Genomic DNA, 128,648 nt, shown 5'->3' on the forward strand with positions numbered 1-128,648 from the left:
TGATAAAATCCTCAACATTTTAAAAAATCAAGTTCAATGTCTGTGTTTAAAAGAGTACTGTGCCTGACTTTCTTCAACAGCCATGAACATGGCTGTTGTTCATGACATCAGAGGATACTGAGGTCAGTGTTTAAACTGAAAGTCCCAATTTAACTTTTATTATTGTGTACTACTTAAACTGGAACTACTGAATCATAATCTATGATAGGTAAATGGCACAACATTAAAGAAATTAATTCCATAGTTCAGAGTTTCCTGTCTTGATCCCTCTGGGTCAGTCCTGAAGTCCTTGCTCATTTCCTTACTCCTGATTCATCAGAGTGTTTAAACACTCTAGATTTCTGTGGGGTTTTGAGCATATGCTAGTTGATTCAACACTTTAATCAGATAAAATCCTCACTGTCAGTAAGATTATTTTTCCGTAAAGACCTAAAGTTTTGATCTTTTGTTTGTTTGGTTTGTAAATCTTGCATTTGAGTCCGTACAACTTGAAATTAAGAATTTATGTGTTTGGTAGTTGTTGCCACACATCACTCCCTGCCCAAACCAGTTCTTTCACTTTGGTTATTTAATCACTGGCTAATAATATTAGTGGCAAGAGGAATTTAACAGATGGGGTAGTGCTGGAGTAGGTGGAGACTTGTTGAGAAGAAGGTTATAATAATTTGTATCACATGGTACCACTTTACATTGTATTTGAACACTGAGAAAAAAGGCACACTTTTCCTTTATCCCCTCTTGAGCTACCATTAAAAAATCTTTAACCATTTAAACATCTTGAAGTATACCACAGCTTTATTTTCCCTCATTGCTTAGGTGTGAGCAAAATTTATTGGGGGAAAAAACACGGAAGTGTGTTGCAAAACACTTGGAGGAAACAGAATGGAGAAAATACAGGGGAATGGCTCCTTAAAGCTCACATACATAGCTGCTATACAGCAACTGGGGCTGCTGAACTGCAGCCCACTGCACTGTTAGAAAATCTAGTGAGCAATTAATTCTACTGAAACTATGTTAATACAGGGCTTCTTAACAGGCTTATTATATCAATTTATTCTAAATTCCTTTGGTACTAGACCGTTTGATGAATGTCTCACAAGTCAAATCTTTGGGAACCTTTTAGAGGCCAATGAGACCAGGTGATGTGTGCCAGCAGTTTTGACTTCTAATCAAAGATGTGGGCCAGCTTAATTTAATTTTTTTTTTTTAATAATTAGAAACCAACAGAAGCACTGCCAAACTTCTTTGACGTGGGAATGCTGCTAAGCTTGAGCAATAGATTAATGGGAAAATTACAGTTTTGGAAATTTGTGGCTAAGCAAGCATAGGCTTTGGACGGGGTAGGTTGCTGAAGGAAATAGCATGAAATGTGCAGCAGCCTTAAATTCTCACTGCTTTCCCTGCAAGGGGCAGGAAATTCCCCAACTTGTGCAAGGTGTCCCTTGCTTTACTAGACTTGAGGAAATAATTTCCTGAAGTAACAATGGTCTTTCCTTTAATTTCGACTGGGAAGAGTTTGAAAGTACAGCTTTGCTGTTCCCAAATGGCTTTGCCTCCTCGGAAGCAAACAGCAGCCCTGATTCGCTAAAAGCTTATAATTCATAACTTTGGCCTTTTCCTAGTTAGTTTTGGTGTTACAGCACTGGGGTGGCCTCAGCAAAGGCAGCAATGGCAGTCCCTGTCTCGGCCTGCTGGGCAAGCCTGAGTTTTTCTGGCGCAGAGACAGGAAGAGAGGGGAGAGGGGAGAAGGTTGGTGTTGAATTAAGGGATTTTGTAGGCAAACAACGAAGAAAAAGGGGACAGCAGAGTCCGCCGGCCCTCATGGGCGGCGGAACGCTCGGGAGCGGGGCCGGGCTCCGCGCCGGCGCGGCGCCGTCTCCACGGCAACCGCGGGGCCGCGGGAAGATGTCCGCGGAGGGCGGGCGCGGCGCGGTGCGGGTCGTGTTCCGAGCGCTGCCGCAGAAAACCTTCTCCTGCCTGCAGGACAGGAACATCGCGGACCGACTCCTCAAATGGTGGGGGGGGGGAACGCCCGCTGCGGGATGCCTCTGTCTAGGGGCGGCGGGGGAACAGGCGGGCCGTCCTGAGGGCTGGAGTGATTGCCGCGCCCACAGGACGGCCGCTCCGGTGGCGGCGGGTCCGCGTCTATTTCTCTTATCTTTAATTTTTTTTCCCCCCTCATTTATTCCCTGCAACCCCTTCACATGAAGTCCCCTTCATATTTTCCAGGCAGGCAAACCGCGCCTTCTTAGGTGTGAGGGTCTGTCCTGGCCTCCCACAGTGAGCCCAGATCTATTTCAGCTTCGCAGCGGGGCTCCAGCGCAGTTCGAGCCCTCCAACGAAGGGTTGGAGGCGCTTATAACTGAGAATGGGGATGAAAAACCAAAGTATAATTGGTCAAAAGAGGGTATTATGTATGTCTTCAGAATATTTAATCTCATTTTTCCATTTCAGGTCCATGCAAGGCAGGATCACAGCACAAGCTTTCAGTTTTGACCAGCAGTTTAAGCCCTATCAAAAGGATGAGTTTCTTATGGTAGTTCTAAATCCTTTGCATTTTAAGTTGATTCCCCCCTACCCCCCCCCCCCCCCCCCCCCGCCATGAAATTATATTCAGCATTAGGAGTGTTGAATGCTGTGGGCTTGCTCACTGTCTCCTTGAAAAGAGATGATTTAGGTGTGGTGCTCAAGTCTCTGACTTTGTGGGTTAACTGTATTGTCCAGTAAAAATATTTTAGTCTGTACTAATGTTACTCTGCTTTAAGAGGGAACAGTTTAACCTTTCAGGATTCCCAAGAATGGAAATCTGAACTGGATGCTGATCTTGGCTGCAGGGTTTCATGTTGGGAAGTCCACCTAGTGTGAGACTTCAAACAGTCTATAGGCTCACAGCTATCAGTAAATTTCTCACAGTAAATTCACAGTGCAGTTAGATGTGCATGTGCACCACATATCTGGAAATAAAACTTTTTAAATTTATTGGATGCCATTGCTTTATACTAGAATTTTGAACTCCCAGCTTTGTGAGACTCAAATATCTTGCTGATTTTGTGTCCTCCATTTCTGTCGTCTGCAAAGTCAAATCTCTTCATCTGTTTGCAGACAGAAAAAACCCAAACCTGTGGTTTTAAAAACTATGTGATTTTTACATCTGTTGGTTTAAAAACAACTTTTTGATATTTTGTATGTCTATTTTATATTGTTATCCTGGATAAAGAATTCAGCCTCTTTATATCTTAAAGAAATTCACACAGAAATGGACCAATATTTATTTCACTGATAAACATTTCAAATTATTGAAGTTTACAGAATACCCATTTACCCTCTCAATGCTTGTCTCTTTTGAATTAAAAATGTAAAGATATTGCTGTGAAGTTATGAAATCTGAAAAGCTGGAGTAATTGGGAAAAAAGGACCATTACATGTAATGTCTGATCTCTTTGTATCCCAGAGGGGTGATAAAGAAATTTAGTGATACAGAAATTGAAAGATCCATAATTTCATTTTCTTAGCAGTTTCTTCAGTGATTATTCACTTTGTAAGTGTGGGTTTTCTTAGTTGGCTTATCTAGCCTGGAAACTTGCCATCTATCAACATTACTATGGATATCTCCTTTTAATTGATAAATCAATAAGATTGAATTCTTCAAATCTTACTGTGGAATATATCCTTCATCCCTTCAATAACTTATGAATCTCCTCTGTATCTGTTTAATAATTTTCGTGTGCCTCTACACTTCTCCAAGCTTCAAATATATTTAAAAAGAGTAAATTTTAAAATCATACTTGGCATTTCATTTTTAACTTCAACGACCTTGTTTGCAGAGATAGAACTTGCATCTTCAATTTTTTGTACCTCCATGAATTTCATACATTTTTGTGTGTTCTTGGACTAAAACAGCTTTACTATAAAAATTGAATACTACATATATAAATATGCAGCTGAAGATATCTTCTATGTATAAAAGGCACTGGCTACACTGAATCACAAACCCATGGATTTGCTGGTGTGTTATTTAGTACACAAACTGGTAAATCATATGGAATCTGCTTACTAATTGGAGCCTTACAATTTGGATTGAAAGTCCAAGGCACTATGATTGATGATTTTCTGTTTCATTTCATTAACTTGTATTCTCTTATTTGAATATTATAGGCATTTTTTAATGATCAAAGTGTGAACTCCAGTTTAAAGTTGCTGTCAGCTTCAGGACAATGGACCACATTGGGTAAATTTAGAATAAATTAATCTTAAATAAAAAAGTCTGTGTTTTAACTATTTTGCTCTAATTTCCCATAACGACAGTTCATATATATGTGCTTTCAACTAGTTGAAATGCCTTAAAGAATTACTTCTTTTACTAAGTAATAGGAAGATATTCTACTTCTAGAATAAAATAACTAATTTGTCACCTGTTATGCCCTTTTTTCTTTTGACCCCTGCATTATTCCATAAATCAAGCACCTGAAGCTGTTTATAAATGGTTTGTGGCATCCAGTTGACCTGATTATGTGTCTAGACATAAACAGCTGCATTATTTGTGGAATTACAGTAGTACCATATGCAAATCACCTTTGGAGAAGGGCTTTCTTCTATAGAGGCAACGACCTGACTTGGGACAGGTCTGAGATGATTGCTCTGTTACAAATTAAAGTTGAGAGCAGAGGATTAGTAGAGCACATCCTGAGCTCTTGTAAATCTGCTGTCTGTACAGCCATGGTGGTGGAGGCACAGAAGAGCCCTGTGGGACAGGTTGCTCCGCTTGCAGCCATGCCATGAGGATCACTTCAACTTTGTTGCCATATCAGAAACTTCACTAAAAACTAACGCACTCCATTAGGTCTGGAGCTGCAGATGAGATGCTAAAGCAGGAAGGCCAAAAGCAAACAGAAAATTTGTGGCTCCACTTTGAAATTGTGTTTTTCATTACGTAAATGGCACACAAAAATCCATGGCAATTGCATGTGATAATGTAATGGTGTTTTATGCATAATGTTATTGCATATTGCCAAAGTGATTTTCCATAATAGGAATATCTTAAAAGAGGGTAGTGGGAATCCCTCGTTTCTTTTGGTTTGTCTGCAATATTACTGTGTGTAAATATTTAATGGAGCTTTGGGAATTTTCTAACTTTTCCATTTCAGCTCTCTGGAACTGGCATAGGTTTTTCCCACTATATACAATGACACTAGACATTGCCACTTTTTTTGTCAGCAAAAATCCATTTTCCAAACATATTACCCAACTGTTACAACAATTGAAATATATATAAAATGCAAAAAATGTCTCAAGTACCCTTTCAGGTACCTCTTTCTCTGGCAAGCAGAAAGAAAATAGATGTATTTTAAGCCAGTAGTAAACCTTTTCTTGCTTTAAACAGGATTTGTTTTAGGCTATCTGTCTAGTCTATAACTTGACAGTCCCTGTAGTGGAGGTCAGCAGGTTACATACCTTGTGTTAAGAGTGGAGGCACTCTTGCCAAGTAACCCAGCTTAACTCTTGGTTCTGCTCAATCTTCCTCTGCACAGAAGTGAAGCATTTTGTCCCAAGGACTGGAAGGGTTCCCTTTCTAAATCCTGGACAGCTGGTATACCCTGTTTGCTCTTAAAATTTCATCTTCCCATTCTTTGCCTATTTTTGGTGAGGAATGTTGGCACATTTTTCTATACTTAGTCTTTATGTGCATTTTTTGAAAATATAGTAAGAATTAGCTGTGAGTGGGAGGAGGTAAAAATCATCTTCTAGTATTTTCTTCTTCAGGCGTGCTGATACATTCATCCAGATATACCATTTGCTTGTCACTGCGGAGTAACTTTAAAACAACATTCCTGTTGTTAAAAAATACTGGAAACATACTTATTTTACTTTTTAGAAATTCTGAAGAATATACACAGTCTGCATTTATTCTGCTACAAACAAAAATGTTAATATTTTTTTTTTTTATGCAGGAGATAATTTGCGTGCATAATACAGATGGGGTTTAAATAGATCCATAGAAAACTCCTTTCCCCTGCCCTCCATGAGCTTGGGCAGAAAATATTTCTGGACCCACAGAAAGATGTCAGCATTATAAAAGAAATTAATAAAACATTACAGTAGTGTTTATTTTCATAATAATTTTTTCTTTTTTAAGGCTGTGGTCCCCTCTCACCTTTTTACTTATGTTTTTTGTCCTGGTAGAATTCGACAATAATACATTGTTTCAAGGACTTCAGCATTGCTTGAAATAAAACATTCTAGGTAAATGATACACAATGATATTCTCTAGTCTGCTTCCTCTGATCAGAAAGATAATTAATGATCTAGTCTCAAACCAAACTTTTTTGCCTGTAGGGCAATATCCCTAATAAGGATATTTTTTCACCTTGTTCTGACTGCCTGGCAGAGTATCTGATATTTCTGATGTGCTTTATGTATTGAGTCTTGTGTTTTTTAAATAGCTGCAATGAGAACTAAATAGTCGTTTTTCCCTGGATACATTGCTGGCCTTGCACCTGTCAGCAGTCTTAGGGAGGCAGGACTGTATCTGCTTAAGCTCAATTAACACTTGAAACTTTATCTTCAAAGGGGTAAAGTTACCATCTATTTGTGTAAATAAAAAATTAGGATTTGCCTAAAAAAGAATTCTTGAGTTGCTATATGTGCTTAAATCTTCAACAATTTCTGTCTTTAGAGTGGGGTTTTAAAATCTGGAAGACAATCTTAAATCAGCAATTTTTAAACTACTATTATAGGATATAATTAGTAAAGAATTTTAGATATCATATGAAACCATGATTCATCGACCTACACCTTTTACTTTGGAAATACCATATTTTTTTAATACTGAGCACTGAACTTGCCTTACATATAAAACATTATGTAAATGATAAGTTACAAGATATTTTTCTTATGTAAAAAACTTCCTTTGATTTTGGAGGAATTCTGAATATACCTAATCCAGGGTTTATCTGCCCCATACTAGATATGCAATGTGTTAATTTGAAAGTGGCAGCACTTCATAGATATTCCAGTGTTGGCTGTTATAATAAGTTTAAACTGTTTCAGGATTTTTCAGCTCTTTGTTTTCCACTTGTAGAGTTGTCAAGGCATTTCTTCTTCCTTTTTCACTGCTTACTTTTATAGAGTTATTAAAACCTATCATTCTTGTCCAGGAAATTTTGAATTTCAAATCTCACTTCTCAATTAGAGAGCAGGACCTTCCAGTGTATTTAAACTTTTCCATGTGTGATTTGGTTTTCTGAACTACTGAACAAATTACAAAGCTCTTGATTTTTTTTTTTCATTATTGAAGTTTTCATAAAGCCTTTTTTCAGAGCAGAAGTCTCTTTCCCTTCCACCAATAAAATCCTTATAATTTAAGGCCTATAAATAGCTCAATTTCCTATATTTTTAGCTCAGTAACTGGATCTTTCACTTTTCTCAAGTTATTTAGCATCTGATGTTTGTTAGTCGACTCAGATTTTAATGTTAAGTTTAAAATAGTTTATGTGATAAAAGCTGATTTGTGTCATAATAAATCCCTTATAAAATGAAAATTCAATCCCTATGAAAGGGAGCTGGAAAATTAGAAGTTAGAGGAAACTGGAAGTGAGGAGGTGGGAGGAAGTACAAATAAATAAATATACATCAGTTTGGGTTTTTTTCATAGGTTGTAATCCTGTAATTCATTATTTTTTTCTGACTTGTTCTTGGTTATGTCATATGATTATTTTGTGTAGTCATTGTGTGTACAGGTAGGAGAAGGTACTAAACCTTTTATTCTTTAATAAAAATTACCATTTTTCATAACCATTGTCGGTAGACAGGAAGCCAAGAAATTAAATGCTGTGCTTTTGTCTTTAACAAATTTTCTTGACATCACAATGGTCCAATAAAATAATTATAAAATTTTCTGTCAGTATTTTAGCTTAAGTAGGCATATTTTCAAGCTATTGATTTATAACTTCTCTTTATTTTTTTTTTTTCCTGGTCTTGATTGGTGGGGTGGTACAGTTTACCCAGGTTTAGGTATTAAAATACCAGCCCTACTTAACCTATGAATAAATAGTCTCTATGTAATAGTATATGGCAGAAATCCTAAGGCTTTCTGCAGGTGGGGGTCAGAGAAAATTTCTGCTATGCTTACAAAGATTAGAATTGGAGTGAAATGATAGGTGCTCTTGGAAGCGTCATGGTTCATGCATCCCTTTTTGGCATGTTCCTGGTCCTGAAATGCTGTCATCTAGAGGGAAATTTGGACATTTCCTGAATAGTAATTCTTGGTGATCCTTTGGGTCAGTTTGTCAGGACAGCACTGAATTTTATCTTTAATTGTATGTTAAAAAGCCTTTAGATACTGTGATGTTGCTGGCCAGTCTCCCATCAAGGGAACCTGCAGAGGAGAAGAGATAAGAATAAACTCATGGACAGCTGGAATGTTGTGAATATTCTCTCTGCTGAGACACATTGCCCTTGTGCTGAATGCTCACTCATGCTCTCCTCCCCTCTCCTGTTCAGAAGCACTTTGAAGGTTGTTCAGGCGGACCTGGAGATGGGTAGAGAACATGTTCTATCATTATGCAGAGCACTTGGACTGCAGAGAGAGACAGAACTGGGCTGAGTCCAAAGCTTCTTAAACATGGGGCCTAATGCTATTTGAAATGCCATAAGTTATCCAACACCATGCAGACAGATTTGCAGATGTAACACTGTATATAGAGAAGATACGTGTCTGTATGGACTGATACCTCTTTAAGGAAAATACTGTAGGGCAGGCATCTCAAATGGCACTAGATGTCTGTGAGCAACAGGATCCAGGCTTGGATGATCTGCAAGCAAAGGGGAAAAAGGATAGAAAAATATATTCTGCATTTAATGATTACATTAAATACTGTGATACTCCCAAATGATACTCCAGATTCATATAGGAAGTGTTGATAGTACCTTTTTCATCTTCTGAAATAGCTGGTTAATAAAGCTTACAGTGGCTACAAAAGAACTTTTTTAGGAGTTCAATATAGTACTTAACAAATCAAAAATTCTTTGAGGCTGTGTTCATTTTGGTTTTTACTTTGTGGGGTGCTGTTAGCAGCTATTGACTTCCGTACTTCATCATGCCAATTTTGGCATATGTCCTGAGATGCTTTAAGGCTTAACCTGTGGAATATGATTTTCTGAGGGTGTGATCTAATGTGATGCTGGGTTCACACGGTGTTCCATTTATCCCTAGTTTCGGTTGATGGTATTTACCAACAGGGGGAGCAGACACATGAGCCTTAATGGAAAGTAATAGTCAAATGAATTTAATGTTTTCTTTATGCTTGTTTCCTTCTTAGCTTTCTTGGGTTTTTTTTTTCTTTTTTTTTCTTTTTTTCTTTGAGGGACTCTGTGACTGAGTCATACTTACATGATGTGTGTGGTTATTTTTTTAAACATGAAACACAGAACCAGCTTCCTGTATCTTCCAGGTTCCAAAGTGATAAAAATTGAAGCTACAGTGGTACCCTGTACACAGATTTCCATGTCATTTTTTGATCGGCTGTACTCTGAAGGAATTGTTAGAGAAGCTGGAACTATTGTGAAATGTTATGATGACTATTACGATGATATTGTTATCTCTGATGAATTAAGGAAGGTCAGTATAGTAATGAATAATTTATTATTATTTTTCCTACTCTGTTAGGTACTATAAGGACACATTTTTCAGGTTGCTTTTTTTCTGACAGTGGCAAAAACAGGCATCAATAGCCATGGTTTACAAACAACTTACCTCACCAAATTGAGGTGCTGCAGTGCCTGAATATGTGAAAGCAATTACTTGTTTTACAGGTGAGCCCTCTTTCATTTTTAGGTGGGAGAAAAAAGTTAAGCCTTCTTCTATCCACCTATGTCTCAGGCAGTCAATGCTGGGGTTGTGTGGGGAAATGCAGCTGCTTGTTTGTTTAGGAGGATGCCAACGAGTGGTGCTGTGATACTCAGAGCTGTAGGTTCACCCAGCCTTCCAGGTAGTGGATGAAATTGAATGTATTCGATAGCTACTTCCTGAAGCATTCCTGGACAGGAATGCTGATCATATAATATCTGAAGGCATTAGATAAAGAAAAGAAAGCCATCTTAATACATTTTCTCTAAAGCAAGAGGAGCTACGGAAGAGGAAATTATTTTTCAGTATAATACTGGAAAATGACCAAATACAATTCCTGAACAGGTCTGCAATGTAAAACTGTTTGTTATACTCTAGTGGAAGTGTCAGAAAGCAGATTATCTGAAAAAAGAATCTCTAACAGTTGCACCCTTTTAATCAATGTATGTCTTTACTGTGTTTCTTTTGACTTCATAAGCTAAAACCATTTTTTAAACTTATGTTTGTGTAGCATTAGCAAAGCATAGTGTGGGAGAACTGGATTTTGCTCTTCCTTGTATATATAATCAACATAAGTACTAAATAATTATAGAGTTGCACTCATTTGCACTTGGCAAATCCTTTGAAGGCAATGTATTTGAACCAGTGACACTGGTTACAGGATGTGGCCTGAAATACTGGTCTGTCTTGTAAAGTTCTGGGAAAAGGTGAGAACTCAAGCTCATGTTTGAATTTCAGATGTAGTTTGTAACCTAGCAGTTCAAAATACTTTGTATTTATTTATAAATTGGGTACATGTGAAATGTTTTCTGAAAATTAAATATATTTTATGTAGGAAGGTTAGAGGCAACATTTAAAATTAGAAATTATTGCGGTTTCAGTGTCTTCCCAGTTTCCTTCCCATGGAAGTGATTTGTGTGTCAGCATTTGCAAGTTGAGGGTTTAATATTGGTTTGAAACAAAGGTGATTCCTACTCCTAAGACCTAAGACAGCAGAAAGGATAAGCCGAAATCCAGGAATGACATAAAAATTTCAAATTATTTACTCAGGGATCTAGAACAGAAGACTGTAGGGGGCACCAAACTGTCTCCTGGTGTCAGAGAGTGGCCTTTGGCTGCAAGACTCCATGTTTCTTTCCTATCTGCCATGTCTTCTCTTGTTTCAGCCAGGGAGGTTGGGATATGTATGAGGTGGCCATCCAGAACAGCTGTTGCCCTGACCCCTTTTTACTCAGGTTTTGTAGTTCTGTTATAAAGAGGGCCAGAGAGCAGTGGATTCATGTCTAACTTTTGACTAGTTTGCCTGGGCTGGCATCTGCATTTTGGCTGACATGACTCAAATGTCTTGTAGCCATTGTGAGTTACAATTCCTGTCCACATTTACATGAACCAATGTTGACATTAATCTAGCAAGTCCTCTGTGTTCACATAATATCTCAGCCAAAGGCAGGTGACACGCATGGAGGCAGCTGGATGCATGTCTGGCTAATCCAGGCTACAGATCACGGCTCACTGGAGTGTGTAATAAAGAATGATGGGAGTTTGAGTGATCTCCTCTGGGAGATCCTAGAATTCCTTTACAAATGTGAAATAACAATTTAAAAGTGAAAAAGCAAATGTTACCAAAACCAGTTACCCCATTGATTAACAGCAATTGACATATCAAATACAGATAGATTATTTTCAGATTGCTTGTTTCACTAGCATGACAGATAATTAACCAGTGAAATAACAAGGCTTGAAAAATATTCCTTTATGTCTTTTGGGCATAAATCTGACAGTGATTCTGCTGTATAGGTAAGAATTTTGAACTTAATTGCATCATTGGAAGAAGGATTTAGAAATACCTATTTCCATCCCTCATCCATGTATTTTACATGGACATAATTTCTGTGTACCATACAGCATATTAGCTGCATTATTTATAAACTGAATCTTAAATAAAGTTTTATCAATTTGACTTCCTTGTTTTTTCCTTGTTCCACAAGGTCTTGCTTCTGGAGGATTCAGACCATTATGACTTATTTACTCAATTGGATCGCGAGGAATTTCTGTTCTGTCTTTTTAAGCATTTTTGCATTGGAGGAACTCTTTGCCAGTTTGAAGATGCAGTTGACCCATACTTAGAAACTACAAAAGCTTTTTATAAAGACTTGGTGAGGTAAGTGTTACTTGCTTTTTTGTACAACTGTGTATATGTACACAGATACTTTGTATCGATTTGTGTAAATTTATTGTACATTACTGCTTCAAAAATGGGGCTGATATTTAATCCACCTGCAAGTTTATTTCTATCCAACTATCAAAATACCATGGAAAAATGGTAGTAGTTCAGTGGTAAAATATATGCAATTTTAATTGCATCAGTCCCACATAAAAACATTTTTATATTACAGTTATGGATGGTTTGTAATTCATTCTGAATTTAAAGATACTTTTTTGTGTGATTGTCTGCCGAAAACATGGCATAGCACTGGAAACAGACTGTCTTCCCACTGTCATTGGTAAAATATCAACAATTAAGTCTTGCCTCTATATCTTGGGCTACTTTCAATTGGACTGCTTTTAATTTAGGATTTAAAAATTGAAATAATTAGTTGAAACTTCCAGTTCCATATATTTTTTATCCCTAATGATTTTTTATTTTTTTCAATACAGTTGGATTTTGGTCTTCCTAGTTCTGTAAATACACTTCTCACAGTGTAAAGCTAATGGTGATAAAATCTTGCTGTTAACATGACATGGTGAACTAACACACATTTGTTTTCCCAGGTATAGTGTAGGGAATTGTTTGGAACTTTATGTGAGGACTTTTTTTTTAAGGTTAGAGGTTAGAGGTAATTGATCAGAGGTTTAGATTCAGACTAAAACCACAATTTTTGCCCTGCTTTGATATATCCATATGCTGACTTCTCTTATTGACAAAACAACTTATGTTCTGGTTGCTGGGATATGGAATGTAGTTATTGGTTATACAGACTCATTTTTAGTTAAGCTGATGGGAATATAGAGACTGTAAAAGATATTACAAAAATTTTTGTTAGTATGAGTAGTTTTGGTATTTTCATCTCGTACATAGATGAGAATCAAGTGGGTTCTTCAGAAATACACCATCTGACATAAAAGGATCCATCAATGTTTAACTCTACCCTCCCTTTTCTTCTCTATTGTTCATTCTGCTCTTGAATTAAGCTGCTTGTTCCTTCAGTCCTGGGCCATAGGTGACTCTGCATTTACTGCAGCTGTTTCTGCTCTTCTGTTGTTGAATTAATCTAGGACAATGTGCAAATCCAATCAGTTCCTTCACTTTACTGCTCCCCTTTGCTGTTGAGTTGTTTTATCCTAAACATGTTCAAGTTCTGTTCTAAGCCACTCATTTTCTTTACCTTCCTATCTCGTTAAACCTCTTTCCATTCTTTTTCCTTTTCATGCTGTAAAATTTGATAAAGATGTCAAATAGTTCTTATTACTTAAAACAGAAAAAAAAGTCTCTGCCAAGATCCTCCCACAATTTTCATCCCACTTTCAAAGTTTACCTTTTCTGTATCCTCAACCTGTTCCAAATTAGTCCTTTGTATTTTCCTCTTGTGTGCTGCTTCTGTCCTCTATAAAATATTTAGGAGAAAATATTTCAAGATCTATTCCTGTGCTGTTTGTTTTTGGTTTTTAGGATTTTTTTTGCCAGTTGGCAGATTGCTTTCTATCCTCCCAAGTTTTGAAGTGACCTTGTAAGTGATCTTCAGAATTTGTCTACCATGTGTCTCTCTGTTGCCTGTAAATGTCTGCTGGTTTCTCACTGCCAGAAGAGCTGGTGTTAGCACTGGTTACCAGTTGAAATCAAAACTCAGCATTTCACTGAATCTTTTATCTTTCTCCTTTGGTATTGAGTTCTTTGTAAGTCCCATGAGAAAAGCTTTTGATCTTGACATTTCAGACCTTTCCTCCCCCTTCAAAATCAGAGTTGTCTTTTTCTTGGTCTCATTTCCCCTGCTCCCAGTTTATCTAAAATGATGCTTCTGTTTTATTTCCACTGTGTTAAGAAAGAAAAAGACAGTGAGTGGATCTGAATAGAGACACTAATGACAGTCTTGACTAAATTTCTAATTTCTCAGCACTGTATTGCTTCATTCTTGCACAAATTACAGCAGAAAATAAAGCAATTAAAATTACTTTATTAGTAATTAGTAATTACTTAGTAATTACTTTCTTAGTCTCTTATTTTCAGTAAAAGATTGCTGATAATAGTAGTGATCTCTTAAATTCTGTTTACCAAAAAGTTCACCCTCAAATTCCTATTGAATACCAAGTTTTGTTTAAATTCTTTTTTTAGACTGCTATCCTCTGTGTGTTTTCATTGTATCTTGGATTACAGTTGCATTGGACACTTTCTACTCTTTGTAAAGTGATATTAAAAGCTTTCTATTATTAAAAATTCTGTAAACTGTACTGTCCTTAAGGTTTAATTTTTATGTTTGAGGATCAGAAGGCTTGGTAAAAAACCAAATGGATACTTCAATAATTATTATCTACTGACGATGTGCATTGAATAATCATCTGTCACAGATGAATTCAATCTAATAACAGTAAGGTTATAGATGTATAAACTGCCACTGTTTAGTCCTGTTACAGTATTCCTTATGGGCAAGAGCCTTGGCATTAAGAGCTCTATAGAAGTGCCTTTACTGCTGGGAGCAACAGACCTGTTAATGAGCTTTTCCCTACTTACCTTTATTACAGCTTTTTTTTTCTGGCCATATCTGAGTTCTAACTCCAAGGCACTAGCATTCAAAATAGTGTCAAAAGTTTTGATGTTTCATTTTATTGAAGCATTTCTATGTGCATTGCTTTATTATGAGAGAATGCAATATTTTTTTTTTAATTAACAGCTCTAGATATTTTACAAGCTAGGGACTTCCAAATACAGCTACTAAGTGGCAGACATTTTTTTTCTTTGCAAAAAGAGTGATATATTCTTACTAAAATTTTAATGCACAACTTGTAGTCTGTTACCCATCGGTAATGACTCTGTCATCAGTTGAATCTATCCAAAATTCTAGTGTTTAGTGTTGTATCCTGTATAACCTAAATAATTTCAAATCCCTATTCCTTGTAGTATTTTGATTTAAAGGAAATATTTACATAATATAAACTTGTTAATTAAAATACAGTCTATGAATCTCTGTTGATAGATCTTGTCCTCTGTACTTAACCCCTGATTTTTCTGACAGTGTCTCTCCATGGTGACAGCTGCTGTAGCATCTTGTAGTAATTATTTTCTTCTCCTTTCTTAATCTTCATCTCCATGCCCTTTCCCTCATAATGAATGAATGTATGTGAAAGCATTAAGTTGTTCTTTTATTGTTTGGAAAGCCTAGTAAAATATTGCCAGTAAAGTTAGGATATAAATAAAGCCCAAAGTGAATAGAGAGACCATGAGGATGTTTGCTCTTCATAAAAAGAGAATAGATGCACATTAAAATTATGAACTCCCATATCCAATAAATAGTTTGGAAGTTAACAATTTGAAAGAACATGGGCCTATTAACATTATTTTTAAGGAAATACTATCCTCTCCAAAAAGACAAGATAGTTTTTTTCTAAAACCTTTCAGGGGGAAAAAAAGAAATAGAGCAAATGAGCTTGTCAAAGGCAACCTCTTGGTTTTCTTTCAAGTCAGCAAAGGAAGTATCTCATCTGATTTTAACAGACACAATTTTTTGCCTTAAAAATTAACCAAAATACTGAAAATAAACATTTTGAAAAATTACTTATAGGAAGCTAACCACAAGGAGAAAATTTGTCAAGGTTGTGGAATAAATAGGAAGACTTTGTCAACACTTACTTTGGTATCCTAGATATCTATATATAACATGAAAATTAAGAAACCAGAAATTGATAGCATAGTTTTCTGACAGAAGAATCTGAAGCCAGAGTAACTTAAATACAACTGTTGCTTTTGGTGGTGGTGATACATGGTAGAAGGCCATAATGCCACTAATCCTCTACGTTGTGTTCTGAAAGTTGTCACTCTTTCCACAGAGATGGTTGAAGAGTTTCTGAACTGCTGCAGTTACAGCCTGGTGTGTCAGTGTAAAGTGACATCTGGGTTAGTTTGGCTTAATGCACTAGTCTGTAAACTGCTGTGGTTCAGAAGCTGAGTCATGAGATAGCTGAGCTGTCCTGCTGGGAAGGCAGTCATCTCTGGAGGGGTGGGAAGGCACACAACTGGGGTCAGTACTGATTTCAGCAATGCTGTCTTCATCCACCATTGAGTATGTCAACATGTCAGATGCAACAAAAAGTTCTGAGAAAGCGTCACTACTGACTGACCACAGGGAAGATCAGCCTCACAGTATAGGTTCAAACATGACTGTGTCACTACTCTACAGATGAAATCAGTTAATTGGAGAGTCAATCTCTTTTATTGGCTGCAGAGATTGAATCAAGAAAGGTGCTGTTGGTTGATTTGGGGTTCCTTTGTTCTCACAAAAAGAAGCTTTGCCAAAGCATTGGTAACAGGGGACTGCTGTCACAGCTTGGACCTGGTGTGGTGTTCAGCTGGGCTGTGTTTCACATATCTTCTTGTAACTTGTCTATACTGGGACCTTTCTTGGGAATGGAACCAATTTGTGACAAGGCAGGTTTTGAGATATGCATTTCTTGGAAGCACATAAGTATGGAAGTTTTAAGCCTCAGCTGTTCCACTGTGAGTTAATGTAAATGGGAATCTGCAAAATTAGATAAATGAGTAGCGGTTGCATGATCTAATTTATGAAGAAATGTAAGCATCACTTAAAGCAGACTTGAGGAAAAATTATATATTAAAATACTTTAAATAGGTTGAGATGCCTGGATTCTTTGCAGTAATATTCATTGTTATTAGTAAATGTGATGGAAGAAATGGCAATCTTCACAACAGTCTAGAAATATAAAAGCTCAGAAGTAATCCCATCCCAAGTTGCATAGCTGACTATAAATACAAAATTCCAAAGGAGAAAAAATAAACCTGAACTATAATTATATATTAATTAAAAATGAGCTAAAGAATGTATTTAATCACCACTAATGCTGCTACTTCTTGTAGTCTGTATTAAGATTCATTTCACTTTGCAGGTTCTTTCTCAAAGAATATGGGAAAATATTTTTATGAAATGCTTAGCTGTATAATTTTTCATATCTATCAAAATGAAAACTCTGTATTTGGAATCATCTAGCTCTGGGTAATATTGCTGTGATTTAGTAGCTGAGAACAGTGAAACCAAGTCAGATTACTAAATATATTAAATATTTTTCAGTAAAATGTCATAATAACCATGTTACCTAACAATGGCCACATAACTTTTCATGTTCAATATGACATAAGTTGAATTTTAGCTATAAATTTGACCTTCATAAAATTTGAGCAAGGATACAGTGCATATGTTTAAAATATATTTAATAAATTAAAGAGTCTTTTTATCAGTATTTATGATATATATTAAGTATGTATTATACCCCTGTATTTCAGTGTTCAAAAGAACCCTGAAACAAAAGAAATACATATTATTTCTACAGTCTTCAAAGTGTCTGCATATGTAAGTATTAATAATTTTCATATGGGATTTTACTGGCAGTAATATACATAACATGACAATAACGAATTTACTTTTACACAAAGAAAATATAATATTCCATTGTAATGGGTTATTTTCCCATAGCTGTCACTTTTTTATTCATGAACTCTTTCTCTGAACTGATCCAGTTTCTCATCCTCTTTACTAACTCTTAATTAGTAACCAGCAGCTAAAGTTTATTTGGTAGCTCACTCACTAAAAATAGATTTACTAAATTGCAGTGGAAGTCATAATAGTCATCCAGAAATTAGCTAATGAAAAAAAAGGAAAAATAATCTGAGTAATTCTAGGTTTAGATAATAATAAAACTTGAGTTAACAGTAAGGATTAAGGATGTACTTCTGTAGTTCTGTTTTTTAAAATGTTGCTAGAGCTTTGTGTATAGCTTCTATTGCATCTGTTTCTGTAAAGACTGCAAGGAAGTTTAGTATACAAAAAGGCTGAGGTAGTGAGATAACTGCTAACCTCTTTTCCCCTTCCTTGTCAAGTCTCATTCCTATCTGTTTCCCTTGCAAAATCATACATTTACCATCAAGATAAGTTTGAGAACTGGCATGTTTACTAGATTCAGCATATCTGTCATTTAAGTTATTACAGTAGGCTGAACTACACCAAATTTTTCTTGAGTAACCAGAATATGATAATTAAATGTCAGATAATGTACTAACTTTCAACAGCAGTAGCTGATGTCATTTCAGACTGCACAAACTTCCCTGTAGGTTGCCAATAGCCCAGTTGTTCATATGTTGGTCATCATCTTTTAAGTAGCATGTATGATTCATAAAAGGCTTTTGAAAATAAACACTTTATGGGTGTATCAAAATTTATCTTTCTGCTAGGTTGCAGACTGTAGTAAAAATAAAAAAGCAAAACCCTGGTAACTGGATGTTCTTCTGTTATTACTGTTCCTTTCACACCTCTAAATCAAATGCATTGATGTGAACTTTGCAGATTTCTATATTTAGGCAGATATACATTAAAGAGCTCCCCTAACTGTGTTGGCCATACATTAAATATCATCAGTACTACAAAGAAAAAAAACAACAAACAAACAAAACCCCAACCAAACTTTAGCAAATTTTGTAAACAAAATAGATGGACAAAAGAAGATCCAGCATTAATGCAGAGCAGGCTATCCTCCTTGTAGCCTTGGAGGAAAATTGGGCATTACTGCACATTCTGAAAATTTGTGGGGTGAAGAAGAATTCTGAAATTACAATTTCTATTAAAGAACATCCTGAAGAATTTACTCTCAGAAAACAGAAAGGCTTAAACTGTTTGGTAGCTATGTGGATCAAAACTACTCCAGTCCACATGGCACTAACAAGAAGGACACTTACTGGAGCACAAATGTCTTGTGTTTGTGGTGAAAAGTTTCTCTCAAGGACATAACGACATTTCTGCAGTGGATTAAGTTTCTGAGTTCATTTGATAAATAACAGTAGAGTGTTACTATAATCCTGACAGTTTTTAAGCCAAGTTTTCTTGGTTTGTATCTGGAAGAAAAGGACATACCCTCCTAGCCTGATGTAAATAGATAAATAATTTTAAAAATAAATAAATTTTTAAAAGTTGATCTCATAAAAGTGACTTGTGCAGCTGAGCACAATTTTAAAATGGTATCTAAAAAAGCATACTATTAGAGATGTAAATATCTCAAAGTTCTAAGTTATAGTTCACAGAATCACAGAATATGCTAAGTTAGAAGGGACCCACGAGGATGCTCAAGTGCAACTCCTGGCCCTGCACAGCACCATCCCCAGGAGTCACACCGTGTGCCAGAGAGTGTTGCCCAAACACTTCATGACCTCTGTCAGGATGCTGTGACCACTTCCCTGGGGAGCCTGTTCCAGTGCCCAACCACCCTCTGGGTGAAGAACCTTTTCCTGATAGCCAGCCTAAACCTCCTCTGCCTCAGGTTCTGTCACTGGTCACCACAGAGCAGAGATGAGTGTCTGCCCCTCTGCTTCTCCTCACAAGGAAGCTGCAGACTGTAGTGAGGTCTCCCCTCAGTCTCCTCTTCTCCAGGCTGAACACATCAAGTGACCTCAGCCACTCCTCATACGATTTCCCCCCAAGGCCCTTCACCATCCTCACTGCCCTCCTTTGGACACTCTCTAATACTTTAATATCTTTTTTATATGGTGGCAGCCAGAACTGCCCCCAGCACTGGAGGTGAGGTCGCCCCAGTGCAGAGCAGAGCAGGACAATCCCCTCCCTTGCCTGGCTGGCCATGCTGTGCCTGATGCCCCCCAGGCCTGAGGGCCCCCAGGTTGGCCCTCCTGGCTGCTGGGGCACTGCTGGATCATGTTCAACTTGTCACAGACCAGGACCCCCAGGTCCCTTTGTGCAGCACTGATCTGCAGCATCTCATTTCCCAGTCTGTCTGTACATCCAGGGCTGCCCCATCCCAGTTGCAGAATCCAGCACTTTCTCTTGTTGAACTCAATATGGTTGGTCATTGTCCAGCCCTTTAATTTGTTGAGGTCTCTCTTACAAATGTCTGTAGAGCTCTTCAGCATCAAAACCTGATAGACCTGGGCATCACAAGAGAAATAATTTTACATCTTGTGACAAAGTACTCTGTTGAACTCCAAATACCCTTGAGAGCTTTGGAGCTTTGCATATAATGAAACACTTTTACACCTTAAGTATTGGAGTGCTCACTGATATTTTAGAACTTCCTTTACCTGAGCCCAAACTGTGGCAGTGTTAGAAAACAGAATAATGCAAAGTTTATTCAAGAAGTATTTTAAAAAATTGTCAATTACATTATGCAGTTTTGAGAATCTTCAGCAGTATTTTTATTTCTGTTTTATGCTATGCATATGTATTCTTAAATCATCAGCTGTGTTGCTACAAAGAAAAAATAAAATTATCCTACTCTAACATCAGTAAATCAATCATTACACCCCCTGCATGTGTGAACCAAAGTCCACACTGCAGATGGAATTGGTATGATTCTTAATTGTGTACATACATGAATGTAAATATCAGAGCCTTTATGCTCAAGCATTTTAGGGGCTTTATGACCTCTTTTGCTCATTAAAATAAAGAACCTTTTCATTTAATTAGGTTATATTGATTATTTTCCTGATACTAGGTTTGGTAGTTGCTTGAAATGCCTCATCGCCAGAACTTACATTGTTTTTGTTCTTGAGTTGTTGAACAAATTTTTAGTGGGCTTACACTGCCTCTAAACCGTCAAAACCTCAACTGCCACAACCTCAAAACCACAGTCAATTCCACACAGACTGCAGGGGTGGGATCCTCATTACCAATGGGGAAAAGAGTTTAATTAGCAATCACGTCTTGATGCTGATCCTGTGTTACTTTTTTCCTTCAGTTACATGCATAAGCTTAGGTTATTTTTGGATCAAATTCCAAAGGCTTTTTGATGCTGAGCACTATAAAATCTTAAAATTTTGCTCTCCTTACTGCAGTTGAGAATCCAGTGTTTGTTACACAGGTATCCTTAGAAAACACCTGAAGCTAGGTATCCTACAATTGGAGCTACAGAGCTTATATGCTGTGCCACTTAAAAATAGAATGCTATTTCTAGTTTGTGGCATTTGACTACCATTGGAAAATTCTGGGAATAAACATTATCAAATCTCTACCTGTCTAAAACAGTGCTTCTATGAGGTGCTTACCTTAATTTAAGATTTAGGGTTTGAATAATCCCCCAAAAGAAGACACCAGACCATCTAATAATGGATTAATTCTCTTTAAAACAGCAGGAGAAAATGGGGTGCCAGGAACAGCTAAAGGATAAAATTCACAAATGCTCCTTGGTGCAGAAATGGGGACCCAGCTCTTTTCCTTCTCAGCTGACTGACTTATCCACTGAGAGAGGTTACAGTTTTCATGTTTCTTTGGTCCAAAAAAAGCTGTCTTCCTTTTATGCAAAGGAATAGTCTGTAGTCTGTGAGTTTAAAATTTTCCTGGAGAAAATGAACAATATATGCAATGTAGCAATTTCCCTCAAGCAGGAAAAGTGTAACAGAACCCACATCTCTTCAACTGTTGCACAAAGGTGTTGGGGAGCAGGAGGAAACTGTTACATGTTTTAAAAGAAAGGAAGTGTCAGCTACGTATTTATTGATCTTTCATATGTTCAATTACCACACTGACTAAATAAAAAACCCCAACACTTCAAAAATCCCTCCATCTAGTTTTTGGATCCCTACTGGATTTGAAGTGTGTCCAGCTGTGCTGCTCTGTCAACACTGAAGCTTTTATTGACATGTGCAGACGAAGGAAGGATGTTAATGTGAAGAACTCAGTTCCCCTGCTGATTGTCAGCTGAATGTATTTTTTTTCAAAACCAGGATTTTGCAGCTAGGTGTCTAGAATCCCTTCAAACCCTTTCTGAGGACTGGCACACAAAATGTTTCCAATAATAGTCCAAAGTTGTTAATGTGATCTGTAATAAGCGTTTTGCTTAAATGCAAATATTGGAACCTGAACAGATGCATTAGCAAATGTTAAGTGAAAAAAAATTACGGCTGAAACAACTTTATATATTAATATAGAATAAGTGATTATTTTTCTCTTTCAAAGGAAACATGATGGGCTGTTGTATATTTAATCATTTATATTTTAGGCTCTAATTATGTAAACACATGCCTAGATGTTTAATTTTACATTTTATATTAATATTACATTTACCTCAAGGTTATTTGATACATCCAGTCAGAATTACTGTGCATTTTGTAGTGTTGGGATCCTCATGGGGACATATACCATTTAAATAAACTGTGGTGTATTTGTTCTATTTTGCTGTGCAATGAACAGTTACAACTGGAACAAAATTATTAACTTCAGATTTTATTAATTCTCTTACAGATATCCCTGTTGTCCCTAATACTGTTTTGGTTTTTGGTTTTTTTCTTCCTCTCAGGATGCTAATGGCCTGTGTTACCCTTCAAGCAAAAGCCACCAACAGACTTTTGCCTACTTGATTGTGGATCCCTGCAAGCGACACGTGAATATTCTGTATCACTGTTTCGGTGGAAGCCTATTTACAAATTAGTTATAAACCTGGCTGGTCTGCAGTTTTATAATGGAGATTGCCTTCTTTCTGTTGGGCTCAGGTAGACATTGCATAGTTTTCTGACGAGGAAAGCTACTCCTTGAAGTGCTCGGAAGTGGTTCTCGTTCACTCGGATGTTACTATGTGGTTAGTGACAAAAGTTTTCCGGTATTTATAGTTCTTGGAGCTGTTTTCTTGGCCGTTTCCCCCTTCCCTCCCCGTTTTATCTAATAAAAAGTATTGCTCTAGAGGTCTCGTCATTTTTATGAGCCTGCTTTACAGACCCGCGACGCGTATCTGCAGGGGAGGCTCTGCAGTCGGTGAAAACTCACCGGAATCGGGAGAAAGCGCGGAGGGGACCGGCGGAAGGGGATCCGGGACGATGCCCCCTCCGGGCCGGGGCAGAGAAGCGTGGCCGCCCCTTCCCACCCCCTCGCGGAGCGGCCTCTTGGAAATTGGGATAGAAGTTAGGGAGAAAAAAAAGTTCTAGTTGGCGGCAGCGGACAGGCGGGCGGCGGGCGGGAGAGGCGCGGGCGGGCGCGGAGCGAGGGGCGGTGCGGTGCGGTGCGGTGCCGGCCGAGCCGGGGCCGGGGCCGGGGCCGGGGCCGGGGCCGCGGGCGGAGCGGGGCCCGGGGGGGCCGCGCAGCGCCCCCAGCGCCCCGGGCGGGAGGCGGTGCGGGCGGGCGCGCAGGAGCGCTGCGAGCACGGGCTCCCTCGCTCGGATACGGTGCGGGCGGGCTCAGGAGGGGCGGAGCCGGCGGCGGAGAGTGATTCGGGCGGGCGTAACTGCGAACTTTTGTTTGGTGTGTTGTGTGAGTTAGTTTCCGCCGCCGGGACAGAGGCGCCGGCCGGGCTGGGCCGGGCTCGGGGAAGCGCCGCACGGCCAGAGTTGTTTTGCCAGTTGCCGCGGGCGAGTCGGCTTCCCGAACGAGGGGTGAGAAGCACCGGCGACAGCAGGACGAGCCCGCGGCCCGGGGAGCGGGGCATGCGGGACTGGGAATCCGGGCTCTGAGCCGCCGAGCCCCGCCAGGGAAGCGCCGGGGGTTCCTGACGGAGCCATGGATCCTGGGCAGCCTCAAACGCAGCAGCCGCCGCAGGCGGCGCAGCCCCCGGCCTCGCAGCAACAACAGCCGCCGCCGCAGCCCCCTGGCCCGGTGTCGGGGGCCCCGGCCGGCGCGACGCAGCCCCCGGGTGCTGGGCCCCCTCCGGCGGGGCACCAGATCGTCCATGTGCGGGGCGACTCGGAGACCGACTTGGAGGCGCTGTTCAACGCCGTGATGAACCCCAAGGGCGCCAACGTGCCACACACGCTGCCCATGCGACTGCGGAAACTGCCCGACTCCTTCTTCAAGCCGCCCGAGCCCAAGGCCCACTCCCGCCAGGTGAGGGGGAGGGAAGGAAGAGGCCCGCGCCGCGGGCGGGCGGGGGGCAGCCCGGCCCGGCCGTGTTCCCCCTCCCCGCCGCCGAGCTCCTCCCGGGGGAGGCGTGTGGGGGAGGGGGCCGGGGCGGGAATCCACGGGGCCGAGCGGGGCGGGGGGCGCCTGGCCGGGGCTGTCGGGGCGCTCTCTGCCGCCCCCACACCCCTTTATTTGTTCTTCCCCTGGGGCAGGGCCGCCTCCCGCGCCCCGAGACGCCGACGGGGCCGGGACCGCGGCGGGAGGGCGGGCGAGCTGTGGTCCCGTCCCGGTCTCCAGCGGGGCCCCGAACTCCACATCCGCTCCTTGGCTATCTCGGCCTCCCCTCAGTGGGGGTGAGCCCCTAAAACTTGGGTGAAAACGCTTCGCTTGGAATGTTGCTTTGCGGTCCAATTCCCTGCCCTCTGTGGAAGGGGTCGATGAAGTGGTGCCAAACCTACACCCCCTCGCCCCGTCAGACAGTAAATATGGATGTGACTTTTCCACCATTTCAGCACGGCGCTGGGTTGGGTAGGATTAACCCCCCCACATACACACGCACGCACATCCGAAGGTAATTCCCGAGCCGGACGCCAGGTCTGACGGCGTCCAGGGTCCGCCGGGCGCAGCGCCCGCATCCAGGGCAGCGGCGACAGCCTGGGACCGGGACTCGGAGCCGTGGGGCCTCGGCCGTGCCGGCCCCGGGGAGGGAGCGATGCGGGGCAGGGCCGCGCAGGAGCGGGGGAGGGATGCGGGGCAGGGCTGGGAAGGGGGCGGGGCGGGGCCGGGGGGAAGGGGCGATGCGGGGGCAGGGCCGGGGAGGAACGGGGTGGGGTATGCGGGGCAGGGTCGTTGCTCGGCCTCCGGGAGCCTTTGGTGTTTAAGCAGAGGGACTTTTGTACCAAGACCTAAGTGCTGGTGTGAATATGAGCGAAAGCTAATGCTGTTAACCAGTGTTTTGGATGGAGACTGTGCCTACATAGTTAAGTAGTTATTAAGTAATGAACTTAGTTGCTAAGCTATAAAATAGGTTGTATTATTGGCTATTGTCACTTTATCTATGTAGCTAGTAAGGGTGAAACTCGCTGTGTACTGGTGCCTGGTACCCGTGTTGTTAAGGGTCTGTCAACATTTCCATTATTAAACTTCTGTTTTGAACGATTTATAACTTGACTTCAGAAGTTCATTCCAGGCTTAACCTTGGCACGTACTCTCACAGCCTAGGAGTTAATTCATTTTCCAAATACTCAAAAAAAGAAGTCTGGCCTTCATATAGGAAGACTGAAAATTGGAATGGGTGGAGCTGATCTGCTTCTGTAGTTTTGCTAGCTTCTGAGTTACAGACCTTTAATAATGTACTGAAATCCAGCAAGGAATAAGGGTTTATGTATAGTGTTCTCCCAACTTGTGCAAATCTCATTGCGGTTCCATTGTGTACAAATCTGAATGGGTAGACATTTGTCTAACACTTGGTGCTGTGTCTTGTTAAATACAGTAACTGCAGTTAAATAGCTGTCGTGTTTGAAATGCTCTAAAAGTGTGTGATGGTCATACAAATTTTGGTTGTACTTATAGGCTTAGCCTTATATTCTTTGTGTATATTAATCTTGGTCTGTAAATCATATTTATTTGGATCTCTGTTCCTTGTACCACTCAGTGGTTCCTAAAACATAAACTTGAAATCCAGCTAAAGCAAGAGAATCATTTGCTTCCTTGTGGACTATTTTCATTTTTCCTTTTTGTTTAGTTATGCCACAGAAACATTCTGCTTAAAGAAAAGGTCTCTATTTTATATAATTCTGTGGTTCTCAGGAGTTAAAATATTGCAAATCCACTTGATTTACTACTTGCTTCTTTTGTCTGCATATAAGTGAAAACTGATTTGTTTCCATTTGAACGCATGGAACTTCATGTGTGCTTGCATACAGAGGGAGTGAAGCAGAACTGTAGGAGTGTGTAAGTAGGTCCTCTTATGGTGCAATATCTTCTGTGGAGAGGTGTGACAGGGACTGATACATGCATCTCATTATAGGTGTTAATGTTGTTCTGGTCTGTCTATAAAACCAGTTAATTGGTAAATATATTTTTAAAAGCCAATTTTACTTTAACCAGGTTTTCAGAGCTGCCTTTTCTGTTCCATGTTGGACATGTATTTAGTACTGGCAAGGACTTTCTGTGTGTTTATGAGTGGCGACTCTGGTGAATGGGTTTGTGGGTCATTTCTGATTTCAACCGTTTGCTGAAGCTTTGCTTTGGATAAAGCATGGACAGACTGTAAAAGTTTGAGTTATTAGGAAATGTTATATTCAGTCTTCTTGTTTAAGTTTTCTTAATGCTTGAATTCATGAGTCTTCCTCCATTGGAACTCACTGCTGCCAGTTGGCATTTCACTATTGCTTTTCTCTTTGTGTGATCTTTTAAATCCCTACGGGGGTGGGGGAAATGGTGTGGTGTGTGCATATACTTGAATCCCCACACCCCCACTTGAAAAGGAGAGTGGGAGATTAACTCCTCCAGCAGAAAGTGGGTGTGATGGTAGTGAGTGGGTGCAGTCCAGTAACAAACCACTCAATGCGCTGGATGAGATCTGCTGACTGCAGGCAGATTTGTTCTTAACCCTGTGCTGAGGAGTAAGAACTTTACTTTTCAAAATAAAACTAAGAGCTCTCAACACATACAGTTAATATTTCTTGACTTGCACAAGGGCTTTTGTGATGCTAATTAACCAAACTACATGGAGGCTTGCTTGAACAGTAACTGGAAAATAAGCAGAACTTTAGAACGACTGAGCTATTAATTTCTCCTGAAATGTTCATTTAAAGTGAAACGTCTTCTACTAGCTGCATTTCTACTGAAATATAGGAATCTTAAGAAAAATAATTTCACTCCTGGCAGGCCAGCACTGATGCCGGGACAGCAGGAGCCCTGACCCCACAGCATGTCCGAGCTCATTCCTCTCCAGCATCACTGCAGCTGGGAGCTGTTTCTCCAGGGACACTTACACCCTCTGGAGTAGTGACTGGACCTGGAGCTCCATCTTCTCAACACCTCCGCCAGTCCTCTTTTGAGATCCCTGATGATGTACCTTTGCCACCAGGTTGGGAGATGGCTAAGACACCATCTGGACAGAGATACTTCCTTAAGTAAGTAAAATGTCTTTTCAACTAGCTGTATCTCTGGGTTTTTTTTTTTTGTGTTTGTTTTTTTTTTTTTTGTTTGTTTTTTTTTTTGTTGTTTTTTTTTGTTTTTTTTTGGGATATGTATGTTTTTACAATCTTAGAATTTCAGTAAATGTCATTGTGTTTAAAATATGTATTTTTAAAAACATGCTTGTGATTTTAAGTAGGGGACCCTACCACTTCAGTATTTTTCACATATCAACTCTACTGTTTCTGAAAACTGTATGGTACTCTGTGAATATTTGTCCTATCTTAATCTTAGCTAAAGAATCTTATCCATTATATTGTGTACTAAAAAATTCAGTGAAATTAGCATAGTCATTCTTGAACAACGAGACTTTTGGATTTGCTGAATATTGTCAGAGTTGTCATGCAGGTCAAGATACATTTTACCTCATTTTAATAATACAGATGTAAAAATACAGAGTTAACTTTAGAGAGTATTGTAGTGACAGTATGTCAGGATTTCTTATGTTTTGATTAAAGACAATTGTTTAAATACACAACCAAAATGTTTTTTGCCTATTCTGTCTTCCTGAGGTAATTAACATATGTGTTTGATTACAGTATTATGTATTTGTATATTAACTCATCTACATTCCTGGCAATGAAAAGGAAATTTCAGAATTTCTAACATTGTTTCATGTTCCTAGAGCTGTAACTTTTCCACACAGTGAAATTAGTATCACCTTTTCTATAACTGAAGAAAAGTTAGATGTGCCATCCATTTGACACTCAATCCATCAGGAAGCACTTTCTTTTATTCTGTGCAGTTTTCTAAAACAGCAGGGACTTGTCCTTCTTACTGAAAATGTGCCCACCAAGACCATAACTTGCCCTCAAATACTTTGACTATAATTTGAACTTTTTATTTGACAGCAAGTCTCTAAATAACCCATTATATGTCATTTGCAGGGTGGGGAGAGGTAACACTGTGTTACTTACGGAAAACTTGTTTCAGCCAAGAAAAACATATTTATTGCTACTTTTCTCACTCAAACATTGTGATTAATGTGATTGAAGTAGTTGAGCTTGTAGCTTCAAAAATAATAACAAATTTACATTGTCTGCAATGAAAATTGAACTTGCAGAACTTCTTAAAAATATTTCTTGTTCCTGTAGCTGTGGTATTTCCATACAGAGAAATTTGCCTTTTCTTTTTCAACTGAAAAGAGGTTGCAGTAGTTGTCTGAAATTATTTGAGCCTGAAGGTTCCCTTTTGAGAACAATCATTCTCTGTTAGAAATATGAAAGTAAGCATTAGCTATAGATCTTGAAGATGTGATATTTTCTTTGGTGAAGTTTAACAGATCAGTGTGTTCTAGAATATGAGCTCTTCAGCAGGCACAAGTAGAAGGTTTTTTTGAACTGTGTAATTTATGCCATTTGAGAACTGTAGCTCATTGAACCTTGAGGAAAAAACAGAATGAGTTTTGAAATGAAAAGCAAACTTTTGTTTTGACTGTGTTAGAGCTCTTCAAGGGCACCTTATGAAGCATGAAAAATAGATATTTGATTTTAAAGTTTTACTGCCACAAGTGTTTGTTCTTGATAGCACTGACAATTTTACAGAAGATGAAAGAGTTTAAGAGATGAAAAATGTCTTCCTGCTCTTCTAATGAATTTTTTAATTGTGCTCATGCAGGTGAAATCAGAGTGAAAGATTTATTCTTGGAAAGCTTTTTCTGCAGTTTGATTATTACCACAAAAATCTTGCCTTTTTCTTCTGCAAGTTTTTTTGTCCTTTCTTGGTGTCCTGGTATCCATTTCAAAGGGTCAGGTTTCAGCAAGAACAATAAAGAGCCTGAGACTGGAAAGTACACACAAGTCTGGCAAACTCATCTGCATGAGCAAGATCGTTTGTTCTCAAGCAGACATCCAAAGTAAATGATTGAAAGAGCTGCTAGCTGTGAAGGATGTGTCTTGAAGGGGAAAGGAGTGGAAACAAACCAGGTTGTTAGGAAAAAAAATAAAGGCTGTGCTTTTTGAACCTCTCCCTGCTGGGTCACATGCTGACCCTTGGGAGATTTTGAACAGTGTAATGGGCTGTTTCCTTTTGGCTTTCCTTGGGTGATGCTGTGGTATGGGAGAGTCTAAAGACGACAAATCTGTTCACACTTGAAGAACATTTGTTCATAAAAGGTTGCTTAATATGATCTACAGGTGAGATCCACCAACTTCATTGGAGTTTTTTAAGATTTATAAAAAGCATTTAAAGTGCTAGCACAATGTTTGCTCTGTATGTGTAGGAAGACCAAAGAAATTTAAGACTAGTTTTGAGTACCAAGTTTGTATACTAAAGGTTTTTTCAGTGATGAGTGGTAAGTTCTATCTCACACCTACAAGCCTGCTAAAGCTCACATCTTGCCTAGTTATACCTTAAACATTTGCTTGAAGTGTGAGTACTAAGATTTCTGATTCTAAATTACCTTTAATGTGGTTCCTTCTACCATATGCAGATTTTTAGTGTCTCTTCAAGTATTCGGCTTTTTTTCTTCATGGGCTGCATCGCTCTTTGTTTCCACTTGCTCTGTTCTGTAGCTACTCTGTGAACAGTCTGGTAATGAGGCTCTAGAAAGATCTTTGCAGAATAGGTAACAATATTAGATTCTTTCCAGATGTCAGTAAGCCTTATGGTTATAGTTTTCATAATATGCTACAGTGCAAAGAGAATAATACAAAATTGATAACCAGACTTAATACACTCTGGAATTACAGTCCCTTCCACTAATCAGTGGGTCAAGCAGTGTAAACACAGTGATTTGTGCAAAGAAATTAAAATAGTGTATATGGGAGAGAAAATACTTAATCATCTGTGTGTGTTTATTTATAGAGATAGATGCACAGAGTTGTTTGGCCAGATATTTTATATACATACCCCATGTATACATCCATCTTAAAAGAAGGTGAGAGCAGTACTATAACGTTTGAACCAGAACTACTCTTGTAAATTAGTCTATCATCTGGATAAACAGACCCCCTTATGTAAGAATGTCCAACATATGATTTGCCAGAATTCCACTCATTAGCATTCATCTCACTGTTAGGAGTAGTAATGCTGAGTTTAATTCTCCCTTAACGATGATTTTGAGCAGTGGGTTAAGGCCTGCTTACTGTACAGCTGGTAAAACTATTTTTTATTGATACTGCTCCTTCAGAGGAGCTCATAAGTTAAGACTTGCTGGTTAGTAAGTGGTCACATCTGAGTCATCTCTCCCTGGTGTAGCCCATTCTTAAACATACAGTAAAAAAGCCGAGCTTGGTTTGTGTGGTGATGTCAATTGCATTGCTTTTTAACCGCTTCCTGTTAGCCAGCTGCTGCTTGACATTTCGGTGAACTGTGCAGAAAGATAGGGAATTGCTCTCGAGGCAAAAGATAATGTGCAGTGGGAGTAGTAGACAGCAGCTTGCAGAAAGAATAAACAAATTTTGCTCAGATTTAGAATTACTCTTGTGTCATTTTAAATGAGAGTTATGCTTTTAATTCTTACAGAGCTTGTGTAATATTTCTTCTCTTGTTGTAGTGTGAGGAAAAGTTAACTGGTTGTCCAGCAAACAAGTCTTGTAATTATTTTTCCTACAGGAAGTAGTTCTTGCAAGCAGTTTATCAACAACTTCCTATTTTTTCTGTGAAGTGTTGAATGACTTCCTGAAGGAGGCCAAGGTGGTTTTCATTAGTATTTGTGGGTGTGTTTGAGGTGTTTATCCATCTGGCAGAAAAAAAATCGCTGTTACACATTTCTCATGTGCTCCATACTGAGGTATGACTTTGGGTGTTACAAAACCAACTAGTGTTAAGACAACAGAGAAGTTTGTTGGTATAATTTTTGGTTTTGGTTTTTTGTTAATTTCCTTATGTCACACATGAAAAATATCCAGTGATGATGTTAAATTTCTCTTGCATCCTGTTTTTACCCTGACTGGTACTACCCACAACACCAATATCCTCTGCTCCCCTTGGTCTCTCCACCCCACCAAAGTAATCTTAGTTTTCAAGGACAAAAACTTTTTGTTGGAAAAGCTGCAGCCACAGCTGCATATTTTATTGAATACCTTAATTTACTGAAGTGCATATTGGGAGTCATCAGTATGACTTCTTGTGTTTATAGTTCTATAGTTCAAGCAAGCTGGTCAGTAAAATAACAGTATTGTTGGAAGCCAAAACTGTAGCCACTGCTTTTGATGGGTTTCTCCACTTTTGAAGATCTTTGGTTGCTAAATTCTATTTGTAATATGTCAAGTTAGTTGCATTTTTATATTGATGATTTGACTGTTTAAGAAAATACTCAAAAGATCAAAGATCTCCCTAGAAAAAGCCATGAAAAAATAGCAGTGTGGACACTGTCAGTTTCAGAATATAGCTGAAGGAAAAACATTAGTTAAAACACTTTCAAAGGAAAGCTTGCTGTGGTATGTTTTTGACAATTTAAGGGAAGACAGTCACACTACTAAGTGTGTATTTTTCCTTCTACTTCTTCCTTTGAAGAGTCCTATGAAAGAACAATAGCACAAGTTTTTTTGAATTCACAGTTCTACTGAACATTTCAATATCTTTGAAAGGGCCAAGGAAGAATAAGGGCAAATATGCCTCATTAATGTTAGCACTGAGACTGGGCATAAATGAAAGCAGTGGCACACATTTCCTTGTGTTTGGTGAAACAACGTTGTCTATGCATTCAGTACCCTGCTGTACCAAGGTGATTTTATAAGACTACTCCAAAAAGCAGTTGAGATATGATTTCAGGTAAACCAAAAACATAGCTCATGGTTTTCACAATTTTTTTTTTTTTTAATTTATAAGCATATTGACATTTATTACCTTCAGAAGAAAATAGAGCTGGAGAAAATACAGCATCTGTGGTACCTAGTTGGAAGTTAATAATTAAATTCTCTCTGAGGATTTTTTAAAATTAGGTGTTGATCTGAACCCTTCTTCTTCCCATGGGTTTTTGCCTTTCATATATCTCTCATAAAAATAGTCTTTGTGTGTTACAGTATCTGATTTTTGGTTTATATAGGTATCTCATACTATTTTCCTATCTCCTGATCAAATTTGAAATCAGTTTTATCTTACTGGTAATCTGAAAACTTTTTATTGTGTTGAAAGCTGTAATTGTGACCAAGTCTTAACCAGTCTTTTATAATTAAAATACTAATGTATCTCTGATTAGTAATAAGAAGAGTATTCGAATCCAGGTTTAATCAGAATTTCATGCTCAAAAAAAGATGCTTCTGTGATTCTACTTATTAAATATTTCATCTGGTTATATTTGAGTTAGAGTTGTAACATTAAGCTCTATGGATGTAATTGCACTGCTATGGAACTACTTCTGGGGTTTTTTTCCTGTGTGTGGAAGATGGCAAAGAATTACAGTAGTGGGGTTTTTAGTAGTCATCTGGCTTGTAGCATAGGATAGTCTTAACCCCTCAGTCACATGATGGAAATTCTTGCTTGATAGAAAGCAGTGAAATAATAAAAGCATGCTAATTTGAAAATTCCCACAAATGTAAGACTGAACACTACGACATCATATTTTTGCAAGAAGCTTCTAATGGGCAAATGCTGTTGAATTGATCAGTGGCACGTTTGGGTAAAATCATACTCAAGACTTTTACAAGATTCATGTCTTAGTCTCTTATCTTTCTCCTTCTGGAAATGAAAAAATAACAGTAGCTTTAAAATTCAAAATGTAAAGCCACCATTTATACTTTGCTCAATTTCCTTCTGCAGTTGTGGCACAACAGCTGCAAATTTTTAAAAGCTGACACAATAAGCAAATTGGATTTTTAACTCTGTCTGGTTTTAAACTAAACCCTCAGAGAAAGTAACTTATTAGCACTGGGAGTGCTGAAATATTTAATGTCAGGACCTAAATTAAGTCACATGTAAAAGTAAAGCAGAGTTCCTGTTGCTCTCAAAGACATTTTCCTGTATGGGATGTAAGTACTGAATGCAAGTGCTTAGGGGGCGATGCCCAGAAGAGCAGAAGGTGTTGCTCAGGGATGAGGTACAAGATTAACTGTTAAAACTAGTCTGAGTTACAAGCAATCTTGATTAAGACTAGACACCTCTCCTCTGCAACCAACCAAAGAAAAGAAAAACAAAAATGAGGTAAACAGCAACAGAGATCTGTCATCCAAAACTAGGGATGTTCATCTTCTTTTTATATGTGGCCAGAGCACTACATGTGTTTATCTTCATAGCTGGGAACAAATTCAGATGATGTAATTAGATTTAGTTTAACCTTTTAAAACTGATGGCTGCTCAGTTCTCATATTAATTTGTGTCCTTGTGTTTTTATACATTCCAACATACTTGCATTTATTGTTTGTACAGTTCTCATATACCTGTGCAGTGAAACTCAATAATGGTGGGTGGAACTTGCTGTCTTTTGCTGTTTGAGTAAATATTCCTTTTTTTAAGCTGTGTCTTTTTCTTTTCTTCTTTTTATTTTCTCTCCCTGTGGCAACAAGCTGCGAGTGATTATGTAAATGCTGTTATTTACCTGACTCAGTTTCTCATGTAAATTATAAAGAAAATTTCACTTGGTTGATTGCAGAAAATTTATGGGAGGTTTCTGTGAATAGCAGTCTTCTGGTAGGTGCCCCTAAGATACGGCCAAAGTACCATGTAGTTGGCCCAAAAGAATGGCAGAATTGTGTCTAGGGGAAATTTAACAGCATGGGGGTTAGCATGATGGGAAACAAATTCTTGGAGGAATGTTGTAATGGAATGTTAACAGATAGATGCCATGTACTGGCTGGACACTGTCCCCCAAACAGTTTGCTCAACCTGATTTTGATGTCAAGCTCTGTTGGGAAATTTACCAGATGAACTGTATTTTTTGTTAAACATTTGAATAGGAATTTACAACATGGGGGAAATTTGTTTTTAATATGAAAATGGTACCTCATAGCTACTTTTTGCTAAATAAAACTGGAGTTTTATTTGGAGAACAAAAGTTTTTGTAAGGATGACTAAGCTGTGTCACTGTTTCATGGCCTCCTGAAGTTCTTCTTGGAGTCTGTTTTCTGGGATTCACTCTGTTGCTGTTTTATTTGGCTTTTAACTAAGTTACTTCAGGCTGTATTTCAGGCAAGTATTCTAAATTGCTGGTTATGTCAAAGTAATGATACAAAGCTGCCTTCTAAAGAAAGACTTTTACCAGTATGCTGCCTGTTGGTCATGTTAGTTGCTAAGGAGACAAAAGCTGTCTTGAAAACAGTCTTGGACTTTGCTTTAATTTTGCTAACGAGGCTTTGCTGCGTCACAGTGAAAGACCAGATCTCTTTTGTTGAGTCTCTGACATGCTGTTTGGTAACTTAGATCAGTGCTAGGGGTTTAGTGTAGTTACTGATTATTACACCAAGGTTGTGAGGCCAGTTTTTTTTTTTTTTCTGCTGAATTGTTTTATAGGAAAGTCAAGTAAAGGTCATTAACTATTGCTAGTTTATCTCCAGTGAGTTCTGATTTATTGAGAACTTCGTTGGGAGTCTGTCTGCACTACACAGTTTTGTTTAAACAGTGTTACAACTTCAAGGATGCCTTTCCCTTTCTGATTCCCTTGTTGCAAGTAACTTTTTTACCTTTACTGGTTATCAAGTTAGACATATATGGCTGAATAAAATATCTGAAAGCAAAGAAGCCTAGGTTTATAGGCAAAATGGAATTCTTTGATTAAAGAAAATAAATACAACTCACAGGTATAGATTTTCTTACTAGATCTCACTTCTCAGTTATTTTTTCTAATTTGTTGTACTTATTTGAAAAGCTTGGTTGGCAAGTTCTCTGCAATTATTTTGATTGCAGCATTTCATGTAGTCTCTTTAGAATGGTGAAAAATAGAGTAAAAGATAAATTTCTTCCTATGTTTGCTAACTATGCTGTTGGTGTAGTTGATATGGTTAATAAACCTAAATGTCCAATGAACACATAATTCAGTAGTGATTTTTATTTACGAAATTTTTGTCACTCCCAGAGCAGCCAGCTTTGCATGAGTTAAGGATATGAAATATATATACTTAAAAAGGTGTAATCTGATATATAAAAGGCTGTGACAAAGTTGCTTTGAAGCATGTTCTATGCCATCTTTAGAGGCTGTTTTTGTATATATAAGAAAAACATGAGGCAGTATTTATGCTAAAGAAGAAATTTATTTGTCAAAGCTATTAGGCTGTTTAGCTCATGTTGATGCCCAGCATTTTTGATTAGTGCTGGTGGATCTTACAGCAAGGCTGAACTGCAGAATCAGATGATAATGTTGTTTATCATAGAGGTATCTTTTTGAGTAACACATCTAAAGTATAATTAAAATTATCAGGTGAAGGAAAAAAAATCAGAAGATGATACATGATAGAAGTGGAGATAAAAACAAGCAGTGCTGGCGGTAGGGATGCAGTAGAAGTAGCTATGCTGTTCTCCCTAAGTCTCTCTTGCTGTTCTTGAGGTATTTGAGATGTTCAAGATGTTCAGTTTTAAAACTGGCAGCTGCTGGGCCCTGCAGACATTGCTTTTGTAAGAGAGCTTGTTAACAGCATCAGTTGAAACTTCCCCCATTTATACAAACCATGTCCAGGTGCCTACCCAGGTAACTGTCTTTTTGCTAGTAATGGTCAGGAGCAAATTTCTTGTAAAGACTAAGCAGGACAAGCGTATCTCTTTGCTCTTCAAGCAAATACTCTTCTCTGAGAACTCTGCTGGCTTCCAACTGACCTCCAAGACTTGTGTTGTCTCTGCCTGAGGCCCCTTTTAGCCCTGGCTGCATGATTTGGTAAGGAGTCTGTCTCACTGATTGTCTGTCCACTGCGTGAAGAAATGCCTTCCATCTCTACTAAGCTTGGCCCCCATCAGCTGCATTCAGTGGTGCCCAGTTCTTACTTTAAATGTGACAATGAACAGTTGGTACATATTTGTTCTATTCAAGATTGCTGTCTTTTCCTCTGGAAACTACTTCTTTTGAAATTTGAAGATCTGCTGGATCTTTCTGGAATAGAAGCTTTTTTTCAGTTAACCCTGCCACCCATCTTTTTCATATCCCGAACTCATGCATTTTCCAATTTTTGTTATTTTTCAATTGAAGGGTTAGGGATGTTTTGCAGCATTCACCATTCTGAACCTTCCATCTAAAATTACTCAATTTATTCTTACTGCCACTTGTCCTTTTAGTCTATATACCTGTTTTTTCTCCCCAGTTCTTTGCAGTTAGCAGTTGACCAAAAGTAAACTTGTATCATTGGGGAGCTATGGTGCTGGTGCTGCTTTCTCTTGGATAGATTCCAGTGTATAGGCTCTTGTGAAAGTTAGTGAGAGTCCCACCTCTGGTGCAAGAGCTGCTGATACCTCCTTCCTAGTGCTGTGTGTTTGCTTTATAGTTTCTTACTGGTAACTGTTTCTTTGTGTCATATCGGGACCTATCTGCATCCTGTAGCTGCCTTTGTTTGTTTTAATAAAAACCAACAATACTTGCTGTTCCTAATTAGATTGTGTAGTCACTGGTTTCTGAACCATGCCTACTGTGATTGCTGTGTCTGCAGAAGGGGAGCCTTCTGTATAAACGCTGGGATGCAAATACTCCTGTTGGTGCATTCATCTCAAAAGAGAACAGTCATCTGCACTTGTGTCTGGCTGGTGTTTGGGAGCTGCTTCCACAAAACAGAAGTATGCTGGTTTGAGAAAATGATGTGTATGTGCTTTAAAATATCCAAGCAAGATCAATTTCTAGAACACAATATTTTGTGGATGATAGTACACATGTTCTTAATGATATACTAGATGTACTGAATCTATTCAATGTATGTCGGTCTTGAATTGAATGGAAATGTAATTAAAGAAGTGAGCGGTGGCAGTGTATTTGAAAGATGGCTTATGTTTCTTCATATACCCTGTTTCTGTGATGCTGAAACAATGTCGGTTTCAACCATGCTTTGGAACTGTCATTTGATATGCTACTAAATTTTGCTACAAAACCTCTTCTGCCTATACCATGCTATACTTCCTAGTATCTGAATATCACATGCTTACACCATATTTTTCTGTGCCATGCAGTATGTCTACATAGCACAATAGTTCAGTAAGAAAAAGAGAAGTATTTGGCTCTCCAGAGTTGTGATTTTTTAAAGATTGTCAACCATCTGAGATGTAACTGATTTTGTGATATTGAATATGTTGTTTCAAATGTAGCAATTAGTAAATAGATAATAAGGGACAGTTGGCTGATTCTGAAAAACACCTGACTAATTAGCTCAGTGGAAGCTTTCTTCTCACAGCAGTAAAGGTTGATTGATTCTTCATAGACAGCTCAGCACTGTCCAGCTCTTAAGTTGACTGGACAAAGAACCACGAATCAACAAGTGATCTAGACATGGTTTGGGTTTTTTTGTCTGTTTTTACCCTGAAGTTCACAACCATAGCCATTAGTGTCATTAGTATTATCTCTCCAACCTAGTGCTTAGTGAAGGTTGGTCATTCTTCCAGCCTTCTTCTGAAAGCACAGAAATGTTGCTAAAGCTTGATAAGGTCAGAAGTGACCTGTTGAGCCAAGTCTGGAAAACATCCAAGGTTGGAGATACCATATCCTCCCTTCCTCCTATTAAAATGATCCTTCATAAGATGATTTCTCTGCAGCACAGCAAAATATCTAATGTAGCTCCTGATGGACACAGTCATTTGTAAAGCGTCTGAAGTTTCTCTGCTAGCAAAAAAAAAATTTTTTAGGTGGTATTTTCTGATGATTAAAAAGAGAGCGATTAAGGCAGTTGCTATATTGGGTTTGCATAGTAGAATTTTGATAGCTGGGGTGCTATAGGGATGATTTCTTTGAGATGTTACTAGAAGCTTCCTCCCTTCTTACAGAGCCAATGCCATCTGGCTCTAAGAAGCTGGCAAAGACCAAGGCCATCAGTGACAGAGGTAGTTCTTCTGGAATAATATATTTAAGAAGAAGAGAGGAAAAAAAAAAAAGCTGCTGCAGAACAGCAATAGCTGAAGAGAGGAGTGGGAGTATGTGAGAGGAGGAGCCCTGTAGACCCTAAGGTCAGTGCTGAAGGAGGGGCAGGAGGTGCTCCAGCCTCTGGAGCTGAGATTCCCCTGCAGCTCCTGCTGCAGCCCCTGTTGAGGCAGGTGTGCCCCTGCAGCCCATGGAGGTCCATGAGGATGCAGAGATCCACCTGCAGCCCCTTCAGGACCTCATACCAGACCAGGTGGATGCCTGAAGGAGGTTTTCATCCCATGGGAAGCCCACACTGTAACAGGCTTCTGGCAGGACCTGTGACTCCATGGAGAGAGAAACCCACACTGGAGCAGGTTTGCTGGCAGGACTTGTGAGCCCATGGAGCGTCCACACTGGAGCAGCCTGTTCCTTAAGGGGATCTCACGCTGTGGGGAGGACCCACACAGGAGCGGTCTGCAGCCTGTGGGTAGATCTCATGTTGGAGCTGTTAGTGAAGGGCTGCATCCCATGGGAGAGATACTGCACTGCAGCAGAGGCCCTTCCCCTGAGTAGACAGCATGTGATGAACTGACAGCAGCCCCCATTCCCTGGCCCCTGCACTGCAGTCAGGGAGAAAGTAGAGAAATCAGAAGTGAAGTTGAGCCCAGGGAGAAGGAAGTGTGGGGTAAAGATGTTTTTTAAGTTTTGTTCTTATTTCTCATTACCCTACTCTGATTTGACTGGCAATAAATTGAACTTGTTTCCCGGCATCATGTGTTTTGCCTGTGACTGTAACTGGTGAGTGATCTCTCTCTGTCCTTACCTCAACCCATGAGCCTTTTGTTATATTTTTCTCTCCAGCTGAGGAGATGAGAGATAGCGCAGCTTTGGTGGGCACTTGGTGGCCCACCAGGGTCAGCCTACTACATTTCTGCAGTCTGTTTCATATACTTAAGTTAGTCCTGTGTTGTGATATTCCATGACCTTCTTACATTGAGTAAGTTCTCCAAATGACTGTGCTGTACTCTACAGTGTGGTACGTATTCAGTAATTCATCCAGAGATCTGCCTTACTGGAATACCTGGTTAACATGTATCAGTTTTTTTGGTTGTTGCTTACAGTTGCAATCATATTTATGCAATTTCTTTTAAATTTCATGAAGCACTGGCAGGTTACTGGATGTGTAATACAGTAATTGCATTTCAGTCAGTATATAACATGGTCTCTTAAATGTATATGGTGAGTCCTAAGTCATAATAGCAAGGAATCCTATTCAAAACAGAAGAAATTGCTCCTTGTCTATGAAATCATCCTCTGTATTTGTACTGTCGGTGTACTGTAATTATGGGTTTCTGAGCAAGCTAGAACTGAGAAGAGGAAGCCAGATAGAACAGAGAGAAGCTTATTTCCATTGGAAGAGCGTGTCTTACAATGTAGTTTGATTTTGGAAAGAAGTCTTACAGCGCTGACTTCTCATCTGATTCCAGAGTGTGACTGTAATGTGAGCTCATCATACTGGTACATAGTCAGCAGTGGTACTCCCCAATTCTTGGTGCTACAGTCAGTCTTAATTTTTCTCTTTCAGTTGTTAACTTGTCATGGCAGATGGGATGTGAGTAAGCAAAGTCATGGGAAGACAGCCGAGCCTAAGGAGGTTAAAGAAGTTAGAAGAGGTGGAGTTTGAAGAGTGAAAGCAAGCTTTGTTTACAGATTTTGTTTGAGGCAGTCTTTCTGGGTTTTGTAGCTGAAGCTGCGCATAGTTATGCTATAAGCCATATATCAGCTTTTTCTGTGATTCTATTTTTTTCAGCTAAACTCGTTCTCTGATCCAGGTCATGGTATGACTGCTCAGAGGAGGAAGTGAGGTAGATGCTTCCCAAGAGTAAATTAAGCAAATCAGTAATGGCAGTAAAGAGAGATGCATGTGACATCATTTCATCTGACATCAGAATCTAGTTGTACTTTTTTCTCAAAACAAGCCTCTATTCCATAAAGTATTTTGTTTACACTTGGGATGACTGTGATTGGGGGTTTAGAGGAGCTTCTTGGTTGTGTGGTAGGTTATGGATTTTGGTTAGGGTTTTTTGGGGGCAGTGTGCGTTAGTTTTTTGTTGTATAGTTTGCTTATTTTTTACATTTACTGTCAATACTATTCTCTGCAATTCAAAATCACATGCTTACCATTTCCTGTGGACAAATTAGTGAGTTCTACACTGCCTTGTTCTGGGCAGCTTTAGTGGGTATTTGATGCATTTGTTTTCTCTGTAGTAAATATATTTTAGGTTCAACTGATGCTGTTTTTACTCTTTTACCCTGTGATGCAATCAAACAACATTTTAATGAGCTTCATAGTGACTGAACATACACTTACAGGAGAAACAACATAAAATTTTAAGGCTTTATTGAAATGTTACTTCTAAATTCTTGACTAAAGCTTTTAAGCAGTGCTCTTCTGATACTCTTCTTTCTAATAAGTTCACTGTGGATATTAAACACAGTCATTGCAAGAGTAATTGAGTAATTAGGCATAATGTTTATTCTTGTCTGTCTTGAATCCAGATTCTGTTATGAACCTCCAGAAAAGGGGCCCTTTAGGTTTTTCTGTTAATCTTTATGCACATCATTTCAGCTATGGTGATGCTCAACAAATGTAACCATCCTAAATTTGAAATCCAGAGAGTTGATTGACTACAGTCCTCAAGAAATGAGTTTAAAAAGTGTACAAAATTTGACTTTTTAAATTGTATTTTGAGATATTTGGTTCAAAAAACACAAAAAACCTCAATCTCCCTTGTGTAGCCTCCTACATGTATGTTATCATAATCTTCTGTTTGTGGAATTTGCATTCTTGTGCTGTTTATAGAAGCACAGTTTTCACTGAATGGAGTAGCCTGAAACATGGTGTAAGATGGTCTACTTTGGTGTCTAACTGAAAATGTCAGTCTTCTGGTCCAAATATGTGGTACATCAGTGGGGGATAGGGGAAATAGTGTAGATAAATTTGTATAATTCTTTGGTTTAGATGAGGGTTTTAGGGGATCATTCTTGGTTTTGGTTTCTATTTAGTAAATAAACCCATGTATTAATATTTAGCTTAATATGAACTTTGCAAACAGCAAAAATTAAAGGAAAAAGGAGTTTTTAGTGAGCCATATGGAGAAGAAAAATTAAAAAGCAGTCCTGTTTGTCTGGCTTGTAAACTTCAAGTTTTATTGCAGCCATCTGTGTAGAGTTACCACCTTTCTTCACTGAAACTGGGCTAGGGTGGCACAATGGTTTTCCAATCTCATTAATACACATCTTAGTTACTTAGGACTAGTAACTAAAAACAAAAGGGCAATCCAGAAAAAAAGGCATACGTTGATGCTTGATGAGTATTATACTTTGCTGTGATCAGTATGTGTTCTGTAGCTAATTCATTGAGGTCTGAGCTTGGTTTTATTTTAACAATGTGCATAAACTTGGCTTTGCTGTAGTTACAGATTTGATACGTGAACTAAATTCAGCTGAAATCAGCAAGGGGTGTGTAGTGATTTTGTGGTTGGATTTTTTTTTCTTTCTTTTTTTTTTTTTTCTTCTTTTTTTTTTTTTTTTTTTTTTTTTTTTGGTTTGTGGTTTTGAGGTTTTTTTGTTTGGGTGTTTTTTTCCCTTTAGTTAAAAAACTTGAATATTGAATTGAGCTGTTAGCTCACATGATGTGTGCTATCAAAGATAATGTGCTAATAAAGCTGAAGTAAAAGTTTTTGCCTCTGTATAGAATCTTCTGTTTCCTTGTAATTTATCACAGTCTAAAACTTCTAGCTTAACTGGAAGATCTGAAATAGTGTGGAGTTTTGCAGGGGTGCTGGGAGGAAGACAACTTGGATTTTTGTCACTGCATGTGAGTGTTGATTTTTGAGCCTACAAGTGCTCAACCAAGTTTCAGCCTGTTCAAGCCATTAACAGGATCCAAAATCTGCACAAAATTAATAATGTTACTGTAGTTAACTTTCATTGTGGGAATATAATATTAATTTTATTTTTTTAACAGTGTAAATTTTGTGCACCTGGTATGAGAAAGTTACTGTAAAAAGAAATGTATTGAGCTGAATTAATGACTGATCTACAAGTGACTTCTAATCCTGGAATTATTTAAGTTGGAAAGGAGGAAGTCATGGAGCCCAACTGCTAACCTGGCACCACTATGTTCACCATCCCAAAGTGCCACGTGTCCATGTCTTTTAAATACCTCCAGGGATAATGACTCTACCACTTCCTTGGAAGTGGTTCAGCCTGTTCCAATGTTTGACAACCCTTTCAGTGTATCAGTTTTTCCTGATACCCAACATAAACCTCCCTGGCACAACCTGTGGCCTTTTCATCCTGTCCTGTCACTTGTTACCTGGGACAAGAGACTGACCTCCCCCTGGCTACAGCCTCCTTTCAGGCAGTTGTTGAGAGCAGTTAAGGTCCCCCCTGAGCCTCCTTTTTCTCCAGGCTGAACACCCCCAGCTCCCTCAGCTGCTCCTCACAGGACTTGTGCTCCAGACCTGTCCCCAGCTCCATTGCCCTGCTCTGGACACGCTCCAGCCCCTCAATGTCTTTCTTGCAGTGAGGGGCCCAGAACTGAACACAGGATTGGAGCTGTGGCCTCACCAGTGCTGAGTGCAGGGGGACGGTCACTGCCCTGCTCCTGCTGGCCACACCAGTGCTGATCCAGGCCAGGATGCCATCGGCCTTCTTGGCCACCTGGGAACATGCTGGCTCATGTTCAGCTGCTTTTGATGAACAACCCTATGTCCTTTTCTAGTGAGCAATTTTCCAGCCACCACCCCCAGCCTATAGCACTGCCTGGGGTTGCAGTGACCCAGGTGCAGGACCCAGCACTTGACCTTGTTGAACCTTCTGCAGTTGGCCTTGACCAACTGTTATCATAGATCCAGCCTGTCCAGATTGCCCTGCAGAGCCACCAGCAGATCAACATTCACACCCAACTTGGTGTCACCTGCGAACTTGCTGAGTGGACACTTGATCTTCTGATCCACATCATCAGAAAACACATTAAACAGGGCTGGCCCCAATACTGAGCCCTTGGGCTCACCCCACTTTTGTGGCACTTGTGTGCCAGCTGGACATGACTCTGTTCACAACTCCTCTCTGGACTCAGACATCCTGGCAGTTTTTATCCAGTGAATGATGTAGCCCTGCAAGCCATGAACACCCAGCTTCTCCAGGAGAATACTGTGGTAAATGATGCCAAAGGCTTTACTAAAATCCACCTGGATGAAATCCACAGCCTTTCTGTCATCCACTGAGAGGGTCACCTGGTCACATAAAGAGATCAGGTAGATCAAGCAGGACCTGACTTTCACAAGCCTGTGCTGGCTGGACCTGATCCCTGGCTGTCCTGCATGTGCTGAGTGTTGGCACTCAAGATGATCTATTCCATGGCCTTCCCAGCACTGAGGTTAGGCTGACAGGCCTGTACTCCCACAGCTCCTCTGTCTCTTCTCATAGATGGGAATCACATTTGCTGACCTTTAGTCAACTAGGACCTCACTAGTTCCCAGGACTGCTGGTAAATAATGGAAAGTGGCATTTCTACCACCTCCCTCAGGACTCTTGGTTGGATCCCATTTGATCCCACGGAGACATGTCTGTGTGGTGTAGCAACTCGCTGACTGATTCTTCTAGGATTATGGGAGTTGCATTCTGCTCCCCATCCCAGTCTTCTAGCTTAGGGGGCTGGGTACTCTAAGAACAACTGATCTTACTATTAAGAGGAGCTGAGGCAATGAAGGCATTAAGTACCTCAGCCTTTTCATCATCCTTTGTCACTATGCTTCTCCCTGTTTGTAGTAAAGGATGGAGATTCTCCTTAGTTCTCCTTTTGTTGCTAATGCATTCATAGAAACATTTTTTATTGCCCTTAACAGCAGTGATCAATTTAAGTTTTAGTTGTGCTTTGGTCCTAATTTTCTCCTTGTATAATCTATGACATCTTTGTATTCCTCATGAGTTGCCTGCCCCTTTTCCCAAAGATCACAAGCTCTTCTTTTTATCATTACTTCTGGCCAGGTCTGTCTGTTCAGCCAGGCCAGTCTTCCTCAACAGCTTGTCTTTTTACCACACTGGGATGGCCTGTTTCCATACCTTTCATAATTCCTTCCTGAAGAATGTCCAGCCTTCTTGCATTCCTTTGCCCTTTAGGATGGCCTCCCAAGTGACTTTGTCAATCAGGCTCCTAAACAGGCCAAAATCTGCCTTCTGTAAGTCCATGGTGGCAGTACTGCTGATGCCTGTTACTTTTGAGAATTGAAAACTCTCATTTTGTGACTGCTGTGACCAAAACGGCCTCTGACCATCCACCAGTCCTCCTCTGCTCACAAACACCTGGTCCAAGGGGACAGCTTCCCTACCTAGCTGGCTCCCTCACCAGCTCTGTAAGGGAAGTCTCTTTCACCGACTCCAGGAATATCCTGGACTGTTTTCTCTCTACTGTGTTGTACTTCCAGCAGACATCTGCTAAGTCAAAGTCTCCCATGAAAATAAGGGCTAGAGATGGTGAGACTTCCCCCAGCTGCTTACAGAATATTTCATCTGCCTCTTCATCCTGGTTGGGTGGTCTATAATAGACTCCCACCAGAATATCTGCCTTGCTGGCATAAAACTGTACTCCATAATAATTTGATCAAAGTGTGCTAAAAATAAAATGGAGGGAAAAATGGGGGGGGTTTTTTTGGTTTTTTGTTTTTTTTTTTTACAAAAGGAGAGTGGTTTAGATCTAAAGTGAGGTATTGATAAGTACTGTGAGTTGTACTAGATCTAAGTGGGATATTTAATGCTGTAACTATTGTACTTAGCAGCTCAACTTTTAAGTAGTAGGTCTGTTGCAGCTCTGCTCCTAGTTTGGTGAAATCAAAACAAATATTTTCTGTTCTCAAAAGCTTTTTCTTGTAAGTACACCTGTGCAAGCAAAAGTCTTAAGATGTTCTGAAGGTCTGTGTCAGTAGAATAAATCACAGAATGCAAGCTTTATTAAGGGTAAATGCATAAATTTGTTCACAAGTGTATCCACACCACGCTCTTCCTTCTTGGTTGGATTTTTTTGTTGCTGAACATGTTGGGTCTTTTTGTTGCTTAACATGTTGCAAGTTCTTGAAGCACACTTACCAGCAAAATTGAAATATTGGGCAAGGTTCAAATTCATACAGCAGGTAGTGTGAGGGAGGGTTTAGAGGGAGACTGGAATAGAAAGGAACTTAAAAATAATGCAATATTGGCATTTCTTCATTTCTTTCTCATGTTAAAGAAAAGTTGTTCAGCAGGAGCAATAAGAGGTAATGATTTGGCTCACTTTTAAGTAGTAATGACAGTTTGAAATTACAACTGCATTGCTTATACAGTACAATCTGTTATGTTTTTTACTGACAAAATTAGCATGCTACTGCTTTATGTCGTATAGTAAAGTTAGGCTTGATATGGACACCTGAGAGGTGGGATGGGCTTGGGTTTTTGCTGCAGTTTTTTTCTCAGAAAGCACACGTGGCTGTTTTGTTTGCCGTAGGCTAAATAGGGTGATGAAGAATACTGAGTGTCAGACCAACAGGAATTGATGTAGGGAAACAAGAGAACAAGAAACATGTAGGTACAAGTCTGCTACTAAAGGAATTTGTCATGGTTTATTCTTGGAAGAACTGATACTAACGAAGAATTCAAGCCTGTACCATTATTTTCAGATATTTTACTAAACATTTAAAAGTGTGAGTAATCAGTAGTATTTTGTAAGTTTTCTAAAGTTCAATCCTTTTCTAAAATCTTTTGCTCCTTATGTAAATAGTTACTGCAGTTGCAGTTCATCTCAAACATCAGAATAAAAAAATTACCTTGTTCCTTGCTCCACATGGCTCCTTTTTGATTTATGACTTGTTCTTCCAGTTGACCAGCTTGGTTTAACTGCTGTGCTGTGTAAATCTAAAGTAAACTTTGAATGCTTTAATTAACTGTCATACTATATGAGGATAGAGCAAATAGTTTCAGTGTATGTTTTATTACAGAAAGATGTAGTCAGCTCATCTGTGAACCTTTTATTCTCCCATATGTATATAATCAGATACATAGATCAAAATACATACAATATGATTTTAAGCAGAAGTCAGACTTGTAACACAAAAGCATGTTTTAAGAAATAAGTGCCGTTAAAATTCTCACTGCTCAATACAGAACTTGAATGGCTGACACATCCTTGGAACAAAAAAGCACAACACTGTTAAATATTTTGTGTAAATTCAGTCAAGGACTTTGTATAGCCTGAAATTTCTCTCAAAGTAGAAATTATTAAGTGTGCCTGAGATCTAAAGGTGGAATTCTGATTCTGGAAATTTTCGTATTTGAAGTGATTTCATGTGGTTTTTAATGTTACTTTACACAGTACTTTACTGTGTAAAGTAACTGTAGAGTTACTTTACACAGTAACTCTACAGCTTAGCCAGTGTGACAAAATCAGAAAGAAAGAAATCTCAGTTCTGAGTTACACACTTCTTTTACACTTTGGTTGTAAGCTCTTTTTTGTTTCTAGTAGCACTAGGCATGCCACTGATGGTAATATCACCCAGTAACTACAGGAGAGAGACAGTAAAAAGTAATTACTTTGATTTCCTTTTTTAATACTTCTCTGTTTCATACTACAAGCTTTTTGATTGTAGGATTAATTGAAGCCAATCTACAGATTTCTAGAGGTTGGATACTGCCTTCTTTAGTGAACGATTTGGTATTAATAGTATTGATACCAGAGGTCTAGTATTTCAACTCTTTATTCAATCTGCTTCTGTTTGGTGAGTCCATTTTAATTCCAAAGATTATGTTTTGCTTTATTATGAGAAACATTGGGAATGGAGTAATGCAGTAAAGCTTCCTCTGAAAGAAAAGGGGAAGGGTCAAAAGGATAATTTCTTAAATTGATGCTTATAGCCTGCTGTTCAGAGGCAACCAGTGGATCTCTATTGATTGGGGCAATGCAGCCATTTGTAAAGAAAGCCTGTGTTTATTATTGATTTGGATTTGATCTCTGATTAAGTCCATCAGTAGTTATTTTCTGGGCAAATATGTCAGCAGTGTAAAATAAATTGGCAGCTAAGATTGCAAAAGTTCAATGTTGTGGTAGGTTTGAGTCTAAAAATAATTACATAATCACAATTCTATTTTTTGTGTGAGTGGTTTTATGTCTGTTAAATAGAGTTCCTACTAATTAACTTCATTTTTTGTTACACTGAAAGCCTTGGAACTCTTTTACTGGTTGCTTTTGCAAATCACAATCACAAAACTTGTTGGTTTTACTAGTTTTACTAGAAGTTAGACTAAATACACAAATCCATCCTGGCTAAAAAATTCAAGTAATACCCTTCTAGACAGATGCACTTTCCAGCTACCACCAAGGAATTTGGAAACACTAGAGGCATCTGTCACCTAGTTTGACCTTCTTGATAAAGGCTATATGATGTAATCCATCAGTTTTGCTGTTTACAATATGTACATTTATTCCTAACAAATAGTGGTCTTTTTAAATGGTGACTTCCAGTGAAGTCATGCAAAGACCATGCAGGAGAAACTGTTTGTGCCTGAAATGGGGACAGGATTCTGAAATTAATTTTGTGTTTGAGAGATCAGACAGAATAGTGGATTAGTTTTTTTAGAGAAATAAACAGTAATGAAAAATAATTGGAAATAATGTTTGCAATTTTGTTTGTAATTGTAGCATTAATTCTTCCCTCTGTTGAAGGTATAAACATAATGTTGCTTTTAAACATACTGTCTCCTCAAACTTCAGAGACCTGAACCTGGTGAAATACAGAGACCACTTTAATCAAGCAAAGAAAAGGCACAAAGTTTGAATGTTTCAGTGGAAGTGAGATTTAGTATTTTAATTTCTTTTCTTGAAAATGGTCAAAGAACATGTGACAGCTAAAAATTAGTCCCTTCAGTATGTTTATGGACTTTACAAGTCAATATCATCTATCTAAACACTTTGTAAAGCCAATTTTAATTGGCGTATAGAAATTAGTTTGAAACTTCCCACCTTCTTGTGAAGTTAAGACAGTCATGTTTTATCAATTAGTAATATTTAAATAAAAACAAGTTAGTTACTTCACTGCTGTTTATGGTAGAAAGAGGCAGTGAGTGGATTAAATCTGAGGCCTAGTTTTCTTGACAGGGATTTCATAATATTTCCCACTCATTACTGTACTTATCTCAAGCTTCAGGTGAATGTGTGTCTGTAGTTTCACGGCTTCAGTAACAGCCTGTTTGCTGAAACTCTGGTTTGGAACTTCCTTTAGCATAACTTTACAAGTTTGAGACGTGGGTTATACACTGGATTTTAAGAACAAAAGCTGCACTTGTATTGTTTTACCCAGCTTTGGTGATCAGTAAATGGAATTGAAGATCAGCATCTTATGACACTTTGGCAATGGTTGCAACTCTTTTTAAAATGTACACTAAAAGCACATATCAACTACTGGAAAAGAAGAAAGATGTGTGTGCTACTTCCTGAAAGTGAAACTGGGACTTAACATTTATAAGGAAATTTGGTTCTCTTGTCATTGTGCCAGTCTGATAGGCATGTAGTGTTTCTTTCTTCCTGAGGGAAGCAGAGGGAAACAATTGTATGAAGACATGTTTTAACAGTGTCTTGCTCAGCATGGCAGGGGTTAGCCATGTTTTGAAGCCTTCTGGGAAACAAGAGCTTGGGCATTATCCGTAAGGCCAAATGATGAGAAATTTTGAGTAAATGGTGTGGGGAAATACATGCTACATACTGAAATTATTATAAAAGTTATTACTGCCTGAGGGAACACTTCACAACAAAAGCATTAATTAAAAGCAGTATTATCCTGGCAAGACGCGGAGAACAAGATCTGTTCTTCTAACAGAAGCATAATTGCAGTCTTGTCAAAATATCATTAGAACCTGTGGCGATTAAAAGAGTGTCTTTCCAACATGGTTTGACTTTTTGGAGTCCATTTTTTATGCTTTAAGTAATTTACAGTTTTCTATCTACATCTTTTTTCTTTTAATTTTTACAGTCAGCTTGAATAATGGTGTTTTTGTGAAGATCAGAAAAAAGTGAAACAAGTGGGACCACATGCCCTTCAGCCTAAAAATCCCTTCAGATTAAAGGGAATCATACATTGTTTTTGCAAAGCTGTTTCATCCTCCTACAGTATAAACCTGATGGTTTCTTGGTATGGGAAAATTAGGAGATACATTATAGAGGAAAGCCATGATCGTTGTTAATTTAACCCTCCAGTGTTTTAGAAGGCTGCTTTCACCTTGAGTCAATGAAACATGAGACATGGGAGACTATCTGAACCAGGTTTTATCAGTAGTGCTCATATCATTCCTGCTGTCATGTTATTCAAGAAACATTGCATGTGTGTAAATATATCCTTTTGGAGGCTGTCTTTTCAGTGAAGCATTGTTTTTTTAATGATTGTTTTGGTTGTTGAGTGCTGTCCTGTTGAGATACTAGCAACAAAAAGAGGGAGTTCAAATACAAATCTTCATTATATAACTTTAAAAATGTCAAAGGTAAACACATTAAACAGCAAGTCTGTACAGAAAAATATAAGTACATGTGTACACTGATGTCTTTTAATGTTTATTTTGACTTTTAGTCTCTGTATTTTGGTAACTGTTAGGTGTGTGTTTATAGGCATTTAGAGCAGCCGATCACGACTGACTTAAAGAACTCAAGTGCTCTTGTTAGAGTTGCTTGGCGATGTTATGAATACTTCAGTTCTGCTAATCACTTATATCTGGCAGTAGTTTGAGAAGGCATAGTTTTATTATTTTTTGACTTTATTTGTTATTTTTTTCTAAAGCTACTTAAGAAATTTTAAGATTTAGTAGTGTTGCTCTCTAAGTTGTTTCTTTTCATCAATTTCAGGGTGGGGTGGAGTCAGAAGGAGTATTTTAAAATCAACATAGCTTGATGGATCCTAAGATATCAAAATTCAGCTTTCTGAAGCTGGTTATAAAAGTGATTGAACCAATTTGCTGTTTCACATAAATAGTAATTGAATCACTTCAATTCCTAAAATTCAGCAATTATTTTGATAGTTGGTATGCAAATGTTTAAAAACTTTAGTTACTTTTCATGGCTGAATTGCTTCATGAAACTTGTTTGCTGTGCAAAACTAAGGTAGTCTGCAATCCAGTCTGTCTGCAGCATTCAGTAATTTTTTGTTTAAATTGGTTTTTAATTGTGAACTTGTCAGACTTTAAACTAATTAGACATTCTCAAAACCTTACTCTTGGGAAATAACTTGAAACAAATACTTTATAAGGTGGCTTAGTTAAAATCTAGTGTGACGTGAGAGCTGCTGCTCCATGCTGACGTGAACACACTCCCAGGCTTTCTTCCTTAGTCCCTTCCATCTTGGATGTCTGAAATAGGAACTTTAAAAACCCACTGGCCCCTATGTTCTTTTAAGTACTTGGACTTTCTGATGACGCAGTTTGCATATGGATATGTGAATTTTAGTGATAGTTACTGTGTGTGTAGTTTAGTCATACTTTGTGTGACTGTATGTGCATGTACATTTTGAAGTTTTCTGATTTCAGAACTCCTGAAAAAAATTAAAATGTATAAAAACTTTCATGGTTTGGAAACTGTAGCCTGTAGGAAGAGATTAGTCTTAACAATGCAGCATTGTCTATTGAGTCAATTAAGCGTGTAGGTTTAGCTAGCTTGGGAACAAGTTCCAGCATGTGACATTATAAATAGCACTCTCTCATAACAAATGTAAGCTTAGTAAGTGGGCCATAATTTCCCCTGCCACTTTACCAGGGTCTTCTAGGCAACTGTACTCACAAAGAATTTCAGTCTTTCTGATGACTGTCTTAGGGTGCTAATACTATGTGCCTAGGGGAGTGTTGGATCAATGTAAGGCTGATTTTCTCAAAGTGTTGTCTGTCTTCTTGACTTTCTTGGGCACATGATTTTTATTTGTTTTTTCTGTTTATCCATATGTAGAAATGGAACCTTGTGGCCCAATGGCTCAGAAATCACTAAGAGTATTGCTGAACCTGTCCCTCTTCTCAACAGCTTGAATACACCACATGATTGTTTATCTAGCAAAATGTAGTAGCATTTAGAAGAAATAAATATTTCTGTAAATTATCATAGCTATTTTCTTAATAAAACATCATTCTTGAAGCTTTTAAAGTCATCATCATCTGAAGTAATAGTTTTCAGGAGGTGATCAATCACTATCTGGTCACCTTCTAGATGTGAATTGATGTTAAAATCATGGCAAACTAAAGGGTTTCTTGTCTGCAGCAATCAACAAATGGAGGAATCTTGTCTTTGTAGTGGGTGGTGCCCTGTACATGAGGCCTGGTTTCATTGCTGCGTATGATTTTGTTTTGTCTTCTGGATTTGGACTCGGCTTTGTACTAGAACAATCTTTTCTCCTTCTTTCACCCCCTCTCCCAATCCTGTTGTATTTGGTAGAGAATTAATTCAGACTGAATCTCCTTCAGCATGAACCTCAGATCAGATTTCGCTTTGCATTTATGAAAACAGGCAACAGAAGTTCCAGTAGCTTTCAGTATAGACTTCTAATTTCAGGTAATATTTGTCATGTGCCTAAATGGATCCCCCAGTTGGAAAGGTGAAGCTGTGTAACGTCTTACAAAACAGTATTTTGCACTATTAAGCGCTGCCAGCTTTATCTTCTCTTCTCCCTACTAGAAGTCTCAAAAACCTTTGGTAGAATGTAACAAATGTGATCCCTGTTAAAAATAAAGGTCAATTACAATCAAAACATATATGATTTTAGTCTTGATTTAAAGTATAGCTGTCATCAACCTTTCCAATAGTTGTTCCACTTACATTTAAAAGACCAAATTCTGAAAGCGAGTGCATTTCAGAAGGATAACATTCATCTTTCAGACAGTATAAGCTGGTGGTCCCCAACATGGGGTGTGTATAACCCAAGTGCTGTGAAAGACAGTCCAGTGGGGTAAGGAAAATGTATTTTGGACCATTAATAAATAAAAATTAAGAAGTAAAATAGTACTTAGTTCATCTTTAGCACATCCTTTTCTTCTTCCTGTCTTTGTATATGTTTTATAATGTGCATCATGTATTACATGTATATTATTTAAAAATGTACATAGGTTGTGGGTGCATACTCAAAATTGTTTTACTGATGAGGTTTGTGGTCAAGAAGTTTGGAGACCACTGGGCTAAGCTACCTTGTAAGCAAACATTTTGGCATGTTTGTTTTTGTTGTGTTCTTTGTCCTGCTCCCCTTTCCTATTGGAAAATCTCTGCATTCTCTTATAACTTTGTATTTAAAATACCAGGAACAAAGGTGTTTTCATTTTTTAGTAGATCAGGTTTACCTCAGTGGGTATATGTTCGGTTTGAACAATGAAATTATAGTAAAGATTGCTTTGGTCCAGTTGGTTTGGTATAAAAATCTTGGAAGTTGCACTAACAACACCGTGTTAGGTTTACTGGTGTTTATAGACTAAATTTAAAAATAAGACCTGTCACATTTTAAGCTAAAAACCTAACTTTGGAGGTCATGTGTCATAATGATGAGTTGAGATATCCATATTACTCAAGTAGAAAACATAAAACTGAATTATTTTTATCTTCATCCCCATTTATCTCTGTATTCTTTTATGTTATATGTCAATTTATGGTTTTTTTTTGTTGTTGTTGTTAATTTGGAAGTTATAAAGTTATAAGCTTATTGACCTCTTGGTTACATCATAAGTCATAAAATGAAATGAAACTGAGGTGCAAATGAAACATTTAAACTTTTTGCCATACATGAAGCTCTTTTCAATTCAAATGTTAAGAAATATGGGTGTTCAGATTGGTTTTAGTAATTTTTCTGTAACCTGCTCAAAAAAAGGCAATAGGTCTGAACATATTTCTTCTGTACAGTTGCAGGATCAATGTAGGACACGTCGTCCTACAGCCACTCCAAAGATTCTGAAATTGCCTGAGTCTTGTATCAGGGAATTACTCAGCATTTTCATAAAGTATGTTTTTGAAGGGGGTTGCTTTCCAAAACAGTCTTGGATGTCCTTCCTGTATTACATACAGCAGAAGGAGGCTGGTTACAGTGCATCTATTCCTTGGCCCAGATGTGACATTATTAAAGCATTACAGCAATCTGAACCTTTAACATAAAAACTTACAAAACTGTAGTCCTGAACTTTAGCTTTTTCCCGTGTTACAGATTTGAGTGATATCCGTGTCTTACTGCTGCTTATGGAGAGGGGTTTTTGTTAATTTACTAGTGTCTAGTGTTGGCCTTTTTACTTTTGGATATTTTAGATATTTTGGACCAAAGCTTTTTCTTTCCTCTTAACTGTGGGGACTGTAAGAGCACAGGAGCTGCAGTAAGCTGATGTTGCTCCACACTTTTCAGGTAATAAATTTAATTTCTTAGATAGGAATGAGTTAATATCATTAAGTAAATACTTGTCAGAAAACGTGATGGCATCAGCAGAGCCCCCTAGTGTGGTTTGGGTAGGTGGTGGTGGTATGAGAAGGGGCTTTTGCCTTGTATTGGCTGAATAACAAAAGCAGGAGAAATACCTTAATGTTATCACAGCATATACCATGGGAGGCTTCTTGTCTGCATAGCAACATCAGCCAGAAGGATAAGAATTTCTGTTCTGTACTGGGTGGGTCAAAGATGTGCCTGGTAGCAAAATAGCATGTGTTACTGACTCTTGACCCAATTCTTTCTCATCTGGGGTTTTATTGTCATGGCAAGTTCGAAAGTTAAGCGATGTGTTGCTGTTGCAAATGTCTCAGGTGATCTGGTGTCTGTGCTTTCTGCTGGCCAGCACATTGTGTACCCAGCGTTTGTATGAGAGTGGAGGAAGGCATGGGTTTGATATGTGTTAAGTGTGCTGACCTTTGTGGCCTACCTCTAAAGAGGCTTGAGAAGTTTGATAAAGCTTTTTGTTAGAAGTGTGCTATGCCTTATTATACCTGCTAACAAAAAAATGGCAAATGTTGGTGGTAAAAGTTCTGCAAAAGAGGAGAAAAGGAATTTCATATTGTGTTTTTGTACCCCTTTAAAAGTTTCTCCAGTAAATATTAATGATGATCAGATGCAGCTCTTTCCTACATATACTTTCTGCTTTTTATTACAATATGGCTATTGTATGGATCACTCCTTGCATCTACATCAAAACTTGTTGAAGTAGTTCTGGAGACCTCATGAGGTGTCTCTACTTCCATTGCATCTTTTTACAGGAGAACAAATACAAGTAACAGGGTCAAGATCCCACTTCCACTTCTGTGTTTTTATATGAACTATAATATTCCTTCTTTAATTATGTATTTTATTGTTTTCAGCTTAGGATTCTGGCATTCTCAGTATTTTGTTATTGTGTCCCAATTGAGAGGGTTTGTTTTCCTTAATGTTTTGTGAACAGGGGCAACTGGTTAAGAAGAGTAAGCCTGTTGGTTCCACCTAGGAAGATAAAACTGTAGTATGAGCCTCTCTCTTACTAGGTATTGTTAAATCTTGAGAGTACTTAAACAGTTTGAAATACCTAGTTAGTGGGGCTATACATCTTGACTGTTCTGGAAGTACTTTTGACTCCTGGTAGCATAATGAACTCAGAACAGCTGCAGAGGTAGTTTCAGCATCAAACACACTGGCTGAATTTTAATTGGCTTCATCTGTCCAAACATATGGGTGATGGCACTGGAGACAGAACTTCACACCTGTAGTTATATAGAGAGGAAGGAGCCTGGCTTGAGTTTCAGGGTGGTAAAACAGCTTTTCAAGCAATGCTGAGAATCAAAGTTTTATTTGTAAAGTGGTATGAAATTTTGTCCCCAAAATATGAAGCCTCAAAAAGTTAATTATTCAAGATACAAAATTTATATCACTTTCCCCTACTTGGACCAATACTGAATCCATTTTCTAGAAGTAGATGTTTTGAACTGGCTTAGAGCTTTCAGTGTATACACTATGGGTTAAATTTTTTATGTAGAAGAAAAACTTGTGGATTGGTAGGCTTGAATTTATAAAAAATGGGAAGCGGATTTAATCAACCATCTAAAACACAAGTATTGTTTTGCTTGATATCTCAAGATGTCTTCATTACTTAACTTTAGGACCTACATTTAAAAAGTGTCTTGGGTGTGATACTGCTCTGGAGCTGAAAAGTGCTACAAATCTGAATCCTGATTAGTTGGCTTCATTTTAGTCTTCATTAAGATGGTGTGATATGTGGGTTCCACTTGTTTATGTCCAGAAATGGGGCAAGTAAATATCTTAAACTTTTTCCAGACCAAGACAAACTAGTATCTATGTATTTGTATGCAAAAAAAAAGGGCAAACTTTGTGAGTTTTCCTTTCAAAATAGAGAGATTTGCAGGCTGAAATTTTTGCGTTTTCCAGAAAGAAATCAAATGTTTTAGAATGCTAGGTTTCCAGGCTGCTCAAACAAGTAGAACTTGTGAGTGTTTTAGAATGTGTCTCCATGGAAATTCTTTCCTCCCCCACCAAGTTCTTTCATATTTAGTTTCCATAACCAGTGCACTATTGTGAAGGAGGGGAAATGCAGGTTAACTGCAGGGAAGCCAGCCAATCACTTCAGCATCAGAGCAGACTCCAGGGCTTGTGGAGCTAACCTTTGTGACCTCACAAGGGGCCTCTCCGAGGAGAGCCATTTTTCCTGCCTTGTAATGGTAAAGAAAAAACTTGGCAACTCCTTTGATCAGCAAAGCAAAAACAAGGAGAGCAAGGAGCAAATGGGCAGCTTTGTGCAGAAAACTGCTAAGTCAGTACTGGCATTCTCTGTGCTGAGAACAGTGTTACCACCTTACATAGAGTATGTGCACATTTCTATAGGGTACTGGGATATTTAGAAAACCCACCAGTTCAAAACTGAGTGAAAATCTTGGTTTTTACCAGTTATGGTGAAGTAAAAGCATTTCATCTAATAATTTGCAATGTGAGAGTGAGGAAACTTTTTTTATTTCTTGGAGGTCAAGATTTTCAAAAGAGGATTACACAATGCTAAAATAATAATTCTAGCATTGGGAAGTGATCATTTCTTGTATGCAGCTGGCATATACTTTTACTCTAAAACTTACTGCTTTGCAGCTTTTGATGGTTTTTTTTCCATTTCTTAGTTGATGTTTACAGTGAATTTCAGATACATGCTTAAAGAAAGAATTGTAGTTTTGCTTTGCAAGTATGTAAGGTTTTGTTTTGGCTTGTACAGATTGAAAATCAAACCTATTCTTAACATTGGGAAAATTTTAAATCAGCTTTTAGTGTCTCTTCTCCATTATGTACTTTTGCCACTGATACACAAATGTCTCTGTGTCCTTCTGTTACTCTTGGTATTCTGATAAGTTGTGTTGCTCATCTGTGGTAGTTCTTTGCTCAATAAATTGTGTTCATTCTCCCACCTGAGCTAAAATACTCTGTGTTCTTCCTCTGCCTGAGAGTAGGAGAGGGTTCATAATGTTTTTATTCAGTACTTCCTTCCACTCTGGTGAGAGTCTGCCTCCCAGTTTAATCTCCCAGACCAGTATACTTTTGTCCAGTGGGTTCAACAGCTCATTCATTCTCGGCAAGAATTCTTCCTGTGGTTTGTAAATTTGCTGATTTTGACCTCCTTCCTTGGTTACTTCAGCATCTTTTCATGCAGCTTGGCTCCTTGGGAGAAGTTAATATGACAAGATTGCCAGATCCCTCTGCAAGACATTTTTTATTTTACGCTTACAGTATTCACTTTCTTTTGATGTTTCATCCTTTCCTCTCCCTAATTAATCACCTCCAGTACTGTGCTGAAGTGTTCACTGTGATGTTGGTTTTTTACATAACTGTAAATAAATAAATAAATAGCAGTTACGGAGTCAGATAAACCATGTTTTAACATCTGCTGTTTTGAAGTGTAGTCCCCTTCAATTCTATGGAAGTACAGAAATTACTTGAGTGTCATTATCTCACAAAATAGCTACTGATGTTTAGTAATTAAACAGTTTATTAGATCCTTGCACAGTTCTGGATAGGATGCAAATTAATTTTTAATGGATGTGATTTATTTTAGTGCAAACCGCTCTTCAGCAATGCAAACTGCTCTTCAGCAGCTTTCACCTGCAGGACATTTTTACTCTAACATACACAGTGATTTTCAGATAAGGTGTTAGATAACATCTCATGAAGATATTCAGGAAATTGATTCATTTGAAATCCCTCATCACAGATGATTTTCTAAGTATATTATAGCAGCATGAGTCTATCAGCAGATTTAATTTGTCTTGTGTGTACTGACACTGATATGGTCTCACTACAGTTACTGTATTTAAGGGACAAATTCCCCACTGATTGCATGGACAGAATCAGCAAAGAGCAGTTTTGGCTGCTCTGTGAGCAGGACGGGAGTGCCCCAGGCCTGCTCCTCCTGCATGTGGGAGCAGTGTTGGCAGCAGCAGCTTCCAGCCAGCTCTGTGCATGCTCTAGCACAGAAAGTGGTATTTGGCTGCTTGGCTTGGGTGATGCTTGCTGTCCAAGCAGCTGTTCCCTGTAGTAGAGTAGGAGAGTTACCAGATAGACTGCAAGATTACAGGACTACTGCAAGTTACTTAAGATTACAATCCTGACAAGCTCAGCATATATGAATAGTCAAGTCAGAGGTGAGGAGAAATGTAGCATGAAGAAACGGGACTCTGAAATACAGCCAGTCAACTCCAGAGCCTGGTTGATTTTCTTTCATATGTCTTCTGCAGTATATTCTTTGCTCTTGGTATACTCTTAAATGTTGTTGCTCTTGATAAACATAAAAATGTAAATAGATTTCTTGTAAAGAAGCATGTGTATGTTGTCAGACATGTATCAGTCCTTTTCTGGTCTCATTTGAACATAAATATTTTGTAACAATTTTCTGAAGGAATAGATGTCTGAAAATATAGTTAAAGGATAACAAGATATCAGAGAAGAATGACCAGAATGTTTAATGTCCCAGTTTATAAAACTAGAATCACAGTATCTAGGAATAGATTTTTTTTCTTTTTAATGTACAGTTTACTTTTAAAAGGTTTTGAGATAAAGTTTAAAATGATGACCTGTGTAGTGATAATGAAGTGATTGCAAAATAAATTTTAAGATAACACTAAACAGTGAATGTTTGCTACTGAACTTTGATAAATTCTGGAAGGAAGTTGCTGTGTAAGTACCTGGAACTATGAAGTGTTAAACCACAGCTTAGAAAGCATTAGCCAAGTAAATGTTTACTTTTTTAGTTTATTCAAGCATCTTAGTTCAAAACTAAGAAACTTGGAGCTGGAGAGCAGAGTGGTTTGTTTCCTTCTTCCTTAATTCTGAATATAAAATTTTTGTGGGGAAAAAAAAGACATCTGTTACAGTAAGCTTTCTTTACATGGTGACTAGAAGCAATCGATTCACGTTGATAAATTACAGTTCAGACATTTTATAGGAATATCAAAGATTACTGGAATGGGGGCAGACCAAAAGGATTATATTAGCTCAGTGTTCAATTTTAGCAAGCTAAGTGTGGATGTCTATGAAATATTATGAATTAAAAATATGTTGGGAGTTTCAATCTCCTCTTGATATATCCTAAATCTTTTGCCTTCAGGTACTGTTTACATCCTCTGATCTGAAGATTACAGTTTAAAGTACTGAGTTGAAAGGGCAAGAGTGGATATATTCTGCAGTTTGCAGTGACAGTGAGTCACTGAGTGTTGTAACTGTTCATGTGCAGTTTAGGCGCCTTGCCCCAGCAGGTGTGTATCAAGTAATCTTTATACAGGCTTGCTTCCTGAGAGCTTGGCATAAAACTGGGATCAATATGGTTCCATTAACTGTGTTCTCTAATCTACTGCTTAAATTTCAGAAAAGCTGTCTTATTACTCATGTGTTGAAATTACTGATATGTGATATGCATGTTGGCTCTTCTGACATCAGGAGCATTATATTTTCCAAACATGGGTTGTGGAACAAATACGTTTTTGTCTTTGGAATTTTATAAGCTAACTACTGAATGAGCTAAACCCAAGCAAATAGACAAAACGTAGACAACCTCCAGAGTTTGCAGTGAGAATTTTGTTTGATTTGAAAGTTTCAAAACAATTTTGGCTGCCTAGTTGATGGACAAAAGTAGTCCTGTAGGATGGTGATAAGATACATGGTTATAGGAAGTCTATTTTATAGAAGAGATTAAAGGAACTCAGTTTGTCCAAGAGTTCAAAGTGACAATACTCATAGGAAAAAAGCTGCTTCACCCTCCAGGGGATTTCTAAAATAGTTTGTGAATTTGCAGGCAAAAATCCCAAAAAACTGGAAGCCGGTAATGGCAGCTTTTGGAACTGAAAGGGAGTGGAGGAAAGGGATGGGCCATAGGGAAGTGCTGACTAATGGTGAGCAAACACTGTAAGGGAGTTCTTGTATTGAGAACTGATCTAATTTCCTGAAGAAAAATAAACTCTGCATTATCCAAGCATAAAATTTGGACTGGGGAAGTCTCTAAACTGAACTGTTAGAAAGTGGGGAGGGGCGATGCTAGAAAGAAAGCTTGATTATAATGATGTTAGCCATTTAAAAACCCACACAATTGTCTTCTGAGACAGATTAGTAGTAATCAGTAGTGACCTGTTGTCTGATCTCTTGTGTGGGTAGGATGTATTCATATCTTTAGAGAGGCCTGTTACTAGTAAGCATTTTAAATACTAGACATATGAGTCTAGTGAGTACATGTTTTTTTAAAAATGTATGACAATAATTTAATACTGTGTTTATCCCCTCTCTCATGGCAGCAGCACAGTCCCTTCACCGTCCCGCTCCCCCAGTGAAAAGTGCTGATTTTCATAACTAGTAGATGAAGACTGCAGGGATTATACATTTGGGATTAATTTGTATTAAGTTAAGGTGATAAGTTTAAGTTATATAGGATTTATTTGGAACTTCAATGCTTACAAATCTGCACAAGAAATTCAGTGAAATGAGATCTGTGGTTTTTGCTTTGTGATCTGTTTTCCATCTAAGGGTTGAACAATTTCTAAATAAATACTTCACTATATTTATTGATAAAGCATGGTAGTTGCTAATTTTGGCAAAGACTAAACTGTTAATACTTTTAAGAACTGTTAGTAATAAAAGTTATAAGCTTTTAGATAAAATCATGTGCTTGGCATATTTTGTCATCCCTATTTGTAATTCCCTCTGTACCAAAAGATACTCAGAAAATATATTAAATTACTGCAAATCAAATACATAAATGATGAGGTATTGATATTTATGATGATTTAATGAAATAAATTAACACTTTAATTGTTGCTAGAAAGCTAGGGTTTGTTTTGTTGATGATGATTTTACAGTCAAACTTTTAGTTTCTGTTCGATCCTGCACTTTGCTATTACTGTTACTTGCTCAAGCAGGGTGGTTGGGCTGGATGACCTCCAGTAATCCCTTCAACTTTTCCGTTTCTATGAATACCCAAATTCTTAATAATAAACCAAAAAGTAAATTAATATTTCCAGTTGATAACTTCTGAAACATGCAATGAAATTTGAGTTCAAAATGAGTTTTAGTTTCCTTTGCTTATTTTACAATGGGCCTTTGAATACTGTTTAAAAATATGCTCCTTAAACTCTTTCTGAATGGTGAAGAGAAATGTAGAACCTGCAACTTTAAAAGCCTCAGGTCAAAAACATTTTAAGGCCACTTTTAAAGAAAAATGTAATAGCTATTATATTTAAGTGTAATGTACATTTAAATGATAATTAAAATTATACACTAAGTAGTTTAGTTTATTTTCAGGCTTTTACTCTGTATTTTCTTTGCCACTCTAGGTTAAATGGGTAAATAAAAATAACTTTTCAAAGCATAGCCTTCAGACATTATTGTGTATCTGGGGTCAAGAAATCTGTTGCCTCTGGTGGATTGTGAAATCTGTCTTCAGGGGTTTGAAGGGTGGGGGAGGAAAAAGAATAATCTCGTGGCAAAAAAACAGTATACAAGATTGCCTAGGGATGACTGAGCAGGTATCTTACAAGTACTGACTCAGGCAGCAACTTGCTGTTGGAAGATTCTGTTCCTTGTTTTGAGCATTCGCAGAGTCTTTAGGGACAGGAATAATTGCCTCCTACCTCAGCAGCACATGGTGGTTGTCTGAATTGTAAAAATAAAAATCTTTCCCTGAAATAAGAGTCATAAGAAGGAAACAGATGACTTGTGTATTATATGAGATGACTTGTGTATTATATGAAATAAAGTGCAGCCCTCAAATGAAGGAAAAGATAGTCAATAAGACTATTTGTATGACTAAAACTGAAAACATCTGAACAGATTATCAACTTCAGGTGTGAAGTCTGAGCTCTGAACCATAAATTAAAAAGAGATGTCAATGTTAGTGATTTTAATGGCAAGAGAAACAGGTTCACTTCGTAGCAGAAAGCTTCATTTCCAGTAGGTCCTACCGAATGGTTCTCTAAGAGTCAGATCATCCTGTCAAGGCCATCTGGGAGTGATCATTGTCTGAACACTCAAGCAACCAGTTTGAACTGCCCTCTGAGACTTCCTACTTAGAGCAATAAGGAAACAACCTAAAGAATCTTTTTGTATTTTGTTTCCCTTAGTGGTGGTTAGCCTCAGGGTAATCGACAGGATTGCTAGGAACAGCCACCTTTAGATACTAAGACAGCTGGCTATAGCAGCTTTTATTGCAGCATGCTTAGGCAAGCCTCTCTGACTTGAAAACCTTCGGGCAACAAAAGTAGGGTGTTTTGAGAGGGGTGTAAAATTGCCTGGCTTCTCTTCATGCAATGAAGCATTTGATTTCCCTCTTGCTTTCGTTGTCTCCTTTTAAGAGAGAGAAATGAGATAGAATCTCAGAGATAAAAGGACACTAAACTGATGAAGTATTCCATGGCCCATCACTTCTGAAAATCATCTGCCTTCCCTTAATAAATGTGAAAGTTAGTGTTTGTCTTGTCTTTAGTTTTACAGAAGGCAACCTGGGGAGGTCTTCCACATTTGCTAAGCAGGAGTGTAGGAGGGTATCTGTAAAGTCAAACAAATATAGTAATTTCACTTGAAATAGCAGCAGAGACAGTTCTTCCTTTATATTTGCCCTCCTTGGTGATATATCTTTATCTCTTTCATTTAAAATAAAGGAGAGAAAAAAAAGATGAATTCTTCATATGCTGAATGACTTAGCCATGGAAAGCAAACTTCTTAACTTTGGGGGTAGGGTGGAAAGAAAGGGAGGTTTCCATTAAAAGTAGCCTCTTTTTCTGCTGGGGAACTGAGAGGGGAAGTTTAAATAAATCTGGTGACATAGAATGTGATCACAGCATTTAGTCCTTTATAGACTTTGGAAAATAATTGGACTGGTAAAAAGACTGCAGACAAGGACTTTTCTTTTTAGTCTCTGTAATACTGCTATGTCCTATAGCTTTCAAATAATGGAAAAAGTTCTGCAAATGAAAATGTCCTTGTACTCCTTATTTGTTCCTGAAACTCAGAAAATTATTTTATTTGGGAATTCCACAGTGGAATCCAAGAATAATACTTTCGGGAATCAATTTAGAAACTTGTAAGCATTTTGATACCAGCCCTACTTTTCTATATGAGGTCCTTAAGTGCAAGGCAGGAAAGGGGCAGGAGGAATAATAAATGCAAAATAATCATGTTATTGTTTCCATTTTGGCTTTGACAAAAGGTAGTTGTTTCAAGAGCACATTATAATAAAAGTGGTGCTACCTTGGCAAACCTTTGAACATCACATCATACGTTCATCTCTTTCTTTTCTTTTTCATCTCACCATTTTTTCATCGTGCATGTGTGGTCAGATTGCCTACTGTCTTTACATCCATTTTAGCATTACACACTCTGAAGTGAGGACCTTTCTGTGAATGCTTTCCTAAGAAGTGCAGTGCTGTTCTGCAGCTTCAAAACAGCGTGGTGTTTATAATCAGAACAGGAAGCTTAGTATTTAAGTCCTTGGTGTATGTATTGTGTATTGTCTGCAGGCAGGCCAGTGCTAATGAAGGTTGCCTTTGAATACCTTAATACTAAATACTGTGTTTTGTATCAGTGTTCACAGCTTTGTGGGCCATGCTTTCTGGAATTTCTGGTACCTCTTAGTATCTTGAAATATTCAACCACCTTAGGAATAAATTCCAGAGAGATTTGTTGAAGAACTTGTCTGACTAGTATATGACTGTGGGCAAAATCTGTTTCGTGACGAATTAGACTTCTGTCAGATGCATCTAAGTTTCCCTTATTGCATTGTTCTAGTTCAGATTCAGACCATTAATTTCTTGGTAGAATTTCTGCTGCCTAGGACTGTGATTTCATAGGATAGCATGTGGTTTTACTTCATGCTTAGGTTAAGGAACTTGAGCTCTGACAGGCTCTCTTCCCACCTGGTCAACAGGATGCTTGTACCCACCATTCTCCTACTTTTTGCTTTTATTCTATTCCAAAATTAATGAAATCACAGCTGTGGCACCACAGGATTGCACACTGAACCACTTCCATGCCAATTTTAAGGTATGCTTTTGCAAGCTGAAGTTGGAATTTTTTATTGTCATTTTACTGGTGTGCTCTCTGGCATCGTATGCCTGTGGTGCAGTTTGGTGAGAACATGATCAGTGATGTAGATGGAGTAGTCCAACACAAGCTTTGTTTAGTTAATGCATTAAGGCTGACAAGCAGAAGGAAGAATAAGGAGAACTCAAAAATACAGCCATTTTATTTCAGGAATATTCAGAAATATTTCAGGAATATTCAGAAAATTGTATCAATGTTTCTAGTTCTTTCAGGCAATTAGACCGTACCTGGAGACATTACCATCCTCAAGAGATAAACTGTTACAAATTTTAGGGTTTTTTTCTGATGCTTTTTGGGAAACAGTGAGATTAGGAAGTTTTGAATTTTACTGCCATGTGCTTTTATATAATTAGGCTGTAACAGTCCTGAAACCTAAGGAAATATTGCAAATAAATGGACAACACAAGTGAAGAAACAGTGCTTTCCCCAGCAATGGGTGGAATATAATCTCTCAGCAGATGAGATTTTCATTGCTCTGTAACCAGCCTTTTCTTTTGCTGGATTTTGTTGAATTTTTTTCTTTACAAAGCCAGTTGGAAAGTCCTTAAAGGGTTTATGGTCACTTTAAGTGTGTATCTTTGTCTAAGAATGGTGCAAATTCAGGGAAATGTTTATGGAGGACTGAACCAAGGGTAGAGGTAATTGCTAACTGAGCTGTCTCATCTCCCCTTCAGGCTTTTCTCTATATTGTTCCTGCTTGGAATTGAAATCTTCTCAAATTTAAAGTATATTTAAAGTATAAATCTGTGATTTTGTTACAGCACCTGCAAAGTCAGCTATGCTAATTAAAAATGGCCCATATATCTGAAGACTTAGATTCATGTTTTAATCCTGTCCAATTCTCAAAATCCCTGAATAGGATAGTAAAGGATGCATGCACAAAGAATGTCACGTCTTCTATCCTCAGGCAAAGCTGGATCCACTCCATTGTGTGTAAATATCCTAGGATCATCAGCAGCCATAACCCAGAAGTCTCTGCATGCTACACTCCAGTTTTTGAGAGTGGTAATTAGACCAGGTCATGTCGAGGCTCCTTATACTCAAAACCTTCTTTTTCATCCCATTTCTAAACGCAGCTATGGAAAATTTACCTGTGGGAATCACCCTAGCTCATCAGCCCTGTCAAAGTGATTTTGGCCTTCTAGCTATTGCCACTTTCTTAGGGATTATGCATCCAGCTCTATTTTTGAATTAGTGGATACTGCCACTTTGACAGCTGCCCTCTGGTCAGACCACCATATTGGTATTCTGGTGTAGAGCTCAGGTCTGTGCAGAAGTAGATATATGGATTTCTTCCGTGCCTGCGAAAATGATAGCTAAGTGGGTAATTTGGAGATACCCTACAGTGCCTGTACACAGTACAAATTTGTATAAGATTTGGTAAAGAGGTTAGTTGATTTTTTTTTTTTTTTTGACAATTTGTGGTAGTTTCAAGAGCAGAAATATACAGTTTCTCCTGGAATCATGAGGAAAGCTAACTTTCAGTATATACATCAAGACCTGACATGCTGAAATGTACTGGTGAGAGCTCTAAAATAATTCTGGCATTTATGAGGCGACACTTTTTCTTTACTAGACCTTAAAGTTAATAGACAAATATAAATAAAAAGCAAAAACCTTTCAGAAAGTGATGCATTATATGGATTAAAGAAGCTAGCTGAAGAAGGCAAAGAAAAGCTAGCTAGGAAGACAAAGAAAAAATGAAAGAGTAGAATCTATATCTCGTTCATTTAACAAAACAGAACCATAGGTGACATACTTGTCAATGGAGCAGCTGACATTTGGGATTTAATGAAAAAGTTTAAATTTCACACCAAAAATAGAACATAATTAGATTTAGTTTCATTTGTGCACTTGCTTATGTTACACAAAGACTTTCCTAGCTATCCCCAGAACAAAAAGTACTCAGTGCCATGTCAACACCTTGAGAGTTGATACCACATACATGATGTGGTATGCATTCGTGTTTTGCTTTTCATAAAATGTGATTTCCAGTGAATTCTTAAAAGTCCCAAAAATCTGAAAACCAAAATCTAAGGTTAGTCATCTCAAATTCACTAGAGACTGAAAATAATTTTCTCACAGACATAAAATATAATTCTTTTCTAGATTGTTAAAACACAAGCATTACATTATGGAGAGATGTTTGCATAGCTTTTTACAGTGATGCTTTTATACTTAGGAAAAAGTTGCCTTTCTGTGTGTTTGAGACTAAATTTTTGAAATGTCCTTTCATGAAGAGCCATGTCCAAATATACTGAGAAGTGCCGGATTATTTATTCTTACCTATTCTTTTATGTTTAGATCAGACCTCTTATGTTGTTTTGCTGTTGCAGAAATTTCATATAGTATGATCATCTGGTACTGAGGATTAGAATATCTGTTCATTCTCTTTTGCTTTTCTTCCTAACATTACATTTCTATTGCACACTTCACTGAAATAGTCTTGCAGTTCTGGCCTGCTTATGTTAATAATGTCTGTCCTAAGATCTGTTTCTGTGAAAGTGCACCTGCCAATGGGAACCCTGTAGTTGCAATGCATACTACAGAATATCAAAACTGAAGACCTCTTACATAAGCCTTTCTTGAAGAATTTAAGTAATTCTTTGAGTGTCTTTTTTGTGTTAGCTTGTTTCTGATATGGCTTTTAACAAAACAGTATGTGTCTTTTGAGTGCAGCAGCTGGAGAATGAATGGGAAAGTATATTACACTTTGTACAAGGGGCAGATGAGTTCTTTGTTTTTAAAATGGTGTTATATTATTAATCTACTAGGATCCAAAGGGTTCTTAAAATAAAAAGCAAATTTCCTTTTCATTTTTTAGGTCTCTAGATCTCCTGCTTCTTTTCCAATGTACTTAAAAAAAACCCAACACAACCAAAAACTCAAATCAAAATCTTCAACACCCCTCTCCCTCAAAAAAAAAAAAAAAAAAAAACAAACAAAAAAAAAAAAAAAAAACCAAAAAAAAAAAAAAAAAAAAAGAAAAAGCAAAAGCAAACCACCAAAACCACCACCACAACAAACCCAAACCTTAAACTCTAAAATTTGGTTAGAATTTGAAACTGACAAATCTTCAGGCATGTGATAGTGTTTAATGGCCAGTAAAGATTTTCTTCAATTAGAAATTCTGATTCTTAGTAACTGTAGAAATTGTCTTTGTGTACATAAAATGAGAACTTTTTTCTTTCCTTTGAAGTTGTTCTTGTCAAAATGCAAATAATTTGTATTTGGCTATAGAACTTGAGGATGGGTGAGGAGATGCAGCTTGTGCTCTTTGTAATGCACAGCACTTTGAAAGTCCTTTTTGGTGGAGGATGGTGGGTGATGTGTCTTGGAACAGTCACTCTTCTTGATACTAGAATTCACATAAGTTTAACAAATGCTTAGCGTGTGGTGGGTGTTTTAGTTTTGTTTTTCTAAGGCCTGTTACCACAGACCTACATTTATGGTACAGTCTGATTTCCTTAGTTTATACTATGTTTGTCCAGTTTAATAAAGTTTTGCTTCTCCACGACATAAATGAACAATAATAAATAGTGCCAGATAGATGTTAGATTTGAGAAATTATTCTGTGAAATAAAATGTCTTACATTGCTTGATTATCCTAGAAATGTTGCTTTAATTCTAGGAATATTTACTCACTTTGCTCTGTTCACACAGTACAGAGCTGTGTGTCTCATTCCTGAGTAGGTAGAATTTTAAGTTTTAATTTGATAATACATACTATATATAGTGGTTGATTTATAGGTTACATTTATTTCATATAATTCACTGGTTTTTAATTTGTGTTGACACCAGTTGCTTATTGAGATATGGCGCAGCTCACGTAAAATAGAAGATCTGTAACGTAAGGATAGGGGCACTTGTGTAATTCAGCTCCTATGAGAAAAAAATCTACTTAATGCAAGGAGAGATAATGCAGTGTTGATGTCAGTTCTTGTTATGTCCATTGAGACCTTTTCTGTGCTACTGTTCAAAACAGAGGGAAAGATCTTTACCTGTGGAGAATGTCCTGTTTCAATACTTAACTTGGTAATTAAAAATACATGGTGTTTATAGTAAGTTATGTTGGTCCATGTGCTGTGAATGGGACCTGAAATGAATTCCTATATTCCTTCATGTAGTACTAGGATTTATTTCAACATTTCATCCATATAAGTGCTTGCCTACTTTGTATTCCGTCAGCTGAGCATTATTTAGAATTTGTAGGAAAGAACTCATCTGTTGTGATGTGTTTTGTCTTAATATATAGCATTCAAACACTCAGGGTGAGGAGCAGGTAAAATATGAGGACTGTGATTTGATGGAGGTTGAGGAGAAAAGTTTTGAGGGACGGTGTGGAGGAAATGGATATGTAGGTCATGAAGCACTGAGCTGAGTGGGAGGGAAAAAAAGTTTGCCTTATTGAACCAGTCATATGGTCAGTATGATATTAATATAACCAGCTTGCTTACTTTGAGACTTTTCCTCCATGGCTCTTGGCTCTAAGACTGCTGATTGTAGTTCAGTTGGTCACGTAAGGAACATGCTGACTTTTCTCAAGTGATATTGACCTAGGGAAAAGCTGGAACCTGCTACTGCCTAAAATAGCTATCCTTGTTAACAATTCCACATGAACATTAACTGTACTTTGAGTGATATGCTTAAGCTGTCTTGAGGAATCAATTATGCTGTTCTTGTGCTCAAAAGTGGAAGTACATCTAAAGCTGCTTCTTCCATAGTCCATTCATCTGTCCCATGTTTAGGTATGTTTTGAAAAATTGATGGATGTTGTTTCAGTGCGTTCCTACAGTTAACTGTAAAAATGGTTCTGTAAGGCAGGGAGAAAACATTTTTCCTTCTATTTCTTATTATGCACTCAAATAACATTTAAAAACAAAGACTATAAATTATGTACCTTGCATTTTATTAGTTCATAGTGTTACATGGATTTTTATAAGAGTTAAATGGAAATAGATGAATGTGTTATTATGGGTACAGTCATGTTTTCCCAGTTTCCACTATTGCCAGAACTGAGTTGAGCAAATATAACAAATCAGAAATGTAGGGGAGGAGTAGCACATGCTGGTACAGTAATTTAAACACACAGTCTGTGAAGCATTACAGTGCAGTATTTTTACATCTGTATTATCTTTACCTGTTTTTGTTGCTTTGCAAAACTGACCAGCAGAAAAGTGAAAAATTGTTCTCCAGTATGAAGGTTTATATATAGTCCTGTATATATAGGGCAGTCTTTACTATGTTGCACCATGTTTTATAAATAAATAGGCTTTAGAAAGAAACAAAGTCTTGCTGTATGTGGCATGTTTCTCAGTGAAGCTGAATATTTGAAAACCTGCACCACCAAAGATGCAGTGTGCATAATAGTATTTTGTTGAGGTTTAACCCCAGCCATCAAACATAATTTATTGGTGTGATGATCAGAGGAAGGTCAGGTTCATCCAAAACATAGCCCAGTACTAGCCATGGTGAAGAAAATAACCTCTACCCCAGACAAACCAGCACATACTGTATTAAATGAGTTACTGCAGTGTTTCTGTAACTCTTTGGTCTGAAATTGCTTGTGTGCATGTTTAGAGAGCATAAATATACATATCTTAAAACTTTTAAAAGCTAGTTTGTGTCTGCTTTGTAACGGAAGATTAGAATGTGATAAGTAATTTGACATAACTAATTATTTTGGTGACTACTGCTTCATTTTATGTTCTTCTGAATTTGTTACTTGTTGTGGTTTTTGCTGAAGAATATGAAAAGGGGCATTCCATGTAATCCAGAAAAGCATAATTTTAAGGATAGTTTATTTAAGGAAAGAATGGTACCAAGTTAATAATGCACTGGATTCTAATTTATAACAATACTATCTGAATATTCTTTTTAATTGATACCAGTTCTAAATGATTGGATAACAAATTTTGTTGTCAGTTGTCAATGTTCATGTGCATTTGGAGTTCTGTCTTTGTCCCCGTGTACTTCTCAGAGCAGTGTTGCTTAATGGAATCAAGATAAAGTTGATGCCTTTATGAATAGACTGCATTTGCTCATTAGCAAAACATGCTAATCACGTACTCCAAAAGTAAAATAATGATTCATTACACTTTTGTATTTTCATTGAATTGAATACCTCTGTGAATGTACTTGCTATTTTTTTTTCAAAACAGAGAAATCTAAACTTCCAAAGTTTTGCACAGGGCTGGGTGGGTTGCTTGACTGTCCCACTGTCCTCATCTTTTCGCATGAAGTTGAAAGGCAGCTGCACATTCCATTCACATTACTGCTTTAGTGTGATTGGTTACTTCACCTACCACAGAGGGATTGTTCAGGTGTCAGTGGGGAGGAGAGTAATCTGTCCGATAATCTGAGGATGTGGTCTATGCACAGAAAGTTTGGGAGCACTAATGATTGCAATACTAGCCAGCTCATTACCACTCCCTAGGCCCTGAATATGAACTCTTCATGCCAAGGTACTGGGACTGTGCTTGAGATTCCAGACATAACTGGCTTGGTTTGAAAATCTGTGAAGTCACATTTAAAAATGGCAAATAAGTGATCAAAGAGAGAAGGAAGCAGCAAATGCTTTGTTCCAGGGTACAACATCTAGTTATGGTGCAACAGTTTAGATCATGGTATTCATGATGAACCTCATCTAGCCATTGCTCTAGCTCTAGTTGCTGCAGCTGTTGGTTGGGAAAGTGGTGGTGGCCAGGGCAAGGGTTTGAGAATCTGACATACAGTGATGCTTGGAGAGAATCCAAAGAGTTCTTGTTTGGTTTTGAATGTGGCTATTGTTGGCAAGCTTAACGTTTTGTTGTTAAGCTTTCTGTGCTAGCAGATTGTTGTTGTGAATGCATGACTGTCCTAACTCTTGCTTTGTTTTGTCTTAGTCACATTGATCAAACAACAACATGGCAAGATCCTAGGAAGGCCATGCTTTCCCAGATGAATGTTACAGCTCCCACCAGTCCTTCTGTGCAGCAGAACATCATGAACTCAGCATCAGGTAAGCAAAATTTGTATTTATTAAAAAGATCATACAAGTAAACCACAAGCTGTTCTAATAAATAGTTCTAGTTATCCTGGTTTGAAACTTTAAATTTGTTGATGCCTGATTCATAAAGCAAAAGGCTGATAGTTGAAATAAGAGAATTTGTATAATATTTATGTTGTCTATAGAAAGAGCACTGTAGTTCTTTGATTTGTTTTTATTTTTTTCAAATGAATGGTTCAAACTTGTAAGGAAGCAGAATTTTTGTCTGTTTTCTTCTGACCAAAAAATGCTGCTAAATTGATGAAGACAAGAATTTCCATTCAATTAATATCAATTTACATTAAAGCTTTTGTGCTTCACAGTGCTCTTCTGCCTCCATTTACTCACTGACTAGAGATGGTATACTACCATTTATTGACATTTCCTACATTTAATATGAACATACAATTTTTTCCTGTCCTCCCTAAATGGATCAAGCAAATACCTTGTTTAGAAGCAGAGATGCTTTGGTTTTCCTCTTGTGTTTCTATTACTTCCAAAATACAGTATGATGGTCATTATTGCTCTAGCTGGAGAAGTCTTTTGTCTTTTCCTGGAATATAAAATTGTTTTTCAGCTGGCCTGGCAGGGCCTCTCACTAGACAGCAATAAAATGTTCTTGTTCTTGCTATAGAATCTACTGTATGTTTTCAGAGCTCTCTCATATGATTATGCAGAGAGCAAGCAGATAAATTTGGTGCCATGCTTGTTTGAGTGCTTGGTCTTGCCCTTGCTTTGTCACCTCCTGTCTGTCACTGAGGTTCATGTTATATTTATTTTCTCATAGTCTGACTGTATTTTGTGTGTGTCTGCTGTTCCTGTACTTCCCAAGGGTTATTCTCTGGTGCTGCTTTTTGTGGTCTGTTTAGACAGCTTTGTTTCATGCTGCAATTCATGTGCTGCAGACAATACCGAAAGATTAACAGGCATGACCAAACTCTGCTGTTCATGACTGAGTATTAGAGGGGAAGTTAATCAAACTTTTTGCTGGCTAGGCCAGGAGGCTGGATTATCCTGAAACAAATGAGTCCTGTTCAAGTTCAGGAAGTTGTGATTCACAGCAATTAAGGTCTCAGGCTCTGATGTGAAAATAAAACAGTGTGATTATTTTCTGTGTAAATTTATCCCAGGAAACCTGCAGCAATAGAGGTGGCATGTTTTTGTAGGGACATTTCTAAAGGAGGGAGAATGGGAGACTAGGAGAAAGGAAACAATTCCCTTGGTCTGACCTGCCTTTTTGCTTATTGGTGCTAAAACGAGATGCTTGCTGTTTCAATATTGACATAAATTCTGTATTTTAAGATAACTCCTCAAATCTTCTGTTGTACCAAGAATTGACAGGAAAAAATATTGATAGTAAAGTAGGAATCACTTTATGTACTTAGAAATGAAGGGTCCTTAGTAAAAAAATGTACTGTTAAATTATAACAGGGTGGTAACAAACTAGAAAAGAAGCTAGCAATCTGGACACAAGGATTATTTTTAAAACAACATTTACATGTAATTGCCTGATGTAAGTGTGTGAGAGAGTGATGCTGCATAGATACTGTTCTTTGTGCAGTAAAGAACAGTTGAAATGTGCAAGTGGATTGTCTTGTGATTTGAGAAAGCACTTACTTGGATACAAGTTCATTGAACATTTATTTTTAATTTCACAGATGATACTGTGTTGAGCATCAACTGAAAATCCCATGACGGTTTTTTTTGCCCCAAGTGCTCTGAATCTGATAAAGTGCATGAAGGACTCAGAACTCCTGTGTATACTGAATTACATCACATCTTATGTGATATTAGGATTTTTTAAGCTTAAGTCAGTTGAGGTAGTATGACTTGGAACTGACTCTTTGGATGCACTTGCTTACCCTTATTTGCTATTAACAAAAGTCTGCTCGGAATTAAATAATACCAAACCTGCATTTATTGGATGCCATTCTGATACTTGATCTGGCAAATGTTTATGTACTAACTTTAAATTATGACTGTATATTTGTTTTTACTAAAGTCTCTTATACCTAGTTTTATTACTTTTTATTACTGAGCTCATGGTAGCTTATGCTTCCTTGATAGCCTCTTGAATAATCTTTGAGAGAAATGGAAAAGTCAAGTAACTATGTACCACTTCAGCACAGTGGAACTTACAGTCATGATGTTGGCACTCAGATTTAAGACTACTTAATGTTCTAATTTGGGTGTTCATTCTCAAGAAATCAAGTTGAGACCTTTAAGACAGAAGTTTCCTGTTATGAAATATTGCTGGCAGTGAAACATATGCTAGTGCATGAGAGCCTTTCATGAAAGATATTGGAAAAAACCGAGAGTAAGTATTGTGACAGCTGGAGATCACGGACTTGCAAAAAAGTGTCTGAAATGCCACAAAGGAGAATATTTTCCTTTCTGTATAGACCTTGTATGGTGCTCATTCATTTTAGCCCTTAAAGTTACTGTCCAAGTTCTAGTATACTGCCTTAGGAGCCTGTAAGTCAAGTTACTGTGCTGAAATGTAAGAGAGATTTCTGGGAGCTGCTGTGACAGCCTTTAGAAGCTTTAACCATTTAGCCAGAATTAGAGATCTTGACATTAGCAAGAATTACAAACAGGAAAGCAAACTGAAGATGCAGAGAGAAGAAAAATCTGAAAGCTGATGTGTGCATATTGGAGATAAATCTGTTGTCTTTTTGGATAATAGGAAAAGAAGAACTCAGGAAAGATGTGATAAGGTCAAGTCAAAAGATTGTTCAAATATAAAAATGGGAAAGATGTAGTTTTGCGTGAGATTGAAATCTTTAGGTTATCTGTTTTAAGAAATTCCATCTCTTGAGGCACTTAGGTATCTTGCTGCAAATTACATTTCTTCAAGGAAGTTGATGGACATCTGTTCCAGGCATGATTTTTGTGAATGAGTTATTCTATGAGTGTTAGTTAGCTACATCCTTTATAGGAAGTCATCAGTGTGTGAAAAGTGAGGTTTTTTTTGTCTTTCTTAACTTAGTTGCTACATGTAACCAACTAAAATAGTTTGGGCCATATGTATGCAGAGAAGCAGCACAGTGCTCTATTAGATGGCATTTGTTGGTTAATCTGTGAAATAGGATTGCATCTTCAGTAGTGGAAGGGAAACAAGCCTGTTATTTGTAAATATGCCACATGTATATAAAAAGTCATTGTGACTTCTGATTTTTTGCATTATGTTTCTAACCATTTTTCCCTAAAGCAAAACAGAACAGGAAAAAAAAAAAAACCATAGTTTCTCCTGTCTTGATTTAAAACAAACAAACAAAAAGGTAGTAATAATGGTATGCTGTTCTTCTTAGGAACATATCCTATATATTTCCTACTGAGGTAAAGTTACACATTTTATTTTCAAATGTATAACTTTACCTCAGTAGTAAATGTATAGGATGTGTCAACAGTGGCTGTTTCATATACAATTACAGATGATACAACAGATGGGATAATTGTATCTTCAGATACTTTTATTTTCTGAATCTTGCTTGAATTATGCTTGACAGCACTGCATACTTTAGCCTCTTCTGCTTATGCATAGAACTTAGATAATTAGCTTTGGAACAGACTATTTGTCTTTATCCTCTTTTGTCTTCATTCTTATGTGACAGTTTTGAATTGAGTTTCCCGGTGAAAGTTTGTAGACCTAGTGCAATTCCATTGTCTCTTTAGGTAAGGCTGTAGTGCCACATTAAATGTTGGTAAGAAAATGGACACTTGAGTTCATAACTCTCAGGGGACAGGCGGGTAGAAAGGAATATGCCAATACCTAAAACAAGTTCTAGCTCTTCTCCTAGGTCCTTGCTCACTTCAGTTGCAGATTGTGCCTATGTAGCCAGTCATACTACAAAATTCTGTTGTGCGTACAGTCAACACTATGATCTGTTGTGAAACTCAAGTTTCTAAGTATCTGTGTGACAATAATGTTAATTTCTTTCTTGATCTGCAAAAACCACCCCATTTTAAATAGTGTCTTTTTATACTAATTCAACAGGATAAAGGTGTACTTTAAGTAAATATTGTAGACTTTGATATAAGTTTTGGAAGTTTTAGAACCACAGTGACTGAAGGAAAAAAGTTTTCACAGAGAAAGATTAGGAAAGGTCTTGGAGATCAGTGTTTGTATTAGGTGCAGGTGATTTCTGTTGCAACCTAGTTCCTAGGTTGTCCATGCATAATCAGTTGGTAGATAGATACAGATGCCCTCTTACATGCATTGACCTGTTGATAAAATACTTTGTTTACATCTGTTTTAAAATTAAGTGTTAGGAACTGTAGAGTCTTGCAAGATTGACTTCTTATCCCAGCATAGTTGAATCTCTACTACATTGCTGCTTTTGTTACTCTTCCAGTTGCATTCTGTCTGCCAGCAGCAAGCACTGCTTTGCATTCCAGACTCCATGGCATATGAGAAAGTTAAAAAAAACTCACAAGAAGTGGAGACATGCACCAAAGAGACATGCACATAGGCTTTTAAAATTACATGTTATTTATATGAAATTACACCATTATATAAATATGTAGTTACAGAGGTATGGCTTACCAGTAGTTCTGGAAAGCTGGCTTACATTTGGAAATTAGAATTTAATTTTTTGGTAACTTTGTCCTCAAAAGTACCACAGTGCAGATTGAATTCCCTACCTAGAAGGGTTGTGTCTCCCTGTCCAAATTACTTCACAGAATTCTAAACTTACATTTGTGATAGTGTTCAATTGCCATAGGAGGCACCAAACAGAACTAGTAGGGGGACCATGTCACAGGGATATTGTTTGTGCTAAATATTAACAAAAGTTGGAGGAGAGACTGGAGAAGTATTTGAAAGAGAGGTAATTTGGCACATAGTAAGCAGACAGAAACTGGTCCAAGGAGTAACTGGTGATAGAATCACAGAATATCTTGATTTGGAAGGATCATCAAGTCCAATTCCTGGCCCTATGCAGGACATCCACAAGAGTCACGCCATTGAGAGCATTGTCCAAACACTTCTTGAAATCTGACAGGACTGGGGCTATGACCACATCCCTTGAGGAGCCTGTTCCAGTGCCCAACATACTTGGAGGCCAAGTGACTATTCATAGCCTCTATACCTTTTAGGTCTCTATATGTATTTGGTGCTTTATTTAAAAGTTTATAGAATGTGACAGTCGCTAAATGGGCTACTTTCAGCAACCAACAAGATCTGTCCATCACCCCAGGCTAGATGCCTGGACTAAATGGACTTTTGGTTAGACCCAGTATTGCTGCTTCTATACAACATGAGCTACAGTAATTATGGAAATTTTAGTGAGAAGGTCTGAATAGCTGCAATATAGGACTCAGCTTTTGTGGCCTAGGTTATCTAACGCTGAAAATTCTGTTTCTATTGAGCCTTTTGGGGGAAAATGGGCATGTAATTGCAAAGGAATTTTCCTAGATGCTCTGGGTGAATGTGTCTCCTATTCCTCAGCATAGGTTTAGTTCTTTCCTCTGGTAGTTGCCTCTAATACAGAGTTTGTCAAGTGGCCCTTTAGAAAATCAGACTGTCTTCTAGTTTCACAATTACTCACAAAACCAAACAGGAATTACAGAAGGCAATAATTTCAGTTTTTGAACTGCCTTTTCAATATGTAACGATGACAGCAGAAACATGAGAGCAGTCTGTTGTCCAAGGAAGCAAGCTAGATTATTAATGCCAAAAGTTTCTAGAGATAAAAGCTCTGCTTCTGCAGTCATTTATAGCACTTAGCAAGGAAGGCTTACTGCTGTGACAGCCAGGTGAGCAGATGGACCTTTTTGTCCTGTTCCACAGCTGTGCATTTTATTTAGGAAGAGAACCTTGCCCAAGTTTGTCTCTAGTAGTAAGCTAGCACTCATCAGATCACTGAGTCTCATAAGTAGCATTATTCCACCAGGTGGATGGACTGATCAGCTCCTGGCAGCCTTCTTCAAAGGCATTTTGTTCTTTCTTGCTACAAAGGAACATGCTGGACCAGTACAGATTTCAGTGTTCAGCAGGACTGACACCCCAAGGCTGGTTTTGTTTTTCCCTAAAGCCAAAGAGGGTTTTTCTGGCTTTGCAGTTTGCAAAGAATTTCTTGCTGGGTTTCTCCAAGGCATGTATGGCTTAGCAGGACTCTGAGGAGAGTGGTAGTGAGAAGGTCTGCTTGCATGGCTAGCGTGTTGGCTCAGCAGTAAAGGAGTGGGTTTAGTTCTTCATTGACTTCTACAGTTGGATGATGGGGGGCATGCCTCTGTGCTCCTGTGCCCCAGCTTTGTAAAAAAGCATCTCACTGGTTAGCTGGCCAGTCTTTAGGTATGGTAACAAAACACAGCGTTCTTTGCACTGGAGCTTTCATTTCTCCATCAAAGTCCTTTTGTACAGTGAGTATCTTAGGGTTTAAGCATCATTTGCAGTATTGTCACTCTTTCTTGCCTGTTCTGTTCACTAGCTTCTGATAAAAGCTGAGATACTCATTATTTGTAGGCAAGATTTAGAGCGTTAGAGGTGGGAAGAAAATGTCTAGTGTTCACTGTTTTTCCTCACTTGAAATTCATCTGTAGCTCTAATGATGGAGTAGTGAAGTTACTAGAGAAGGGCTTTGTTTTCTGAGCCAAAATGAAAGTTTAAATTAGAAATGTAGTTTGCAAGGGATCTTCAAAGACCACAGTAAGAAATTCTTGTCCTGATTATGCCTTGGGATATTACTGGAATGCAATTGAATTATTTTTGTACTCTTTTTGACATTTCTCCAAGAACATCTTTTGAGATTAAGCAAACAAATCTATCCTCCCCACCTCTCCTCCCAGCTTTACACTGAATTCTTCAGCAGGAGCATGACTACAGGACAAAGTTACAGTCAAGAGCTAATGTAGTTCGAAGTTGGATATAGTAGACATTTATCAGATACACACATATTTTTGGGTATACCTGAATCTCATGTATGAAATAATGATTTTGTTTATACCTAGTGTATCTTACATTATACAGAATAATCAGTTAGTCCATGTCTAACAGCCAGATGGCTTCTGCTATTGTATTACTGTATTACACTGAGGAAGAGTAGAAGAACTTGATGGCTTGTTGCTACAGCAGGTTTGTTCTAATTTCTTTTACATTCTTAACATGTATAGTGAATCTTTTGTTGTATGATTTGAAGATTGTAATTAAATCTAAAATACAGGGAAGATCTTCCGTATCTAATTTAGATATTTTTAGAAGTCCGTGTCAATGTGAGTATAAAAATTCAAAACCATGTGTTTTTAAAGCACCTTCTAAATAAGACAAGATAAATATAATTTTTTAAAATAGTTTTCAGTCTAAGCAAAATATGGGTGAATGTACGTGGTCATATAGAGATGGGAATGAGGGGTTTAAGAACTATATAGGAATGAAAGCTGCTGATGGGAGCATATGGGAACCACTCCTCAGGCTCTGTGTTCAGACATCAGCTGTGGACTCCACAACATCATTATGTACCTCCCTTTGACCATTTTCTAGAAGTAGTTTTTCCTGTGTGTGCCTTTCTGCTTGTAGAGGCGTTGCACTGCTGTTCATAGCCCTGTGTCTTTGTGACTGCTCATGGTGTTTTCTTGCCTTTGCTTTGTCATTGCTTGTTTGCCTGCCTTGTTCTTCAGGTTTGCATTTTTGTCTGCTTAAGCCTTGAATGCTTTCAAAAGTTTGAGTATGAAGTAAAGAGGAAATTAATTTTGTCATTTCTTTTTTTAATTGTTTGTGAAAGACAGGAATATTTCAGGATCTCCTCAGTGTTAGCTTGTTGCTGATCCTGTGTCTTAATCACTAGATGAATTTTTCTGTGAGAGGTAGAATCATGCTATGCTTCTTTTTCCTGGTGCACATGCTGGTTTCATTCTGGCAGGCTTGACTTATTGCTGGTTTTATACTAGAATGCTATAGCAAAATGATGTGTGAAAAGCATATGAAAGGATACAAACAAGTTGGAAAATTGAAGTCCAAATCCTAAATAAAAATGATAGAAGTGTTTCCTGGTCCTTGGTTTCTCACACAGCACTTCTTTGCCCTTAATCCCAGAAATGAGCTTGAAACTCTTCTGTTTCATGTATTGTTATATATGTAGAATGTTAAAATATTTTTTAGATCAATTTCAGCTGGAGCAAACAAGAGCCCACCATGAACTCCTTCCTTCTATATTGCAGGCCCACTCCCCGATGGATGGGAACAAGCTATGACCCAGGATGGAGAAATTTACTACATAAACCATAAGAACAAGACCACTTCTTGGCTAGACCCAAGGCTTGACCCACGCTTTGGTAAAAGTTCATCTCAATTCAGAATTCTTGATTTGCTTCAGTTCACTCAGCTTTAATTTTGCAGGCATATTTTGAAAGCTTTTTATGTACAATTAAAATATATTTTGAGTTGTAGAGGCCTTATTTAGATCTTTTTTTAAGATAAAAACTATTAGCTTATATCCTTCAGGACTGTATGTTACCCAAGTTTCTAATGCTACGGGTTGGTATTTTGCCACATGATCCATACAGTTCCCCAAAGTGGTGACATTCAGAAATTACTTATTAAGACAGTTTCAGTCAAGCTCACTCGTCCCTTTAAATTAGCAAAACATTACCACAGAAGAATCTTTTAATTCCTAAACAAATATTTACTTTCCTTTGTGCTATCTTAAGAGGGCATTGTCAAATAATAGTTCATGCTGTTTAAATACACTTGAAACATATACCAGCTTATAATTCCAGCTTGTCACAGTGATTATCATGACAAAACTTTCTGTATTAAACAGTATGATGAGGAATTATTAGTTTTTTGCTCCTATTTTAATAACCTTTTTGTGGGGTAAAGACTGTGTAATATTGCAAATAGAAATAGTAACCTAGCAATCACAAAGTCAAGATGGAGAAATTCAACAAAACAGAACTTTTATGTAATTTTTTTCAATTATATTTTTGATCTGTATGAAGAGCAGAACTGCAAACTTTTCAATAAAATATTGGCACTGATAACTATGAATAGAAACCACATGTAATGTGAAGACTAAACTACTTTCATAGATTATCCAAGTGATGTATTTAGTATGGCATTAAAATTTCTGGTTTTTTGTAAAGCCATGACCTGTGGGTGTCAGCCTTATTAGCTTGCCCTTGATTTGTTTTCCCAATAACTTACTATTTTCAACTCCTTTGGATTTTAGTTATTTTTCCAGAGCCATGGAAAAACAGTAGGAGTAAAAAAAAAAAAAAAAAAGAAGAGATCATTGTGGTTTTCAGGCTTTACTTTTGGACTCAGTGCAGCTAAATGAAAACAGTGTGCAGATCACTGAGTAGGTCAGGCTGAGGGGATGCAAAACCTTTGAAGCTTTACAGGGGTTGACCTAACAACAACTGTGGGCCCCTTTTGGGAGAGGCATTAACTCCATGAATGCCATATAAATACAGAGCTACAAAACTCTGCAGTCACTGTTCTGTTTTGTTTTTCCAAAATGTCTGTTAGAAAATCTTCATTTTTGGTTTGTAGGCTTGAGTGCTTACTTAAAACATCCATTTACTCTTACAGAGAACACCAGGTTGTCACACTTTGTTTATAAACTGCTCACCAGTTTGTAGACAGGTTGAGCCACTATGCAACTTGAGCCCAAAGGTGGGGTGCCACCTTTGGCAAATGTCCATGCTGATTTTAACACCAGCCAGAGCTACAGACCTGTTTGCACATTGCAAGAGTGTGTGGGTAATTTGCAACTTCACAATTACTTAGTATGTGAGTAAGGCTGAAAAGGAAGCAGTCATTTTGAAAATCAGTGTTGCCTTTTGCAATTATATTTACTCAGGTAATCTTGCAGGGTATCTTTTTCTTTAAATGCATTACTTTATCATTTGCAAAGATGAACTGGAATTAAAAAGGAGTGTGGAAAATGCCTTAATGGACCGAGGTTGTGAGTGAGATGAATCTTGCTTCTCACAACTATTTTGTATTCCTGTAAATAGAGTGATCCAACTGTAAGGGCAAAAGCTGCTTGTCTTGTGCATACTGAAACTCTATCAAATGTTAAGGCTGTGCAGTTAAACTGAAAGAAGTTAAAAATGTCCAAAAGACTGATTAAGGGTTTCTTGCTGCATAGCTTCCCTTTTTGGGCCCACTGTGTATGTGTATCCCAGACAGGCTTGAGTACATGCCAAGGCTCTTTATTTTGTGGTCGGACTTTTAATCTGTTCCAGACTTTTTCAGTCAAAGAGCTCAAGTGTAACTGAAAGGGGCAGGAAAGGAAAAAAAAAGCATGTGGGCTCTTCTGATCTAGAGTGACGGCAAATAGAGACAAGCTGCTAGCTGCTGTTGAGGTTGAAGGAGTTTTCCTTGAAAACCTAAGCTGTACACATTGTATTGTGGTTTATGTTTTTATCATTTGAGCCAAGAAAATACAAAATTCTGTTCCTGTTGCTTTCTTACTTGTGGCCTCCTTAAGTCACTCCAGTCAAGAAGGAAAAAAAAAATCTCTTTGACAGTTAAATTACTGAGCCTTGCATTTATTTACTATGTGGAGATCCTTGACAAATATGTGCTGTGACCTTAAATAGCATGTGAATGACTCAGAAGTTTACCTTTCTGTGCTTAATATAGGTTGAAACTTCTGTTGGTATTTTTCCCCTGAGGATATGACCATACCCTTTTTTATCACTGTGCTTTAATATAAGGGCTTGGTTTTCAGTATTTGTGACTACTAATACTTCCAGAAGCAGGATAAATTCATCTTTGTCTTGTTGAAGCTCTTGGTTATTACAGTGATGCTAATGGTGATTGAAAATGAAGGAGGAATTAATGTCTCTCTCTGCCACTTTCACTTATCTTAAGAACCATTGAAGAAAACAAAGCTATTGAATGGTATGTGCAAACATACTCCTCTGTTCCAGTATTCAGAAGCAGAAGGTATGAAGCATTTTTGCCCTTATTGCTTCTGAATTCCCAGCTTCCAGGGAGACAGCCTTTATGTCTGTATGTTCCTCATCAGATGGAAGCTTTGCATTCATCTTTATTTTCTCTAGTAGATGTGGATATAGCTCTTTTTTAATTAGTGCTTGGAATTTTCTATTATTATAGCTAGAAAAGAGCAAGTGGAAGGAAAATCAGTTGGAAAAATTATTTTAGGTGGACTGACTTGGTGTGGAGCATTTTGGTATAGCATTCATGCTTTTAAACAGAAAATAAAGGAATATAATTAGTATGTATTCTTTCTTGGAGCAGGCTTTTAGAAATAATGCGTCAGAAAAGAGCCTCTGTCAGAACTGCTGTGGGGTATGCTGGGTCTAAAACCTGAGTGCTCCAAGTTGAAGATAAGAACTTCATTCCAAGTTAACATCTTTGAAATGGGTTAGAGGTCTTCAGCTACACCACTTAAGTGTCAGTGAACTCTTGTGGCTCAGACTTTCATCCTCCAAGTCTACAAATATGACTTTAAAGCAATTCACAAACTTTAATATCTAGGAAAGAACTAAGTATGAAATGAGGGTCTTCTTATGCCAAGCACAGGCAGACATAAAGATGGCATGGGATCAAAGGAGTGGGGATGGGAGAGGGTTGGTCCTTAAGCCTGTGTCAGCAGGATTCTTGTCTAGTGGAGCATCTGGTAAAAGCATGCTGTCCTACCTTCTCAGTGCCTTTGCAGACATCATAGTAAGAGGCTTCAAATTGCCTTGTTTTTTTATTTTATTTAGACAAGGGTTTTTTCCCTTGATGGAATTGGACTGTCAGGTTGAACTTGTCTTTTGGACCATTTTGTCTTTTCTGCTATTGTTCATTGGTCATTCTTCACAGATCCTACTGGATTTTAAAGCCTTTCAGATAACATAATGTGTTTTCTTGATACTCAAAGAACGTCTGGATAGGAAGCAGGTCAGCTATGCATTCTGAGTGGCTGAAGTTGGTGAAGTAGAAGAACATCTGCTTTTCCTATAAAATCAAATTTCCTAGAACCAGTTGAAGTTTAAAATTTTTCAGCTTTTTTGCTGTAAGTTTCCAATAATTGGCTTTTGTATCAAATACCATTAAAGGGATTTTAACTCTTATTTAAGTTTGCCAATGGTAGGACTTGGTTTTGAAATACAACCTTAAATAATTTGCCCTTTGAGGGTGCTTAATATATTAAATTCAAAGATGAAGTTGAAGTGGGAAAATACTGGAAACTGACAGTTGATTTCTGATGTCTCTGTTGGTGTAAGTTTGGTGTGGAGACCTTACTACTCCAGTAGAGTAGTCAGACAAGTGTCTGTAGGGATTGGTGTAAAACAAGATATTGTTTGAGTTTCCTTGTTATTTTATTCTAAACTTGGGTATTAAAGGCTTGTAACTTATATACCAGTGTTGCACACTCCCAGTCTCTTTCCTTCTGTTCTTCCTATTCTTGGAGCTGCGATAATGGGGTATGAAGCAAAATATGTGACCTCAGGTTGAAATCACTGCCATGACTTTATCACTTCCACTTAGAGATAATGTTAATGTTCTTTGAAGTTCTGCATGAATTTTGGATGAGGGGGAAGGTAAGGCAAGACAGGGTTTAATATCTTTATGAAAAGTGCCATAGGGGCTCTGTGTACAGTAGCTGTTTGACTGCATAATTAGAAAGTGAAATAAAACTAATGATGACAACAGTATGATTATAGAGAACGTATACCAGGTTTTCTGCTTCCTTTTTTTTTTTTTTTGTATAAAAACATTGTGCCTTTGAAAAAGTGAAAAGAGCTTGTTCAGAAACACTGTAGTAAAATGTACATTTCATTGAAACATATATTTATCATTTCTGTTTAAAGAAAAAGCAAGCAAACACAGAACAAGCTTGAAATTCAATTAAAGCTTAAGCTTCGGAGTATCTGCTAATTTTTAAGTGTCAGAAATTTGCTTTCTTATTCCTTACCTGTCTAGCACTTTGTTTAATATATATTTCTTCAAATTAGTTTGTAGGAGCCTTTCAAGGTGCAGATTTTTGCACAAGATAGAACTGGAGCTCTAGATTGGAAAACTGGGGTTTGGCCTTTGTCTAGTCAAAACAAAAAGAAGCCCAGACTTTGTGTCTGATCATAATAGCATTTAAGGCTTCTTAAGTTCCAGATCTGCCTTCAGTTTTTGCACAAAAAGCAGAGCATGAGCCACAAGTGGCTTTGGTCTGCAAATGCAATGGCATATCCTCTTTACGTATGCCATAAAGCAAAGGAGGATTTGATTCATCTAAAAAGGTCTAGTGATATTAGATTTTTCACTTACCTGTCTCTGTTTTTGCAGAAGAACAGTTTCAGGAGATCACTTAGGATGGGGTAAAGACTTCTGTATTTTGGTATGTGTGTCAGAGATGTTTACAGATGAAGTAGCATCAGTTTTCAGTGAACCAGTGACTTCTGTCAAAGCCTGTTGTGAATCGGCAGAGGCAGATGAAATTTCGCTGGTAAGCAGCATCCCTTTGTAAAAGGCAGGTGCTGCCTTATGGTAATGACAATAAATAATTATTTGTTGTCTATGATTATATCAAAAAGTGAAATCTGGGTTTGTTTGAAAGCAGGATGTATTTATATCTCTTAACTGAAGTTCACTGAAGAAATCACTAAATCTGTCCACAAGTATTGTGTCAGGATGTAGTTACCTACTTTAGGTAGAATATTTCTAGACTATGAAAGAGAGAGAAACCTACACTTTTCTTAAGAATTTATCAGGACGGTAGGTTTATGTAAGTTTATACCTGTTTGGGGGTTTGTTCTGTTTTCAGAGTAATTTAAACCTGTTCAGGAAAGGAGATTTATTGCTAATGATTTCTGGGTGCCCGTAAAAATAATGCATGCTTGCAACCTTGTGCTAAGCAGCTGTGATAATGAAAGGAAACTGCACTCCTAACAGGGACACTTTTTCCACCATATCCTTCTAATACAGCAGTTTGTACTTACCTGTTAATGAGCATACTGTGTTAAAAGTTGAAGGTGGATCATTTTGAACATGATTGATTATCTGTAATCTAAATATATATACACACAGTAATTATATAGTCTATATCTAATAATATATGATCTTAAATTCAAAGACATCAGGTTTTTTGTCTTTGAATTAAATTGTGTTGAAACATGATGGTAGTTTCTTATATATAGAAGTGTTTCTTGGCAGTATACTGTTGATTTTTTTTGTAGTAGTAGTTTTTACTGGATTTTGTAATTTCTGTTTAATCATTTCTAATGGGCTTATGACAAATTAAAAAAAATGAAGACATGCAGATGCATATTTAGAGGGTTTGTTCCACTCAAATAAATTAAAGAAAACCTGCATTTTAAAAAGTTATCACATTATTTTATAAGAAATTGTAAAGAAGCTTGTCTTTTGGTTAGTTAACCCAGGAAGTATTATGTGGTGATTAAACAGTGAAACTGTTCACAGCTAATAGCCTTATGTAGACTCTTGAGTGATTAAACTTTGGTCTAACATGTGGACTAGCTTTCATTAAATATATTTTGCCAGAGAGTCAGTGGACAGACATATGAGGCCTTGGTTAGCTCAGATTCCTGCACTTGCTGTAGTCTTCAGTGTTTCATACATAGAATTTAAATTTAAACAACATTAGTTCACATTTCTTCTCATAATCTGTCCAGTGCACTGTGTCTTACATAGTTCTGTAGTGCTAATACTTACAGTGTCAGTTGCGTTCTGTAAGTCAAGTAATTTAAAACTTGTTTAGCCTTCCAAAATTAAAATTGATTTTTTTTTTTTTAAAGTGAAAAAGAGGTATGTAGAGAGTTAAAAGAGAGTTTTAATAAGAGCCCATTATTGAAGAGTTTTGTTTTATATGTGGGCACTGAAATTTCTAAAAGCTACTTACTTAACTTACTTTACTGCTGAATGTAATTTATATTTACTTTTCTGGCTGGCCAGAATATTTTAATTCTTCTGAAACTGACATACATTGAGTGAAAGTGCTTTACAAATACTGCTGTTTACTGCTGTGGGGGGAAAAGAATTAACGCCGCTTTTTACTCCAGTTTAGTTACCAGTGATTCAAGAGTCTGTCTGTACATGCTGTAGTGTCTCAGTGGTGCTCAAGTCAGTCTGGCTATTGCACATCTACATTTGACAATACAGAAAGACTTCAAAAACAATGGCAGATTTAAATTTATATTGTTTTAACCAGCACATGCAATAATGGTACTAAAACAAAAAGAAAAATACTAATTTAATTTGAATAAAACTAGTTGATAAATGCAGAGTAACTAGTCTGTAGTTTGGACATGATTTTGTAATAGTATTTTCATTGGATATCTCTTGCTTTAACCAAAAGTTCAGCTCAGGAGTCTGTGAATATTTCTGTCTGCCTAAGACACTAAGATTTGTTTGTACACTTAAAGCAGCAACTGTGAGTGGGATTTCCTTAGAGTAATGTAGCAATACATTATATAGAATACAATCCAGAAACATGACTGGTTAAACAACAAATTGTTTAACCAGTCATGTTTCAGTCATTGTCCTGATTAAAGAACAAATTGTTGTACCAAGCCTTTCTTAAAAAGCTCCTTAGAACATATTTTTATTACTTCTGAGGCTCCTTCAAATCCTACTGGTATTTTTTTTTTTTTCTTCACAGCTCTTTTAAATGTAATCAAAGAAGACTTTTACCTTTGTTGAAGTGTTGCAAACTAGCACCAGGTAAAAGCCTGACTATAGCCAAAAATTATGCACAATAGTTGTCTAGTTTCAAAATGGAGCTGAAGGGGACAAGTTCTTTAGTGCCCCAAATGAAAACATTGATTCTTATTAGTAAGGACAGTCAGCTATAGGATGCTCGCATCCTGAGCTTTTTTGTTGTTGTTTGTTCAACTAAATAATGTCTTCGAATTGGCTGATTAAAATTAGGTTTAGCTTTGAAGGGTGAAATTATAAGTAGGAAAGAAACAACATCAAACATTCAGCTGTGTCTACTAATCATTAAGGGTGCATTCTCTGCATGTAATTCTGCATAGGGGAGAGATACTGTCACTGGCCTGGGACTTGGGATTTTCAACTGACAGAAAATCTTGGGAGAGAAGTTAGCCTTTTATGCTTGAGTTGTTAAAAATGTGTTGGTCTTTTCTCTCTAGCACCAATTTTTTCTGGTAATTTTTTCTCTCTCTTGATTTTGTTTTTTGGGTTTTGGTTGTTTTGTTTTTTTTCCATGTATGTCAACAGTAGTCTAAACTTTTTTCAGGAATTGTCAGGTATTGTCTGGTAATAGTACAGAAGAGGCATTTCTGCTGTTGACAGAAGAACATTTAATGTGTCACATTAAAAGATGAGTAATTTTGTCAAAAACATATTGCAGCAATTGGAATTGACTGTATTCTGCAGATTGTGAAGCCATATTTTAGGACAAGATCTTTTTATTGTCTTAAGTTGTCCATGTTTTTTAACTTGTCTGCCCCTCCTCCTCCCTCAAATCCCCCTCTTCTAGAAACAAAGGCTTGTTTGTTCCTGCTCTGCCTGTGAGGTCTTTGCAGCCTCTGCTGTGTGGGTGCAGAGCCCCTTATTTAAATGCTTTCCATAGCTATGGAAGGTAAGGAACAGGATGCATTATAAACTGGTAAGTCCTAGCTAACAGATAAAATGAAGCTCTTCAACTTTGAATTTGAAGTACTTGAAAAGAACTGTGCATGTCAGGATGATTACAAATACATGAGGTGTAGAAAAAATAAAGTCTGCTGTCTGAGATCACATTAATAAGCATATTCTTTAGAGTGCAGATTTCCACAGTTGTGTCCTGGTAAGTAATGGGGAATTGGAATGTAAAAAGAAAAAAAGCTCACCAACAAAACAAGCAAGCAAAGGTACCTCAACTCCAAATCAACAACAAAAAGCTTTAAAACCCTCTGTTTTTTCCTGTCACTTGAAACAAGATATGTTCCCCCCCCCCTCTTTTTATTAAATACTGTGTTGGAAATTATAGGTAATTACATTCTGCTTTGAGTTTCCCTTGAAGATAGCACACTTGTGTAATCACCAAGGTGTATGAAAATCATTGATACTATTGTTGTGGTTTTTTCACTGGTTCTTCACTTGGATATGTTAAGTCAGTAAAATTCAGTTAGCATCATCTTCTTCTAATATCCTAACTTTTGGTTTAATTTCACAGTTAAAAAGAGTTCGCTTATCTAAAAACATCTCCACAATCTGTTCTGAGGACACTTGAAAATCTTACCAATTTGAAGTCTTTTGCACTTTCATTCTTGAAATAATAAAATGCTCAGAAACATCCTTTCAATAATAATAATAATAATAATAATAATAATAGTAATAACAACAATTTAGAAAGTGGAATTTTAGATTCAGTTTCCACATAGTTACCAAATCATATCATTAAGTGATCCCCTAATATTTATTGATGAATTTTAAGTATACACCAAAGTCTTAATATCTTATGATATTCCTGTTTTAGATGTGCTTTTAATTAGAAATATTACTTTCAAAATGGACATTAGGAGACGTTTTGGGGATCTAGGATAAGGGAATAAAATGAAAAACATCAGAGAAACATGATTTATTTCTTAAAGTTAAAATTGCAAAATCAGTAGGTGAGAAGAATGGAGCAAACAGTGGTCAGAGAGAACAGGAATAATACAAGCAGCTGTCAGAAAGACACACATATATAAAATAAAAAGAGCAGAAAGTGGTATGAGCAGGAAATACAAAGCTGCCTATTTGTGGAAAAGAGAGACTTGTATGGTGCATGCAGGAAAAACAAATCCATAACATGTTGAAGGAATGTTAGTGATAATGTGCTGAAGTGTTTACCTAAGGTTAGACACTGTTAAATTTTTATGAGGTTATCTGTAACATGACTTGACTGAAAACTGCCTTGAAGTAGGACTCTGAAACCATGATTATATAATTGGAGACTAGACTATAAAGGGAGCCTTTTTAACAAAAAAAAAATTTACATTTTCAGCTTTGGGTACTTAAATTCTACAAGCTAGTTTGCTTTTAACTTAGATGTGCTCATTTCAGGTGATTGTAATTTTCGAATTTTTCTCCCTCTTGACTTTACACTGTAATTGACCTTCAGTCTTGTTTAATTGTAGGGTTTGGATCCTGGAACTTCTGAGGATAGGGTTGCAGAATTAACTAACAGCAGGAGAAGGCTGTTTTCTGTTGTCCCCTATTAACGTCATTGCTGCTTATAAGGTGAAAGAGAGTAAGATATATAGAGCAAAAGGCGTGGTCCTGGTTCAAGATTTGAAAAGAGAGAAAGGAGGAGATTTATTCCCCACTCTAGTAGTGTCTTGTCTAGTTTGTCTAAAACTGCTAGATGGGCTGCCTTGCTTTTTGCATTGCTTTCTCTAGCTTCAACTTTGCTTCAGCTTTGATAAATGAAGGTTGAGTAATTGCTGTCAAGCTTCCAGCAGATATTGCCCAGTGGAGCTCCTGGTGCTTGTAGTTAAATGTTCACTGCCCACATCCTTACAGGACAGCTGTTGATGCTGTTAGAACTTTTGCTTAACAGTTTCTAGGTGGTGTCTTGGGGCTAGTCTTCCTGTCACTGGCCCAGAGACCACCACAGCTCGCATGGCAAAGCTGATTAATTGGCTCACTCTGGTCATCTTCTGTCCTGAAGTTCAGTTCTGATGGTGAAGTGGCGCTGGATGTCCCGTAACATCAACTGCTTGATTTTAGGCTTTGATCCACAGGAATGTCATCTTCCCGCTGTTTTTTTTTTTCATGCTGAGTCAGGATGAGACTTGTATGTTGGAACTGAACTGCAGCTCTAGTTGTTTCTACTTGGTACTGGGATCCAGTTTCTATTCCTACTTCACAGGTTCACTTACCTTACAGGAAGTTTTATAATATTAGCAATTATATGTATGAAGCTCTTTAACAAGTAACTGCATGAAATATTGTTTCAAATTACTGTAAGCTATTTTACAGCATTTTATGTTGTCTGGACTCATGAAAATATGACCCTTCTGCCCATTAGACTGTGGAGCCTGTGCTGGACCAGTGGATTAGTTGAAAGGGTAGACTGCAGAGTTGGGTCTCTAATTGGTTTAGTCTTATGTGATAAATATATGTTGGCTTTCTTGGAACAGAAGAACAACACTACTGTACTTTAAATTGAACACTCAGAAGACTGTGGAGACTGAAGGGCTTTTCAGTGAAAAGATGATGCAGATTTTTTAATGAGAGAATTCTTCTTTCTTATGGTAGTTAGAAATGTTCAGGAATCCTCTATATGATGAAAACATTAATTCACACTAATTCTACAGATGTTTGTTTTTTTTTTTTTTTCCCACGTCACTTTGTCATCCTAAAAGAAAATCTATTTTTTTTTTCCTTAGTTTCTGTAAACCATAATCTTCATTCCCAGGGAAAAAAAAATCCCTGCCATTCTCCCATCATTGCTCCCATCACAGAATGCGTACCAAATGCATTCTGCAGAATACTGTGCGTGTTAACAGATTCAGTCTGTTACAGACAACACGATAGAGATGGAAAGCTAATTCCAAGCTGAAAGCTCCTGAAAATAGTGCCTTTGCAAAACAGTCAGCCTTTCCCACCCTATTTTCGCTCTGGGAACTCTAGTGCCTCTGTTGACTTTAACCATATTGGTGTCATGTGAGGGAGAAATCAGGCCTCATGCATCAAATAGATGCATCCCAGTCATGTATTATTTTATAAAATAAAATTGTCTTAGGCCTTGCTTTTATAGGGGAAGGGAAGATGGGTTCTTATTGTGCATTATGCTTTCAAAGTTACATTTTTAGTGTCCGTTCCCCAGGAAAAATGCAATGTATAATTCTGAGGGGTAAAAGAAAATGAAGCACTAGCAAAGTGTTTTTTTATGTTGATGTCAGTATTTATGGCTGTATAATTTATTTGCCAATTCTGTACCAACTCTAATTTTGCCTATCAGGAAGCTCTAAATGAAGTCTCTAACACTAAAATAGTGATGTGACAAGGATGTGAATGCTGGTTGCATGACCTTGCACCACAATGAGTAGCCTTTAATTGTTTTCAGTAAAGGTGAAATGATCCATTTTGTCATTCTGTGTGTTCCCAAGTTAAATGAACCTAAGATTCCACATGAGTAAAACAAGTTATTTACTATTTGTGTCTGCAGTGAGAATAGTTTATTAGAAAGAAGAGAGATTTTTCTAATTCAGCTTGAAATATTTTATTACCACTTTTGAATTTTTAACCAGTTAGCATATTAAACTGTTTTCAGAAGCTTTTAGAACAAGTATGTAGTCTTAACTGTGAGACTGTTGCATTAATTTTACACACATCAATTGCTCACACATGAGCATACGACTCACACTCTGAACATCAGTGTAGCTGCATGTTTTGTACTGTCATGCCTTGTAATTTTGTAGATTTTTTTTAATGTATACCTTTCATGGATACTACTTTCCTTGTGTGTATTTGTTTGAATTTATTTTTTAAATGTTTATTGTTTTGGTTCTTTAGCCATGAATCAGCGAATCAGCCAAAGTGCTCCAGTCAAACAGCCACCTCCTCTAGCTCCTCAGAGTCCCCAGGGTGGTGTGATGGGAGGGAGTAGCTCCAATCAGCAACAACAGATGAGACTTCAGCAGCTACAGATGGAGAAAGAAAGGCTGAGACTGAAGCATCAAGAACTGCTTCGGCAGGTGAGGCCACAGGTTAGACACCTACTTCCGCTATTTCTTTTGTATGTTATGTTTTGGTTTTTCTAAGTTGTTGTTTCAGTGAGTCTTAAAGACCAGTGACTATACAAAAAGCTTTGAGATCTAAAAAAGTCTAAATTCATTCTCTTACTGATATCAGCTTGGTGGTGAAAGTATCTGATTTTTTAAAATGAAGAATTTTGCTTTCCTCCGTCATTCCTCCCTCTAACAAAACTCATAAAGAGCAGGCTTCACAAACTATAAGGATGACAGCATGGACTGTTGATGTGATTGGATATTCCTCCTAATAATATATTTGATATTCATTGAGTTCCAAGTCATGCAAAAAGTTATTTCCCACAGCTACTTTAGTTCTCCCTTTTAAGTGGAGGAAAGTCTTTAGTTTTAGAACCTGTTGTAGTCTGTAGGATTTTGAAGTGTTTTCAAAGTTTATATAAGATACATTGAGGAGATGCTTTGTTGCCAAAATCTTACCTGTTTGATCATGGAGTGAGCATGAAACAACTGAATAACTTGTGCTGCATTTTGAACCTGTGGTTTTCTTATGCTGAAGAATTTCAAACTTCATAATAAGGCAGCAAACTATGCCTTTCAGTGTTTTCTACTATATGGATATGGCTGTAGCAAATATTAAAGTGTAGGGCTGGACTTTGCAATCTCTGGATTGGAGTTCAGGCTTGATCTCCTTTTGACTCTAAGCCTTCTACTTCAATTGTTCAATCTGAGTGTTTTAATAGTTACTACTATCTGTGCTAGATACTTAAGATATTTCTTTGGGTTTTTGACACTGGCAGAAAAAGCACTAATCTTTTCTTTGAGGAAAACCTTCTAAAATCTTTCCCTTTTCACTTTGGGTGATGGGCTTTGTGTCAGAAGAGGATAACATCTTAATGTCTTCAAAGACAGCTTTTCTCTTTCTTCATCACCTGCAGTATTCTGTCCTGGAATCTGACTTCCATTATCCCCTTTGTAGTCAAGGACTGTTTTGTAGGAATCTTCAGCATCTCTTGGTGTAAGATGGGTCATCTTTACAGGCATTACTTTTTATAGTACTCTAGGTAAGAATACATTGCAAAGGTGGCATCAGGACTTTCTCTCTGCTTAAGCACCTGGGCTTCTGCTGTTCCTGCTTTGCAATTAATCCACAAACAGATATTTTTCCCTGTGCTAGCATGCTTCTAGGTAGGCCTTCTAATTGTCTTCTTGCCTCAGTTGTCATTGAGAACCTGACTAACTTTGGAGCAGGTGACAACCGATTCTCTTCATGTTGTTCTCCTTAGTCATTAAGCTTATCTGTCAAATATGTATCCTTGGTAAATCTGTGAGTTTTGTTTCACTGTGTCATGATTTTCACAGTTCTTAACTCCCTTATCCTGTCTCATCTGGCCTGTTTCGGGGGCTTGATACTACAAGATGGTGTTTATAAGACAGCCTGCATAGGTAAACCATGCAGCTAAAGTAATTTTTATCCATCTTATTTTTACTCTTAGGCATTGCGGAATATCAATCCCAGCACAGCAAATTCTCCAAAACATCAGGTAGGCTCTTAACTGATGTTTCAGCATAATTAGAAAAATGAGAGCATTAAGTTAGGCTAGCAGGGAACTTTTTGCTACATGAAAACATTCTAAAAGAAAAAAAAAACCTCTGCCATGCACATTTTTTAATCACTTTTCTGGTCACAGCCCTAACACTGTTTTTAGGAGTGCTGCATTGCCACAACTTTCATTGCACATTTTTTTTGCATTGAAAACAACCTTCTTGTTTAGCATTCTTGAGGATACTGCTGTTCCAGTCCTGATGTCATCAAGATGTTTATTTGAAGCAAACTATCTAAGGTAGTAGTTGGTGACTTTTAAGTACTGTTCATATGAATGTTCTTATCAGTTTGTTAAAGCAGGTATGATCTTAGAGAAGGATATCTGTTATCACTTAATGAAAAGTCACTTGAAATGGTTATGATTTTTAAGCATGCATAGTATAACAGAATTACTTAATAGGTTAGACTAACAAAATAATTGCTATGGAGATATAATTTTTCCATTTTGACATTTAACTGGTTCTTGCACACATACATTTTCTGTATAGGAAACATCAGTTATGAAAAGCTCAGACCAAAATAAAATTGTTCAAAACATGAAGCATAATAAACAGCTTAATGTGGTCTTCTTTCAGTTGCTAAAGAAGTTGACCAGAGAATGAATCTCTGGAAGGGTGGATTTATGGATATATTCAGAGAACTTCATGCTTACTATTGTTAGAAGTTTTTCAATATACTGGTTCTTAGCACAATATTTGTGTTGGCTTGCACTGTACTTTGTTTTTTAAGACATACCTCTGTATGCACTAGGCAAAAAAAACAGAATAAAAGAAAGTATCCTCTGTTTGGAAGCGATAAGTACTGATGTAGTGTTGCATTCTGAAGAGTACCACAAACCTTGTATGTTACTAGATACAGGAACCTCAGACCTTAATGCTGACACCCCGGAAAAAATACTTTCTTGTTTGACAATACCAGAGCAGCTCTTAAACAGAAGCATTTTAATTGAGATGTAGTAATTTGATTCATTAGCAAAGCATTAGCCACATAATGATCTTATCAATCGATATTAGATCCTATTCTGGAGAAGAAAAAAAATGTCCTCAAGAATAATGGGTATACAAGAGAATAAACAAAGGAGAACTCCTCCACACCAGTTGAAAACACCTTATCTTCTAACATAATACGGTTATTCACAGGGGATATTTTTCTTACGGCATGCCAAAAGTATATTCTGTGTTTTCTTCTATGCCTGAAGCCCTGTCATTGTTCATTCTTCCACTAATTTCTTCCTGTTGGCAACTCAAAAAAATACAGGAGATGGAGAAGTTTGTTATCAGTTTTATACTTAACTCTGTAAGATGAGGTTTTTGGAACTTCTTGAAATTATGGCTTTAAATCCTAAAAAACAGTGAAAACTCAGATGAATTATCAAAACTGATAATTCATCAAATGTATATGTAGTGGTCACTCTGCTGTGTTTGGAGTGGAAACTGATTAAAGAATTCATACAAAAATCAGGATTCCATTTATATTTAACCTTACTTCCTACCATACCTCCTGCCTGGGATCAGTTTTATTAGTCTGCACTTACTAATGAGTCAAGGAGTGTGTGAGTGATCTGTTGGGTAGAAGAAAGGGCAGTTGTGTCACCTTTAAAGTTCTGTAATACTAGACTATTCATGTTGCACCATCTAAATGTACTTTTTGTGTTTTCATATCACATCAGTAATGTAATGAATAGCCACAGGTGGAAGAAAGTGTTTAGAGAACTGCTTCTGGGTTCTGTTTCTCTAAATGCTTCTTGAGGCCTAGTACTCTAGAGGCAAATGTAGTCTGTCTTCTCTGATGATGCTGCTATTGAAGTCCCAATCCATACATCTGATCAGATCACAGCTGACCTAGTGAATCTGGAAAATGTATAGAAAGAATTAAAATTTCTTTGTTCAACTTTTTCTTTCAGACAGGTCTTTCTTTTTGAATAAAATTATAAGTTTGGAGGAATTACCTGCTTTCCTGATGATAAAGCTGTGCTTGGTGGCAGAGTAATTGCTTCTCTTGCTAAATTTTAGGTATTCTTTTAAGGAATAATAAAAATTAAATCTTCATATGTTCAGTGCTCTTAATTCTGGGAAGTCTAAGGCTGTTTTAGAGAGGGATTGCTAAGGTCTTTCATTTGTAAAGAAATTATGTAACACTGGCATTCTTGAAGCTTGCATCTAATGAAATCTCTTGTATAGATGGATTAAAAACATCTGAGAAATGTTCCTTAACTTTTAGCTGGATCTCTGAACTTTTCGTGTCACACAATCACTAGGTTAGAAGGGACTGGTGGAGGTCATCTAGTCCAACATCCTCATCCTTCTTGACATTTTTCCCCATGTATCTTGGATCCAGTACCATGGTTGTATTGATATCTACAGTCAGGTTTTTTTGGTACTGGGTAACCCTAGTGTCCCTACTAGGTTTTGGTCTCTTTGCCATGGTGCTGCAGTATGCTGTGGTGACACTAACATTCCAAGTGTTGTGTATGGAAGCCTTCTGAAAAGAGCAAATAATTGCTCAGTTTAATTTTTTATAGAAAACACGGTAAGAGGCTCTTCTTGTTTGAATGAGGATGCATTTTACTGAAATTCTAAAAATTTCAAAGGTATCTGTAGCCAAAATTACAACTTACTGTGTCTGCAAGAACTGTTGATACATCCAGGAAATTTAAAAACACCAAGCATTTGTTCAGTTACTTTGCTTATCGTCATCAGTTAAAATTGAACAGATGTTAAGTAACAGATTTCTTCCTTTACAGTGTGCTGTGGAAAGAAATAGAGGCAAATAATGTCGAGGTACTGATGGCATTATTCTTGGATGTTGTGCAGACTATTTTCTTGTGCTGAGAATGGAAGATTTCTTATTTATCTGCTGCTAATATTAGAGTATTTGCTATTAAGATCAGCATACTACATATTTATGAGACAAGTTCCTCTGTATATGCTTGCTCATTCTGTATCTGCTGCTTGTTTTTTCTAGCTTGTTTCTAAGCTTTACAGATCAACAAAAGAATTGTATTGCTTGCTCATATGTGTAGATCTTTATGGATAAATACCTTGTTTAAAAGTCTGTATAGTAAATCAGAACTGGCTGTGCTGGTTGTTGTGACTGAAGCAGTGAATGGTCTGTTTCCCGCTTAGTCCTCACAAAATGTCCAGCTCCTCATTGTGGAGTTCATTTGTCTTCCATCTGTCCCTGTGTCTTCCCTGTTTCTTTTGCATACATGCTATAACTTTGTGGCCCTCACAAAAATGCAAGCACTTAATCTGAAGAAGCACTGGTGCTGTAAGTCTGCTGTGGTCTTCTCTTTCCCCTAAAACTTCTCTCCCCTCCCAGGAAAGTCTGTGGATCATTTGAAAGTTAGGTGATGGTTGGTGGCAGAAATGTTACAATTGGCACTTCTAAAGTAAATTTGGAAAACCAATTATCAGGATATATCAAGTCAAATTGAGTAGCATATCCTAGGTTTAATACTGTAAGAAAATAAGTTAGTTGCACAAGTCATCTGTGTTTCCTCAAAAGCCAGTGAAGATAAAAATGGTCTTAAAAGGGTAGTTTTATAAAGTTAATTTGAATGTGGTGTGAATGACCTGTAACTTAATGTAAAACTTAATCTGTCTGGAATTATGAAAAAAAAAGTGCATGAGGTCAGCCAGATAAATTACACAGTGCTGACCTTATTTTTAAAATTATTTAAGGAGATTACAGAGAATTTTGGTCTCTTGTGTAATAACTAAAATTCAGCTTTTGTGCTAACAATAGGAATACTAAGCTTTTCTTTTCCCAGAGGTACAAAACAAGTTTGACATACTTAAAAAATAGGATGAGATCAATTCATAGAAATCTAAGCCAGGATTTTGTCATAGTTTTATTTTTGCCTCTAGATTTTAAGTGCTTCTAATAAAGCACATATTTTAAAGCATGAATTAAAAGCCTGGAGTTCACATTGCTCTGTTTTGGAGCTGGAAGAGACTTGGACACTCCCATACATTTTTTTTAAGTATAGAAAATCTACAACTTTTTTATTGCAAAACAGGTTTATAAGGAAGGAGAAATTAAAAGACTGTTCTTCAAGCAACACAAATTCAGCTTCTATTTTTTATGCCTTTTAGGAAAAATAGTCTTTACATACTCTTTAGGCCTTTAGGAAACTTTGCTTATATTACAGAATGATTAAAAATTGTCCTGTATTTGTTTCTCAATAGCTTTTCTTTTTTGGTAATTCCTTTTTCTTTCAGACTCCCAGAATGACATAAATTTATTACTTCGATGAGTAATAACATTCTTTTGAGGGGAAAGTGCTTCTGACTCCTTTAAAAGTAGCAGTAATACTACTTATAAATAGTTAAAAATAGTTGCAGTTTTCCATTTTTTAGCAATGTTGTTAAAACAAAAAAGTAGTACTAATTTTAAAAATACTAGTTTCACTATGTAGTACATGCCAAAAAATAGGCAAAATATAGTTCTCTCTCCTGGTTTAATACATCTCTTTATTGGGCCTTTAGAGAAATGAGATTTTTTTTTTTTGTTTTAGCTGGCTAGTGTCTTGAGCTGCATTTATTTTTACCATATTGTTTAAGTTCATGTATTGATGAAACTTCAACCTCTTCTACACTCTGAGGATTTAGAAAAATACAAAGGTAACTCCCCTGTTTTTCCCTATTTCTTGTTCCTTTGTACTGACTTTTTTTTATAGTAACAGAAGAAAAATTGTGTGGATTTTTTTCTTTCCTGGTGTCAGTAGCTCTTGAAAAGGGGATGTCTGGATTTCTTATCTTCCTCACAACTACTGAATCAGGAGGCAGTTCCAATTGGAAAGGCCACACAAAGGAAATAAAATGTCACTTTAGTTCATATACAGAAATTACTCCATGTAGATTTTGCTTTGTTATCACTCTTTGTGGCACTGGTATGTGATTAAGCTGCTTCTGCAGTCTGCTGGCACTTCTGGCTCCCCTTCATCCAAATCAGGGACTGCAGCCTGAGGAAATAAAGATGTAATGCACAGCTCAAACCAAGAGGGAAGGGGAAAAGGACAGAGTACTTGGGTGAGCAGTTCTTGAGTTATCTCTGGGATAGCTGGTCTAAAACCTTCTGCCTTCTTCAGATCACTGTTTGGGAAATTACAGGAAGGAACACTTCTTTCTTTCTTTTTTACAAATGGATGAGTCTACCTGTGTATCAGGTAACTTGTGACTGATACAAGGTTGCAAACTTAGCTGTGAATAAGATGTCATTATATAGGCTTTACATTTGGTTTTATTACATAAGCAAATGAATATCATATGGATAAAGAAATTATTAAAAGATGTTTAACATCCTGTGATCTGAAAATGGGGATGGAGTATTACTACTGTTTGTTAGAACAGTGGCCAGATAAGTGGTGATGAGCACAGGGCTGGGTTAACTTGAAGGAGTAATTGAGTGTGATGAACAGAAAAAACAATGGTATGCTTGTACACTTTCTGCAGAGATCTAATCAACTAGTGAGAGAATTTTCTAGTACAAAACGTAAAACTCAAAGGAATATGTAGAATAGTAATCTACAGGAATGGGAGTGAAGCATGAGGAGAGGAGAGGAGAGGAGAGGAGAGGAGAGGAGAGGAGAGGAGAGGAGAGGAGAGGAGAGGAGAGGAGAGGAGAGGAGAGGAGAGGAGAGGAGAGGAGAGGAGAGGAGAGGAGAGGAGCTGGCAGTAGGAAAGCTTCAATACACAGTCTGCTGGAAATAAAATAAAATAACCTTAGATTTCTTAAAAAGAAATCACTTGGAAAAAGAACAGGGGCAAAGTTAGTTTTACGTACTAAAAGACTACAGTATAGTAGTCCTTAAGCTTATCATTGAAAATGGATGAAGACCTCTTATTTTACAAGTGAGAAATGTTGATTATTGTCCAGACTGACAGGATTGGTTTTGCCTGAGATTATCTTCCCAGGCACAGCCATACTACCAGTAATGGTGACAAGATAGTCAATAGATTTATCAATCTCTGCAATAACAAAGCTCAGTCTTGGTGGGACATTTGATGGGATGATGTTTGAATAGAGTTGCTTGAAGAAAATTACTGTATTTTCACATGTGTAACTCATGGATTACTTGTTTAAAAAGGGGAGAGGAATCACTGGAAATTACATCAAATGTTGCTTATTTCCATCTGCCCTTAATAGAATGCATTTTATATTAGCACTTACTTTCAGTAATGGATGGTTTGATTCAAGCTGATGAACATTCAGATGTGTAAAAAAATTATATGCAATTTAGGTTTGTAACTTCAGAAGTGCAGTGTCTTGGCCTTACTAAGAAATTACTCAGAATTTGAAGAGCTTTGAAATTTAATTAGGGAACTAATCACTGATTTGATCAGTCAGAAATTTCAAATGCATGCCTCAAACAGGAATAATGAATGGAAACTTTTAGGGAAAGACTTGAAAGTTTGCTGACTGAAACAAGAAAGGTACAAAGGAAGCCAGGAACTAAATCAGAATTTAAAAGAAATGGGGATAAAATGCTATTTAGCAGAGCTAAACTGGTTATATTAGGGGTCAGATAGTATTTACAATTCTTCTTTTGGTTTAAGTGTAGACTTAGCACAAAGATACTGAAGTGAACTAGAAAATATTTGTGTAAGCATACAGTTGTTTATATCCATAAATACTTTTACAGTGCTGTCTCTGTAATGGTGGTCATGGCTGCTGGAACTTGCATTTTCATTGAAGCCAGTACAGATTCTTGGTTTGTCCTCAGAAACTTTAGTTTCATTTCATTTAACTCTTCTAACTGGAAGCAGTAAAAGCAGTAAAATTCCAGGAAGCTTTATCAATTATCTATAATGTCATGTGTTTATGTATCCAAAAAGCGCATTCAAATGCCTGACATGATCTCTCTTTCTTCCTCTCCTGCTGTTCTAGGAATTGGCTCTCCGTAGCCAGCTTCCAACAATGGAACAAGACGGTGGATCTCAAAACCCCGTGTCATCTCCTGGAATGTCTCAGGAACTGAGAACGATGACTACAAATAGTTCTGACCCCTTTCTTAACAGGTTTGTAGGAGTAGCTACTAGAGGAAAGAAATTTGATTTAAAATTCTGTTTGGTACATGTAATAGTTTATTTTGAACATCTGTCTGTGCCAAGAGCCACAGCTGTAAATGAATCTTTCCTTAAATGGCAAGTCTAGTAAAAGTTGAAGATTAAAAGCTGTCTCCTGTGGGAGGAAGTAGTCTGTTCAGACTTGTAGGAAGGTTTTTATTCAAAGTCATAACATGTTTGCCTCTGCATAATCTGTTGACTAACAGTCATTTCAAATTACTGGCTCAATTTGTGAATAGCTCGCTGTGAGATCAAATGAACTGTGAGGCACATTTAGGATTGCAGCTTGAGGTTCAATTTAAGGTTTCTCCATTCACCCCTCCCCTCCACTTCAGGTATTTAGCAGTATTTTTACTCTGCTAATGTTAGGTCTACAAATAGTGGCATGTTTCATTTTAAATGCTGTCTTATTTTGAAGTGGGTATTTTCATTCAAGATTTAGAATCTTACAATATAGAGTCATCTTTCATAAAACTTTTTCCTAAATCCCTCTGACTTGAAGCATTTATTTTGTTGGAAATACTGTTCGAATTTCAGCTTGCAAATGCTTCCTACCAAACATTACAACTTTAGAGACACTGCTGCAGCTTGAGATAAATGATATCTGTACTTTGGGTAATCCCTTTGGGAATATTTATCTCCTACACAGACAATTCTGATTAGAAAACTTGATGTTTTATGGAGGGATTACCCTACATGGAATCCATCCTGTAGGGTGTTCTTGCATGAGCCTCAACTGTGCTGGCTTTGTCCTAAGGAATAAGAAACAAGACAATTTAAACCTGACTTGCTCTCATACGGGAAGCCTCCGTAGACAGTATCAATGTGATATCAATGTGGTATAGTAACATTCTAGCTTGAACTTCTGGAAGGCTGCTGCCATCATACACCATACAGGTCCTCACATCTTGAAAACCTGCCTTCTGACCTGAAGGAAATGCATCTTTAGGTTTCAAGCAGCCATGGCAGTGGACTGATGCAGTTTATCCGTTGTTAGTCTACACACATAAAATATAAAGTGATGGATCTTTACCATTAACTAGAAACAAGGGGAAAAGCTAGAAAGAGCAAATGTACATTCTGTAGTTTTATGGCAGGTTGATATTTACTGCAAAGTGCAAAAAGATACTGCTTGCCTAGCTGCATATATGTTTAACTGGGTTTTTTTTTTATGTAGCCCTTACCCCATACAAAATATTGAAAATCTATGTTTGACTTGAGTTCAGATTATCTTAATTTGCATTTTAGTTTGAAAATTTGTCTCTTTCTAGGCTGGTGTATGTGTGGCACCACAATTAATTCTGTCATATGGATGTGGAAAAGGGATTTTTAAGAAAGGACATCTGTGAATATGCATTGCTGTCTCAGAAAGCAGTCCAATAGTTTTGACCTAAAGATCTTGTTGATACAAGATCCTTATGTTAAAGTTCAGACTTCAAGAAATGCTCCTTTCTATCTTTATAGGGTGTATATAAACTTCCTGGTGAGACAATACTAAATTTAGGCCCCAGAGTTACATATTCAGAGTTTAGGTTGTTTAATATTTTCTGCTGCCTATATAATAGAAGCATTAAAAAATCTCAGAAAATTGGAGTAATTTGACATAATGCTCAGTAGTGGTTTAAAATGCATAATCAAATCTGCCTGCTGTCTTCAGTACTTATACTTATGGTATATTTGATTTTTTTTTCTTTTTTTGAATGGGATATTCATCAGTGCAGATGTCATTAGACTATTTCACCTTTTGATTTGCCACACTTGTTTATATATTTTTGTCGGTTAGATTTATATTGGTAGTGATGGTAGTTCTTTGTTTAACTCCTAAATTGGTATTTCTTCTTTTGTATACACATATTTTAACAATGATTATTTGAAGAAGAATCCACTCTATTTTGGGTAATGCTGTTTAGTTACATGTGGTAATTTTGGGTGGTATGACTACTAAATGAACAAATCCTTGTTGAAGAAAGAGGAAATGTGTATTAAGGAATGATTTGAAGAGAAGTACTGGACATTCCAAGTGTGATAGCAGCAGCAAAAAACCTTCTTCTCTGCAGTGATTTAGTTCAGCATAGTCTCAGTTCTGTTTTTAGTATTTTTTTCCCATAAAGTAAACCAGATTTTTGTTCACAGAAGTTCTAAATTGTTTAAGTTTAATTACTTAATTAATTGTATTGAATGTGTGGTGATTCTGTTCTTAAATCAATCTGAAAAAAGAGAAATATTTGTGTTTTATCTATAAAGAAATGTTAGATTCCTTTCTTGTGTGGCAAAGGTGTCTTCATGGAATCAAATATATATATTTATATACATGGCTGAAGGCATTCTACTGGCATCTGATGTTGAATAGCTGTTCATAATTTTTTTGGTTCTTTATACTTGACAAAAAGGCATATACTATATACTTCACAAGTACATTATGAGGAGGATTAGTATGTCTTCAAATGATAATTTGAACAGTAAACCAAGTTGATGTTCATTGCGGATGCCAGATGGAAAATCAGTAAGGATTCTCAGTGAATCTCCAAATACATAACCTGAAGAAACACAGATTTTGAAAATATTTTGTAAAGACTGAATATTAGGAGATGCAGAGGGGAGGGAGGTAATGGTGGCCTTCAACCGCTGCTTATACGGGCCACAACTCCTGCTAGCAAAGCTGCTCCAGCATGGGCTTCTCTTTCCATGGGGCCACAGGTGCTGTACGCCTGCTTCAGCAGAGGCTTCCCATGGGCTCACTTCCTCCTTGAGGCATCAACCTGCTCTGGTATGGATCCTCCACAGGCTGCAGGCAGATCTTTGCTCCCTCTTACATCTCCACAAGCTGCAGGGGCACAGCAGCCTAACTATGGGCTGTACACCACAGGCTACAGGGGAATCTCTGCTCTGGTGCCTGGAGCACCTCCTGCCCCTCCTTCTGCACTGACCTTGGGGTCTGCAGGCTGTTCCTTTCTCCCACCTGCTGTTCAGCATTTTTCCCCTCTTCTTAAATATGTTATGACAAAGGTACCACCATTGTCACTGATTGGCTGAGCTTTGGGCAGCTGGACCACTTCAGAGACAGCTGGAAGCAGCTGTCTAACATGGGATCAGCTCCTCCTGCTGTGTCACACAGCACAGTGATCCCTGCAGACCCCTGCTACCAAAACCATGCTATATCATCTCAACACAGTGGCCTGCTTGCCCTCCCCTTCCCACATTTTCCACTGTGACTCTTGGTCTTGCTTGCTGTGCTGGCAGGAGATGGCAGTCAGAAAGTGAAGGTATGTAAGGCCCCATGCCATCAGTTTGGTTAACTATTCTGTCAGCAAGATCATTGTGATCAGGGTTTGTTTATAGGATGGCTTCTGTACCAGGGTTTGATTTATATTTCGGTGCTCTCTTGCCTTGACATGTGTGACTGAACAAGTAGTAATGCAGCAGTGGGAAGCAGTTGAAGAATTGTTTAAGGAGTTCCAACTATTTATAACAGCAGTGACCTAAAAATACACTTCAGTGGTTAATTAAACTTCTAACATTAGTTAGAAGTAATTTTTTTAATTCCTTTTTTTTTATCCTTATGGAAGCATAAAAGGGTGCACCATAATTATTATTATTTTTATAATCATTATGGATTACCTGATACGCTTCGAAAGGTTTTAGCTGTGTGTGGGTGGGTGTGAAAATATTAAAATCATGCACAACACAAGAAGGCAATTTCTTAAAGCTGGTTAGGCATGTTCTGAAGTTAAATTGAATCTAAATAATATGGTTTTAATTGGAAAAGGTCTGCATAAACTCAGGTGTCTCATGCAGACAAATGCTTCAGTTTTTATTAGAATAGGGGATTTCTCATGGTAGCAATGTTTTCAAAGCCCATAAATTAATTCAAAACAAGCATCTTATTTTATATTTTTCAGTGTTCTATCCTCATTTTTTAACTCCTTATCTTCTGTTACAGTGGAACATACCACTCCAGAGATGAAAGCACAGACAGTGGACTTAGCATGAGCAGTTACAGTGTACCCAGAACCCCAGATGACTTCCTGAACAGTGTTGATGAGATGGATACAGGTCTGGTTTGTGTACATTTTTAATGCATGTTTTCCAAATACACTTGTATCCATTTGCAATGAAAACAAGTAATTCTGAAAAGCTCTGATACTATTTGCATTGTTTTTTACCTTTTCCTATTTCCCCTATTTTTCTGATAAAAACATTATGGTTAGATTTGTGAAAAAAATATATTTGTAATCAACTCTGTTGGGAGGATGGGGAAATTGCTTGTAAGTAGTATCTCTCCTGCTTTTATAAGGAATTTAAGCGTGTTTGCTTTTTGAAGTAATGTTGTTCAGAGCTAAGAATAGTACCTCATCCAGTGTTGTTAATACTACTCTAAAACTATATTTGACTCAGTATTGTCTTTTTCCTTCAAGTGTAAAAATTAAATTATGCTAAATGACATCAAAGATCTGTAAGATTTGGGTCAGTAGGTGAAAGTTGGAAACAAAGGCATGTTCTTTATGCATCTGCACGCAGCCAAGTTATCTTTGGGGGTTTGTGATGGATTTCTGTGAGTCACACTGCTTGTATGATACAAGAGGTACATGATTAACCTTTAACCAGTTGTCCTGATAAATTGTAGGTTTGGTACTTCCAGTACACTTAATACCCATCTTTCTGTTATAACTAGGTGACAGTATCGGCCAAAGTAACATGCCATCCCATCAAAACCGTTTCCCAGACTACCTTGAAGCCATTCCAGGGACAAATGTGGACCTTGGGACACTGGAAGGAGATGGAATGAATATAGAAGGAGAAGAACTGATGCCAAGTCTGCAAGAGGCTTTGAGCTCTGACATCCTTAATGACATGGAATCTGTCTTGGCAGCCACCAAGCTAGATAAAGAGAGTTTTCTTACTTGGTTATAGGGGCCTCAGGGAGACTGAATTCTAAATCTGTGAAGGATCTAAGGAGATTAGGACATCTGTATCTGAAGTTCAGAACAAGCCAGTGTGGTGCACTTTGGCTTGTGTTCAGAAAAAGTAAATGAACAAATACTCAACAAGATTGTTTGGGTTTGCTCTTCCTTGTCCATCGCTGCTGTTATATATTGCTGACTTTTTTCCACAGTTGACTCTGAAGAACAGACATCTTCTTGATCTTTTTCTATTGCTGTTGCAACTACTGTTGGAGGGGGGTGGGGAGGGATGATGAGCCTATTTTGGATGACGAATGCCATTCCTTTTGTCCTAGTGTGCGCTTGCGTATCATTTTATCTAAGTACTCAGATTTGAGAGTTAATTTCTGCATGTCACTGCTTGTAGTTTGCTCAGCTAGTTGTCTCCTGCTGCCTGTGGCAAGTGGTAAAACATGACATACTGGGGTGACGAGCCAAAAATGATGTATCTGGTCAAAAGAAGTCAATACTGATTTGGAGATATGATGTAAAGGAGGGCTGAAGACTGTTTGGCATTAAGTGTTCCTACTAGTAGTTCTTGCATTAGCCACAAAGTGCTCTTGTTCGTATTTTATGTTATAGTAAATCATGAGTCATTTTACATAGAAACATATATGAACTTTGATTGTTGCCACATATTCTAGCCTAACTTCCATTTGTCAAAAATACTTTGATTATTTTTGTTAGTTGGTTTAACTGTAGCTGTAGGATGGGAAGTAATTATAGGTGTTCTGGGTTTTTTTTTAATAGTGAAATCTAAGGTTTTTTTCTGATTTCACACAGTCTTATTTAAATCTAAATTGTCTGCTTTTTTTTTATACTTAAACCATGCCTATTGTAGCCTGATAAGCTAGTAAGTACATAAACCAGTATGTTTTGCCTGTAACTTTTTTATTTTTTAAAGGCTAGCTTTGAATGTAATCATTAGATTTCATGACCAGTGGCTTATTTTTCATGTGTATTTGTGAGACTTTGAATTAGAATCTGATTACAGCAATGTAAAAGTTAGAGACCTTTGTCATGTGTACAAATTTTAAATGCATCTTAAAGTAGCAGAACCATTTTAAAATTACATCTAATCTCTCTTCTGTTTTCAGTTTTGATCTCTAAGTGAGTTCAGATTTTAAAATCCTTAATGAAAAAAAATTATGAAAAGTTTCTTTTAAGTTAACACTGACAAAAATTCTGAACTATTAATATCACTGTGTGTTGCAATGAAAAGGCTAGAACACCAAAAAACTTCTCAATAAAAACTTCTAAGTGTGATAGTTATCAAGTTCTGTTTGGTGAAAAATAAGCCCTGGACACTATATGTAGAAGAATGTAAAGATATGTGTTAGATGGTGACATGAGCAGGTAATGAAGTGTATATTAGTAGTAGAGCTTAGCATGGGGTAGAGGTGAATATGAATAATTTTTATTTTAACAGGAAAAGATGTATCACTAAGTTGTCTGCAGGAGTTGACACAAGTTTCCAAAGAGTATTTTTAAATGAACAAAATGAGCGTGAATCAAACTTTCAATATAAGCTATGAATTTTTGTGGGGCTTTTGGGTTTTTTTCTGATGAAAAATAGTGTCACCAGTTAACACCTCTATAATTAAGGGCCTGTCACCATTCTCAACAGTGAGCCTTTATTTTCAAGGGTGTATAACATGACTATAAAGATACTGTAAGCGTGAAACTTCGTTTTGGAAAAAAACTCTCAGCAGGAATTTCTTCTGAGGAGAGATTTTTTGGGGTTTACTGTTTTGCATTTTTTTTCAAGCCACTGATTATTTCTTAAGCTAGGAACCAATCAGCAAAACAAACAAAAAACCCCATCATATTACTATTGCCATTTGGATTTCTTTTATGCTTCAGAAATAATTGTGGTTTAGGATGATGTAAAGAATGAAAACACTTAACCAAACCCTATTTTAAAAACTGAAGCAGCAGAGGCAGAGATTTGAAATTTGCCACTACAAATGTACATTTACTACTTTACATAAATGTATTAGTGTTTGAAAAACACAAAATTTTATGGTTTGTTATGAAATACAGGCAAGTTTTAAAATAATAATTTTTAAAACACATTCACAATGATATATATTCTGCTACACCAATAATTCAGCGATTAGTAGGCCACTTTTATTGTGCAATGACACAGTAGCTCCTAAAGCAGTGTTATTGTGTCCAAGATAGGGATTTTAGTAGCATTTTTGCAATTTCATTTTGAATTCCTCTCTCTCCCTCCCTTCAGGAAAAGAAAAAGACACTAAGTTTTCCTAACTTGAACAATCTGACATAAAACCACAACAGCAAGGAAATTCAGAGTTGATTGTATTTCAACTATCTTCCACAGTTGTATCCAGGTATCATAGCACATAGAGAATCACAGAATAAGCTGAGTTGGAAGGGACCCATCAGGATCATCAAGTCCAACTCCTGGCCCTGCACAGGACACCTCAAGCTTCACACCATGAGCCTGAGAGTGCTGTCCGAACGCTTCTTGAACTCTGTCAGGCTAGCACTGTGACCATTTTCCTGGGGAGCCTGTTCCAGTGCCCAACCACCCTTCACCAAAGGTGAAGAACCTTTTCTTGATATGCAGCCTAAACCTCCCCTGACTCAGCTTCAGGCCATTCCCTTGGGTCCTGTCACCGGTCTTGAGAGTGAAGAGATCTTACCTGTCCCTCCTTGTCCTCTCGTGAGGAAGCTGCAGACTGCAATGAGGTCTCCCCTCATCTCCTCTAGACTGAACAGACCAAGTGACCTCAGCCATGAGGAGTGGCTTCCCCTCAAGGCCCTTCACCACCTTCATTGCCCTCCTTTGGACACTCTCCAGTAGTTCAATATCCCTCTCATATGGTGGTACCCAGAACTGCCCCCAGCACTGGAGGTGAGGCCGCCCCAGTGCAGAGCAGAGCAGGACAATCCCCTCCCTTGCCCGGCTGGCCATGCTGTGCCTGATGCCCCCCAGGACAGGGTTGACCCTCCTGGCTGCCAGGGCACTGCTGCCTCATGTTCAACTTGCCACAGACCAGGACCCCCAGGTCCCTCTCTGCAGCACTGATCTGCAGCATCTCATTCCTCAGTCCATTCACACAACCAGATATGATGCACTGAGTGCAAACTCCTGACATGCTGTACCTCGCTACAACAGAAATGAGTACAGAACAAATTCTCTTTCCTTGCTTTTGTGTGTTTGTCACAGCTTTAATATTTGAATGTTTTATTCTCATTGTAGAAACACTAAATGGCTTATACTGTATTTGGGTAGCATGGCTTAGGGTAGATACTGACAAACTGGGAATCCTTGAACAGCTCTAACATTAATAATGTTTTGTGATACTTATTTTAATTAAGACATTTCCGTTCTCTCACTTATTAGGAAACATACCATAGAGATGCTGTACTGTTGGCAATCAATATTAATTTGGATTTTTTTTTTAATTCTGCAAATGCATTGTTTGATGAAGTGGTTAAAATTGTTTGAAATGCGAAAGTGTTTTGGGTAGTATTTTATACTGATGTATATATTGAAACAGAAATCATTGTAATAATTGTAATAGCTGTTAGTTTTAAATACACTATATGCAGACAGATGGGGCTGTACAGAACTGTACTGTTAACACCCGGGTAGGGCTACTGCTTGGGAACAGGTTGCAGTGTCAGTGAACCATATGGATCAAATATTGTACCATTCAGTGTTGGCGCTCACCAATGCAAAAGGAGAAGAGACAATTTCAACGTGATTAACACTACATGGTAAATTAGTACTACAGTGACCTTTTCACTTACAAGCATGTTTTTTATACAAATTAGCAGGTGTGCCTGTATAAAATAATTTGTGTTCTGTATCATGGAAAAAGTACTCTCCACATTTAGAATCACAGAATCATGTTGTATGTTAGAGAATTATGTCCAAAATTATATATATTACTTAACAATGTTATTTTTAGATATGAGCATGACTGTAAGCTAGGTACTTAAGTACATTCTGTTACATTATTTTTCTTTATGTAATACTTTTTCAGTTGTTTTATTTGGTATAAATATATACTTTGTGCTTAAACATCTTTGTTCGTTTTTAACATTCAGTAGTATGTAAAGATATGATTTCCTTCAGTAAGGTAGATGCATTGAATTGTTGGAATGCCTATTGTAGTGCTTCTGTTCTTGTCCCCCTTGTCATTGCTTTTGTAGTTGTAAACTCCAGTTCTGCAAATACGGTGTGCAAGCTCACCTGAGGGATAAATGAGTTCCACTGGCTTCAGTAAAGGCTTAACATTTATAAGATGTGTGCATGTCTGTGTGCTTGCAGGAATGAAGAGACAGTGACTCTGGTGAGCATCATGCAGCTTGTGTAAAACAATACTTTAATTGCAAATGGCACTATAGTGAGACCTGGTAACAGAACATCTGGGTATCTACTAGAAGAAAGCATCCACTTTTTTCAGATAATGCTTGCCATGTTCAGATGGCAGATACATTTTTGGCTAACTCTTAAGTTTATGCATTAATTTGTGGCAGACTATCAATAAAGACACACTATTTTCATTTCCAAGTTTTGACTTATGAATTGTGAAATATGTAATGACATACCTTGAAAGTGCCCAAAGATTTTAGTTTAAAATATCTTGACAGGTTTCATTAATTTTGACCTTCTGTATAACAGTCTGAAAGATGGGGTTTTTTTTTAAATGTAGTGTAGTTTGGAAAGGCCAAAGTCATACACTGTTTGCATTTTAGCAGTTCCAGAGTTGTTACTGTTCAGCACCAAATGCCCCAACCCTGTGGAATTCAGCACATTTGTGTGTTTTCTTAGTTAAGGGTACAGCCCTTGATGGATTTATCAGTTTGTCTTGTACTTCTGAGCCAGCTTTAGTCACCCAGATCCTTTAAATTTAAATGTAACATCACACCTTCCACCTGGGAGTAGGTGGCCAGTGCCAGGGAATGATAAGGTACCAATTTTGTTTGCTGATATCACTCTCATTCATAAGGTGGTGACATATTACAGTAGTTGAAGTATGAGTGACCTTCTGAGGCAGCCCTAAATAGACTGTATTACTGCAAAACAGGATATTTGGTCCATGTATTACAGGCTCACTTCGCAATTCTCTTTGAAATAATTTCAACATTTAGTTAAAAATAAAAAGTACTCATTTCAATAAGCCAGAAATAATATGCTTCCAAGGAGGAAAGTGCCAGTTATCAGCCAAAGAAAGCATTTTTCATCTTGGATCATCAACAGAACAATTATTTGAGATCAGGCTATGATCCGTATAGCACCTCCTGTTTTGGAGGTTCATTCAGAGATAAACCAGGGCTACTGATTTTATTTACAGTATCAGCATCCAGAGTTTATATATTCCTCCTGAAGAGTAAAGGTGTGCTTCTTGACCTTTGTTGTCACCACTTCTTATTGCTAATAGGGGTTATCTGCACCCTCTAAACTGTCCTCAAAATAGGAAGATGTCAGTACAGGATGAGAGATCTTGCTTGATGTGAAATGTCAGTGTGAATCCAACTCTTAACTGAAGAATCAAATTGTCTTTAGAACAGAGGGTAGAGCTTTGTACCAACTGCCATATCCAGTACTGAATGCCTCTTAAATAAAAGAGCCAATGTGTTTTTCTCTAGGCACTGAGGGTGCCTGTTGAGTGAGAAACATATAAATACTGACACATCTGACAAAACTGCCTAATGGATTTTGTGGAAAACTCACAGTTTTTACTTTTCCAGACATACTCCTCTGTCTTTAATGCAGAGGTTGTAGCAGTGAATGCTACAGATCTAGGCTGTCACAGACTAGATTTCTCACAGTTTTCTCTATGTGGGAAAGCAGTTGGTCACTCTGATGATAGAGTTTTCTATATTAAATTGGCTCAGCTTAGAATATGAGAGGCAAAGTAGTTTTATGGGATTTTCCTGTCTATCAGCAAGTGTGACTGGGGGGGAGGAGGTTGTTTTGTTTGTTTTTTAAGGGGAGGGGTCAAGAGCAGCCCGAGAGGCTTTATTTTCAGTGTTCTGCAAACAACAAACTAGAGCTCCATAAAAATGCTACATTCAATCTCACCTGAAATGCTCTTTCTCCTCCTCTCATATATATCAATTCTGAGCTCCTCTAGTGTGTTTTAAATTATTTATTGTATTTATCATCTGTGAGTTTTGCTTTCCTAACACCTAAAGACTGGACTGTAATACTATGTTTTTCCCCAGAGGAGAGCAGAGTTCCTCCATTCTGAAATCCAGCTGCCATCGTGTTTGAAGTCTGTAATATAACACAGAATTACAATCTGACTCCGAACGTGCTGCTGCCCAACTGCTGGTACAGGATGGTTATGGGCAAGCATGATTTTTTTGACTGATGGTGGATTCCTGGTTTTGTTTGAGACTGGAAAAGTTTGGCTGTGTCATTGCTTTGATTTCTGCAGCCAGCTGTCCTAGCAGAAGCAGGGACAACAGTCCTCTTGTTGCAGTACTCCTACCCAGCACTTAACCTGATGTTAGCCATGATTTTTCTTTTTTTTTAAACTGACAGAATAATTCAGTCTTTCTCTCATAGTTTCATTGTTAGGTGTGCAGTACAACTGTCTCAGCTCTCTTGACTGACAAGGGGCCATTTTCAGACTTTGCTCAGCGATGTAACCCTTTCATACCCATCATCCACTGTTGAAGTGTGACTCAGAGGCCTCTGAGAGGTTCAGCTGCAATCCTGGAGACTGTCAAAGTCAAAACGAGGTAACTGGTTATATTTGGTTATGACAAAATCCCAAACCCACAGTGCTAAGAAATGGTGTGACTTTGGTGGTGATAGCTCACAGCAAATGGCAGTAACAGTGAGGTACCTTCTGGTTAGGCCAGTGGGGTTTAAAAAGTGGTTATCAGTGTAGTCCAAGAAGTTCTGGCAAAAGCAAAGCCTGTGGAGCAGCCTAGCTCTTTCCATACAGGTGAGATTCAGGCTGTGGTTGAGAAAAGTGTCACTGCTCCAGAAGGTGACAACTGCTGGGCTGATTAAAGGCCCCCTATCAATGCAGCCTGTACCTGCCACCCCCTTCACCCCTGCCTGCAGGTGATTCAAGTAACTGCTCTAAAGCACTGGGGTTTAGATTTGTATTTGCCAGTGTGTAAGACTGTGACTTCCTTTATTTTTCAAATGTTTGTATTTCACTTAAAATATGACTCTCCTTTTATAGGTCTTTGTTCCTGTGAACAGCCTTTCAGGATTTGGTAATCTTTCTGTGGATACAGATTTTTCTAATTAATATGACTGTTATAAGCACCAATACATTACTGAGAAATAGAAATTTCCCTTTGCAGCTTAGTGGCAAGAATACTAGAAAATCTGTCACTCACACAGTAGTATCTGCATCCAAGTTCCTCTCATCTATATACTAGCCATGGTTTGGAAAAAATGTTGTTTTTACATGAAGATCCATGACTGCCATAAGGCTCAGGTTCCTCACAACTGTCGTCTCTGCTGAAGTTTGCTATTGCAGTATGTGGATTTTGCTTTATCATCACCTTGAAAAGAAAGTAATGGAGCCTGGTGAGGTTCATGAGAATAGGTAGGAAGCAGACGTGTACTGCTGCAGCAGGAGGACCGTGTTTCTTAGCTCCTTTTGGAAATGTCTCACTTTTTTGGAAAAGACTCACAGACATCTGGTGGTCTTGGCACTTCATATTCACTTGCATTTTATTTTCAATGCCACTAACCTCTAACAGATGACCACATTATTGAAGTGATTGCACTGGTGACATCTGAAACAGAATAAAGTTTGTTTTTTTTAAATGTAATCAGGTACGATCTACCTGGGTACAGTTGCCAAGTTCCCACCTTGTAATGGCACATCTGACTTCCTGCTGAGCCTTTGAGTGAGGCATTTTATCATTTCCCAGGAAAACTGTGTGCATGGTTTTACTTGTGTCCTGGGAGCACTGAAATGTTAATGTTTGCGAAATGCTTTGAGGGTTAAGCATTAAGTGCTTCCTATTAATTCATTCTCAAGCTGTGCTATTCTGGGGCTTCTACTCGGTGACATCACCACATATGAATATAATCTTTGCAATGTAGTATAAGGTATGCATCTGATTCTACAAGTTTAAACACACAAATGCATTACAGGAAGGTCGTATATCCATGCATACCAAATGATGGTTTTCACTGGCATGTGAACACTCAGTAGGTGAACTGACTCAAGTTAGCCCTCCTGTGCTGCTCACCAGTTAGCTTCAATTCCCTTCTGTTTGGTAGGAAAGAGTGCAGTTACCACTGACACATTAACGTGCACCACTTCTTTCTTCCCTGAACACTTCTGTGCCTAAGTCCTTAAGTTTTTAGTTATTTTTTAGATTGAGCTCTCTTGTTGAGCTGCTTCTGGGAAGCCAGAGTGACCCTTTTTCATGAGTGTGAAGGGGGGGGAAGTCTTGCATCATTATACATATATACAGGAAGAGTACTGTTGCATGCACTTGTGTGTGTGTCTATATATAGATATTCTATACATAAACACTAATTTCCTGCCTAAAGACAACTCAGTTTCTCATGAGCATTATATTTGTTCTAGGCTTCACAAAGGAAAAAAAAAATTAGAAGTGTCATCCCAGTTACAGAGTCTTCATGGTTGTTGCTTATTTTTAAATATTTAGGGTTTTAGGTGTGAGGTAGAATAATTTCAATCAGAAAACCAGAATGAATAATGAGAGAATATGAACACACATGTAATTAGATTGTGCTGCCTCTCAAGAAACCAGTCTTGAGTAGTCAGCTTCTGGGGATTTGAAGGCACCTTGCACACAATGCGAAAGCAAAGAGCTGGGGTAAGAGAAGTAGGGTTGCCAGTATCTGCTCCCTGTGAGAGAGCATGTTTTGCTTTTAAGCTGGGACCAAAGAGGGGTTGGCTGCAGGACAGATTTCTCTATGCTGATGTTTACCTTCACGTTTAATGCATAATCCATGCTTTGCACCTTAGTGTGTATGAATTCTGCCACAGTCACAGAGAGATGTGTGTGTGTGGCTATCAAGACACAAACTGGTACATTATAGAGCAAAGATTTTACTCATAGCAAGGATTAACCCCTAGTTGGTGCCTAATACAATGGAGTGCCAAGTTCTACTGATAAACAGCACATACTGTGCTACTTGCTTGAGCTATTCTCTTTAAACAGAGATTAAGATGTTTTTTTGGATTACTTTCCTATCCCCAAGATCCCATGACAGTTTCTGGGGTTTCTTTTGATTTTAAAGATTTAAGATGCCTCCATGGGTGAGCCTAGACTGTTTTAAAATGTATTAACATGGATTTACTCTGAACTTGAGTGTAGCTACTTCTGTGCTCTGACTTTGTTGCTAGGTATGTCTTTGTTAGAGCAGCAGCACTGGAATATAAAATGCCAAGTAGATGTCCAGGCATTTAAAGCAGACTCAGGATACTTTTGAAGCCAGAAGTCTGGGAAGCATGGGATTAGGAAAGGCAGGTCTTGCTTGAACAACATGATCTTCTTTTATGACCAGGTGATCTGACCTGCCTGTGGATGAGGAAAGGCTCTGGATGTTGTATGCATGGACTTCAGAAAAGCCTTTGAACCATTTCCCACAGCATTCTCCTGGAGAAGCTGGATGTTCATGGCTCGGACAGGTGCACTGCTTATTGGGTGCTGAAGAACTGACTGGATGGCCAAGCCCAGAGAGAGTTGGTGACTGGAATTACATCCAGCTGGAGGCCAGTCACAAGTGGGATTCCCCAGGGCTCAGTACTGGGGCCAGTCCTGTTTAATGCCTTTATTGATGATCTGGATGAGGGGATGGAGTGCCCCCTCAGCATCCAGGGAAGCAGTGGAGGCACTATCCATGGAGGTGTACCAGAAACGGCTGGACATGGCACTCAGTGCCATGTCTAGCTGACAAGGGAGTGCTCAGTCAAAGGAGGTCTTTTCCAGCCATAATGATTCTATGACTATGTGACCTTAGATGTTGAAGTAGCCCTTTGGACTCCATGCTGTGCTTGTACTGAACCTAGCCTGCTACTGAATCAAATAAGAAATTTTTTTATATCCCATAATAGTCAAACAGTACTCTTACTGCTTCTAGAACTGACTCCAGTGGCTACTATCTTAGGCTTTTCTTTTGTTTTTCTTTTTTTTTTTTCTCACTGTGTCATCTCTAAAAATGGATTATATACTTTCTGTGTTACCCAAATACTCCAATCTCAGATGAGATGTTTACATTTTATGTATTTATATGAACTAATACTTTGCACATATTTGTGAACTGTATTTAGAAATACACAAAATTCGGAGGGGCTTTGAGTGTGCCATAGGACAAGATCAGTCAATGAAGTGTTTGGAGAAAAAATGGAGACAAACCAATGGAGACAGATCCACACATATGTACTAAGTAGTCAGCTACAGGAATCTTAAATTAGGACCTACTAGCTCAATAGATAAAATTGCTTTTGTGGCTCAGAAGATCAACACAAAATTGACTTATCTGTTATTTAACTGACAAATAAATGTATGTGCTCTCATGGGATGCACAAATGCAAACAGAACAGGCTCAAGGGAATCCTGCACTGGTTCGTATCAGTGAACAGCTGGAGTGCTGGTCAGACTTTTGAGTACAGCATTTGATGAGAGACAGGCACTGAACATGGTCCAGAGGCAAGCAGTGATGATGAGGAAAATGTGAGAGAGGAAGATTAAAGTTCTCTACAGAAAAACTGACTAAATGGGTAAAGATGATCTTCAAATAAAAGGCAAGTGCTACTATGAATCTGATATCCATGGAGTAAAGGGTGAGAAATGACATGGGAGTAAAGTAAACTTTAGGTTAGGAAAACCTTTTACTCTTCTGGCTGTTTGCTTGCAGTGCCTGAGGAGGCTGTAGGAGCTCTATTGTGGCAGCATTCAAAGAACAAGTTTGATGAGCATCTCTCAGAAACAGGATGGAGCTGACCTGGCCTCAGGGTGGCTGAAAGATCAAGCTGACCTCTGAGGTCCACTTCTAAGCACCAACTCAAAGAACTGGAGCAACTGCTAGAGCTCAAGGACTAGGTTAGAAAATGCAGGTTCCTCGCATTTCAGATCAATGGACTCCTTCCTTATATCAGCTAGTAACCCCTGTTGCTCCTGCAATCATACTGATAGCGTAAAAATGCAAAAAATGAAATCCAAAAAAACTTATTTGCTAAATAAGTTGCTAAAACTTTCCATTTGTCCAGCATTGATTATTTCTCTGCTTAAAATGTCGTTTGGTATGTCCTCTTTTCTTCTATTGAAAATATTTGCATGCTTTAAATAAGGTCAACTGCTTTAATAAACTGGACAAAATGTTTCCACTGTGGTAAGGGGTGCTTTATTGCTATCTGTCTTCTAGCTAAATGTACTGCATGTGTGCAATTTGTCTGTGAATTAAAGCAGCAAGTCAAGTTTGAGTGTGGCCAAGATACAATAGATTGAGCACAGCTCCCACTTAGTAGGAGAAAAACCTCCTGCAGAGAAGTAAAATCATCCTGAAAATTATCCAGCCTTTGTGGAAAAGATGTATTTTTGGCTGAAACTCTAGGGGAGAAGTACTGATGAGCTTGAAGCTAAGCCCAGATACCAGTCTTGGCAAAAACAAAAGCATCAAACTGGGTAAGAGGGGAAAAAATCCAGCCAAATAAGTGTGTGGTCTTTTCTAATGGAACAGTCTTTTGCACGTTCTCTAGTGTAGAGCAGTGTGGTAAAAATGATGGCCTGCAGACTTACACATCATTTGTTTACTGGTATGTATTTTCCTTAAGGGAGTGGCATATTTCCCACCCCCTTTACCTCAAAACTTTCTCTCTACAACATTTTTTTTCTTTTTTTTCCCTACTGAGGAAGGTCTTCCTTGTAGCTGACTTTCTGCTGTTCACACTTCTACCCTTGAATAAACAAGCTTCAGAAGACTTGAAAGAGAATTTTGTGGAATATAAACATGTTTGGGAGCAATTTCAGTAAGTTAAGATGAACTGCTGTGTTTGGCTCAGGGTCATTAAATAATTCACTGTATTTATTGCCAAGCAAGCACTGTTTCATACTGTTTTCCTGGCTAAATTCCAACCTGGCTATTTCACGTGCCCACCTAAATTCCTCCTGTGTGCTTGAATAGAGATGATCATCTTCACTTGCCTCTTTACCACGCTTGCGCCCCATCTGGCCCATGCAGCCTGCCCTGCCTTCCACAGGTGCCTGCTCATGGGTGGGTAGGTGATAACTCCTATTATGTAAATACTGCAGGCTCTCTCAGGATGAAAGGTGCTAAATGTATGCAAGTCATTTATTATTTTGCTCAGAGCCTGAGTTGAAGACATGCACAACCTGTTCTGACTTCTCCAGAACAGGTTTTAATGTGCATTAAACCCATTTACCAGCACTGCTGCGCTGTCTTTTGTTTCTAAATTTACCCTGTTGCACAGCTGATTAGGGAGACAGGAAGCAATGTATCTTGAAGCTTTCAGGAGACAGCCCCTCCCTGGAGATGTACTTCAGTGACCTAAATGTACAGCGAACAACATGTGAGAGGTGGGGTTTCAGGCCCGGGCATGCCTATGTAGGTGATACCATCAAAGAGTCTGTCACTTCCTTCAGAAGTTCACTAACATTTTTTTTCCCCCCTCAAGTGATTTTATTTCAAAATGCAGGCAAGATAATGTTGCTGTTCCTTGCTGCCCCACACAGGTGAGATGGGACTGCCAAGAGTTTGGGATCAGCAGTGTCAGCACTGGAATAAGAAAGCAACATTCTGGTGAGCTTGAAGTATTGCTGGGAGTGGTTTTGTTCACCTCCCTTATCATTTTGGCAAACGCCTTAAGGAGTATTGTCTCTCCCTTTTCTATTTTTGGAAAGAGGGTTGGGAACACTTTGTTCTCTTCAAGTAGTGTTTGAGTCCAGTTAGCAGAGACCTCCTTAGCAGCGTACACGTCCAGCTTGCACAAAAGACACCACACCATCTTTCTGAGGTTATTAACTGCAGCTGATGCCAGCAATCAGGATGCCTGATTGCTACAAAATGCAGTAATTCTCTTGATTCCTTGATACAGAAAATAAGATAATAATATAGCCATTTTATACAAGCAAATTCTTCTAGTTTGCTTTGTGTGGAAGGGCAAAGCAAAACCAGTCATTTGATACTTCTGACTAGTGAAGTAGTCACTGTGAGTGGATGAGCAGGGGTATTATTCAGGATCACAAACCAAACCCTGAACTGCAATAGAGCACATACTTCTGGCAAACCTCCTCACCTCACGTGTCTGTATTAATGGGTGAAATGGGTATAGTTAATTTACCACTGTGAAAGTAACTTGCTTTATCAAGCCATTTCAGGGTTTCTTTCATGTTACAAGCTAACAAGTAATTCTTGAAAGGTATCCACAAAAAATACATAGGGTTAAGAACGCCCCAAATATTTTTTGAAAGTGCAAGTGCCTTCTCTGGGAGCCTAGCTCATCAACAGTGTCACCTTGTTGCACTTAGTAATGTCACAGCTGCCATGAAAATCTGGGATGCCAGAAAATGCCCAGGCCAGTCTTTTATCTTTCATTTGTACCAGAGGGCTCACGAACTCTGTAATGTTTTAGAAGCTGCACAGATTTTTCTATGAACAGCAAGATCAAAATGCTAGCAAGTCAAATCACATGTGTAGAAACGAGTTACCACAGGTAGTAAGGACCCTGGAAAATTCTCCCTGGGATGTTCTTCACCTGCATTCACTGTTTGATGCAGACCTGTTAATGCCATTCTGTCTGGCCAGGAGAGGGGAACAGGAACCTGTAGTCAGTCCCAGGACTGACAAAAGTGGTTGCAAAGGTGCCAGTAATTATGCAGTCATAGCGAGTGCAATTGACTTAAATGAGAGCACATTTACCCTTCATCTGTTATTTCCCATGAAGTTTACTAATCCTCTAAAGCTATCTTAAAATGGTTTTGATGAAAGGTGAATTGCTTGATTCATCCATTCAGTAGCTATGTGGAGTCTCTACATCGTTTACCAAAAAAATCATGATGTCACCTTTCTTGTGGTTTTTTAATGGAGGGTGTGATAGCCCATGTCAGAAATGTATCCCATTCCCACGGTGTAGTTCAATTATCAAAGCATGACCACAGTTAAAACTTAAGAAATACTGAATTAAGTGAATCATTCCAGAATGTGGACAGATAAAAGCAAACAGAGCCAGTAATCTGGCATCCTTTTGGGCAGCTGTGCTATGCCATAGCATAGCTTGCCATAGCAAGTTAATAATGGGATTGTTGATTTAAGTCCTATCTTATTTTTATGTCGGGGGCAAAAAAAAAATTGAAACACAGCTGATGGGGCAGTAGGAGATGCAGCCCCTAAAAGAGATTTCTCCATTTAGCTGGATTTTTTCCCCTGATTTATAATAGTAATTCTTTTAAATCTACTACCTTCAAATTGCTCATTCTTTTTGGCTTCAAATAAAGCAAGGGAATAACTACAGTTGATACCAGCAGAGCCCACTCTCAGCAGAACTTGGGCTGTCCTTGCCAGTACAGACCAGGAGTTTTCATGTGTCTGCGTGTATCATCCTGATCCTAAACACACAAATCATACTTGTCTGCTGCAACTTTAAATAAGCTTGGAGCTCTGCACAACATAATTAAGAGCTGTGACAGGGAACTCTAAACGTTGCTTCCAGCCTACAGTAAATCACAGATCTGTGTGCAGGACCTTCAACAACAACTAAATCCAGTTTTACTTGATGAATACTTCCATTATTTTAACCTTCCCTTCATAGGGTAAATTCCACCTTTGCTTTAAAAGATCTGGGAGGAATTGAAAAGTGCTACAATGGCCAATCTGGTTTGAACCATCAGTGTTCCTGCCAGGGTGTCAGATACTCCAACAGCCCCTTTTGTGCACTGTGCTTCTCTCAGCACAGATCCCCCCCTAACCCACAGGGAGCTATACATAAAAGACTGGGATCTCCAGTGGTTTGGTGACTCAGGCACCAGCATCCTTGCCTGAGCAAGTCCTCCAAAGTCCACACATCCTGTGATGATGGGATTAACGCATTAAATTCATTAACAGCAAGGATCCCCTTAAAAAGCTGGGCTTCTGTGGCAGTGCTATATCTGAGCAAGGGAATTTTTTAAGCTATCTATATAGCTTTAGGAAGTGTGTGCTGAGAGATTTGGCTTCACCAGCTTGGAGAAGGCACCAAGTAACTCCAGTGGGTGAGATGGTCCTTGTGACACTCATACTGTTGAAACTGCCTGAGGACTGTTGGTCTCCAGCTGAAGCTAACTTTCTGTATTTTGTGGCATTTATTTGATTGTGGTTTTCTGGGAGAGAGAGCTCATAAACATCAAACTTGGGTTGAATTTTGCTGTTACCAGCTGGGAGAATATAAATTTTTCACTGAGAGACACAAAAACCTAGGACTTCATCTCTTCTTCTCCATCATAATAAATGAGCCGTCTACAAATTACAACTGATGTTTTAAAATTTGCTTTTTGGCTCTTCCCAATTTTTCTTCTGGTATAATTCTGCTACTTTTTCCAACCCAAAGGAATTTGAAACTGATACAGCCAGTCCTATCTGAAGCAGTAGTCTTTCCCCTCCTTCTCCCAAACAGAATGGCAACTCAACCCAGCTTTATGAAAAATTGAGATAAATAAAAACTATCTCCCAGGAAAGAAGAAAATATTTGAAAACTAATTTTTAAAGAGATGGAGTTTGCACCAGCTGCTTACATAAAAGAAGAAAAAGAGATAGGAAATGTATCCTACATAGTGTTTGATTACATACCTAATTCAGAAGCTTTAAGGCTTTATGGATAAGTGTTGGTAGGAATCACATTCATTTTAAAATGTAAGATACATAAGCATGGAGCCCCAATATACAACTTGAATTTAAGCTTGTTGATGTTTTGAAAATCAGAAGAGATTCTCATTATAGATTACATTACTTATGCAACTGAATGATGTTCTTACCAAGTGTGAAGTAAATGGTAGTATATGTCTCTTGGTTTTCTTTAAAAATGTCATTATAGCAAAATTCTCTTATGCAGAGCCGTGCTTAACTTCTGAAATGGTTATGTCTTATACTGAAGAATTTCCTTGGTCTTCAATCCTTTACCTCCTGAAAAATGCTCTAGACATAATAGTCAATTGGGAATGTCCATTTCTAAATGCTAAATTGCTTCTTGAATGCCTGATGCTAAACATTTGTAAAGGCTAAAATTTCAAACAGAAGAAAATATATAGATGAAACCTCAAAAAAATCCTAGCTCGGTTAAAATCTGAATAGTGTTTATGATCCTGAAATAACTTTTTAGAGTCAGAGCAAATTTTATTGGTATTATTATTATTTCAGCTTAACATTTCCTGGATCTTAAATATATTTGATTTCTGTTAAATTTAACTTCATTATTTTTAGGTTGTGTTTGGTTTGGAATGATTCAAGCATCCTAAGCTATTTTTATATTGTTCATAGTGCATACTTACAAATTTAATGTGGTTACTTCAGCTTTTTTTGTTAATTGTTAAACTTTCATGCCACCAATGTTGAAACAGAAAAAGGATGTGTCATTTGTAGTGATACAAAGAAAAGCATCAGCCTTCTAGGTCAATTGATTTTTTTATGATAGATTAACTGAATCCTTGGCAACTGTATTCTGCTTTGCTGTAGGAGATAAAGAAGAAATCTCTCTGGCAGCTTTAACTGGATCTTTGGCTGCTTCATCCCCAGAAGTAGGCTCAGTTTCCTCCTTCCCCCTTTCACTTGTATGTAAAGAAGAAGGAGGGAATGAGCTGGAAAGCATTAGGAGACTTGCTTCTCTGCCAACTCAAGCAAACTACTGCCTGCCCCTTTACAAAGGGAGAAGAAGCCTTTGCAAGTCCCTTGGAAAGTGGGTGATGTGCATTAAGGATCCTATTCCTCCATGGCAGTGGGTTATTGCTGAGATGCCATTAAGAGTTTCCCTATTCAGTGTTGCTGCAGAGTCACTTTGAGGAGAACCTGCAGAGCCTTTAGTTCCAGGCGATGCTTCTTCACAGGGACCTAGTGACAAGAGAAAATGGCCTCAGGAGAGGCATCAGGAGGGGTTAGATTGGACATTAGGGAAAAATTGAAAGGGTGGTCAGGCATTGGAACAGGTTGCCCAGGGAAGTGGTAGAATCACCATGAGTAAAAGTGTTCAAAAGTGCACCTCTTGCTGGGCACCATGTCACCCTACTAAAGAGAAGAGAGAGAAAAACCTCAAGAGATTATAAGGTTCTCTGTCAGCCTCCAGACTGTGACTCGATGTGACTCAGTGCTCCTCAACAACTTTATCTTGACCAGAAACTTTCAGGAAGCCTTGAAAAGTTTCAACAGTTTTTGATATCTTTGTAAAATAACATTGCCCCAGTCATCACAGGAGATTTAACAGCTCCATTTAAAACTAAACAAAGAAGATTTTGGAGTATAAAAAATCATACTGACTGAAACTCTGTCATTCCGACAGCACTTGGGACCTGAATGAAATTAAAAAATAAATATATGCAGCACTGTGTAGGCAATGAAAGCCTTACCTAATGATTATTTGGTTTATAACTTGTCCCACGCAAATTGCCAAGTTAGCAGATTGAAGGCTGCCAGGCAATTCTATCTTGCCTTCAAACATACATTATTTATGCTTATTCATTGTAATATAGTCTTCAGGTAAATATGGCTACAAATTAACTTCCTTACAGAAGCACATAATGAAAATATTCAGTGAATGAGCAACCAGCCTATGCCATGCAAAAGAATCTTGGAGCTGAGACTAATTTTTGAAAGACAATGTTACTTCAGATTTTCTTGTTTCAATACACACATACACAAAAAAAAAATCAGATTTCCTGTTGTAAAACTTCGGAAACAACTGTTTGAGATCAACAGAAAAAAAATCTTTGCTATATTTATCTACATATTTGTGCATTGTGCTTTCATTTCTGAATTTTCGTGTTTAAATTCTATCATTTTCTCCTAGAAACACCTAGGGCAAAGCCCTGCAGAGGTGGGTACCTCCTTGTCAGCTGTGGCCAAGAGCAGAGGCACTGGAAGTACTGGGAGCCATGCACACACATCTGTTTTGAAGAGTACAGGAGCACTGTCACACACTGCACACTGTGAGCGTGGTGTAGGAGCCCTGAACGCTCTCCTGACAAATTGTGAGCATTTCAGTACTCACTACATCATGTGGCAAGGAGTCACACACCTCTTTGCCTGATTAACTCTGGTGAAAATAGCCATTGCATCTTACTTGTCTTGAACTTATTGTCTACAAATTTCATTTGATGTTGTTTGATTTTTTTTATAACATGAGAAAGGGTGAGGAGTAATTTCCTGTTCATTTTATTGCTATTTATATTTTTTTCCTTATCTTGAGCAGAAAAACTGTTGCTCATTTAAGCACTCCTTGTGTGAAATTGTTCCCAAACCTCCAAGCCCTTGCATCCCTTCTTGAAGCCTTTCCATTCCTACACTATCATTTTCAACAGAGAAAACTGATAAGAGAATTACGGACATGAGCCCAACCAGGAGTTATCCAGTGCATATGTTGTTGTCTCCTCCGTTCTCCAGTCTCTATAACATTCAACCAACTTTTCTGGTCAAGCTGATCAAATTGCAACACACTGACCTTAACAAATGATAACACTTAAATCTGTTCTAAAAAACACCCTGGCGAGAATGGAGTGTTCTAGGAACAAGGGGGAATTGGTAGAGAAATCATTCCTGGAACTTTCCCTTATCTCTGCTTTTCAATAACTTACCACCCTGGCATTTCTGTGCCCGACTGTGTTATGAGCAAAGGACACATCTAAAGTGAGGTAATTCTTCCCTCCACCTAGAGTGATTAGAGAGGCAATGATGCTTTTGGAGCAGTCCAAGTAAATACCTAAAGTGAGGTAGGTCAGTGGTACCCTAAAAGTATCCAGTTATCTCCATTCACCACTGTGAAAGAAACAGACACCCACTGGACTGAATCCAGGTGTCCAAGCTCAGCTGGCAGGAGCCCCAGCCCTGGAGACAGTGGGCTGTATCTAGAAAAGTCAGACGAGTGTTGTGCTGCTTTGCTGGTGACATCTCTGTGTGCATCTCCCCCTGCATGAAGAGGAGGAGGTGGCTGGAGAAGGTGTTCAGGGTGACACTGGGAACTAGAGCTTGGAGTCTTGGGCAGCACCAGGGATGGGGGATTGTTGGAGCAGGGTCAGTGGTGATGTGGGGATGGCTGGAGTGTGAGTGTGTGGAGGCTACAGAGTAACAGGGTTTAATGCAAGAGCCAGAAGGGCTCTAGAGGGCTGTCACTGGATTTGAGTTATCAGGAGGGTGCTGGGATATTCAGATGATACCGGAGCTGAGGCCTGAGGGATAATGGTCACTGGAGGAGTGGTATTGGGAAGATGCTGAAGTGCAGAACGAAGACATGCTGGCATGACAGGGACAGAGTTTTATCTTGATTGAAAATATTGGGGTGATGAGCTGGTGGGGTTGTGAGAGAACAATGACTGTTGACTTGGCTGAGGAAGAAAGAGATCATTAGGACCCAGGAGTAAGGAAAGGGTTAATGGCCATTGCTTCTGGCCTTTCTTCAATTCTTCCTCCATAACTGCTCTATGCTGTGCTTCAGGGCTGGAAGCAACACCTGGCCTGGCATCAGGACCTTTTGTCACCTCTGTGCAGCCCAGCCTATGGACAGCTGCTCTTCTTTCTCACCAAGCAGCAAAGAAGGGAGCATTACAGTAGTCTGGCTGTGCACCACCTCTCACTCCTCATCTCCCCTGCAGCATTAGGGGAGAGAATGCATGAGAGATGGCAGATATGTTTGCCCTGATTCAAAGCTGAGGTGCTCCAATGAGAAGTGCTAATCCATCTCTCTGCTGGAGAATTGAAGCCTTAGACCTAATCAAGGAAAAGTAGTTACAGGTTTTCAGCCAGTGCAGAAGACCCTGTGAGCAGGAAAAATCACATATGCCAGTTGACTTCCAGATTTCTGTTGGAGGTGACCTCAGCTCTGCTCTGGAAAGGACAGGGTAAGCTATCACCAGATGTCTTTCCTTCCGTCCTCATCCTCCTGCCCACCCTGCACCTCTTGTCCCACCAGTCACCCTGTTTCAGGTCCTGGGCTCTTTGCTAGGCTGGGTCATTAGTAGTTACCTTTCCAGTTCCTTGTGTCATCACGGTCTGATTCTGCATGGTTTGTTATCCAAGTGCCTTTTTGCCTTGGTACCTCAGCCTCAATTCCCTGCTCACACCCACCTCCAGCCTTGAGCCCCCCAAGGCAGTGGCAGCCTGGGCACCCAGAGGCAGCTCCTGCCCTGCTCAGGACCTGTGGCAGCACTGGAGGCAGGCATCATCCAGCTCTGCTGGGAACAGTCCTGTGAAAGCCTGGAAATTGGCAGGGGACACACTGTGCCCTGTGCTGACATAACCCTCTGAAAATTCATCTGCCAAGCTGACAAGTCTCTGCTAAACTACATGAGCTGAGACTTTTTGAAAACACATTTATAACTTGGCTACATCTTCTGGCATCGGGGTGACCTACCCCCGTTTTGCCAAATTTCAAGCTCTTGCTCAAATAAACAGTTGCCTAATCTTGCCCTGGAAACCACAGAACCATTTTTCCTGAAACTGCCTTCCCCTTTCCTCCTCCCAAAAGAAAATGGAAGGGGAAAGAATCAGCCCGAGGCCAAGCCTTGGCAAAAGACATTTCAGCGTAGATGAGTAACACCGAACAAACTTAGCAGCAACTGAAAGCAGGAGCTTGTAACAAGAACTGTCAGGCGGGGGCAATTGCAAGCACTGCTACCAACTCAATCTGCAATGTGCAGCACCCAGAAAAGGAGGGCAGTGCATAAATGGTAAAAATCATTTTACGTAACCTGAAGAATTGGATGCATGCCTTGGAGTGTCTGGTTCTCATCCTCCTTCATCTATTGTTTGCTTCCCTTCGTCGCTTCTCGCAGCCGTGCTCTTCCTCCTTTGCAGCTCCTTGTATTCTATCAGCTCTTGAACGTCAGCTTTGGCATTTGTGTCTGAGATCTCTTGTCTTTTGCTCTTTTCTCCTCATTCTCCTAATATTCATCTCTGAAAAGATGAAAAGGTTTGCTCAACTCAGCTGAGAATATTTAGGGTTAATTTTAAAAAATGGTTATGAAAAGAGGCAAATCTGCAATTCATTCTGACTACATTAACAATTATGATACTGAGTTTCATTGGGCAATTTATGTAAAGCTGCTTCCAGATCATGAACCATTATTTAAAGGAAGAAGACAAAAAATCAGTAAGGAAGCCATGGACATTTTAGATTAGACTAGCTCCATTTTAATGAGGCACTTTTAGTTAAATCTGGTTTCTTCCCAATATCAGAAATATTAATAGATACTTCATTTCAGTCCCAGCCTATTTTGTAATGATTTTTTAAATTCCTAATGCTGAGAAAAATCTGCATGTGAGAAGCAAGGAAGAAATACTGACTTACAATTTTGCACATGAATGAGCTTCAGATAAAGGCAACTAAAAAACTTGATAGTCTATAACACCCAGACACTCTGAATCTCTTTTATATCACCTTCAGATATAAGCTCAAAAATAAGATAGTAGATACAAGTGGCATATTTCGGAGATTTGTTGCTCACCAATGACACAGGATAAACTATCTACAGGAGAACTTGGTTAGCCAGCTCTACTTTGGATTCACAGAAGGTTAAGTCTGCCCAGTCATTTGTAGAAAGGATTCAGCCCTTTCACAGCTGTAAATCCAGGAGACATTTCCGTCATTATCTAATCTGATATCTAGCATAACACTTCTCTGGATTGATGTTTACTCAATTAGACCATCATGTTCATGAAAAAGCAATACCCAGGTACTATTTTATGGTAGCTCTGCGTACTTCTCACACTGAGTATCCAGGTATGAGCCCCCAGGTTTTGCATCTATAATGCTCTCTCAGGTGAACTGTGGGTGTAATTTGAGAGTTACCTAATTCATTGGCACCTGCTTAATGGTAATGAATCCCGGTGATGTGGAGTTACCCAGCTGCTGGTAACACCAGCAGTTTAATTGTGGTCATACAAATGGACATATTATTCGGGATGAGAACCATTCCACCAGCTGCAATGATGGAACAAGAACGTTTCTTTCAAAAATAGCCCATTGCATTTCAGTAGTACATTCCTTTATATTATTTGCCGTTAAACTAATCTACAGTCTACACTAACCAATGCAAGTACCTGGGTTTTCTGTGAATGCAAACCTCTTTTCCCACTCACTTGGAGCAAAGGGAGCACACTGCATTGAGGAAGCAACTGCTTTGCACAGCTGCTGAAAAGCTATGAAGATGTTGGCAGAGGTTGGCAGAAATTGTCAGAAAGGAGAACAAGACAGAAAATCAGAACTGCAGGGAATCCACAATTTTATTTATTTATGGGTTCTATGACTTTAACCTCCATTTACATGCTTTGCCTTTCTGGTTTCTTCCTTCAGTGTCTTCTGGAAAAGGTGCATGTAATCAGGTGGTTTGGTAGGTGGCACCATGAACTAGAGGGATGTGGCACAGTGTGGCGTGGTGTGCGGGGACCTGCTGGCTGGGTCTTGGTCTGTTTCCTTTCCATGTTTGTTTTCTGTTACCCAATTATGGAATGGTGTTTGTGAGAAACAAGCTCAGAATGAGAACGTTAATTGCTTATTGGTGTCTCCTGGAGAGGATCAGATAGTCAGGGTGGGGGACAGGGTGAGAAGCTGACTGGTCCCCAGGCAGGGAAATGGTGAGCACTGTTAAGTCAGAGAGGTTCAGGTCTCTGGGCTGCATTTGCATGGAAGCTCAGTTGGAAAATAAAACATATTGCTACAGCTCTGAACAGAATTGCAGTAGGTGAGAGAGTCTGAGGGTTTGAGCCAGACACGTAGCAAGAGGGGTAAGAGAGACCTGAATCATATACTCCATCTGTGCTTTTTAAAGCCCTTGTACTCCTAGTATGAAAATCAAGGCACAAAGTCTTTGCTTTAAGTCATTGCCACAGCTGGGTGAGCAGGAACAATAACTTCATTGTATTCAAATGCATTTGTAGTCCATTTGTATCTTTTCCTATTTCTGTGAGGTACTGAGACATCTGTGAGAGAGCATAATCTCTCCTTTAATCAGCCTTGTTCCAAGGGAGGCCTGGGAACTGCAAGGTCACAGATGCTGGCCTGTGAAACTGCTGAATGAACCTGGCAGCAGCAGCTCTGTTTACACAGAAAGCTGGTACACAAACAACTGGGCAGTGCATGGTGAGGAGAGACAAAATGCAGGCCCTCTGCTCCAGCCAGAACAAAGATCAAGTGTGCTTTCTGAACAAGCTCTATAATAGATCTCCCAGATGTTGAGAACCAGATGTTTAAGGATCTTCCTATTCCAAATGGAGGTTGGACCCGGCGTTAGACACCCACCTTCCCTGTATACAACATTTAGGAGCACTCAGATGATCCAAAATGCCAACAGGTAAAGCAAGAGTTGGGAAGTTTCATGGAATGAACCAGCAAGAAGTTCTAGGGACACACATTTGTTAAAATACTGCCTTTTGGGGTTTTCATTGCCTTGTTTTACTTAAATCCATAGCTCAGAGGGCTTCCTTTCAGCCCAGCTGTCTTTGCAATTTATTTGTTTTAGAAGAGAGAAAGTGGTTGATGTTGTTGTGATAGGGGATACTGCACAGGATCTAATACACTTATTGTCCATCCCTGTTGATTTTGAGTGATTTCAGTGTCCCAGTGTGTTCAGATCTCCAGCCTGGTGAGTTGTGC

General features: G+C 38.1%; 2 protein-coding genes across 11 annotated transcripts; both read left to right on the plus strand.

Moving 5' to 3' along the window:
- The first annotated feature begins 1,887 nt into the window (after nucleotides 1-1,887).
- Nucleotides 1,888-22,742, plus strand: CFAP300 (cilia and flagella associated protein 300). Of its 3 annotated transcripts, XM_053935175.1 has the most exons (8): nucleotides 1,888-2,015; nucleotides 2,455-2,536; nucleotides 4,156-4,228; nucleotides 9,450-9,616; nucleotides 11,833-12,005; nucleotides 17,352-17,418; nucleotides 21,195-21,312; nucleotides 22,361-22,453. In XM_053935175.1, exons 1-8 carry the CDS (start codon nucleotides 1,906-1,908, stop codon nucleotides 22,366-22,368), a joined length of 798 nt encoding a protein of 265 aa, XP_053791150.1. In that variant the 5' UTR covers nucleotides 1,888-1,905; the 3' UTR covers nucleotides 22,369-22,453. The 3 variants fall into 3 exon arrangements, with proteins under 3 accessions (XP_053791150.1, XP_053791149.1, XP_053791151.1); XM_053935174.1 differs by lacking the exon at nucleotides 21,195-21,312 and having other exon boundaries at nucleotides 22,361-22,742; XM_053935176.1 differs by lacking the exons at nucleotides 17,352-17,418; nucleotides 21,195-21,312 and having other exon boundaries at nucleotides 22,361-22,514.
- Nucleotides 22,743-23,214: 472 nt separating this feature from the next.
- YAP1 (Yes1 associated transcriptional regulator) lies at nucleotides 23,215-109,417 on the plus strand. Of its 8 annotated transcripts, none has more exons than XM_053935159.1 (9): nucleotides 23,215-23,874; nucleotides 26,782-27,029; nucleotides 70,494-70,609; nucleotides 78,794-78,907; nucleotides 91,059-91,252; nucleotides 92,749-92,796; nucleotides 99,750-99,880; nucleotides 103,869-103,981; nucleotides 104,601-109,417. In XM_053935159.1, exons 1-9 carry the CDS (start codon nucleotides 23,551-23,553, stop codon nucleotides 104,837-104,839), a joined length of 1,527 nt encoding a protein of 508 aa, XP_053791134.1. In that variant the 5' UTR covers nucleotides 23,215-23,550; the 3' UTR covers nucleotides 104,840-109,417. The 8 variants fall into 8 exon arrangements, with proteins under 8 accessions (XP_053791134.1, XP_053791135.1, XP_053791136.1 ...); XM_053935160.1 differs by having other exon boundaries at nucleotides 91,059-91,240; XM_053935161.1 differs by lacking the exon at nucleotides 92,749-92,796.
- The last annotated feature ends 19,231 nt before the right edge of the window (nucleotides 109,418-128,648 follow it).

The sequence above is a fragment of the Vidua chalybeata genome, chromosome 2, assembly GCF_026979565.1.
Source record: "Vidua chalybeata isolate OUT-0048 chromosome 2, bVidCha1 merged haplotype, whole genome shotgun sequence".
NCBI lineage: Eukaryota > Metazoa > Chordata > Aves > Passeriformes > Viduidae > Vidua > Vidua chalybeata.

Coding starts and splice junctions, on each gene's coding strand:
- CFAP300 (XM_053935174.1), top strand. CDS start 1,906: ATGTCCGCGGAGGGCGGGCGCGGCGCGGTGCGGGTCGTGTTCCGAGCG. Junction 2,537..4,155: donor AAAAGGATGAGTTTCTTATG/GTAGTTCTAAAT, acceptor TGAATATTATAG/GCATTTTTTAATGATCAAAG. Junction 12,006..17,351: donor TTTTATAAAGACTTGGTGAG/GTAAGTGTTACT, acceptor CCTGTATTTCAG/TGTTCAAAAGAACCCTGAAA.
- YAP1 (XM_053935159.1), top strand. CDS start 23,551: ATGGATCCTGGGCAGCCTCAAACGCAGCAGCCGCCGCAGGCGGCGCAG. Junction 70,610..78,793: donor CATCATGAACTCAGCATCAG/GTAAGCAAAATT, acceptor TCTATATTGCAG/GCCCACTCCCCGATGGATGG. Junction 99,881..103,868: donor TCTGACCCCTTTCTTAACAG/GTTTGTAGGAGT, acceptor CTTCTGTTACAG/TGGAACATACCACTCCAGAG.